This window comes from Alexandromys fortis, unplaced genomic scaffold, assembly GCF_014885135.2.
Source record: "Alexandromys fortis isolate MF-2015 unplaced genomic scaffold, M_Fortis_MF-2015_v1.1 scaffold_130, whole genome shotgun sequence".
In the NCBI taxonomy this organism is placed as follows: Eukaryota; Metazoa; Chordata; class Mammalia; order Rodentia; family Cricetidae; genus Alexandromys; species Alexandromys fortis.
Window position 1 is genome coordinate 4,162,531 of NW_026068016.1, and position 107,487 is coordinate 4,270,017.

The 107,487-nt window shown below is 38.4% G+C and overlaps 2 protein-coding genes across 5 annotated transcripts; one reads left to right on the plus strand and one right to left on the minus strand.

Annotated features, from left to right (window-relative positions):
• Positions 1 to 15,962: 15,962 nt before the first annotated feature.
• On the minus strand, positions 15,963 to 75,123 carry Exoc5 (exocyst complex component 5). 2 transcript variants are annotated; one of them, XM_050162396.1, is made up of 18 exons: positions 74,811 to 75,123; positions 54,057 to 54,151; positions 52,498 to 52,645; positions 49,501 to 49,695; positions 44,277 to 44,341; positions 42,324 to 42,352; positions 40,567 to 40,676; positions 39,757 to 39,801; positions 39,512 to 39,652; positions 38,809 to 38,891; positions 37,517 to 37,726; positions 36,026 to 36,173; positions 24,501 to 24,609; positions 21,793 to 21,913; positions 20,176 to 20,262; positions 18,811 to 18,919; positions 18,451 to 18,666; positions 15,963 to 17,800 (listed from the first exon to the last, which is right to left on the minus strand). In XM_050162396.1, exons 1-18 carry the CDS (start codon positions 74,835 to 74,837, stop codon positions 17,612 to 17,614), a joined length of 2,127 nt encoding a protein of 708 aa, XP_050018353.1. In that variant the 5' UTR covers positions 74,838 to 75,123; the 3' UTR covers positions 15,963 to 17,611. The 2 variants fall into 2 exon arrangements, with proteins under 2 accessions (XP_050018353.1, XP_050018354.1); XM_050162397.1 differs by lacking the exons at positions 52,498 to 52,645; positions 74,811 to 75,123 and having other exon boundaries at positions 54,057 to 54,149.
• Positions 75,124 to 75,254: 131 nt separating this feature from the next.
• Ap5m1 (adaptor related protein complex 5 subunit mu 1) lies at positions 75,255 to 101,413 on the plus strand. Of its 3 annotated transcripts, XR_007595444.1 has the most exons (9): positions 75,255 to 75,512; positions 82,668 to 83,316; positions 88,028 to 88,255; positions 89,551 to 89,690; positions 90,390 to 90,475; positions 90,566 to 90,684; positions 91,130 to 91,397; positions 93,393 to 93,483; positions 96,924 to 101,413. XR_007595444.1 is itself a non-coding variant. In XM_050162405.1 (8 exons), exons 1-8 carry the CDS (start codon positions 75,439 to 75,441, stop codon positions 97,004 to 97,006), a joined length of 1,476 nt encoding a protein of 491 aa, XP_050018362.1. In that variant the 5' UTR covers positions 75,255 to 75,438; the 3' UTR covers positions 97,007 to 101,413. The 3 variants fall into 3 exon arrangements, 2 of the variants coding, with proteins under 2 accessions (XP_050018362.1, XP_050018364.1); XM_050162405.1 differs by lacking the exon at positions 91,130 to 91,397 and having other exon boundaries at positions 93,393 to 93,489; XM_050162407.1 differs by lacking the exon at positions 91,130 to 91,397.
• The last annotated feature ends 6,074 nt before the right edge of the window (positions 101,414 to 107,487 follow it).

Genomic DNA, 107,487 nt, shown 5'->3' on the forward strand with positions numbered 1-107,487 from the left:
TTTTTTTTTTTTTTTTTTTTTTTTTTTTTGGTTTTTCGAGACAGGGTTTCTCTGTCCTGGAACTAGCTCTGTAGACCAGGCTGGTCTTGAACTCACAGAGATCCGCCTGCCTCTGCCTCCTGAGTGCTGGGATTAAAGGCGTGCGCCACCATCACCCGGCTACCTTTGTTTTTTTAAAGTTAGTATATAAAATAATGAACTTCATCATGGCATCTTCATGTATGTACGATTTCATGCCATCTTACTTTGCTGTTCTTGCTTCCATCCAGCTTCTCCCCCTCTGGACATTGGTGTGTTTCACACGTGCTGACTTAACCTATCCTTTGTAGTTTACAGGCAGGCTTATAACCTTGATCTGGCAAGAAATTCATTTCCTCCGGTCTTCACAAGTCAGGAGTGGAGCCCCCATCCCGGCAGCTCCCGTGGCCCTTGTCTGGGCTGTTCTTTGCGTTCATCCCTTACTGGCCATCAGTGTCAAAGGCGTATATGTAGATCTCATTGAAAAGTCCACAAGGTCAGTGACCTCTGAGGTTACCTCTCACTGGTTTTGCTGACACCCATAGTTATGTGACCACTCAGGACAATCTGTTATGACCACTGCTGGCCTTGCCAAGAGCTACTTTTTAATCAGAATCTCACCAAACTTAGCAGACACTCATAGTGTAAATGCTGCCTCGGTCGACCTGTGTGTTCATGTTCTGGCTTTAAAAACCCAAGTTCAAGGGTGAACTTATGGAGAATTGCAAGCTGATATCAGCAGAACACTGGACCGAGGGTAGGCCATTCTGAGAGCTGGTTCAGAGTAGCTGCACAGGTAAAAAGGCTTACCATGCCACGCTGACCTCTGGCTTTTAAACTTCTGCTCTTCCACTCACTCTGCTTTCCCCCTATGCTTTCATCTAGGACCTCTGTATGTCTCTCACCACCTTTGGATGTAATACAGAGTTATCTACTAATTATCTTATTTGACTTTTAGTGGCTGGAATGCAAGTTCAACATGTGACTTCATTGCCTACAATGCCTGGTACTTACTAGGTACTTAGTGTTTTTGATGAATGCGAAGATAAAATCTTCAGTGCTGCTTGGGCCTCTGCTACCTGGGGCTCAAACTCCATGAGGTAGAAATTTGTGGTAGCTCTTCCCTGGAAATATGTTGCCCTGATTCTGAAGAGTGAAACTGGTGTTGGGAAGACTCACCACTCCCAGGTTTGTGTTGTTACCATTTACTGGCTTAGTTAATTGGGCACAACAACCTATAAGTGGGTTCATATTGTCTTTATTACTCATCATTAAACCTGAACCAGGCCTTGAAATGTAGCACGCTATTAACACGAAGCCTACAGCAGGCCCTGGGGCTGGCCCAGCCCAACACTCAGACATTGCCATCAACTAACTCTTGAATTTTAACTATTTGTTCAGAATTATAAAATGGCACACCACCTAAGTTTTACACGTCGGTATAGGTATTTTAGCCTTTGTTCGGGCAGTGAAAGGCCGTATTAGTGATGTGCTTGCTGCACAAGCACGCACGAATGGCGCCACTTACTAGAGATCTATAGATCTGAAGCTATAGAAATAAAAACCTATAGCTGGATTGTGAGCAGGGTTTTGACAGGAAGGGGACTGGGATTTTTCAGTCTTACAAGTTTCTGGTTGTTTGATGCAGTGTTCTGTTTTTTATGGGGGATGCTAGATATTTTGGGTTCCTGATGGTAGACGATTTCATTGTTTTAATGCATCCCCTTAAGGAGAAAATAGCCCTGAAGGAAGCTCTTTTGTATACAAAATGTATCTAAGAGTTCATCTGCTTGTCTTGTGAAGCCGTCCAAAAATACAAGTCCAGATATCATAATCTGAGCGGTTTTTTTTTTAAATTATATATAGTGTTCTGGACACCAGATCTCATTATAGATGGGTCTGAGCCATCATGTGGTTGCTGGGAATTGAACTCAGGACCTGTGGAAAAGCAGTCAGTTCTCTTAACCTCTGAGCCATCTCTCCAGCCCAAGCAGTTGTTTTTTTTTAAAGAAACGTACCATGAGTATAGATGTCATGTTTGATCCTCATCCCACCTTTCCATAGCTGGATGGATTTCCTTGGTTTTCTCCATGCCTTAACTCATGTATAACTCATGTATACATGTATACATCAACAGTGTCTGCTGTAGAGCTTGTGTGCAGGTGAAGGCAGCATGGAAGTGTTCTATGAGTGCAAACTATTATCACTAGCGCTAGGAGTCCTGTAAACATGGGCTTGGCTGTGCTAGCTATTGAAGTACCGACATGTGCTCTCCTATGTGTAGACTGAGATGGGGCCTCAGTGTCCGTGTGAGGTGTTAGTAGGCTAATTTAGGATTAGAACTGTGCATCTCCCTGGGACTGGCCTGGCCCCACTCTCAAACACTTTAAGGGAAAAAAGGTAAATGGGCCTTGGCATCATCAGGAGTGATGATGTGGAGCAGGGATAACTTTCCCAAGTGTTGATCTGGAGGAAGAACATTCTTGGAGAGTTTTGTTGAACAGTGTTAAATTGGCTTCAACATCCGGAGCCTGAAAAAAAAAATAACCTCACAGGATTGTTAATATTGAATTTGGGGTTCGTAAGTGAGAAAACTCACCACCATCAGTATAGTAAATCATTTGCGGGGCTCAAGTACTGAGCATGCAGTAAGGCTTCATTAACTACTATAACCTTAGACTTGGTGTTTGAGTCAAGATATTGTATTGTTTTAATTTGGTGGTGTTTTAGCCCATCCAATATAAGTAATAATAGATGGCAAGATTTTTTTTTATTTTATTTTATTTTATTTTTTTGAGACAGAGGTTCTCTGTGTAGATTTGGAGCCTGTCCTAGAACGGGCTCTGAAGACCAGGCTGGCCTTAAATTCACAGAGATGTGTCTGCCTGCTTCTGCCTCCGGAGTGCTGGGATTAAAGGTGTGTAGCACCACTGCCTAGAACAGCAAAGTATTTCCTTCCTCATCCTACATTGTGTAATTCGGTTCACAGTATGTATAGCATGTTTATGTTATTTCAGAAATAAAAATTCACCACATGTAAATTCACCTATCCAGGAATTATAATTGATCTTAACTTCTCAGGTAAAATGATGTTACTTATTCAAAAAATCCAATAAGCTTACAGTTATATTATATCCAGAATGTTTTAAGAATGGGTTTGTGGCGTCTACAGTATTTTGAGCAAAACTATTGAGTTCTGGATTTTTTTAAAAAAGGAAGGAATTACATTTCACTTATTGTTTTAAGTAACATTTTTTATTAGGATTTAACAAACTCAGAAAAGCACTTATAAAGGTACTCTTAAGTAATCCATTCGTGCCCTGGGAAGTCACACACCTGACTGCAGATCTCTTTCTTGTCTCAGCCTCAGTCTCCCAGCCTCACCCCCAGCCCTGTAGCAGACCACCTGCTGTGGCCTCCCTTAATCTCCCTTCTCTTCCAACCTCCCTCCCCTCTCACCTATTGTCACAATAGATCTTCACTTTCCTGCTCCCCTTTAAATCCAGTCCCTCAGGCTCATCCCGTTTGTAGCTGTGGCTTCTCCTCACTCTTGACCCCCATTTCCCAGGGACTAAGCAGATCCTGGGGAACACCCTGCTTTCCTCTTTTCTGTGGCCATCCAGTATCCCCCTCTTCTATTCCATCCCCATTCCTAAGTGTCAGCTCCCAACACCCAGAAACATATTTTATTGGGACTCCAGTGACCGCAGCGACAGGATCCCAGAATAAGTCCCTAAAGGCAATACAAAACCATCCATAACCTCCTAAGATTCAGAGAGGGCAACAGAAACCAAGGAACAAAACACCCACCCAACAAAGAGAAGAACAGATACCCAGAACTACATTCACCCCAAACTCAGAAGCCTTGATGCCAGTGTGAAAACACAATAAGCACCAGGACAATTCCCCTCTAGAGCCCAGCAACTGCACTGCAATAATAGGCCTTGATAAAGGCTATATAGGTAGCTGAAGCATAAGACATGGACTTAAACAGCCTTTAAGAATATGATAGAGATCCCTAGGATGAAATAAAGAAATCTATGGAAACACAAACAAGCTGTAAGAGGAAGTGAATAAAACTGTTCAGGACGTGAAAGTGGAAAAAAAACCCAAAACAAACCAAAACAAACAAACAAACAAACAAACAAAAAAACAAACCGAGGGAAAGCTGCAAGTGAAAATTTCAGCAACTTGAACAGGAACCATAGAGGCAAGAGAGGGAAGAGAGCATCTTGGGCACCGAAGAAAAGATAACGTTAACCCTAAGAATTGTGAGGAGAAAAGACCAAGCCTACGATTATCCAATTAAAGCAAGCTGTATTTTGGAGTGTACCCAGATCTGACCAGTCAGCTGTCTCACCCTAAGCAGGGATCTGAGAGAGCAGCTCCTACAGCCTCTTGAGGTTCCTTTTCTAGGAGAGAAACTGGATACCAAGGAAACAACCCAGTTAAAAGATGCTGTACAGATCTAAACAGAGAATTCTCAAAAGAGGAAACTCAAATGACTAAGAAACACATAAGAAATGTTCAACGTTCTTAGTCATCAGGAAAATGCAAATCAAAACTACTTAGAGATTTCACCTTATACTTGTCAGACAGCTAAGATCAACAAAACAAGTGACAGCTCATGCTGGCGAGGATGTGGGGTAAGAGAAATATTCATTGATGCTGAGAGTGCAAATTTGTACAATCACTATGAAAAATCAATGTAGTGGTTCCTCAGGAGAATGGGAATTGATTTACCTCAAGATTCAGACAGAGACCCACATTGGAGCACCGGACTGAAAGCTCAAGGTCCAAATGAGGAGCAGATGGAGAGAGCATGAGCAAGGAACTCAGGACCGCGAGGGGTGCACCCACACACTGAGACAATGGGGATGTTCTATCGGGAACTCACCAAGGCCAGCTGGCCTGGGTCTGAAAAAGCCTGGGATAAAACCGGACTCGCTGAACATAGCGGACAATGAGGAGCTACTGAGACCTCAACAACAATGGCAATGGGTTTTTGATCCTACTGCATGTACTAGCTTTGTGGGAGCCTAGGCAGTTTGGATGCATACCTTACTAGACCTGGAAGGAGGTGGGAGGTCCTTAGACTTCCCACAGGGCAGGGAACCCTGATTGCTCTTTGGGCTGACGAGGGAGAGGGACTTGATTAGGGGAGGGGGAGGGAAATAGGAGGCGGTGGCGGGGAAGAGACAGAAATCTTTAATAAATAAATAAATAAATAAATAAATAAATAAATAAAAATAAAAAAATAAAAAAAAAAAAAAAAGATTCAGTTATACCACTCTTGGGCACATACCCAAAGGTGCTTTGCCCTACTACAACTTGCTTAACCAAATTCATTGCTGCTCTACTCATAATAGCTAGAAATCAGTAACAATCTGGACCCCTTCAACAGATGAACGGATAAAGAAAATGTGGGACGTTTACACAATAGAATATTACTCAGCCATTAAAAAAGGAAATCATGGAATTTTTAGGTAAATATAGATGGAACTAGAAAAAAAATATCTTGAGTGTCCCAGAAAGACAAATATGAAATGTTTTCATTTATATGTGATATTAGCCACTAAGTCTTTGATAGCGCAGCTGCAATCTGTGGAACCACAGACGTTCTACTGGGGGTGAAGGGAGATAGCTCTTCCTAGGAAAGGGAAATAGAATAGATAGCTATGGACTGACAGGGTGGGGCTGGAATAGGAGGATCAAGCAAGGACGGAGAGGGAATATGGGGAGAGAGAACTAAAATTAAGGTCCATTTGAGGGTAGTGTGTAAACCTACTACCGCAGAAGTAAAACACATTATATGTAAGGTGATCTAAATGAAGTCACCAAATAAGAGGGGAGACAAAGCCCCAACTGGCCATATCTTGTCACCAATGCAACTTTTAGGACTGGGTTTGGGTTACATCTAATTGAGTTGTTGGCCCGAGAGGTCCCACTGGAATCCTCAAACAACTGAGGCTGTAGCCAAAACTATAGGTTGTCCTCCACAAACTGATGGCAAAGCCCTATTCCTGAAGACAATACCTAGACAACTCACTGAATAGAGGCGTCAAAGCCTTCACCCTCTGGATTAGTGTTCTTGGTACTCAAAGGTACTTTGCACAGTACCAAAGTAGAAATGTAAGTGTCAACCCAGCTACAAACCCTCTGATCCACAGTGGTGTCCTGCCTGCAAGACATGCTAGTGCAATGGTGGCACAAAGCTTGTGGGAGTCACCAGCCAATAACTGACGACCGAAGATCCACTCCACAAGATGGGACCATACCTGCTGCTTTTTTAGGTAACCAAAAACCCAAGACTAGATTGTTCTAGGACCTAGGGTAAAGCCAAAGAATACTGTTCTATTAAAGGAACTAGCAGTAAATAACTCCTAATGACATTCTGCTGCTCATAGACTAGAGCTTGATCAGCCATTATCAGAGAAGCTTCCTCCTGCAGCAAATGGGAGCAAATACAGAGACCCACAGCCACACATTACACAGACATTGAGAGACATTGGACCGCTTGTCCTAAATGAGATGACTCCATCAAATCCCTCCTCCCAGAGCTCAGAGAGCCCTGTGGAAGAGAGGGCAGAGTGTGAGAGCCAGAGGGGACTGATGGAGGACAACAAGAAACAAGGCCTTCTAAACACAACAGGATTGACACACATATGAACTCACAGAGACTGAGGCGGTATGCACAGGACCTGCAGGGTCTACACCAATTAGGGTCCTGGAGCTGAAAGTGGACACAAACCCCCACCCCTAACCCAGAAGCTACCTCCAATGGATAACCACTTGCAAATGAAAATTTAGTTTTTCCAAGGGAGTCTCACTGGGAAAACATTCTCAAGTGTAGGCTGCATGCCCAGCAGTAGATGTACAACAGAAAATGAACTCAACATCTTTGGAGGTCTTTGTTTCACAATATGGTGTCAGGGTCTCTTCTCTTTTTTTAAAAAAAAAATTAGTTTTAAAATTTATTTCTCATTTTTTTTTTTTTACACTCTAGGTCCTTTGCGTATATATTATAGCTTCTAGTATTGTTTTTACGGGGATTCTTGAGTGTGCTAACTAGTGGGTCTCTGAGTTCATATCTGTTTCTTTTGCCCTTTCTTGGACTCTTTCTTCCATGTTTGTTTTGTCCTAGTCCAATGTGCTTTTGTTTTATCTTACTGTATTTTATTATTATCTCTTAGATGTCTGTTTTTGCTTTGTTTTGTTTTCTTTTAGGGAGGGGGGTTATGTAGGTCAGCACATCCAAAGGGTAAGCCTCACCTTGGGAAAATCACCTTTGTGATCATGGCATCTTTCTTGACAGGTAAGTATGCCTGTTTATTTCTAATGAGACAAAAGAACATAGACTGAGATGGGAAGAGAGGTGGGAAGCAGTTGGAAGGAGAAACCATAAACAGAATATATGCTATGAAAAAAAGCCCTGTTTTCAATAAAAGAAAAAATAAATTAAAAAAAAAAGGAAAGAAATGCACTCATTTTAATTATGCTCAGATGCCCCCTCTTTCTTCTTGGTCATTAATTTGCCTGCTTAATGGCAAGAATGGAACTTCCTATATGGATATGAAACTGAAAAAGCAACCCAAATTGTGATCTGTCCATATGTCCACCCCATCAGAAATGTGCGCCTTCCACTTGCTTCACATGGCTGTGACATGGGATGGAGTTGGGTGGCTTTTTTTTTTTTTTTTTTTTGCTTTTCAAGACAGGGTTTCTGTTTAACAGCCCTAGCTTTCCTGGAACTTGCTCTGTAGCCCAGGCTAGCCTTAAGCTCAATGAGATCCTTCCTGCGTGGTAGGATTAAAGGCATGCGTCACCATCACCCAACTTGTCTGGTTTTCTTAATGCTAGCTGTTCTATAAGTTGTAGAATATCATAGAGTATAGGTGTCTGGTGAGCAGCAAGTCTGAGAACTTTTTGTTTCTATCTATTTTCATTTAAATGTCTTCATTTGTAGCTATTTCAAATGTTTTTGCCTCTTTTCCTTTGGTAACATCAACCCACTGGTCCATGATGGTCTTGTTGTCTACCTTTCCTCAATAATATCCTAGGCACAGGTTCTCTCTTTACTCTTAGTTATATAGGTCTTTTGTAACTGGTGTTGCTTAAAACCTTTACCTTCAGATTGCTATTGCTAGTGTAAAGGAAAATTAATTTCTCATATGATTTTGTGCCTGTCAATCTTGCTAGATTCTTACTGACTTCCTGTGCACACAATCACATTTCTGAACAGTACAATTTTATTTGCCTTATCATATTGGCAAGGGTCTCCAATACATTAAACAAATGATATCATATTTTCTTGTCTCATTGTTGATTTCAGAAGGGAAGTTTTCAACCTTTTAACACTATCATAAGTCTTGTTACTTTTTGTAGCTACTGCAAGGAATTTTATTCCATTCCTAATTTGCTTTATAAAATGAACATTGAATTTCATTAATCATTTTTGTTGTGATATTGTCTGTGATGTTCACTTTAGTTCAAGAAACGTGGTAGAGGGGCTGGAGAGATGGCTCAGTGGTTAAAAGCATCGCCTGCTCTTCCAGAGGTCCTGAGTTCAATTCCCAGCAACCACATGGTGGCTCACAACCATCTGTAAAGAGGTCTGGTACCCTCTTCTGGCCTGCAGACATGTACAGAGACAGAATATTGTATACTAAATAAATAAATATTTAAAAAAAAGATCCTCTACATTAAAAAAAAAAGAAACGTGGTAGATTTTAATTTTTAAATAATCTGTTGTTGAAATAAACCTTATGTGAATATAATGCAGTTTTGCTTTTAGCTATCACTAGGGTTAGGTTGCTAGTACTTTGGGATTTTTGCTCTTCATCGTGAGATTCTGTAATTTCCTTTTCTCCTGTTAAACTCTCTGCGTGTAGGTTACACCTGCTGTTAGGTGTTCTACTATTGGTGTGGTTACACCCGCTGTTAGGTGTTCTACTCTTGGTATGGATACACCCGCTGTTAGGTGTTCTACTCTTGGTATGGATACACCTGCTGTTAGGTGTTCTACTCTTGGTATGGATACACCTGCTGTTAGGTGTTCCACTCCTTGGGAAGTCTGCAAAAAAGTGTCACTTCTCCTTTTATTAGTTGTAGGAACTTTTCAAGTATGTCACCACGGTCTAAGTTTCCTGTTGGTCTTTTTTTGTTTAGACAGAGTCTTACACTTTAACACAGGCTGGCTCGTCTTTGCGATGTATAGACTTTAAATCTGGTTAATTTGGGTGTGTGATGTGTCTTATTTGCAAGATTTTTATAATAAAGTTCATTATTTTTTAAAAATTCATTTGTAGGTATACATATGTATATGTATGGGGGTACACACGCCATTGCACACATATGCAGGTCAGAGGACAAGCTGCAGGAGTCAGCTGTCTCTTCATAGCACATGGGATCTGAGAATTGAACTTAGCTTGTATGTCAGGGTGGGAGGCAAGCCTTTTTACCTGCTGAGCCATCCTACCAGCACGTATCCCATTTAGATAATGGTGACCTTTCAGAATACAGGGATACTCCTCCTAAGCTGACCTTTTCTAATATCCGTAAACAAGTCAATAGTTTGGTCCTGTATCACTGCCACGTTCAGGCCTTCAGCACCCAATGCAGGAGCCTGCCTTCTATTCTCTCCTCTCTTTCACTGCAGGTTTATACTGGACTGTTTAAAACAAACTCTATCTTTGATTTGTTGTTTCTATAATAAATCAACTGACCTATGACTGAAGACTTAGTAAGCTAACCCAAACCATTTTAGCCTTGCCTTAAAACACACACTTATTCACACCGAAATCTACTCTCAAAGTCATCTTTCCACTTGGTGAACACAGCAGCATTTCAGATTCTACCCATCCGCACAAGCAGTCACTCTGCTCGACTCCTGCCTGCATTCTTAAGGCCCAGGCGAAACATGACCGTGAACTTTCTATGGGTAACACAAATAAGAACTTAAAACACTGGCCTCGGGGCCAAGGAAAGTCTGAATTTGCTTTACTTTTAGAAATATAACTTGGCTGGCATCTATGCCTCGGTCTGTCATCTCATACGCAGTTGACCTCAGTATGTGGGAGACCCAGCACTGGGAGAGACTCCTGTGTCACAAAAGGTCCATCTGAACATGTATTTTTTAAAAGGCCTACAAAAACAACAATCCTATAATCATTTTCTTTTTAAATTAGCAAAATCATGTTATCTAATGTATAACAGCTAAAATTTCATTCAGTTCCTATGATGCACCCTATCATTAAATAAGCAATTACAGCAGTAAAGAGATAGAGAAAAACATGCCATGCATTTTAAATTTGCTTCCAAAATTTAACTTTTTAGTGTATCACTCAGTGGATCTAGTAAATTCAGCTCTACTATTTCCCTCACTATAGTGTACTCCTATATAGTTGCTTGGGTGATAAAGTTATGAGTAATTTATTGAGAATTTAAAAATCTTTACATGATTTCCTTTTTGTTTTTTCAAGATAGGGTTTTTTTTGTATAGCCCTGGCTATCCTAGAACTCACTTTACAGATCAGACTGGCCTCCAACTCAGAGATCTGTCTGCCTCTGCCTCCTGAGTGCTTGGATTAAAGTTATACACCACCAACATCCGACTTAAATGATTTCTAATATGGATCATTCTTGTTCTTCCAATTTGGTCCTAAAGTCAATACTTCAGTAGCTGAGTAGGATGAGGATGCCCTCCTTCTTTGCATGGGACCAGGAAATCCTGTATGGGGCATTAAACTTCATGAGGGCTGTGTGTGACAAAGGGGGGAGAAGGCACAGGAATATATACATGTGAATAAGTATTTTTAAAATGAGTGTATGTATGTATACTCACGTGAAGCTCCCCAGCACTATGAACGAGAAGCAGCAGCATCTCCATTTTAATGAGTACAACCAGTGCACGAATCTTGGCTTCCAAGTACCAATTTCCACTAAAAAGTAGGATGATTGAGAGCTGCAGCAAATCTAGCCACACCACCCTGAAGGTGCCCAATCTTATTTCATCTTGGAAGTGAGGCACAGTTGGGCCTGGTCAGTGCTTGGATGGGAGAGCTAGGGTAGAAAAGTAAAAAATGAACTTGGAAAATTCTGTTGTATTGAGTCCAAGACAGAGCTTTTTAAAATGTCGGGAATGCCCCCACTGACTAAACAAACTAGAGACAATTCTCACAAAACCCTCAAATAGAAAACTGGTAGTAAAATGAAATTATGATTAGACTATGATGCACATAAGCAACTTCCTGCAACACCATTGTAAAGCAGAAAAAAGCAGCTCTCTTGAGCAGAGAGGCCTGATTCCCTAAATAAATGGTTAAATGAGCACTTCAGAGTGGGAGAGGGAGACGTGAATACCCAAGAGAGCGCAGAACAGCAACTGTGAAGGCTCCGAAGTACGCTGGGATCCAACCATGAGCAAATAGTCCAAACTCAGCAAAGTGTGGACGGTTTGGAAAGTCAGAGGCAATACATGGTCAATCAAATAAATGAACCACAGATAATCTGCGGTACATGATTTTCATCTGGATCTCAGAGTCATTGAGGCAAACCTGTAAGACTGAAGCTGGGTCTGAGGACTAGATGTCAGTTACACGTCAAAGCAGATTTCTGAGTTCGACAGTTGCATTATGGTCATACAGAATTCTGGAAAATGCAAAAGAATTCCAAGATAACATCACAGGAGCAACTTACCCTCAAAGGAAGAAGTTTTTGATTTGTACAGTCCTTAAAATCCTAAAGTCCCTAAAATTCTCCAATTTACTTCAAGTTTCCCCATTAAAAAGTGAATGCAGACAATGAATACTCCCCCCCCTTAAAAAAAAAGCTGGCAAAGAATTCAATGCAACATATAAAACTCTAAAAACAGAATTTTAGTTTTGGTGAATCTGGTTCAAGTCCTCCATCTCTGTGTACAAACATGTTTTGGGTTTTGTGTTCTTAATATTCTTAGACTTTTCCTCATTGATGACTTGCTGAATTACACACACACACACACACACCTGCAGTGTATGACAGTAGTGTTCACAGATGTTGTTCAGTAAAGTTTATGAATTCTATTTTATAAATAAAAATAAGTTATCATTATAAAAATAACATCACCCCCTTGTGGTAAAAACTGAAAAATACAATCTGCTGTAGAATCCTAATAGGCACTTAGGAAGACACTTATAACGTATTTTCACACAATTTCATGTGTGTCCCCTACCGTATTTACAAACAATATATACAGAGGTAGTCCCAGTCTTCTCTAGGTTGGTACTGTGTCTGGATTTCTAACTGGGGACTTCTATAGTAAAAGCCGCACATTTGACAGAAGTGCTACAATAAAAGACCAGAGTTCAAAGAAACCGAGATTACCACAGAACAAAGAAAAGACTGGCAGGCCTGATGGGAGGGCATTTGCCTACTTACAATTACTGGGGCATCAGGGTTACCCACTCTGTCAAATTCAGCCTACAATTTGGAAGTTCTCCTTAGGTCAGTTCTACTGACTCATCTTCGCCTAGCTTACTAGTATAAAGATGTCATGGGAGGGCCTTTTCTTCATTTAAGATTGCCAATAGTGATAAAAGTTATGAGTATAAGTGAACCTTCAGCTTTCTCATTCTACATTCCTACTTCCAATCTCAATCCTCTGTGTTTTCTTCTATTAAGTAGCAGGCATTGATAAATCTGTTTTACTGATCTAAGTTAAGTGCTTTCTAGAATGTAAACATAATTTTGGTCTCAGAGTTTTTAATTAAAAGTGGCTCAGTTGGATACTGCCTCTTAAACACAGTAATATAAATATTAGTATCCTGGCTAAAAGGAATTATTGACAGCTTTAACACATGTTGCATAATACATATTAACAGAAAATACATGTCAGCAAAATAATGTTGACTATATTCTAATCCATTCCATCTGCTCAAATATTAGTGCAAATAATTATACATTTGAAATGCCTCACTGCTGCCCAGCACAAACCTATGCCTTCCTAATAACGCCTCTCTTCTGAGGTTGTTTGTTATTTGGAGTACAATATGATATATTCCTATTTAAATTGGCTTTGCACATTAAGGCAGATGGCAACCTTTTAAATCACTGAGAAAATGAGCAACTGTGTTTAATTGCGTGTCTTTTTTGCTTCGAATGGATATTTAGTCAAAAAAGCAAACATTTATTGATACCTACACCAAGTAATATCAACAAATAGCAGCGATAAAATATGCAGTGCCTAGTTTTAAACTATGTACTTAGTTAAGTCCAGGGTTACCAGCTCCATTCACCAATGAAAATTCTAATAATTACAAATTATTAATAAACTACTCTTTTGTCCAACAATTTCATTCTGGAACTAGCCATTTCAAGACTATTGATGCATTAAACAGCTAACAGAATCAGCAAGCCAGCCATTCAAAATATTCTATTTTTGAATGTAAAAATACTGATTTTTTTGTATCTCCTATTGGGGAGTTATTACTTTTCCCATGCTATAAAAACTATATGAGCAGATGCATGTTGTATATACACATATTCCTAATATGTAATTATAACTTATTCAGTCTATGTAATGGTATTTGTATGTATGTTTTCTGGGCCGACAAAAATTTGAGAGAGCAAGGAGGGGTAAATGGGAAGGTTAGGAGGGAAGAGGGAAATTATGCAATTATAATCTCAAAAAGTAGAAAATTCAAAAACTTTATGAAATACCTAGACTCTAATGTTAAAATTATTAAGCAGAAACAATATGACTGTATAATATTTTCACTAAAGGAAATCTCTGTAGTAGGCAGGTTTCCATTAAATACAAACTTAAAGTTCAATTAAAAATCATGACTACTTACATAACTTTAAACACCAATTGAGAAAGTATGACTACACACTGAACATATTTTTAAAAATTCAACAGTAGCTTGATACAGATACTATATTCCAACTCCATTATCTAATCTTCACAGTGAGAATCAAACACTGGATGAGAAGAAAATTAAGTAAAACTATTGAGGCTATCAAAATAAGGAATATGCATAATGTTACACAAATAAGAAAAAATACAAGATAAATTACAAAAAGACATTATTCATTCTCATTATATGAGATTTAAGTCTGAGCCCATGTCAGCTTATAGACTTTGAAGGTCTCCTTACCTGTTCTGTGCCTTAGGTTTTTCATCTATCATACAGAAATAATAGTACCCAAATGACAGTTACTCTGGAATCAATAATATATGCAAAGGACTTAGCATAGTACATGCGATTTAAGCCCAATAAATGAATATAATTACCTTTACTATGCATTAAGATTTTAAATTGCTATTTTTACTTCATGCAAAATTATTTGGCATAATGATATGTACTAGTCTTCTTTCCCAAAATATGCAGTAAATTGTAGGATAAGCCTTCTCAAGTAGAGTAATAAAGTAACTGAACGTAATTCAGTGAACTGGATAAATCAGAGTGCTTTGTATACTAAAGTCTCTGTTAGTAATCAATAAATGCAGGGGGTGGGGAGGCTTCTGAAAAATATCTCACACCCATGAAAAGTCAGTGGACAGTGTGTGGCAATGACAGGATATTTTTGTAAGAACACCATGTTAATCAGGAGACAGAAGCTTTTCTGGTCACAACAGGCATACATCTGAGTACCTCTTACTCACCCACCAACAATTAAAGCATGTCTTAGCCTTATAAACTTGACCACTCTGAGGTTCAGTGGCATTTCAGGAGTCAATACCCCTTCATCTGGATGTGAACCAACGTAGACAGAAACATCTCAAGGAAGCAGTAAATTCTCTACTTTGAATCAATCTATTGGCTGATAATTATTTCACTGTGTATAAGAAAGGTAGTATTCAGAAAGTGAAATATTTAGAAGTAAAAGAAAAATGAAAAGAACAAAGAAAATATAACACAAATTATCTGCTTTAAGTTTTAATTTAACCCACTTTAACCTATGTTAGCAGCACTTTTTAAAACAAGGAAGACCCTGGGGCTCACAGGAATGGCACGCCTAAATGTCAGTAATTGTCTTGGAATGGCTACATGTTCATATTCTAAAAATCCGTCCACCTAACTATTATCTAATAATTCCTGATCAGAGCTCATCATGTACTCTATCACTTCTAATTAGTTCGGGGGCCATTCTAAACCTAGGCATAAGGACTCGTGTGCTCTCATTTTCAGTAATTCATAGGCTAGTCTTTCTTAGTCTATGCTCTGCATCTCATACAAGACACCCAAGTTCAGACAAACAATTTTCAGCATTTTGGAGCAAACTTCAAACTACATATTTATACCTAAATATTACATGAGTTCACACAGAACTGTGGAAAGATTCTTATTTAAATTTTAGTGAGTTATTAAGCTCCACTATGTCTAACCAAAAATTTCCCAGGTATGTATAGAAGCATTTTATCTATTGACAGTCTCTTCTGATTTATACATTTTGAACTAAATTTTATGATGCCCAAACATGTAAATACTTTAAAAGTGAGATGCAAAAAATGTATACTGGTTTATACAACAACTTTTTATTTCTTTAGAGAAACACCCTATTCTAGCTTGATTACTAAAGCTTGATTATACAGTCATGTTCTTTTCTACTAAAAAAGGGAGATACCTAAGTTATGAAAAATAAGGAATACTGTCAGTAAAAAAATCAAATGTATAATTCATTATAGATGTCCTTAAAATGTAAAAATATGGTAAGATAAAAAAACAACTGCAGGGAATTTGTTTATTGAGCATGAAATTAACACTTTTAAATAAGGTATTCACTTTGAATTTTCTTTGTCCTGTTAGTGGACATAATGGAAAATATTGCACAGAACTCAAGCATGGAAATAATTAACAAAATATCTAAGCAACAAGTAACTGCTTTACATTTTTAAAAATTAATCCAAACAAAATAATTTGAAGTGCTTCTCTGATTTGGAAGTCTTAAAATGTTTTCTCATGTTTTATTTTTTCTTCTTCTTTTTTTTTTTTTTAACAAATTGACACTGTACAAAGAGTTCAAACGGCCAGTAAACTCCTGCCTTAAATTGTTGGCTTTAATAACAGAGGTAAGATCTGAATTCACAGCAGTGTTCTCTAAAGTGGCAACAGTACAAGCACAGCTTTCTAGGATCTAGAACCTGTTCTGGCTTTCCTTTTCTGAGGATCGCTATCTGGAAAACCTCCGAACCTGCCACAATGTCCTATAAAAGTGACAAAAGTTGGCGTGTTCATTGTCCTTGCTTACCTTTGTAACACTGGGCTAAATAGAAAATGAAAATCCAGTCAACAGTAACTTGTACAGTAGCTAGTTCTGGACTAGACAGCTGGAAATGCTGACAACTATTCAGAGTGAGGTTCTCAGTAGAAAGAGACAGCTTCCCCCAATTAGGCCAAACCCTACATTAAGAGAAAACATTGCTATGAATGAACTGAACATTACAGCTTCCCTGGGTCCTAGAGACCATGAAGAATGCACTATGTGTAACTTAGAACATACTCTCACAGAATAAGTTAATAGGGTTTATAGAACAATGGCCTTTTTACATTTTTATATGATGTTTAAATTTTTGTGAGTTATTTGTTAGTTTGTCATATTAACCCAATTCAATTAATAACATCCAAAGTAGGAATAACTTCAGAAATGCCTTGAAAATGGACAATGAAAGAATCTTCAGATCTGAAAGGCCGGCTTTTGCTGTAAGCTTGCCTCCAGACTTGGAATATACACTATTTATTTATTGCCTGAAACTCTCAATAGAAGAGAAGATGACTGCATGTTTAGCTATCCCATCTCATTCAAGGCTGGTCTTAAGGGACTGACGGCACTGTGGCTAAACATGTTGCTATCTCTCAGAAACACGGTTTACACCATAAGTCACTTTTTACTCAGAGTACTAAAATAACAAACATGGTCCTTTAAAGTATTCAACCTTAAGTTAAATATAAAATAAGGTTTCATTAACGTCTTACTAATTAATTGACTTAAAATCTATTTATCAAATAAGAAATAGTAAACTTTAAGTTTTACCCAGAAAGTAGATCTACTCTGATCTGTTCCTAACATCTACTTGAGACAGCTCCGGGCTAGCGTTGCTGTACCTCAGAGAACAGCCCCAACCACCTATAGAAATGACTCTCCACTCTGGTCCTTTTGAGTCGTAACAAGTTCTTCAATCACCAGTGCTAAAAAGTTAACTGAAAAACTAATAAATAAGAAATGTAGTTTACTGCACTTCACCTATTTTAATGCAAACAGGATGCTAAGATTTCCAGATAGAATAAGTTCAAGATCAAGGACCAGCACACTGGTGAAATTTCATTCAGCTTCTGACATCAATGCTTTTCAGGATTATAACAGTCACATACAGGTTTATAGAATTTGAAATTTATAAATTAAAGCATGGAATTCAATGTAATAGGGAAAAGATAAAAAGCAAATATAGCTAGTGGTGTCCAGATTTCAAATAAAATTCCTGGGTAAGTATGGCTGCTGATTTCTTCCAGTCATTTTTTTTTCTGTAAAATATTGGCTGTGTCATAAGGAATCTCCTGTGCTTTCTACCATCCGAGGCCTTCCGAAATAGAACACATTTCCTTTGTAACTTCACTCAGCTGAAGTGTCGAGCTAGGCGGGCAGATCTATAGTCAGCACGAAGTTGTACGAAGGAGTGAAGTATGTTCTTGTCCAGACTGGCAAGCTGTTCTCCTGAGCAGACTTGCTTTAAATTATCTGGAGCAACGACCAGGAGATTGCAAAGTGCATGCAGAGTGTCAAAAAGATGTAATACCATTGGAATCTGAATTGAGAAAGGAAAAGAAAAGCATTGAACCAGAACAACCTAGTTCCTAGTAAGTTCTGCAAATTCTTCTAACATACTGCTAATCAGAACTTGGTAGTATGAAGACATTCCTATGTTAGAATGTTTCAGCTTCAAGCTTCTGAAGAGCTAAACCTTAAAGGTTCTGTAGTTAAAACTTCTAATAATCCTTGAAAAGATTTATATTATTCAATTTTCTCAATAATTTGTAATTTGGCATACTAGAACGATCATTAGTATACCATCTTTAAAAGTAACTTAAACATAAGGGGAAAGAAACTGATTTCACATGAAGAATATTTTCCTAATATGTGACATCAATGGATGTTAAAAGGCACCTGAATGGAATGTGCTGAAATATGACCTCATCTAAAAAAAAAAAAAAAAAAAAAAAAAAAAAAAAAAAAAAAAAAAAAAAAAAAAAAAAAAAAAAAAAAAAAAAACACTCCATAGGGGGAAAATGCTACTACTGAAATATAGCTGGAATAACATGCCTTCAGGTAAGCTATATAGTAGAGCTTTCCTTATGGTGCCAATGAAATCACACTTCTTAACAAGTCGGTATAAGTTTTTAATAGTATGGCCTGTTTTCCTGAACTTATTTGCAAGCTCGATTTGTTTATACGTACCTTGAAGTCTTTGGCACATTTTCTATATTCAGCTACGTCGCAAATTGCTAACATGCCACCCATACAGCTATAGGAATATTGTTGAAGATGCTCATAAATAAGCCGATGGAAACGGACTCCAAGTTCCATCAGAACTGTGTCCACATTCTTCCCATCCATGGAATTTTTAATCTTCTCAACTTGTTTTCTCACATAAACACAGACTTTTACACATGCCTGTAAAAGTTTTTCTACACTTATTATACAGATATGTGTGTCAGCCTAGCAAAGAAAAAACTTAAAGCACAATTAGGCATACTAATGAGGGTTCAAGCATTAACAAAGGAGATAATATATTAGCAAACAGAATAGTCCACTCACGTTAGTATACTGAATCAAAACATTGTTCTCATCTTCTGGCTTAAAATCCGTTTTCTTTTGTTCTGCAGCCAAGATATGCTTCATCTGTCCAATCATACAATTTAATGTCCTAAGGACAGAGGACACAGTATATGTGACCCATTTAACTCACTCAAGTTTACCTTTATTTACACTAAATTAAGTTAAACTATTTAATTTCCAATTATTACAAAACTACTTGGTATTGGCAAACCAAATTTTAGAAACAAAAACAAAAACCATTCTATAACTGCTAACAAAGTCTTTCTCTCTTGAAAAGATCTTAACCTACTACTAGTTACTTACTTCATAACTAAGGATCTTCAAAGACAAAGCCATGCATAGAGAACACTTAGCAAAGTGGACGATAAAAGGCTTAAAAAGAAAGGTTGTAGGCACAGAGTCCCATAGTCAAAGGATTATTAGGAAGATGGACAAGTGCTACTGAATTCCCAGCTGAGATAAAGGCACTGATTAGAAGGTATCAATAATATCTAACTTATGTGATATTCTCCAACAGTAAGGTTATGAAAATGAAAAAGACTACACTAACTCAGAGTTTAGTGGCTGCAAGACAGAGTGGTCAAAAATATAAGTTTTATATCAAATTCAAGGAACAGACCACATAATTAAGTATAACAATAATGAGGTCAAGTTACAAAAGGACAGTAGGCCAAGATAAGATAGTGAGATTAAAGGAGACCAATCATGGTCCTTGTACTGTGCCTGATATATAGCAAATACTTCATACCCGGGAGCTATACTAATTTTCAATCAATATAAGACCACCATCCTCTGAAAACAGACAGCTGGAAAGTAATAGTATTTATAGTCTTCAGTAAAGATTATCAGGTTTTGAAATTCACTCAACAGAATTTACAAGTACAAAACCAGTAAAATTATTAAAATATTTCAGAGATAAGTCAGAATATACTAAATGGAAATACAGTAATAAACATTGCAAACCCTTGTTGTTTTAGCAGTACTAAGGATTAAACCAAGGGTTTCCCACAGGCTAAAATATAAAATACTCTAGCCCTGGACAACCTCTCAGCCCTTGTAGTTTGTACATGTGTGGTACAGAGGAGTAGGGCTTAAAAGGGACTTCTGTTTTGATTTGAAAATATACCTAAACATACTGACTTAAAAAAAAAAACACACCTTGGGGATTAATAAAAATAATATTCTCCTAAAAATAAGAACAATAAGTTAAAGTATCAACTTTACAGTCAGAAAAGTAAAAATAAACACATTTTCTGTTTTAAAAATTATGTTCATGCTACAATGCAAATGCATGTCTACAATTTTTAAATTGCAGGAGAAGAAAGAGAGAAACAGTTAACTTGCCTATCGATGCCAGTATCCAATTTCATCTCCATGTGCTCAATTATCTCTTTTTTCTTCTGAAGGCATTCAGATAACTTGGGAGAAGAGCTATTGTTTATTAAAGAGAAAACAAACTCCCATTAATAGCCTACTTTCTAAGTTTCTAATCTGTGCATCATGAATACACATTTGCAAATACATTTGCTCACATACCCAATAATTACAAAATAAATCATCACATACATTATGTACATTAGTATACCCAATTCATTCACACTAGAAAAAGTAATCCATTAAAAGTAAAGATAGAATTGTTATCCTTATCTCTGAGGAAATAGGACTTAACATGCAGCTTTGAAATTTTGAAACTAGTTTTCTCTCTATTTAAATATCTGGTATAATAGTAAGAAAAGTCATGGATATCACCAAACTCTTAAGAATATAATTAATCCTAATAAAAATGTGGACAGTAGTTAAGTAAATTCAGTCACATTTCACTTTTTAAAGTAAAAGACATGAAACCCATGATCATGGTCGGCTTTTCAATAGTATTAAAATATCAAGGAATAAAGAACACTAAAACCTCTGTGAATTCTCTGCTATGTGACATAAGAACCCTTTACAAAGTAAATCACTAAGAAAACTCCCTAAGCTGGGCTTGGTGGCTCATGCCTGTAATACCGCCTGGGCTACACAGAAAAACAGTAACTTTCCTTAGATGATCTGTGAGCTTGTTTCGGGTCATGACATGTCATAGCACTGCCCATAAAACAACTACCAAACTCTATCATTTATCTGAACATTTCCTGCACAGATAAGTGTTAATGGCACAACTTTATGTATACATATAAAGCTCCATTTAATTTTCAAATGCTTTAGAAATCCATATAAATTGATATGAAGATATGAACCAAATCTTAATGCTTTATCAGAATTTGTTCATTCATGTTTCTTATGTCTTTATAACAAGTGTATCGTGTCTATTGGTGTGTGTGTGTGTGTGTGTTTGTGTGTGTTACTTGGGAGTAAGCCCAGAACTTTGTAGACACCAAAGCAAGCTCTATCACTGAGCTACATCCTTAATTTTTTTTTAAAAGAACTTTCAGAATTTTTGAGATTATAACATAATTCCATAATTTCTCTATCCCCTGAAAGCCCCCTTATATCCATCCTACTCTCAGTTCCTTAAAAAAAGGGGGATAAAAAGAAAGCAATAAAAAACAAACACCTTTTGAGACTGGGTCTTGGTTGTCCAAACTGACTTTGAAGTCATTATGTTGACCAGACTGCCTCAAACTTGAGATCTTCCTGCCTCAACCTCCTGCGTAGATAAGATTACAGCTATGTACCACCATGCCTGGTACCTGTCCTGTCTTCTGAAGAATGTAAACTGGTTGAGCTGCACTAGGCTGGAAGGCCTTTTTCATATTAGATTTCCGATTTTAGTTTATGATAATTAAAACTTTTTAAATATATCAAAAATTAACAGCATAGTGGGAAGAAAAAACAAGAATTCAAGGAAGGAAGAATTTTATTTCAAACCTCCTGTCCTGTTTGATGTTTTCATGAACATGTATTATTTAAAAAATAATAAAATACTCATTAAAATACCAATGAAAATATGACAATGTAACTAACCTTATTAGTGGCATAAGGTGATCATTAAATTGTTTGTCAAAAAGATGAAAAATAGTATTGGCCTGTTGTACAACATCCAAAAAATAGAGATTTGCATTCCTAGAATCTGATGATGGAATTCCTAAAATTGGAAGGCACAGGTGAGTGAGAACCAACCTTGAAAAAAACTGGGCAAAATAAAAAGAATGATTTTATATATACCACATGAATAAAAGTAATTGTCATTTAATAAACCAGAAATGATTCTACAGAAATTTTGATAAACAGCAGTTAATCATCCTCATGGCTTATTTGATAAAATGGAAAGTCAATCAACAAAGCACCTAGGCTCCCTTCCTCTGACAGATGAAATGGTCTTCCTGTTCAGTTTTCACCTCTACGCAGACTCTACGTAAGTAAATTAATTAAAAATAAATAATAAATTTGAATTTAAAATAAATTTTAAATTAAAGATTGAGTAATGAAAATTATTTTAAAATATGTACACATAATATACTCTGACTTGGAATTTTACCTAATGAAAATAATTCAAGTAAAGAGTATACTCTACAATGTTACTCCAGTGTTATTTCTTATCACTTGGCAGAACTGTATGTGATCAGTAAGAACAATGACCGTGAATACTAACTACATGAAGAATAGTCCCAGTCCAAATTAAATTTTCCTCAACATTTCCAAATTCAGAACACTGCTATTAAAATAAATAGGAAGGCTTCCATTCTAGATAAACAATCAATCCTTCACACCAGATTTAAATTCACATTACTTTATCTTTTTTAATGAACAATTTAAGTTTGTTTATGTGTGAGTGTGTGATGTGTATATTAGTTGGTTATCTCCTTCCACCATGGGATCCAGGTACTGAACTTGGGTGGTCAGCCTTGGCAGCAAGCAATGTTACTGCTGAGCCATTTTGCTGGCCCTTATTCATATTCAGTATCTTCTGCAACCATCACATCTTTGAAGATTTAAATTATTCCAATACAAATGACCACACTAAGTCATTTACTGCTGGCATGGGCTAAATACTTGATGTCAATAGTCTGCTACAATTAAGTTAAAATACACTTATAGACATTCTTGCTTATGAAGGAAATAAACTGGAATTAATTATGACTGATTTACGGCTAAATTTGGTTCATCATTAAAGGTTTCTAGGATGGTGTTTTACATAGTCAGAGACCTCCTGAGCACAATGCTGGGGGCAGGGGTATGAAACAGAGTGGGATTCCAACCCTAAGAGCTTACAAGCTGGTGTCTCTTCTACAACAGTTTACTCACCACTTCACTGAGCTCTCTGGCTCGTGTGTCTTCTCAGAGGCTTTCTCTGACTACCCTTTCATAAAACGCTTTTGGGGGGCTGACAAGATGGCTCAGTGGGTGAAGGTGCTTGCTGCCAAGCCCACCATTTGAGTTCGATCCCTGGGACAAATATGGTGGAAAGAGAGAGCCAACTCCTGCAAGTTGTCCTCTGACTTCTATGTGTGTGAACATACATAAAATAAAAAATAAATAATGTAAAAGAAAAATAATTTCTGCCTGTAAATACTTCACTCTACTGCCCCATTAATGTTCTCTACCCCTTACCCACTTTTGATTTTCTTTACTGAACTTCCTAAACTTTTGTCTATCACTTTCACTGGACTACGATCCCCATGACTAGGCATGTAAAAAGTATGTGCTAACTTAATGACTACTGACAGGAGACAGATACTAACCGATGCTATTATAAACGGTGAAATCAACAATGATTAGTGGTACTATGCTGCAGCAGGAGCACTACTTCATCTAAGGTGATCAGCACAGGTGTCTGGAAAGGTGACAGTAGGTGAGGTCAGGTTTTAAAGACACCAAGAGCCAAGGGAAATGCAGCACAGAGAGGAACACGTGGAGGCACACCACAGCTCGTGTTCTTCTGGACACAGGAACCAGTTAGGAGATGACAGTGTTTGAGGTGGGTTGCATCAGTAGATGAAGCAAAGTAGATAAACCAGTTATATTTGGATGTATACTGACAGGGTTTTCTGATAAACTGGCTATCAGCAATGAAAACAGGAAGGTTAAGGTAGTTTCTGAGTTTGATAAATAATGATTTCCTTAAAATCCTGGGAGAACAGCGTTGGAGGAAGACAGCTTCTGTGTTTGTTTTGCTATTTTAGATTATTCAGAAAACATTATATAGTCTAGGCTGGCCTCCAACTCATAGTGACCTCTGACTTGGCATCCTGCATGCTGGGATTGCAGGCGTGAACCACCATGCCTGGCTGAAGAGTTTCATTTTTGAAATGTTAAATCTGAGACACCCACTTCACAGGTCATGGGGTCAGGTTATGAGGATACTAGAGATACAACCGAAAGAATGAGGCCAAAACATTTAATATAAATTTACTCCTTTCCAGATGTATTTTTGAATATTTTTCTCTCTAAATTTCATTACTTATTTCCCAAGCAGAATTATTCTTATCTCTATTTATGCTTCTTGACATTTTATAGTATAGAGCACTGTTATACATCCTGCCAATATATTGTGCTGAATTTTGTAGTGGATGTAAACAATATGAGGGAATTGCCTATGTTTAACTACACAAGCTCAAATACATTGTACTGAGCTATCACACACAAGCTATACATAAGACAGCATTATGAGTATTGGTCAATCAAACAAGACCAAAGGAGTTTAACAGAAAGTGTAATGTAAGTATACTTACCAGCAAGCCCCGTTTCTAAAGCATAATCAATATGCTCAATACATAAAAATTCCACAAGAATGGTAAAAATTCTAAAGGCATTCCTTGGTAAATCAGAAGGATCAGAAAGCTTTAAAAACAAGCAAAAACAGTATTACTCTTCAGGACTACATTTTAAAAAGCCACCTCTTAAAGCAATCTTTTTTGTATAGAACACTACTTCAGGTAACGAAATGTCAGTGCTCTCTTCCCACTGCCTACACAACAATTATAATGCTCGAGATCAGTCTGTAACTCCCCTGACCTAGAGTAGTGCTTTTTAAAATTTAAATTGTAATCTATGATTGAAATCCAATTACACTTTCAAGAAACACACGCACTCACACACTTATACTCTGCTTCCATGTGAGATGCATTTTTAACTAAGGTGATCACAGTCAAAGAAGTTTCAGAGCCACTAACAAAGAGGGCTGTTCTAGTAAAACTCAAAACAAAACAAGACAAACAAAAAGATTCTTATAGAATCAAGATATGAAATCAATTAATATACATAGTAAAATATAACAAGATCAAATTTTAACGCATCGTGTCCTGGTAGAGCAAGTCTTTAGAATATTACTGAGCTTCACTAAGTCTCATTTTTTTTTTCATTTATAAGATGAAATAACACTGACAGTATTTTATTTTAGTGTTTAATTGGAATAAACTAGGGAACTGCAAAGTGGTTACAACACAGAACTTGATTTAAACAAAGCTCACAATTCTCACTTTGATGTTGCTGCTGCTGGATTATTTACTAGTAGTTGAGAAAAATGAATTCTTCTTAAAAGGAAACTATTCTCAATTTCTTTTCAATGTTTTCTGTATTAATTATAAATCACTTTCTGCCTCTGTCAAAGCTACTGATAGAAACCATTCCTATGGCTTTCAGGGTAATACTACAAGTGAGAATTCATTATCAAAAGAGTTAGACTAGAACTGTTAGGGATTTTAGACTTCCTGGATTTTGAAATATTTGCACATATATAATGATATATCTTGAAAGACTCCAGTCTAATCGTAAAATTCATTTATGTTATATAAATACCTTATACAAACAGCCTAAGGACAACTTAATTAAACAGTATTTTTTTTACTAAAACCTAACCTTAATGCCACAAGTAAAACTTTCCAATGTGCCGCCATATTAGTGATCAAGAATTTTTTATTTTGGAGCATGAAAGATTCTGTGTTTTTAAATAAAGTACACTCAACCCTACTGTAATAATATAAACCTGATGTATAATTGAGCTTATGAAAATTTTCATATACTACTTTAAAACCTCAGTGATTATACATCCCTATTTGGTACTAGACTTCTTAACCACTAATTAAGAACCTTTACCTCTTACCAATCTCTCTACTGTTTTTCTTTTGTTTCTGATGCTCAACAGGTGTCCTTACCTTCATCACAAATCATAAAAACCAAGCCTAAGTTCCCACCTTTCTCCTGTTTATATCCTCAAATCAGTGTATGAGGTAAACAGAAAGCTGACAGAAAATATAGAGGACATCAATTAATAGGACCTGACATTTATAGAATACTCAGCCAACAATGTGAAGATACGCATTATCTCACGCATACAGAAAACCACCAATATGGGCTGCACTCTGCATCTCAATAAATTTAAAAAGAACTGACATCATGATGCAAAATTTGCCCACTGACTATAATGGTATAAAACCTAAAATCATTAACAGAAAGGCATCCAATATATCTCCAAATATTTAGCAACCAAATAATACAACTTCTCAGTTATCTAGGGCCAGGGGGGAAAAATCAAAGGGAAATTAAGGAGAATTTCAAAATGTATTAAAACATACTTAAAAAACCTAGTTTCAGCTAACTCAGAACTTGAGAGTAATGTCACTAAATACACACATTAGAAGAGGTCAACAAACTCAGCTTTTACCTAAAAAACAAAGCCAAGGCAAAAACAAACAAACAAACAAACAAAAAAAAACAAATAAAAAACCTAGGAAAGGGGCAAATAATACCTAAGTAAGTTGAAGTAAGCAAACAATAAAAAATAGAAATGAGGATGGTGGTGGAGCACCTATAATCCCAGCACTTGGGAGGCAGAGTTCAGCAGATCTCTTGAGTTTAAGCCTCACCTGGTCTACAAAGAGAATTCTAGGACACCCAGGACTGCATAGAAAGCCTATCTTGAACAAGATAAACAAAACAAAACAAAAAAGAACAAAATCAGAGAAATCTAAGGAAAAAGAAAAATATTAATAAAACCAAGAAGTGGTTCTTGGAAAAAATTAGTAAAAATAATAAGATTGGTTTGTAAAAGAATTTGATTGGTAAACAAATTACTGATGTTGGGAATAAAATGGTAATTATTACAATAGTTTCTACAGTGATGACAATAAGAAAAATGTCATGAATAACTTTATTCCAATAAATACAATTTTGGTGAACTATGAAAGTCTTTAAAAGATACAAATTAGGCCGATGTATTGTGTAACACACCTTTAATCTCAGCAATGGAGGGAGAAGCAGGTGGATGAATTTCTGCGAACTGAAGTTTAGCCTGGTCTGCATAGTGAGACTGTCTCTAAAACAAACAAACAAAACTGCCAAGCTCACTTAAAATTAGATTACCTAAAATTTCTGTATACATTAAGTGGCTGAATTATTAGCTAAAAATCCTTACAAAGAAAACCACAGCCCCCAGTAACTTCCCTTGTGAGTTATGACAAACCTTTTAAGACAGAAAGACCATCATCTACACCCATAAACAATTGAAAGGGAAGACAGAAGTACTTTGCATATCATCCTATGGGCACAGGAGTACCTTCATTATTAAAACAAGGCAAAGACATCAAAGGCCAATATCCTTCATAAACATTGATGCAAAAATTCTTAACAAAATTTAACACACATGGGCCAGCAAGGTGGCTCAGAGAGTAGTTTGCTGCCAAGCCTAAAAATGTGAATTCAATTACTGGGACCTACTTTGTAGACAGAGAGAACTGACTTCCTTAAGTTTTCCTCTAACTCCAAAAGGTGTGCCCTGATACAATAAAGGCAGCTTTTTAAATTTTTTTTTTTTTTTTTTTTTTTTAAATTTAGTAACCTAGCCAACAATGTGTGAACAGGACAATAAGGAAATTACAGGTGATGGCCAGCTAAGGGGTACTAAAGAGATGCAAGGATCACATCTGAAATATCAGTTGCGATGATTCTCCTAAAGAATAAAAAGAAAACATGTAAGAAAATGTAATACCAAATCTTTTATTTTGTTTGTTTATCTGTGTGATACAGTCTCCTCTGGCCAAGACTGGCTTCAATCAAACTCATCATGTGGCCCAGGATGATCCCGAACTCAAGATCTCCCAAGTGCTAGGGTCTAATAATACCCAAGCTTCATACGACACTTTAATAAACTAGCATACATTCCTCACTGGAGAGATGGCTTAGTGCTCTTCCAGAGGACTAGGGTTTAATTCCCAGCACCCAGGTGGCAACTCAGAACTGTCTACCAATCAATGCTCATTAAAAAAAAAAAAAAAAACAGTATTTATAAAAAACAAAACAAAAACCAAACCTACAGTCAACATCACATTTAGTGATCAAAGACTAAATGCTGTACTCCAATGGTCAAGTGTTTGTTCCCTGCATGTCCTTCCATTCCATACTGGAAGTCTAGCCAGAGCAACAAGGCACAAGAACAAAATAAAAGACAGCTATATGGAAAGGAGTCAGTATGGCTGTCTTTAAGGTAAAATAACATGACAGTCTATGTAGAAGGTCTAACAAATTCTATAAAAAATATTGTTTGCATAGTAAACTTAACATGTAAAGATGCAACTACACACTCCTACATATCAAGTTAAACTTGAAATTAAATATAACTTTAAAAATTACTTTTTTGTTGTTTTTGAGACAGGGTCTCACTTTGTAGGCCAAGCTAGCCTAGAACTCACAATGTAGCCTGATTGGTCTTGAGCCCATAGAATGCTTCTGCCTCAGTTTCCCTTGTGCTGGGATTACAGGCATGTTGAACTGAAAATACTTTTATATAACAGTAATAATAATAATAAAAATATCAACTCTTCCCAAATAAAATCATAGACTCATTGTCATTCCAAACAAAACTAGACTTTCCTCTGATAGAAACTGGTAAGCTATTAGACATATGAAATACAAAATGATCCATATGGAAATGTCAGAGGACATACTACCTGACTCAGAGCCTACTGTTACTACAGGCCAACACAGCATGATATTGGCATAAAAGATAAACAGTGCAGAATAGAGATGAGAAACAGACAGTCAACTCATTTTTAACTAAGATTGAAAATAATTTGTTGAAGAAAGAAGTCTCCAATAAAGGATGGCAAAATAAATGGAAACCTAATTGTAAAAAATATAAACTTCAATCCATACATGATCATATTAGATTCCTAACTTAATTCAGAGCTTCGTAAGCAACACTGCTGATTATAAAACTACTAGAAAATTTAAAAGGCAATTCCTGTAACTCTTAGCTCAACAAAGATGTACCTGCAATAAAAAAAAAATGCCATCTATAACAGGTGTTAAATATATTTTATCAAAATTAAGAACTTCTATACTTTGAAAATTAAATGCAAAATCATATATTTGATGAACAAGCTATAGAGAGATTATGAAACTTAAAAGGGTTCAAAGGATAACCTGACTTTAAAAATGCACTAAAGGTCCCGGTGGTGGTGGCGCACGCCTTTAATCCCAGCACTCGGGAGGCAGAGGCAGGCGGATCTCTGTGAGTTCAAGACCAGCCTGGTCTACAGAGCTGGTTCCAGGATGGGCTCCAAAGCCACAGAGAAACCCTGCCTCGAAAAAAACCGAAAAAAAAAAAAAAGCACTAAAGACAGGAAGAAAACACTTCATCAAAGAGAATGTTCAGAAGAGAAACACATGAAAAGATGCCCAGTGTGAAGCCATCAAATCATCAGGAAAGCGAAGGATTGAAAGCAGCATTACACACTCTACTAGCTTAGTTGTTTCTTAAGATGAAACACCCTTATGACTCACATCACAGCCACTATTTCTGAGATTAATTCATGCTGATTCATGTAATTCTAGCTGATTCATTTAAACTGGTATAGTTTTCTAGTGTGTGAACAACGCCATTATTTTTTATTTCTCTTTTTCACTGATAATTTTTTTTAAAGTGACAAATTATTCTTCAAAGTAACTATAGCAAATTTGTCCCCCCCCCCCATTACTGAGCATTGAGCCTAGAGACTCACATGCTAGACAAACACTTCAACGAACTGCAGTCCCAATCCTCACTGTAATAATTTTCAAGGTCATTGGTAGTATATGAAAGTGTCTTTTACCTCACTTTGTTACTAACACATGATAATATCATAGTTCTTAATTTATGCTACCTTAATAAAAATAAAATATTATTCCTATTTTACTTCCCTATTAATAGTTTATATTTTAAGTGACTTGTATATTCTTTGAATATTTCTACTAATTTGTATATTAATTTACTGATATTCAAAATGAATAAATAATATATATGCATATAAATAAAATACTTAGATCTCCTCAGTTCTTAATTCCAGTATTTAGGAGCTACAATTCTCCTGCATAAAAGTGTAAGAATTATCTCACTGGGTCTTTATGTCGATTGAATGAGTTAATATATAACACCTGAAGTATGTAGATTAGTTACCAGAACATGTTATTAATATAGTACCAGGCGAAGCCTCAGCACTACTGCCCCAAGCCGGTGTCTATGGATGGGGCCTCAGGACTAAGCAGGAACTGGCAACAAGACAGACTTGTGCTCAGGCCACTTGTGTCCAGCTACAGCTTGGGCCTTGAATAAACCAGGTCCTTCCTTCAGTCACAAGTCTCAGGCACAGGTCAGCTTAGGATCAGTCATGGAAACCAAGGGACTGTTTTTACCATGCTACTACGGACCTGAGCAACAAAATGTATACAAAGACTTCATCTGGAGGTGGATGGTCCTTGGACTTCCCACAGGGCAGGGAACCCTGATTGCTCTTTGGGCTGACGAGGGAGGGGGACTTAATTGGGGGAGGGAAATGGGAGGTGGTGGCGGGGAAGAGACAGAAATCTTTAATAAATAAATAAATAAAGACTTCATCTGCTAAAGGAAGACAGGAAACTAGGCACACAACTTTTCCTCAGAACTGATAAAAGGTAACTCGTAAAAGTTAACATGAGATGGGATACAACAGACCCTCTCTTGAGCCTAGTGCCCACAGGTGGAACCTTTAAGCCCGTCCTAGCATCGGGTGGGTCAGCCATATACACCTCCAGACCTGCAGAGGTTCCAGGCCACAAACAGAGACAGGACTGGGAAGACCACAACAGTGTGGGCCTTTGTCCTAGCTCTGTGCTGCACTCATTTCGATGGACTGTGAGCTCTGAGTAAGACCAAATATTACTGTATCTGTGACAGCAAAGACAGTAACTTCTTTTAGAAAAAGAAGACAGAGCCGGCTGTAAATTATCACTTCGGAGGTACAGACCAGACATCCAAGAGCAAAGCTGTGGAGTGATGGGCAAGAACCCTGCAGTGCTGAACACAGGACAATAACTATAGAAACAGGTTTTGGGCCTACCCTGGCTCGCAGGAGAAAGATGCATTCATTACCTTTCTATGGAACGCCTAATGTCTAGGTCTTTCTCGCTAACAATCTAATGTCAGCTTTATAGTATGACTGTGGATTTGTGACAGATTCAAGATTGCAGTCCTCTCCAGTGCTGAAATAACAGTACGAGAACTAGAGCTGGCAAAAATCTAGACATAGGGTGCCATCTAGTGTTAAAACAAGGACAGTGACCAACGTGTTGGAGATAATAACAGATTATTGTGTAAGAATGAGTATAAAAATACAAGAGAAAATTACTATGACAGTAATAAACATCTAAATTTCCAATATGCAGACACTACTGTAGGCCAACAAGCATCCAGAGTTTTCAGGGACCCAATCATGAACAAAACAAGGCAAAACAGAGCCAAGCAAAGTGTGTGATCGATCTCTCAAGACAGAAAACACAAAGTAGATGTTTTAAAGAAATTCTAGGAACCTCAAGAAGATGTATGCAAATAATTCTGAAATTTGCCAAAGAAAAATGAAATAATTTATAAAACCAAAACATCCTGGAGCTAAAAGTATGGTAAATAAAAAATGTAATAAAAGCATCATTAGCAGAAACAAGCTGAAGAGTCAGCTACCTCCCAAACCAAATATATATGGAAAAAAAAAAGAATAGGAATATAAAGATTATGGGAACTACAGAAAAGCATTAGTAGAGCAAATATTCAGGCTAATAGGATTCAAGGATGGGAAAGGAAGAAGGATAGTTTATACTTCAAGATTCAAAGGTTATAAACAAGTTTCAAAGGTTTAAGACAAGAAGATTCTTAAAGCAACAAGAAAAAAGGAAACAGATAGCATGTAAAGGGATCAATAGTGCAAATCTGTCTTTAGAGGTGAAATGTGGCTTCTTTTGTTACCTTCCCGTAGTATGTATCTGGGTCTTTTTTTTTTTTTTTTTTAAATTCTACTCAGTCACTCAACTGGAGAAATGCAGAGCTTTAATGGCCAAAAGAGATTAAGATGTTCACATGTTGAAAAAGTAAGAGAGAAGAAAAACAAAGCAAAACAAACAAACAAAAACTAACAACTAAAGCCTGTCAACAGAAATACTATACCCAGCAAAGCTAGACAATAAAAATATTATACCCAGCAAAGCTAGCCTCTAGACACAAAGAGAAGAGACATTTCCAAACAAACACTGAGAATATTTATCACTACCATATTTCTCCTATAAACAAAACAAAACAAAAAAACTCAAGTAAACAAAAACAAACCCCAGAATACAGGTGTTTTCATCTTGTTAACATCTCTTCATTTCAGTTTGAAGAACTCCCTTTAAGCATTTGTTCTGGGGTTTGTTTTTGTTTGAGTTTTTTGTTTCTTAAAAGTTGAATATCTTTCTAAATAAAACAAAAAATTAGTAACAAGAAAAATCTTTGGGAATTATACAAATACATGGAAATTAAATACCTAAACCATCAATGAAGCAATAAAGAAGGAAATTAAAAATGTCTTGCTATACATGATAATGGAAATAAAACAAACCATCTAATGTAGCTATTGCTACTTTTGATTTTTAGATTTCAAGTTTGCTATGAGATTATGTCTCCTAGAAATGTCAGAAGCTACACTCATAAAGTCTCATCCACAAGAAAGCCTACCTATGAGCTGAACAAGGACAACAATAGATATGCTAACATGGGGTAGGGTGGGGTGGGGGAACCAAAGGCTTCAGTCCTACACAAACAAGTGCTGTCAACTAAGGAATGATGAGGGTGGGGGAAACCTCTCCAAGGAAGTGCAAACCAATTTGGTTATTACCAATAGAAATGTCAGCCCTGAAAACATACATACAAGTAACATTATACAGACTGAGGTTGTATTCATATATTTAGGTATATTTATGTATTTACATAAAGGTATATAACAACAATTATGGAAAAGCCATGAATTTAAAAGAGCAAAGAAGGGTGAGAAAAGGGAAGGGGGAATAATGATATAATTATATTATAATCTCAAAAAAATAAAAGAAACAAAACAAACAGACTAACAGCCAGGTGTAGCCATGCATGCTGTTGATTCCAGCACTCAGGAGGCAGAGGGTCTCTGTGAATTCCAGGCCAACCAGGCTACCGAGTGAGGCGATCTCAAAAAAGGAAAAATGAAAATTCTACATAAGTAAATCAGATGTGGAAAAGTATACATTATAATGGATGCCATAAAATACAAAGGATTAAAGATTATTATGAATAAAGATATGCCAAGAAATTTGATAATCTAGAAGAAATGGATAAATTCCTGAACACATTCCTTATCATGAAGAAAGAGAAACCTAAACAGACCAAGAATGAGTAATGAGATGGCCCACCAGTGTTATGATCGTCATGGACGTGACCGATTGGGCTCCACTGGGACTCTGCTGTGGACTATCAGTAAAAATGTGCTACATTTGTTTATGCTGTGGAAAACTTCCTTACTGATGCAAAGATGTGTTGTGCTCTTTTCTGCTGCATTTGTTTAACTCTGCCTGTCTAAAACACCTGATTGGTCTGATAAAAAGCTGAATGACCAATAGCAAGGCAAAAGAAAAGATAGGTGTGGCTGCAGGCAGAATAAGTATGAGGAGAAATCTGGAAAGATTGAGGAACATAAAAAAGAGAGAGAGGAGGACATCAGGGGCCAGCCATCCAGATACACAGCAAGACACGGAAGGAGAAGTAAAGAAAGGTGTACAGAAAGAGAAAGATAAAGCCCAGAGGCAAAAGATGGATGGGATAATTAAAGTTAAGAAAAGTTGGCTAGAAATAAGCAACGTTAAGGTCAAGCATAAGTAAGAATATGCTTCCATGTGTGTATTTATTTGGGAGCTGAGTGGGCTCCCAAAAAAAGCCAAAGAGCAAACACAAAAAGACCAAATAAATACATAAATCAATTAATTAAAAAAAACCCAAAAAACAAAACTACAGGATTTAATGCATGTTCCACAAGAGTGAGTTCATGCCTGGTTCTGTGAAGTGGGTCAAAGAAAGACCCATGGCCTAGAAAACCATGGACCTTAGTGATGAATCTGTTGTTTCTGTCTGGCTAACTGGACATACTATCAAACTACTTCCTAAACAGTTACATTTATTTGCACAGGCTAGTGTTCCCTCAGCATGGACACAGAAGTTTCTTTTTGATCTGACAAAAATCTTAACACAAATTAGAGAAAACAATCTGTTCAGCTGATATGGGACAATATGTAGATACGTACAACTGTCTATCTCTAATAGCAGACACAAGTTCACTCAAAATAAATTAAAGCTTTAGTGGAACCCCTCAAATTATGAAACTACAGGAAAACATAGTGGATATAGGAAAATTCATTTGTACTTTAATAAATAAAGCTTGCCTGAAGATCAGAACACAAAACAGTCACACTAGTCAGTCATACAGGCTAGGCAGTGGAGGCACATACCTCTAATACCAGAAGCCACACTAACAAGCCATAGAGGCCTTTAAACCCAGCACTAGAGACCATTATAAGGCAGGATGAGACAAGGAACTCGCTCTCTTTCAGTCTGAAGATTTCATAGAGGTAAGAGTTCTCTAGTGGTTTGGCTGCTTTGCTTCTCTAATCTTCAGGTTGAACCCCAATATCTGTCTCTGGGTTTTTATTAATTGTGCTAAAAGTGGAAATACTTCAGCAAGCAAAGGAAACAAAAGTGAAAACAAAGTATATTCAACTAAAGTTTCCACCCAGCAAAGGAAACAGCCAAGAATGAAAGAAAACTTACAGAACAAAAAGAAAATATTTGCAATTATACAATCTAGTAATTGTAAATTCATATGGAGAGCATATAAGGAACTCAACACAATAAAAACATGATCACTATCATTAGTCACCAGAGAAATAGCAAAGAAAATTACAGCAAGTTATCATTTTACTTCAGTTACAAAGGCAAAAAGACAAAAAGGAACACAAGCTGGAGAGGATATGGAAAAAGAGAACCCTTTCTACTGTCGGTGGGAATGCGAACAGCCATAATAAAAAATGTTACAGAGATTCAAATGCATTAGACCCAGTAGTCCCCTCCTGGGTACAGAAACAAAGGAAAGGAAATTTGCTTGTTGAAGAGGGATCTGCATTCCAATGTTTTTGAATTGAAATTTATGTCCTGGCAATAATTTTTTGAAGCATTCATGGGCAGCCCGTATATGGCAGTTCTGTTGAACTTGTCCATAGAGTTTCATGGTCTAAATTGATGAGGATGACTAACCAGGTCTCTTCCTCAACGTTTACTAGAACAATATTTGCAACAGCCAAGAAACATAATCAATTTAACTGTCCACTAAATGACAGATAAAAAAAAATTGGTATATATACACACAAAGGGATACTTTTCAGCCATCAAAGCCATGAAATACTGTTGTTTGCAAAATGGAGAAGGAACTGGAAGACATTCTGTTAAGTGAGGTAAGCCAAGCATGGAACAACAAATACTGGACAACTTCACCCATAGGCCAAAACTAAAGGGAATTTCACAGTTGAGTGGAATATGGTCACTTGCAGCCGAGGAAAGTGTGGAAAGAAGTAGAGAGTGATGAAAAAGGCTGGTCAACATTCTACTGCACCAGCAGGATGACAACAGATTAACAATATACTTACTCTACATTTTTAATGTTAGAATAAATTTTGAATTGTTTTTACCACAAAAAAATGATGAATATGAGAATATATATGCTCATTCTGATTTGAATATTACTCAATGCACACTTTTATCAAAACTTCATATGGTATCTATATGGTACATGCAATTTGTATAAACTGTGTCAATTAAAAAACTACTTGGTCCTAATCAAGAAGTACATTTTTATCTTTCTATAAATGAGACAAAACTTGAAATATACAACTATAGCTTAAAAAATTAATTTATTATTCTTACCCTATGACATCTCTCAAAGGCTTGTTTGGTTTCTTGTAAAAGATTAACTACCACTTCTTGAGATAGGAAAGTTTCCCCATGCGTATCAATACTTGGCCCCAGTGGTAAGTTGGTACGTTGTCTAATCCTTTCTTTCAAATCTTGAATACTAGTACATCATAAAGACAAATGAAAAGAGAAGTTTACTATATTTAGATTTTAACTGCAAATATGCTCAACCTTAATGCATATCGGCAAAAAGAAAAAAACAAAACCCCAAATGAGTCAATAACCAAGAGATTAACATTTTAATTATAAAAGTTGGTTTTTAATAACTTTTATTAAGACAGGATAAATCTGAGGTACTGAACATTGGTGTGCATGTTCACAAGTATATCTGGGTGCATGCTCCTGTTTACTCACAAAAAGCCAGATGAGGATGTCAGAAATCCTACCTGAATCATTCTTCACCTTCAAGAAGCTATTCTAAATAACAAACAACTAAAAGTAGTCTTGTATAAAAAGAAAGCTTTAAAATTTTAGTACTTCTTTTAAAAAACAACCATTTAAATATATTGCTCATATCTTCACTATATTAAACTAGACCTATTAAGTGTAACAGCTTTACTTAGTGATTAAGGGTCACCTGTTATTATGTACATATCTCTAAGTTAAATTACTTTTGCTACTAGAACATATAGCTCAAGCTACCGTGAACTTATTTTTTGAAGTCTAATGTTTATTCTTTAGGTTTTTACTTTTTGAAATAAAATGATTTTGATTTAGCATGAAAATAACTCAAGAATATCTTTTTAAAATGTATTAGATTAGATTGTTGGATCTGCTAGATCTCATCTGGGAATGACTGTCATCAACTTTACAGCAAATTCTCTTCTCATATGCAAATTCTCAGACTTTACAGTATAAATCTAATAGTTTTATGTACAAATGACCAAAAAATCAGGGCTGCCTAAAATGTAAATAAAGTATTTGCTCTTTCATTCACAGCTTCAATATTGAATGATGTAATTCATAGTTAATAACCCAAAACAATTAACTCTGGAAAGGAACTTAAACTACAGAATTCTTTATATTATTAATATTATCTTTTATTATTTTGATTGAGAAGTGTTTGATTTACTTTTTGTTTTGCTTTGTTTTTTTTTTTTGTTGTTGTTGTTGTTGTTTTTCGAGACAGAGTTTCTCTGTGTAGCCCTGGCTTTCCTGGAACTAGCTCTTGTAGACCAGGCTGGCCTTGAACTCACAGAGACCCTCCCACCTTGGCCTCCCTAGTGCTGGGATTAAAGGCAAGGGCTGCCACCACCTGGCTTGATTTACATTTTAAGAATGCTATTTAGACCATTTCAGTGTGTAGGATTTGGTCAATAGTACATACAGTATGAAGAGCTGTACACAGAAAATCTTAATAACAGCTAATAGTTACTAACTTTACCCAAACTTAATGTTCTTAACAATTTCAATTTTAACTATATTTAATTTTTAGAAACCTACCCTCCTGTGCCAATGGATCTCTTTTGGTGGTTTTTTGAATCATAATAGCGCTGTAGGATCATAGCACTTCTGCTTTTCAAATATCCAATCTCCACTTCAATATAGTTCTCCAAATAGAAAATGAAAATGGATTTGATAAGCTTAGACAAGAAAGTCTGTTTATCAGTACCTAAGTTAAACTCCATCAATTTGCTGGAGAGACTGGTGGTTCTTTTCATGGAAAAAAAAAAAGAAAAAGATTAATATATCTTTTAGGTACTGTAACAACAATATAGATCCTATATATCATAATGGAACTTTAATGGTTTATGTCAAACGATCATTTCTGAAATATTGGGAGACTACTTAAGATATAGAAAGCAGCTTATAAAGCTATACACGAAACAGAATAGAATATAACAAATAATAATATAGTTTTGAAAACTGATATAAAATGCTGGAGATGACCTAGGGAAAAAGACTGTGAAGCAATGACTAGCATAGAAATGGCAAAAATGGAGAGAAGCTAAGGTATGTTCTAACGCCTTCCACCATAAGTACTCACATGATTTGAAGAATTTACTGTCTGGTCATCATTTCTGTCTTTGTTTATGTGGACTGACCTTTAAGTTTTTATTTCACACCATTAAAGAAAGTGTTGCTACTCTTATTAGGATGAACCTTCTCCCAAAACAAAGGGACTGGGGATGAATGTAACTGTACTAATTCCTTTGTTTGTTTGTTTGTTCCTGTTTTTCAAGACTGGGTTTCTCTGTAGCTTTGGAGCCTGTCCTGGGGACTAGCTCTTGTAGACCAGGCTGGCCTCGAACTCACAGAGATCTGACTGCTTCTGCCTCCCAAATGCTGGGATTAAAAGTGTGCGCCACCACTGCCCGGTAACTGTACTAATTCTTAAAGTAAACCAACAACAAAAATATCACAAAAACTAGCTCATAAATCACAAATGAAATTCTCAAGTCAGTTAAAACAAGGTCTTTTGTTACAACAGTAAGAATTCTGCTCTTGTGTACCTCCAATCTATATAAGCAGGCACTTACTGCAAAAAGGGACAGTGCTATCTGACAAATACCTGAATACTTTCCTATTTTCTATTAAAAGAGAAAGAAAATATAAAATGTATGGCTATTGTTTAATAATTAACAATATACCTCAGCAAGGCATAGTCACACATGTTGTGATAGTCTAGTATTCACAAGGAAGAGGCAGACAGACCTCAGTAAATTTGAGGTCAGCCTGGTCTACACAGGAAGTTCCAGGCTAGCTAGAGATAGTGAGGCTCTGTCTGCACATACCTGGTATACAGATCATAGAGACTTTTGAGATACTGCTCAGCATCCGATTTCCTACATTCATCTAGCTGATCTCTCACAAAACTCTAAAAGGGAAAGTAACATTCTTAAGAATGAGGAAATACTAAATTATATAACTTCTCAAGATCATTATGTTAAATAAACCAAACTTACAAATATCACATTCTTTCTTATCTATGAAGCCTAGATTTAAAATGATATGAGAATGCTGTGGGTAAGTCATAAAATTAGAAAGAGGTAAGCCAGAAGGAAGAGAGCTTAAGGGAGGTGAAAACGTAGAGGGTAAAAGCAGAGGGGTTTCTATGAGAAACAGAGGGACCGCTTGGAGGAGGAGGGCACAGGGCAGGGGAGCAGCACAAGAACAAAGGAGAACACATCAAGTTGCTATAATGAAACCCATTTCTTGATATGCTAACTTAAAAATTGAATTAAAAAAATCTTCTAAAAGCACTGACTTCAATTCACAGCACCCACATCCAATGGCTCACAATCACCTTTAACTCCAGTTCCGGGGGAATCTAACACCTCTGGTTTCTGTGGGTACCTGAACTCATATGCATAAACACACACATTCACACGCATACACATAATTAAAAATAATGAAAATAAATTTTTAAAAATCTTGAAAAAAAAAAACCAACACATTGCCTTAAGAACTATTTAATTTATTACTGTTTAAAGTTACCTGTAGTTTGACTTCAAACACATTCTGAATAAGTTTAGCCAGTACTGCTTCTGGATTACTAAAGATATCTCCAACTTGCTTGTTCACTCTCTGACAGAGTATTGCTGCATCTTCAAATATGTCATTTCTCAAGTAAGCACCCTAAATGACAGAGGTAATTTACATTGTTAATACATTATTTATAAATATAGCTTCAAAATAAAAATTAGCATAAAATAGAATTCAAAAATATACTGTAAAATTACCTCCTGGCACTGCCTTATATAAACATCAATACAATGGGAATAGCCCTATAAAGAGAAACAATGTTATTGTCTGGTTCTAATTATAATAGCAGTCTCAGCAGAAGTGTTATATGTAATAAAACTACATTTTGTACCCCAGTGAATGATCAGCAGTCATCAAATGTAAAATGAAATAATGGTAGTGAACCATCCAGTAATTTAACATGGGTATCTTGTCCTATCTTCTATGATTAAGCTAATAGAATTTTTCAATGAGGATTTTCTCTCCAGCTCAGGCTCCAGGAAGACAGCTCCATAATCCACATGTATGTCTTCAGCACCCAAGATCTTCCAGGTCCCTATTTCTAGTCACAGTGCATCTACTCTTTGGTTCATATCTTCCACTAGATATTTATATTCAGGGTTTTTTTTATTTTTTACTTATTTATAAACATTTTTGATTGAAAATGATATACTTGAAGCACGAAGGCTAATGACATGATTTTCTTTCACCAACTTTTTTTTTTTTGGCTTTTCGAGACAGGGTTTCTCCGTAGCTTTTGGTTCCTGTCCTGGAACTAGCTCTTGTAGTCCAGGCTGGCCTCGAACTCAGAGATCAGCCTGCCTCTGCCTCCCGGGATTAAAGCCAGGCACATTGCTTGATATAGCATTAATATTACCAGAAAATCCTTAAAAAATATTAAGTAACATTTAACAAACATCAAACAAAGTTATTCTGTCATATAGTTACATAATAATTAGGGGAAATCAAGGGATATAAGATCTTCAGGAACTTGGAGACAGATCATGAGTTAAAAATCTCAACATTACCTTGAAATGAAGTAAAACTGCGGCTACTTCCCTCATCCTGGAGATCTCTCCTCTTCTTTGGGCATTAGTAAACTCCTGAATCAGCTGGCATTCCAAATCATGGTATTTACCTAAAGCCAGGAAATCATCCAACTGAATCATGACAATCTAGTATACAACTTACATACAGCCATCTAAGTCTAGAAATATTACAAAATTTATAGTGGTTATGGGTCTGTCTTCTTGGGAGAATTACAAAAACATGAGATTATAAACAGTGAATCTAGTTCATACAACATCCTGATATACAAAAATCTGTATTTCAGGACACAAAAGCTTTACACACTGGTAAAACAGATGAGCTCTTCGAGGTATAACAGCCATTTATAAATATTACTTAAACCAAAAGATGACGAGATATTTACATGAAAAAAAATGAGAAAGAGAAAAAAAACCCTTTCAGATACCAATTTTGATGGGAAAATACAGAAAAAAACCTTATTCTTTAATGTTAGGGAAAATATAAGGACTACAAAGCCTTTACTAATGCTCAGATACTTCTACAGAGAATAATAGTCAAATATCAAATTTTATCCTAAGATAGTATGTGGCCCTTGATTTAATGCCATATTCTTACCTATTATTTGAACCATGAACTAATTTAAAGTGATCAAAAATATTCCTAGGGAATCCAAATATCTATACATGTCCTTATTGTAAGATAAGAAAAAACCAGGTAGTTGGCTTTCTGAGAAATGGCTTACTTAACAGTGAACACCGGTAAAGTGTACTAAAAACACAGGGTTTTTTTAGAAGCATGGGTTTGGCTTAAAAAATAACCCAAAGACTGACTTAAACCAGGTGTAGTGGTACACACCTTTAATCCCACCAGCATTCAGGAGGCAGAGGCAGATCTTTGTGAGTTCAAGGCCAACCTGGTCTATATAGTGAATTCCAGGATAGCCAGGGATATATAATGAAACCCTGTCTCAACAAAACAAAACAAAATACCCCCCACTCAAATAAAACTATAACCATATAAGGAACAAAATAGCTAAACAGAAATTGAAATGTTTATGTCTTCCCAATTCAAAAGAAAAATCCTTACATTAAACAAACACAATCTCTAAAAATTGATGGAGTAAGGTCATTGGTTAAGTAATAAAGAAACTGCTTGGCTGGCCCTCATAGGTTAAAACATAGGTGGGAGAAGTAAACAGAACAGAATGCTGGGAGGAAGAGGAAGTGAGCTCAGAGGCCATGCTCCCTTCTCCCGGGCAGATGCAATGAACTCCGACTCAGGATGGACCTAGGCTAGAATCTTTCCTGGTAAGACTGATGCTACACAGATTATTAGAGATGGGTTGATCTGGATATGAGAATTAGCCTGTAAGGGCTAGAGTTAATGGGCCAAGCAGTGTTGAAAAGAATACAGTTTCCATGTAATTATTTCGGGTAAAGCTAGCTGGTGGTGGGAGCTGGGTAGCGGAATGCAGCCCCGCAGCTCCTTCAACAAAAAATGTATAGTTAGGCTAAATATAGTAAGTCTAAAGTTACATGTTTCCAATTATTTAAAAATATAGAAAGATACATCAATATGCAAACAAGGTACTAGTAGATAGCCCGGAAATTGGTCATTGTTATTCTGAGGGAAGAGGCCTCAAACTCTAGGATCGGATGGATCAATGGTATCATTCCCACTTTCTCACCTGTTGCTTTTTTTTTAATGTGAGTTTTTCCTTTTTTAAGAATGTGCTAAGTAAATAGATTGCACTTACTTGCAATTTTGGATTTTACTTCTGAAAACCTGAGAAACAGAAAGCCAATGATGAGGTTCATGAGCTGTGAGAAATACGGCAATAAAAAACAATACAAAGGGGGAAGTGCTGCAGTTATTTGTGGCACCCTTTGTATTACCTTCCTAACTGTTCTTAAATAGAAAACTACCATAAAAAAAAAAATCACCGTAGAAAAGAAATGAGACAACTCTGTGGAAGAAAATACTGAAAGAAAACAAGCCAGGTGACAATAGCAGAAGCAGGCGGATCTCTGTGAGTTCGAGACCAGCCTGGTCTACAGAGCTAGTTCCAGGACAGGCTCCAAAGCCACAGAGAAACCCAGTCTCGAAAAAACAAACAACAAAAAAAAAAAAACAAACAAACAAAAAAATTGGGTAATTCAAATAAAATTGCTATTCTCATTTAGAAAATTTACATGTAAATAATCAATTCACTTGTTAAAGAAAGAGTTCCACCTGAGGCAATAACAACCCAGCCAATCTCAAAGTCAGGTTACTGTCCTTTCTAGTTCAATGGCCATTGTGAAGAATAATAGCAACATAAAGTTTTAAGTTTTTTTTAATGATCATATAAGATGATATAGCAAAAACAAATGATAAAAACCTCAAATGAATTATTCTAAAACTAGGAAAATGAAAGGGACCATAAAAGAATTCGTAAATGAGTATAGGAGAATAATCAACTTTTACAAAATAAAAATGATAAAATACACCAAGAACTTTTCAAATATTAATCATCAAGGGAAACTGATTTTGAGAGATCCTATACAAATGGTCATTTGAAGAAAAAAGATGCTAAAAGCAGACAAGGAAGGAAACACATTTAAAGGGCTATATAAAAATCTTATAGCAAAGTCGCAGTAAACAACAGAATGGCTATATTGGTCTATGTGAACACACTGGATCTGATTAGGATAAATACTCAACTCCAAGGCTTGGCTTAGAGGCATGTCAAATGTATGAGAACCTGGGTTCACTCCCCAACATTCTGAACCCTCACCTCTGCCCCCATCCCCACCCACAAGGAATAGAAGAGATAACTGTAGGCACAAATGGTAACAGTCTGGTGCAGAAAAACCAAACTGGAAGGTAGGACACAGAAGAGAAGCCAGCGAACATCCACCTAATTGATTTAGACATTTTATCCATCTAAGTAGTGTTCCAACTCTTGGGTGACTAATAAAACAACTACTACTATTCATCCTTTATGATGGTACAGAGTTGAGAGTAAAGTAAATATATGGGGAATGGTTAACAGTATGCTAGGAAAATAATGGTGGAGGCTTTAAGTACAACAAAATAAATATCCACATTCTATCTGTACCTGAAGATCTTCAAGTATCAACAGATGAAAAGCATGCTCTGTATTATACAGAAAGTTGTCACATGAAGGAACTGTTTTTTATGACAGAGCAGAAAGAGCATTTCTTTCTCAGTGGACAGGTTATTTTAGGGAAGAATCTAGTTAGTGATGGTCCAGGACCTTACAATACAAAGGTATTAACTTAAATTCTCTAGGATAGGTTTTATGGGTGGTATAAAATTCCACATAACTATATACAACAATCTGTATACATCTTAATTTTCTGAAGAAACTATGTATCTTTCACTGGTTTTTCAAAGGTAACAGACACCCCCCCCCCCAATTTAACCCTGGTCTAGTAATACAAAAAGAGTTAAATAGCCAAGTTAATTTTGGTTCTCAAATTTCCAAATAAGTAAATTCAAAATCGTACTTTGTCAATTTAAAAGATCTCCATTAATTTTGTTTTTCAAAAAAAAAAAAACGAGTCCCTTCAAGTATATTATTATATTACACAGTATCTTGTACAAATGAGGTGCTCAATAAATTCTTGCTGCCTTAATGAGCAAAAAAATGCAATTTTATTCCATAAGCCATATTGACAAGTAAGCTCTTGGGGTATAAACTTGCCTGTCAAAAGGTAACTCTTGGGCAATCAGATGCAGCTTCTGAATGACGTCTGCTGCTTCCTTTATCTATGAGAAGTAAGTAAAAACAACAATTAAAAGTACTCTTTTAGATTCCAAAAATTAATAGTATAGCTGAAGAGAGCAATGCTGTCTGTCCTATACCCAGCCATAATACCTGCACAAACAATTTTCTTTAAAACCTTATGGGCAACACGATAACAACTCAAAACCCAACCATGTATCTTTCTGGTGCTTAAAATATTGTATTTTTTTTTTTTTTGCTATCACAATTCTTCCCCTCAACAAAACCAGCAATTAAATTTTAATCTCTGAGCAAATTAAAAATCCTTGTTTGTCAAAAGCAAAGTGGAAATTTCTTCTACATTAATGAGGTCAACAGAATAGACAAGGTTTAGAATATACTGCTGCATATATTAAGCTGAATGAATAAAATAACAAAATGTTTATAACTTAACTATATAAATTTATAATGTATACAAAAAATATACAGTTTAATATAGTATCTTGAATGAAATATAGTACAGAAATATGTACATACTGTCAAGTATTCATTTTCAAGTTGAATAAAAAACTTAGGCAAGGTTTCTAAAATTCTTTAATAGAGACATTTATGCTCATCTATGAAACAGTGTAGGAAAGTCATAGAGAGGCCACTTCTTACTTTAAATTCCAATTTAGTACTTTTTTTTTTTCTTGGTTTTTCGAGACAGGGTTTCTCTGTGGCTTTGGAGCCTGTCCTAGAACTAGCTCTGTAGACCAGGCTGGTCTCGAACTCACAGAGATCCGCCTGCCTCTGCCCAATTTAGTACTTTTATTTTGACACAATTTTAATAACTTACTTTGTGATGATTCATACTGTTATACATTAAGAGTCATATAACCATGAAGGAATGACTAAGAACATTAGCATAGATTTTTCTAGGTGCTCCTGTGATCCCTGGCAAGGGATGGTAGCAGGGCTTGTTCTTGTGTACTCATGTGCAGTCAACAGTAGCAGTCCTGTCTGACTCAGCAGGTCACTCATTTTTCAGTCGCCATGTGCTTTCTTCACCCTGATACGTGGAAGTGTACCAGTCACTGCAGCTTCCACTAGCGGCCATGCATTCAGTCTCAGGAGCAAAGCCCATCGTTGTTTATTGATCAATAGCCTCTTCTGAACACAGCTAACATCCAGCCAGCTCTGGATCAGGATTTTGTTCTTACTCTTTTTAGGAAGCATGGTGTTTGTAAACTTTGCTGTTTGTGGTAGAAGTACCACAGTTTTGTTTCTTAAAAGCTGTTTTTACTGACTCCTCAGGGCTAACTGGTAAGAACTGTTTACAATATCACTTAAAATAGGCATCAATAAATACAGAAAGGTACCAAATAACACCTAATAAATTGTTTGCATTTGAACTGTTTAAAACAGTTTTAAACACTCATCAGGTCTTATACAAAAAAAAGCACTAAGCTGCTATTCTAAGAAAAGGGTATGGCTCAGTTTGTAGATCACTTGCCTAGCATACACAAGCCCTGAGTTCCATCCCCAAGCGTCCTATAAAAACCAGTGTGGTGATATATAACTGTACCCAGGAGACCTCTCTCTCTCTCTCTCTCTCTCTCTCTCTCTCTCTCTCTCTCTCTCTCTCTCTCACACACACACACACACACACACACACACGAAAGAGAAAGAAGAAAAAGTACTATGTTTGGCATTTTATCTAATTCCTCCTACAGTCACATCTCCTTAGAGCTCTGTGGGTGATTTTTCCTTTTCATTCCATTTGGAAAGTAAATGGCAAAAATCTAGAAACTGAGATAGCCAGAGGTTTATTGGATAATTGTCAATCTATTGTCACAAATGAATTTTATCTATTATTTATTTAAATCCGTGTGTATGACTTTTGCCTGTATGTATGTGTACCACATGTATGCTTGGTGCCCACAAAGGTCAGAAGAGTGTGTTGGATCCCCTGCAACCAGAAAAGGTTGTCAGTCACCACTGTAGATGCTGGGAACAGAACCTGTGCCTTTTGCAAGAGAAAACAACATGCTCTCAATCACTAAGACAACCCTGAAGTCCCCACACTGGCATTCTTAACATATGGCTGTTATAGGACCAGGTCTTAATTATTACACAGTAACCAAGCGACAAAAACAAAACAAGGCAAGCGGGAAAAGCAGAATAAAGTATACAGAACACAGGAGATAAAAGACAACAGGGATCGAAATGAAATTGAAGCAAAGGAGAGAAAATAACTTAAATACTGTGAGTCTCCAATCACGATGATGTAGTAACCAAGAAAGGTACTAACAATGTAAAGATTATTTCCTTTCAATTAAAACCTAAAGGGATTAAGAGTCAGACATCAAGAACTATGTGATTAGTTAAGGGTAATTTCAAAATTTTAAAGTTTAAAGAGTAAGCATTCAAATAAATATAAATCAAATTTTTTAAATCAATCTAAATATAGATACTTCTTCCAACTTCTTTCCTGAGTTTCAAAAGGAAAGCAGCAAAAAATGACTCCTAACAATATCCTGTTATATCCATAGATCAGTGTCTCACTCAGCCATCATCAGAGATGGCTCCTCCTGCACTGGATGGGAACTAATGGACAGACAGACCCACAACTGGACACTGCAGAGTGAAACCTTGGAACACTCAGTCCTAAATGGGATGTTTCTAGCTTTTCTCTCTCCTCAGGGCTCAGGGAACCCTGCAGAAAAGGTGGAATGATTGTAAGAGTCAGAGAAAAGCCCAAGAAAACAAGACCTTGTAAACACAGCAGTTCTGACAGACACAAGAACTCACAGAAACTACGACAGCAAGCACAGGGCTCACACAGGTCTTGGAGCAGCAAGGGGAAGTAGACACAAGCCTGCATCCTAACCCAGCTCTCTCCATTGATGCTCGCTTACAAATGAAACATTAATTTTCTCTACCTGAGTCTCACTGGGTATACAAACCACTCTTAAGAACAAGTGATGCGGGATGTCCCTCTGTATTCTGTGAATATGTTTTATTACCATTAGTTAATAAAGAAGCTCCTTCAGAATATAACTAGGCAGAAAGTCCAAGCAGACAGACAGGGAAAAAGCAGGCAGAGTTGGAGAGATGCCAGCAGCCCCCGAAGTAAGATGCCCCAGAAATTATGGGTAAGCCATGGGGCACATGGTGATATACAAATTATTAGAAATGCGTTAATTTACTTCTTACTGGCTAACCAGTAAAAAGCCTGAACCACTGACCAAACAATTATAATTAATATTAAGCCTCCAAATGATTATTTCATAAGTGGCTGCCGGGAAGGTGGGCAGGAGAGAAACTGCCCCAGCAGGACGGGACATGACAGAGAAAAGCCTTCAGCCTCAGTCAGGCCCCATGTCCATCAGTAGATGGTTGACACAAAATGAAAACAATGGCAGTTTGGAGGTGCTCTGTTTTATAACACTTTGTAAGGGTTTTTTTTGGGGGGGGTCTTGGTTTTGTTTTTTTTTTTAACCTTGTCTCATTAGGCTTTGTAAAGTTTTTTGTTTTTTTTTTTTTAAATTTATAGGTCCTTTTTATATATATTATGGTTCCCAGTTTTGTGATTTTATGGGAATTCTGTATGTGTGAATATATATATCTGAATCTGTGTGATTCTTGAGATTTTTCTTTGGCTTGTTTTTTTCTAATTATTTTGTCTTATACTAGTTTGCTTTCATTTGATATAATAATAATAAAGTTTTTGATGCTGATAATAATAATTTCTAGACAACTGCATGTTGTCTAGGTATGTTTATCCCTTCCAACTGGTCTCCAAGGTGACACACTTTGGTGGCTATAGAGCTAATGCACTCATCTAGTTATTGGAAATGTTGGAAGGCAACTTAGAAATAGTACACACAGAAAATACAATCAGAGAATTGTTTATTAATAATTATTGCATAATCATAATAATTACTATTTTAGATAATTGCCTGTATCATAATGAGTGAGAAAGAAAGGAAGTAGACTTTGGTAGGTGGATTTGGGAGGAGTTGGGGGAGGAGAAACCATAATCATAATATATTATATTAAAAACAATATATTTTCAAAACAACATAAAATAAAAACAGGCTAATATGTTGGTTAAGACAGTTGTATTTTGCTTAGAGCATACAATCAAAAATAACCCAACGAATCAGTCTTACTATGTCCAACTTATTTTATATAAAACAGAATTTTCATGTTTTAAGTAGGTACTTCCGTACTATATTTATTAATATTTAGAAAAAAAGCTTAAAAATTCTATAACTATCCTGAAATGCAAATTGCTATTCAAGTCTCATATACATTCTTGTATCTAAACCATATAAATATAAAATGAAACTACCAGTATATAACAAATTCTTAATATCACTTTTCTTGTTATTTATCAGGACTATTTAATACTATAATCCTTGAAACTCAGTCTTTAAAAGCTGACTTTTCTTTAGAGGGAGTACCTACAGACATGTAACCATTTTCATATGTAAATATTATAAATCCTTTAGCTTTACACAGTTCTACTAATAAGAATATGTTGCTTAATTCAAAACAAACCTCATTAATATTTAGCTTTTAACATCTTGAAATCTGATGTTCTGCATAGTAAATTTGGAATAAATCAGCAAAACTGTATTCAACATATGAGTGGGTTAACAGTACAGCAAGCCTATGATTCATGAGACTATCTTTTCTTCATTTACATTGTGGTTTTTTTTTCCCTCTATAGGGAGGAAACCAAGCTAGGATGCCTTCTCTCAGAATTGACAACCAATATCACATACCTTTAAATGAATATTAAGTGACTATGTTATGAAAAGAATAACATAACCAACTCAAGCGTTTTCAATGATCATGGTCTAATTTTGCTTTATTTCTTTATAAGGGATCTTGATTCAAGTAAATAAAACTAGGACTTGTGGATTCCTTTACAGAAAGACATTTCAGCTCCTCAACAATTTAGGTTAGATCTACTACCCTATAGTATACAACTATTAAAGACTATGTAAATTTAATTAATATTAAAAGTCAAAGGATAGGGAAATATTTAAAAATAGTTATCTCAGCATCTAAAACGAACTGTAATTTCATAAATAAAAACGTAAGGTGACTGTTTATAGGTGAAGTCCCCACACATGCAAACAAATCTTTTTTAAAATATAAGGCAGAACAATTAAAATTTGATTATTGCTTTTATTTTGGCAATGCTTACCTTTTCAGAATTTGTAAAAACATCAGATTTCAATTCTCCATCTAGAAACTCATTAAAATATTTCATCAATTTCTGAGCCTCCACTGCACGTTGTCTAGGTGTGTTTACCCCTTCCAACTGGTCTCCAAGGTGACACACTTTTGTGGCTACATAGCTAATGTGCTCATCTAATTCTTGAAAATGTTGAAAGGCAACCTGGGAAAAGAGCGCACAGAAAATACAATCAGAGAATTAAGTCTATAAATTAATACCTATCAAAACTAAACTATCAGTTCAGGGTATTAATGGTAGAGCAGCCTACCCTAGGTTTGACCACTAACATAGCACAAAACATATATACATACCGACCTCACTACTACTCTCTAAGAATAACACAGACCTTACATACGAGATCCACAGAATAATTTATACTCATTAGCATGATATGATCTGACAACTCTTAACCAAGTTTCCAACTTTTACACACAGGCAACTAGAAGTCCTAAATGATGACTGTGAAAACAATGAGGTGCCAGAAAGGCTAGACCTGGGGAGGGAGAATACAGCTGTGGGGAGGAAGGAGAATACACCTGATGGGAAGAGGGAGAATACAGCTGTGGGGAGGAGGGAGAATACACCTGATGGGAGGAGGGGGAATACACCTGATGGGAAGGAGGGAGAATACACCTGATGGGAAGGAGGGAGAATACACCTGTGGGGAGGGAGAATACACCTGTTGGGAGGAGGGAGAATACACCTGATGGGAGGAGGGGGAATACACCTGTGGGGAAAAGGGAGAATATACCCGTGGGGAGGAGGGGGAATACACCTGTGGGGAGGGAGAATACACCTGATGGGAGGAGGGAGAATACACCTGTGGGGAGGGAGAATACACCTGTGGAGAGGAGGGAGAATACACCTGATGGGAGGAGGGAGAATACACCTGATGGGAAGGAGGGAGAATACACCTGATGGGAAGGAGGGAGAATACACCTGTGGGGAGGGAGAATACACCTGTGGGGAGGGAGAATACACATGTTGGGAGGAGGGAGAATACACCTGTGGGGAGGAGGGAGAATACACCTGTGGGAAGGGGGAATATACCACTATACCTGTGGGCAGGTACGCTTGCCTATGCATTGCAGTTTAGAGGTCAGAGGGCAACACCAGGTGCCTTTCACCTTACTTCATGAGATACGGTCTCACTGAACTCAGAGCTGCCTCTATTTTTGCTCTCTGCTCCCTATCCCTGTGCTAAGGCTGCAGTGAACGTCACCAGACCCAGCTTTTTAGGGCTCAGGTCCTTGTGCTCACACAGTAAGCCCTTCACCCACATCCACCTCCCCAGCTCTGGGACTGGGTTTCTGAAGAATACTTTTGCTACTAAACTGAAAAAATTAGAAAATGTATTAGAGGTTGAAGGGTACTGACTAAAAAGAAAACATTAACATTAAAAATGCCTAAAAACAATGCTAAGTTGGGTGTGGTGGTAGCCTGTTATTTCAGCACATGAGACAAGGAGATAGGAAGAAATTGCAAGTGAGAGGCCAATCAGCACTATGGATCAAGACTCTGGCTTAATACTTCCACGAAAATGCAAGTGACACTAATATTTATGACAAATTTGTTCTTTTCAAGTTTTGAAAACAGGATGGACTACAGCAATTATCCTGCTAAAGCCAAGTTTCCCGTGTCCTACAATCCATGAAAACTGAATGCAATCAATCCCTTAGATTACCGCTGATAACTCAGTAAGATACTTTTGCTCTAATCTTAGGGGGAAAGCTGAAACATTTGAAGACTTTCCATCAGATACTATTCTAAACATATCACATATTATATATTACTATCAATATGTTTACTTATTTAGTAATTATAACCCATTTTACACATAAAAACATGAAGTTCAGAGATGTTAAATTGCTTGAGATTATACAATTAGCTTAGTGGTCAGGTTACAATTCAAACTCAGGCAGACGGGCTCCAGTTTGTTACATCAACTATTAATATTATTTTTATTAATCACGGAATAATTGTATTAGAAGATTATAGAAACTGTCACCATGACTATTCAAAAACATATTGAAATTATTGACTTTTTAAATCAAATACTTTACCACAGCCATATAGAAATAAGCTTGCTCCCTAGGAGTGAGAAAACTCAACCATGTTCTTCAAACTATACTTAGAAAAGGCAAACTCCAAATTAAACCAAGCCAGGGAATGGGATTCAGACATTCAGACCTAATAGGAGATAAGAAGTCTGGTAAGCTAGCCTGGGGTCAGGCTAGCGGTTTGGTTTCACTGAAAAGTAGACTGAGGAAGAGAGTTCTGTAGCAGTTTTCCCACAGCTACAGTAGAGCTCTCACTGAGCACATCCTAGGGGTTTTTGTGAAACCACTCAAATCAAGTTTCTTTAGGGCAGCAGTTCTCAACCTGTGAGTCATAACCCCTCCCACATCAGATATTTAAATTATGCTTCATAATAGTAGCAAAATTATAGTTATGAAGTAGCAAGATTTTATGGTTGGGGGTTCGCCACAGCATGGGGAACTGTGTCAAAGGATCACAACATTATGAAGTTTGAGAACCACTGAGGTAGGGGATAATTTGATCCAGATCTGGCTTTATTTATGATTAAATAAAATTAAAATGACTTCATAAATATCCATTTTAATTAAAAATTTCTCAAAGAACAGATCTATGGACTAGCCAGTCTTGTGAAAGCTTACTCAATTAGAGGTGAAGCAAGAGTCACAATCAGGCATCTACCACCCTAACCTGTAAAGGGGAATCCTGTGATTTCAAACCCACCCAAGCAGCACACCAATACCAATAGTAGGAAATAACAATACATTATCTTATTCCACAGGACCAGAGAGTTACAAGTCACTACAATTTGACTTGACTCTTCAAATGCCTAAAGCTGAAAAGGAATAGAGATATAACCAAAAAACAAAAAGAAAGAAAATACATTATAATCTATATAAACCATTCATTTCTTAGCTAAATGTATACCTGATTGCTTTTCTGGAGCTCTTGTACCTTCTTAGCAAATTCCTTAGCTTCCTTCTGACACTGCTGTTCTAACTTCTCCACCTTCCTTTGAATTCTTTCATCCATTATCTGAAGTTCTTGAATATGATTCACAAATTCTTCTAACAACCTAACAGAGGAAAGTAATAGTACAACCAATTTGCCTGGTATTAATCAAAAGGAACTCACCAGAGTGCTTTAGGAAGGTCTCAACAGGGTTTGCTGAGATAGGGATAAGCATGTTCATTTTCTTTACAGTACCTTCTAATTTCTTCAATGGGGAAAAAACTTTTGGCGTGGTTTTAAAATTACATAGCATTTGAAAATATAGCCAGTTGTTATTGACTTTGCAATGGATTATCTCTAAAGTAAAGGAAAACCTCAAAGAATCCCCATTCAATATCCAAGCAAGCTTTAGAATTTAAAAATCAGGAAGATAAATGTAGAATAAAAAATGCACCACAGACTTCAGTGACTTTGTTTCCCTGATTTACAGCTATTAAATTTAAAAGAACATAGCCAAATTTTCATTATTATTTATTTGCCTGTTCAGAGTTGTGAGTTTTGCTATGTATTCTAACCTCCAACTCACAGCTCTGTATTCTAGACTAACCTCTAACTCACAGCTCTGCCTTAGCCCCTGAGTGCTGAGATTACAGGTGTGCACTACCACACACAACCGAGTTTTAATTTCAGAAGCCTAACCAGACCTTTCTAATTTAATGTTAAGTGGAGAAATTAAACTCTTAATGTCAATAAAATCCTCATCCAATCAGCTCAAGTGCTTAAGGAAAAATACAATTTCAGACTTCTAATGGTGTAAGAAACTTTTTGACATCTGGTGATGGATGGAGATAGAGACAGGGACCCACACTGGAACACTGGACTGAGCTCCCAAGGTCCCAATGAGGAGCAGATGGAGGGAGAACACGAGCAAGGATGTCAGGACCACGGGGGGTGCACCCACCCACTGAGACAGTGGGGGCTGATCTATTGGGAGCTCACCAAGGCCACCTGGACTGTGACTGAAAAAGCATGGGATAAAACCGGACTCTCTGATCATGGCGAACAATGAGGACTGATGAGAAGCCAAGGTCAATGGCAAGGGGTTCTGATGCTACTTCATGTTCCGGCTTGGTGGGAGCCTAGCCAGCTTGGATGTTCACTTTCCTAGACATGGACGGAGAGGGGAGGACCTTGGACTTTCCACAGGGCAGGAAACCATGACTGTGCTTTGGATTAGAGAGGGAGGAGGAGAGGAGTGGGGGGAGGAGTAGAAGAGTAGGGGGAGGAGGAGAAGAGTGGGGGGAGGGGGAGGGAAATGGGAGGCTGGGAGGAGGCGGAAACTTTTTTTTTCTTATTCTTAATAAAAAAAAATAAATAAAAAAATTTAAAAAAAGAAACTTTTTGAGATAGGGACAAACTGTTAATTAAAATTGTTTTATATGAACCCTGAAAGAAACCCCAATACAGTTGTCTCTAATCGAAACAGAATTTGTAGTACTACATTGGGACTATCAAAATTTTGTTTTTTAGTTTACCTTTTGGGATCAAAAGCTTCAGATCCACCTCTAGAACCACCTCCTGGGGTTCTCCACACCAGACGCTCGATGTATTCATCAGCCACAAAAGGCTCCTGGTTTACAGAATAAACATGTTTTAACAAGACTTTACAGAACAAGTTACAGTCTAAAACAGGCTTTACTACTTGAGATCTTGAAAACTGATGTCTATTTTATTATTAAAAAGGTTTTTGTTGTTTAAAATTCTTTAATAAATAAGGCTAATTAATTAATTAAAGAAAAGTAGTATACTAAAATATTAGAACAGCATTACTGACCAGTTGGAGCAACCAAATAGAAAATGAGCAAAGGGTATAAGGAGGCAATTTATTCAAACAAACAAAAAAACTTAAACCCAAAACAAAACAAAAGGTATAGCTTTACTAGCAATCAAACAACTTAAGTAATCTTTGGGGGGGGGGGGCATGAGGGAAAAATAGGGTCTCTCTATGTAGCTCTGGCTTGTCTGAAACTTGCTATGAAGACCAGGTTTGGTGTGGGACAATTCTGTATTCTGTCAATTATGTTTTAAAGAAACACTGATTGGCCAGTAGCCAGGCAGGAAGTATAGGCAGGACAACCAGATGGAAGATGAGGCGGGGTAATAAGAACAGGAGAATTCTGGGACGGAGGAAGCCCATTCCTCTGCAGTCCTGTCCAGACACCGAAGAAGCAGGATGTGACCTGCCCCACTGAAAAAGGCACTGAGCCATGTGGCTAACATAGGTAAGAATAATGGGTTAATATACATTACAAGAGTAAATAAGAAGCCTGAGCTAATGGGCTAACCAGTTTATAATTAATATAGACCTCTGTGTAATTTCTTTGGGGCTAAATGGCTGTGGGACCTGGTGGGAGGACAGAAACCAGGCAGGACAGAAACCTCAGACAACACAGGTTGGCCTTAAACTCAGAGATCTTCCTGTCTAGGCCTTGCCAGTGCTGCTGGGAACCCTAACCCTAACCAAAGCATGAGCCACATGACATCCATTAAGTTATTATTTTTTTAACCCCAGAAGCAGAGAACTGTATTTTAATTATAGAGTGCAGTGTGGTAAGAGGACAGGATGCTGACAGTTGCATGGCACAGCTGCCAACCAGGCAGAGCCTTTTAGGAAGACAGCTGGCAACCTCCTAGCAACATCAGCAGTGTTACCAATGCTCAGCTCCAACCCCGTCATTTTATTTTCCCAACGGCTTGGAGAATGAGGCAAGATCATAATAAATTCTTGGTTGCAAAGCAAGTCCCTGTCTCAAAAACAGAGATTAAAAATAAAATTATAAGGAAATGCATATATGAACAATAAATTCTGGAGTAACTGTACATTGTGTATAATGCTATAAACTACATACATATTCAATAAAACTTCACTTAAAAGTGGGTAAACTTGGGCTGGAGAGGTAGCTCAGAGGTTAAGAGCACTGACTGCTCTTCCAGAGGTCCTAAATTCAATTCCCAGCAACCACATGGTGGCTCACAACCATCTATAATGAGATCTGGTGCCCTCTACTGGCCTACAGGATATATGTAGGCAGAATACTATATACATAATAAATAAATAAATCTTTTTTTCAAAAAAAAAGTGGGTAAACTTATATGCAAAGCTATATACTATTAAAATCACATAAAACATTCAATGAAATGAGTTAACATGTATACACTATGTGAAAACAAGCACATTAAATTTTCTCAGATACAGCATTATTAGATTACTATTATTTAAGTTATTAAAGTATAAAGTCCAATCAAAAATAGTAAATATGCATGTTGGGCAAAATGATGCAGGTTTGCAATCTTTGCACTTTAAAACTTTTGAAGAGCAAAGACTTGTAAAAGCAACATGAACACCTAAGATTTCTAGCAGGGTTTGTTTTTACACTGGAGGTAAGTTCAAAGTGTTAAACAAAAATCTGTTAAGAAATCCTATACCCAGCAATACCAGCATTCAAAAGCAAGGGAGAAACTGAGATATTCTGAAATAAATAAGGAAATAACAACTGAAAGTCTGTTACTTGCCTAAGATATGAGGTAAAATAAATGACCACTATACAATAACCTAAAAACATATAAAATAAAAATCCTAATAGATTGCTGGAAGGCCTTGCTGGCTGGCCAACAGCTTTTCCCAAAATTTCAGAGACATGAAGACTCTTCCTTCCCAGCAAAATTTCCTGCTCTCTACCTGCCCTTAGCTGGAGAATGTCCCTTGAACCAGAGGACTGACCTTATCTGAAGGCTGTGTCTAAGCCAGATGCCTGATTTCGCTTTAGCCTGACCCTTGGCACAGATTCCTGCTAGAAGATTTGTGCTAGGAGCTCTGCTATAGGACTCTACTGCCACATACGGAGCCTAATGCTAGGAGCGCGCCACTGAATACAAACTAGGGTTTGTCCCAGGCTCCCCAATCCTAAACATTCCTTATATTCTGGAATAAAGCTGAGAATGATTCACTAAAGTCTGTCTCCTGGCTGCTATCTAAGTCATACCCACAGCTGTCAGAACCTTGTTCCCAGCTTCTGCTCCCTCCACCCTTGTGGACCAATGCAGATAAGCAGCCGCAAAAGATAAGTAAACAGAAAGGTAGTTAAATCTTAAATAATAAAACCAGCTACAACTTGATATCTTGTTTCATATGTAATTTAAGAAATTAATATACTTTACAAGTTATAAGCTTATGTTTGAGGCATATAATATATAAAGGTAATTTTGTGATTCAGCAATAAATGAGACTTTGGGTAACTGCCCAAATAGCCAGTTGTCTCTGTCATTTCTTGCACCTTTTGAAAGTTGCTCAATTGCACTTTCTGTTTTCTCAAGTAATATTATTTCCCTTCTCAGGTCTTTAATGGGGCTAAAGACTAGATAGTCATAGTTACTTCCCTCTCATGACTTAGCTAAGCCATTTTTAATATAAGACTCAGACTATTAAAACATTTAACATGTTTCTTGTTTAATGCTGGCTGTAATTCTAATTTTTATGTACGTTTTTGCCTCCTCTTTTCCCTGGACAGTATATATTTGTTCTTATTGTATATAGTTTGTATTAGGCCTAAAACTCTTATTAGACAAAAGGGAAAGCTGTTGCGGGAACTCCTTCAGCCAAAGCCATTTATTTGGTCTCATAAGTGCAGATGAAAAGCGTGCAGGGTCCTTCTTTCTGCCGGATTCAGTTCCAGTTCCCAGTGCATGCAGAGAACTGCAAATGGCTAGCCTTACTGTGAGTTTATCCCCAAATAAATAAACCTTTGCTACTACTACAAGAATTAGGAACAAGAAATAAAGTACAAATGCCCTGCCTACCCTATCTCCTAGTCTGTTCATGTCTCATGTCTGCAGTGAAAGAGATCTTGATATTGAAGGGGGAATGCTTTTGTCTAAGCACAAGGGAAGTAAGAAGTGCACTAAAGAGGTTGGGAGATGACTCACACTTAAGAGGACCTGAGTTCAATTTCCAGCTGTGTTAGGGATCTCACAACTGCCTGTAACCCCAGTCCCAAGGAATCTGATGAAATCTTCTGGCCTCCACAGACACATGCACACATGAAACATATACCTTCACAGACACATATACTTCAAACAAAAAATTCCAAAAGAAAAAATAGAGCTGCATTAAACTCTGGCTTTCAGTGCTGCTTGATAACACTGGCTGCTTGTATTCAGAGAATAAAGGGGAATAAAAGTATTCACCTTTGGCGGGGGCAATCAACTTTGATCTTCAAGGAGGGAGAGGCGCTGTTCTATACCAAAGCAGAGACTAGTATCTTCTGTATCACAAAAATAATTCTCTTGGGAAGATCAATCCCCTCAGTTTTGAAAGAACACAGATAAGTGTCACAACAACAGCCTAAGAAGACTATGTCAACCAGTTTAGATAGTAAGAATAACAAAAGCACTAACTATAAGTAAGATGGAATTAGCATGATCACAAAGGAGATAAAGGGTCAGCTGCAACTTGAACCATCTAGCTACCAGACCAGAGATTTACTCTACTTTTAATGATCTTTAATTTCCTCCATGAGACTGAACTGGAATCCTGGAGGATCTGCTATCAAATGAATATGGTGTAGACGCTAGTGACACAGGGTGGCCTATTGTGGACAGTGATGTACCTCCAACTCTCCCTGCAAAAAAAGACTTGCTTGATGCTTTTACCTGGTGATCCCCCAGCTACTGAGTGTCATATTTCATTGATCATACCTTTCTCAGTGTAACACAGCTTCAGTGATGAGACAGGAGCATGAAGGCCTGATGTGTATGGTCAAAACCAGACAAAGTGACAAGTTTCATAACTCCCACACAGATACCACCAACACAGCACACCGCCATATATGTTCTGCTTCTCATACGCCCTCTCTTACTTCCTCACCTACCTCTCTACCCCAGGGGCACCTTCTAATAAATATGATACATAATAAACTCTCTCAGTATCTGCTTCTAAGAGGACCCAAGCAACAACACTGTCAAGACAACAGTGGTAGAGATGAAAGTGGCAGAGGTCAGAGCATTGGGAAATAAATATGTTCATATAATTTTAAGGGATGTATTTAAATACTGCTGAAGAGTTGGAAGTGAAGAGAAAGGAAAGTTAGCGGGTAATTTTTTAATTAATTAATTATTATTTTTTATACATTACATCCTGATTGCAGTTTCCCCTCTTCCTCTCTTCCCAGTCCCATCCTCTCCACCTCTGCTCTTCCCCAAATCCACTCCTCCATTTCCCCCACAGAAAAGAGCAGGCCTCCCAGGGATATCAACCAAACACTGGTATAACAAGTCACAATAAGACCAGGCACATAGCCTCATACCAAGGCTGGACGAGGCAACCCAGTAGGATGAAAAGGGTCCCAAGAGAAGGCAACAGACTGAGAGACAGCCCCACTTCCACTATTAGTAGTCCCACAAGAACACCAAGCCACACATCATAATGTTTATGTAGAGGATCTAGGTTAGATGTTGTGACATTTCATTTGTATTTTAATAAATAAAGTTTGCCTGAAAACTAGAGAGTAAAATAGCCGCAATGGTCAGCCTTATAGACCAGGCAGTAGTAACACCTTTAATCCCAGTAGCCACACTGGTCTGCCACAGAAACCGGGCAGCGCAAGTCTTTAATCCCAGCCCTAGAGAGAAATATAGGATGGGAGGAGACAGCTCACAGACTCAGCTTCATTCTGAGATCCCTGGAGGCAAAAGTGCCATTTTTGGACTGAAGTAGATGTAAGAGCCAGTGGCATACTGTTCTGCTTTTCTGACCTTTAGGTTGAACCCCAATTTCTATCTCTGAGTCTTTATTAGTTGTGCTTTGGTCAGACACATACAACTCCCTATTGTCCATTACATATATGTAGAGGACCTCGGTCAGGCCCATAAAAACTCCCTGATTAATTCTGTGGGCCATCCTATAGTGTCCGTGACCCCTCTGACTCCTACAATCCTTCCTCTCCCTTTTCCACAAGATTCCCAGTGGGTCTCTGTACGTGCCCTATCAGTTGCTGAATGAAACTGCTCTGATGACAGTTATGCTAGGCTCTGATCTACAAGTATAGCAGAACATCATTCGGAATAGTTTCATTGACTTTGTTTATTTATAATGCCAGTCAGAAACAGGAATTTCTTAAAGAGGTTTATGATCTGAACAACTATGTTGGTAATTTTTAGTGATGGATGCCAGGAAAGGGAATGGAAAGGGAATAAGGAAATGAGAGTATATATCATACTATAAACTAGCTGTCAAAGTGAAAATATAAAGCATGTAGTTAAAAAACAAAGTTGGCATTATAGGGACAACAGAATATATAATTTTGAAGTAAACAAATATTTAAAACCTCAGTAATGCATGAGATCATTAGGAAGGAGGAAGGCATGACAATTTTGGGGGAAAAGAGCAGGAAAAAGATTCTATAGAATAGACAAAATGAGACACCAATGAAGGAGAAAAATTGAGAAAACAATCAATATTGTAAAAACAAAACAAGTTTTATCTTGTGAAACAAATTATTGCTAATATTTTTTTTAAAAAAAAGCATTTATTAATAACTATGGGTACAAGTTTTTGGTTTTTTTTTTAAATAAAAATTTCTATTTATAAACCAAACAAACCTCAATCCCATTTTCTAATAGATAACCTTCCTGTAATGGCATTTACCTTAAGAAAAAAATAAATTAACCAGTGCCCTGGCTTTTAAGTAGCTATGTCCTCTCAAAAGGCTTCTCACTTAAAAAAAAAATGTCAAAGAAACAAACTTTTAGTAATTTTATAAGTGTAGCACGAATGATAAAAACTCAGAGGCAAATATTGGGGTTCAACCTGAAGATCAGAGAAGCAAAGCAGCCAAACCACTAGAGAGCCCTTACCTCTTTGAAATCTTCAGACTAAAAGAGAGTGAGTTCCTGTCTCATCCCACTTTATAGTTCTCTTTAGTGCTGTCGTGCACCACCTCAGCCTGGCTCTATGGCTAACTAGTGCTGCTTCTGGGATGAAAGGTATGTGCCACCACTGCCTGACCTGTACGGCTAATTAATGTGTCTGTTTGGCATTCTGATTTCTGATATGTAGGCAAGCTTTATTTATTAAAATACAAATGATATATCACTGCACTTCACCCTTTTGGTCTCAAATTTAAAAAGGCTATAATTAATATAAGAAAAACTTCATACAATGAGTATAATAACTATATATAATATATACAAGCAATAAGTATATCAACAATGTCAATTTGCATTTGACAAATTCAGAGAAAATGCTCCATATCTATCCTATCTTGGTGAGTCCAAAGCCTTTTACCTACTTTACTTTCTATCATAACTTGCTTTCTGCATCTGGTAAACTATAACTATCTAGTCTTCAACTCCCTCAGAGACCCAAAACTGAAATAATATTGAGTAAGCAGGAAGTGTAAGCAAATGACTTCCAAAAAATGTTGAGAAATGACAGAAACAGCTGGCTGCTTGAACAGTCATTCCTCTGCAATTGGGGCATCAACCTTTGGCCTACAGGCTTAGCACATTTGGCAGACTTTTCTGTGAAGGATATCCTGAAGAACTGTCCTACCTTGTCTTGACAATGTTTGGCAGACATTCTCTTTTGTGTCCTGCTTATACAATTAGGACAGCATATGTCAGTAATCGAGGCAAGGACATTTTCTTGCCCCATGGCTTATTTTTGACACAAAGAAAGTAAACTCAATGTGGAGTTTCTTCAATGCTTATTTTCTTCTCTGAAGTAGATTGGTGCTGCCAGGAGCAGACATGTCTCATTGTCATACAAATGAGCTTATGTTATTAAAACATCTTAAATGCCATATTCTCTAAATCTCTGAATTGTCTGAAGATGACTTATCTAAAATAAATCCTCGTTTGACCTTGAAAACATACCTAATATGACAAGTTCGATTATAATAGGTGATTAATTACTAACCTACATTTCCTTATTACCCTAAACAGTTGGCAATACTAATTTTCAAGCACTAGAAACTTGCATTTCATTGTTAAATGAGATTAGAGTACCATACCTTGAACAACAATAGAAATTTTGTCTTAACAAAATTCATCTTAAATTTGTATCAATATACAAAACTTGTATACAATATACAAAAATCCAATCCAATGTAAAACATTTAAAACTAGTAGTTGCTTTTTTAAAACTAGATTCAGTAATCTACCTTTTTATCATATCTATAGCTTCTCTTTTTTCTTTTCAAAGCAGAGTCAATAATCTAACCTTTTATCATATATCTGTATTCCCCTTTTTTCTTTTCAAAACAAGAACTCTAATCTCCTTTGTTCAACATTCCTCCTGGCTGTAATCCATAACAACTGGTAACCAAGTCCCCTCAACCATGACAAATAGTCATAACCCACTGAACAATCAAAAACCACCCACCCAAACTCTTGGGAATGTGGATGTTGTGTTCTTAAATTAGCTTTCTTCAGTCTGGGGGAGGGGCGACTATATCTTTAGGGGATCCTGAAAAGAAAAAATTGGGTTGTCAAGTCCTGGGAGAGGAAGTTGTATCATTTGTTGTCCAATTTCTGTGCAATACAAAAGTGCAGGGCTTGTCTCAAGTCCTGGCTAGAGTAGTCTGTTAGTATGGATCATCTCAGCTCGCCACCTCAAAATTGTTTTGAGCAGTGTGTAGTTCAAAGCTGATCTTTAGGTGGTATTCTTCAGCTCAGTGGTGTTACAATAGTCCTGGAGGAATCCCTGCTGTGGGGCCCCATCTTCCTTTTGGAGACAGCAAAGGTTGCTGATAGGCATGCTCATGGTTCACTGCAGAAAACTGATAGAGACTCAAACCCGAAATCAAGTATAGGAAGGTAGATGAAACTTTTTATCTAGAATTAGTTAGTACTCTATGACCATTAATATCATGGCAAAAAGATATATATATATATATAATTTATATATTATAAATTTTATACCTTAAGAAAAGCTGTTTAAGAGTCAATATAAAACCAATGGATTACAAGATTAGTAGCAATAAAACAGTCCTTAAATATTTGGTTTTCTTCTGTCCTGTAGCAGGTGTCTCTTCTGACATGAGAGAGATTTTGCATACTTTAACAAACATGCTTGGGTTTAGAGAAGGAGAGAGCCACACTCTACTCCAAAGTCAGCTCTGATTTTTAATTACACTGGGACTACAAAAAGACTGCATTATATGTCCGTAGAAAACAGCAGAACCAAACATTTGGGAAGATTTATGAAACTTTACCCTGTTGGAAATGTTTAACAACAGGACAATTTAGTCTTTTTCTTGAGACATTTTTGTGCGGGACAATTCTATAGTCTGTCAATTATATTTTAAATAAACGCTGAGGGCTGGAGAGATGGCTCAGAGGTTAAGAGCATTGCCTGCTCTTCCAAAGGTTCTGAGTTCAATTCCCAGCAACCACATTGTGGCTCACAACCATCTGTAATGAGGTCTGGTGCCCTCTTCCGGCCAGCAGGCATACACGCAGAAAGAATATTGTATACATAATAAATAAATATAAATAAACGCTGATTGGCCAGTAGCCAAGCAGGAAGTATAGGCAGGACAACCAGAAAGTTAGTAGAGGTGGGGCAATGAGAACAGGAGTTCTGGGAAGAAGCTCTTTCTGCAGTCCTGCCCAGACCATGAAAGAAGCAAGATGTGACCTACCCCACCAAAAAAGGTACCGAGCCATGTGGCTAACATAGATAAGAATAATGGGTTAATATAAGTTAAATGAGCTAATAAGAAGCCTGAGCTAATGGGCCAATCATTTTATAACTTATGGGGACCTGTGTGATTTTCTTTGGGACCTAGCGACTGTGGGAACTGGGCAGGACAGAAACCCCAACAAGCTTTGGAGCCTGTCCTAGAACTCGTTCTTGTAGACCAGGTTGGCCTCGAACTCACAGAGATCCACCTGCCTCCGCTTTCCAAGTGCTGGGATTAAAGGCATGCACTACCACTGCCAGGCAAATTAACCCATTTCTATTCATCTATGTATCGCCACGAGGTTGTGCTTACCAGGAAAGGCTCTGGGCATTTGTCTCCCTGACTCTGCCTACTCTCTCTATCTCTGTTCAGATTTCTTGCCTGGCTTTACTCTGCTAAGTCGTTCACCAAAATTGCTTTATTCACCAACCAATAAAGCAACACATACACAGAAGAACACCCCTCATCATGTTATGTATATAGGATGATTCCTATTCCTGACTGTATCTTGTAAATGAATAAATAATAAAATCAATTTTGTATCATTGGGCATAAATTCAATGGTTTCAATATGCAAAATATCTCTTTCTGTAAATTGTGAATTGGCAACTATCTTGAGAAGTTCTTTAAGATACCTTAGCACCTAAGAATAACAGGCAATTCTGATTTTTGAGCAGAATCATAAGGGCTTTGATCTATGTTTAGTTTTCTAATTTGTAACCTGCCTTTCCTGATTTATTTGCATCAGTATAGACTATAGGGACTCCAATTATTGGTGTATCCTGTACAATGTGAGGAAGGATCCAGTTAGTTCTCTTTATAAGATGAATACTCTTACTTTTGGGATAATTGGTATTAATCTCTCCCAAAAACCTAATACATGCTCTTTGTCAGGGTTCACTTTCTTTTCATAATTTGTCAATGTCATCATTATTAAAAGGTACTATAATTTTTTCTGGGTCTATTCCTGTAAAGAGTCCATTGGCTGAATCACCTTATTAACAGCACTTAGATCTATCACCATTCTCCATTTTTCAGATTTCTTTTTAAAAAACAAATACAGGAGAATTCCAAGGGCTGACTGATTCTTCAATATGCTGAACATCTAGTTGCTCCTGTACCAGCTGTTTTAAAGCCAGCAATTTCTGTTGTTAAAGACCATTGCTTAATCATACAGGTTTGTCTGTCAATCATTTTAAAGGCAGGGCTCTTGTTGCCTTTGAAATATCAGCAGTTGTTGTGCCCTGTTCTTGTACAACCTGAGTGGTAGCTGTCTGTTCTTTATAAAACCTTCTACTATTTTTCCCAGAAACATGCATTAATTTATGGTTTATTTTTAAGACTGGAAGAATGTTAATCTGAGTATGCCATTGATTTAACAAATGACATCCCCACAAATTCATTGTTATGTTAGCTACATATGGTTTTAATATTCATCTCTGTCCTTCTGGCTCATTTGACCCATTTCTTGCTCTGTTCATCTGAGATAAAGTTCTTATTCCTGAAAACTGAACATTTGCATCCTGAAGAGGCCAATTTGGATACCAAGATTCTGATGAATTATTGCACCAAACCTTCAATGATGTCATTCATTCATATTTTTAATTTTGATCTTTGTTCATTTACAGACGTTTGCCAAAATATTCACTTTATGAGTTCTCTTGAAACTTTTGTTCTCTCTTCTATAATTGTTCTAATATCCAGAGCAGGATGATTTCTTACACTAGGTATTAGGTTCTTTAATTGCTCTGGGGAGGAATTTCCTCTACAATGACAGGAAACAATGGAACCATATTTGGCATATGAGGCCCCTCACAGAGTTTCCTGATGGCAAACGATTTCCTTGAATATTTCTTATTGACCTACATTCATTAGTCCAAAACCTACCTTTGCCACACCTTACACATAATCCAGAAGGGAGAGGCATTCTGAATGGATTATTCTAAAAAAAAAAAAAAAAAAAACCACACACACACACATTGTTTCTAGGAACATCCTATCTACAGTCCCTTTTAAGGTGACCTTGTTTGCCATAATTATAACAACTGACATTTCAATTTTTACTCAAGCCTCTGGAAATCACCTCTCCTATCCATACATCATCATGTTCATGAAATTCAGTATTCATTGTATCTTGAATCCACTCTCCAAAGGTGCTACCTTCCTTTTAATGGCCTAATGATCCTTCTGCATAGAAAACTGGCATTTTCAAAAGCCGGAGATTCAATTGCTTCTGATATACTATCCTGTTTACTGCTGAAGTGAATCTTTATAAGAAATCCATGAAGTTTTCTTTTGAGCCCTTTATGACTTTAGAAAATTATTCAATCTTCTTTCCTGGTATAGGAGGTTCTTCTGTATTTGTGTTGCTTTCATTGGTTATTAAAGAAACTGCCTTGGCCTAATTGGTAGGGCGGAACTCCGGTAGACAGGGAAGACAGAACAGAATTCTGGGAGGAAGAAAGCAGAGACAGGTAGACGCCATGAATCTCCGGCCTGAGACGTTCATAGGTTAGAATCTTGCTGGTAAGCCACAGTCACATGGTGATACACAGATTTAATAGAAATGGGTTAATCAAGATGTGAGAGTTAGCCAATAAGAGGCTAGAGCTAATGGGCCAGGCAGTAATTTAATTAATACAATTTCTGTGTGATTATTTCGGGTATAAGTTAGTCAGGCAGGATGGAACAAGGGGCTCCACTCCCCACACTACACTTTCCTACTTCTTCAATTCTGTTCCAAGCATTCAAAACTGCGGTACAGCAAAAAGCTAGGATGTGACCACCATACAGAGATTGCCTTTCTACAGTAGCATAATTTCCTTCTCCAAGAATTTGATCTTGGGAGATTTCCATACCTCTAGTTTTACTGCATTGCTCAACAGTCTTAGCCTCTTCTCTGAACCAGGTACTCCACTGTCATTGTGAACCAGGCTCTAAAACAGCTTTAACCAACTCTATATAGTCTTTAGGAATAATTCTAATATAAACTGACCACAAATTTAACATTTGTTTCACAAAAGTGAATGCATGCCATACGAGACTATTGTTTCCTTGAATCTCCTTAAATCTAACATTGGCACAGGCCATTCATCTCTTCTTACTCTATCATTTGGCAATTCCTATAAGTTTACTGGATATATTTAAGGCTAGTTGTTTGAAAACCTAAATTGTTCCTCTCTATTCTTATAATGCAGAACTGAAATTCTCTATTAAATTCCTGTCTGGATTTGAATATCTCTGTGATCTGTTTTATTAAGTTTTTCTAAGGCCTTTATCTCAGCACTCAGATTAACCAATTTTTTTAGTGATACAGCAAAAACGATAATGTTGAAAATGATTACAATTGACAATACATAAATCTCATCTAAATTAATTATCCTCTCATTTAATAATTCCATTTTCGTTTTCCTTTTTTTTTTTTCTTTTTTTGGTTTTACAAGACAGAGTTTCTCTGTACCTTTGGAGCCTGTCTTGGAACTAGCTCCTGTAGACCAGGCTGGCCTCAAACTCACAGAGATCTACCTGCCTCTGCCTCCCAAGCTTTGGGATTAAAGGCATGCGCCACCACCGCCTGGCTCTAATCATTCTATTTTCTTTCTTTCTTTTTTTAAAGATTTATTTATTTACTTTTTATGTATACAGTGCTCTGTCTGTATGTATATTTGCAGGCCAGAAGAGGGCACCAGTTCTCATTACAGATGGCTGTGAGCCACCATGTGGTTGCAGGGAATTGAACTCAGGACCTCTGGAAGAGCAGTCAGTGCCCTTAACCTCTGAGCCATTTCTCCAGCCCCCCTTTTTTTAATTAATTATTATTTTATTTTTTTAATCATTCTATTTTCAAACTGTCCAGTGTTTCCAAATTTTTAATGTGAGAAAAACTCTCTCTTTTAACTAATTCCTCCCCTTAAGAATTCCAAATTGTCTTACCAAATCTGTAGATGATGTTGATGAAGATGTGAGGCTTATTGCTGCTAACTAGAACAGTGAAAGCCTGACTGGATTTCAAGGTAACTACCTAGTTTGGCCTGAGAAGGGAAGGGAGTTCAGGGAGCCCACCAAGAGAGAAAAAAAAAATCTAGCCAGAAGTGCAGTGACCCCAGTTGTGTCTAGCTCCAGCCTAAGCTGGTGGTTGTAAAGCCACAGGCAAATGATTTTTTCATGATTTCGTATCCCAAACATTGGGCACCAAAAGCAGCATGAATAATAAAAACTCAGAGATGGATATTGGGGTTCAATCTGAGGATCAGAAAAGCAAAGCAGAGTCACTGGAGAGCTCTTACCACTATGAAACCTTCAGCCTGAAAGAGCATGAGTTCCTGTCTTATCCCTATTCCTCTCTAGTGTTGGGATTAAAGACTGCACCACCACAGCACTACCACAGCCCAGCCTCTACGGCTAACTAGTGTGACTTCTGGGATTAGAGGTGTGTGCCATCACTGCCTGGCTGGCTAGTGTGGCTGTTTTGCATTCTGATCTTCAGGCAAACTTTATTTATGAAAATACAAATAAAATATCACTACACATAAACCTAGTAACAACTTCTCAGTCCATCTTTTGCTTTGCTAGAGTATTTATTTATTTATTTTTCTGGGGGTTTTTTTGCCCCCCCTCCCCCCAGGAAGGATGTCACTGTGTAGCCCTGACTGTCACGGAACTCATTTCAAGGACCAGGCTGACCTTGAACTCACAGAGACCCACCTGCCTCTGCCTCCTCAGTGCTGTGATCAAAGGTGTGAGCCATCACACCCATCTTAGAGCAATTTTTTCAATCCTCAAATCTGCACAAAAGTCAAAGAACTATTACTAAAATGCTATCACATCATATTTAACTCTACATCATAGGCCACTGTATAAATTGGTTTCACATTTTCTAAACACTAGCAATTAAAGACAAAACATGGAGAAATCACTTGGAAACTAGTCCTTTTAATCAAGAATAAAAATCTCCACTGAAACAAAACCAATCAACTTTAATTTTCCACTACCAATACACTACTACACTCAAAACAGATCAACATAATGTGTCAGAACTACCCACAAACTCAAAGAAACTAGAGTAATTCCCCCACAAGCTAAGTTAAAGAACAGGATTTCAGAGTCAAGTACTTCTGTATTGCCTTAGGCCAACAAAACCACAAGTTCAACTGTTGCCTACAGTGTATTTTTCTATTTATGATGTTTATACCTGTTGCAGAAACCTTTTATTCAGAACTTCCATAAGCAATCTCAATTGAGGTCACATTCATGTGTCTGTTTTAAAGCTCACCTTGAGCCACCTTATCCCGATTTCTGTTTCCCAAAACAAACAGCAACACTCCCATTGGCCCGTCAGCCTACTCCACACTCAAGCTACTCCAGCTATCTAATCTGGAGTTATGTAATTTATTCTACAGAATGCCTTCCCCCCCCCCCCCCATTAACACAACTTCCTATGGCTTGGATATGCTTCCCAAAACTTAATCCCTGATGAAGCAGTGTTGTGGGACAGGATACAACAGAAAGTGTTTAGATAATGAAGACTCTACCTTCATCAACAGACTCATTCCAGTTATAAAGAAGCTTGAGAATATAAGTTCATTAACCAAACATTATGTGCTTACTCCAGTCTCTCTCCTGACTCCTGCCCTTACCAAATGCCAACACCTTGATATTTCAATTCCAAGCACTGAGAAAAGTGAATTTCTTTTCAAAATTACTCAGTTTGCTAAAGCAGTAGCAACAACAATGAACCAAAAAAACAAACAAACAAAACCAAGCAAACAAAAAGGAGCAAGACACTAAAGCCTAGCTCAAATCTCTGAAGGTTTCCATTTCTTCCCCACATGAGCACCTCCACTTTTCTGTCTTAAACCCCTACAAACCATAAAAGTTCAAATGTCAATGCAAAGCTATTTGTTGCCATTTGTTCCTTTTCAGCTTTTGTTCATTTACAAACATTAATGCAGGGACCAAACATGATAGATAAGCGCTCTCCACAGAGCATACTATCAGTCCTCCAGTAACACCTTATTACATTGTCCAGGCTAGCCCTGGACTCACTATTGTCCAGCCAGACACTGAATTCTGAATCTTCCTGCCTCAGACTCAAGTAGCTGGATCATAGTCTTATGACACCAGCACAGTCTTACTTACTGTTTCATAACAATTTTTTCTAATTTACTCTCTTCTCCTTATTTTAACTGAGAGCAAAGGCAAGCTCTGTCACATGCCGGTTTTCCTGTCCATCTGTGGTCAATGGAACAATGCTGAACAAGCCAAAATGCTGGCTAGCTAGGGATATGTGCAAACCCTCTTTAAAGGCTCTTGAAACTCACACCTCACACATGCAAACCCAAACTATTAGTTCATGAACCAGAAGAAACTGGCATTACATGGTGCTACTAATAAAAGATATATTAAAAATATGAGCCTAATACAATAACACTGAAAGAAAATGATTTTGCCCTCCTTTTTGATCCATTGGATTTGTTAATGATATCTTATATATTTACTATAAATTAATAAACTCTATTTATTGATTATTGGTTATCTGAAAAGCACTATAAAATTCTTCTTCCAGGGGGCTGGAGAGATGGCTCAGAGGTTAAGAGCACTGACTGCTCTTCCAGAGGTCCTGAGTTCAATTCCCAGCAACCACATGGTGGCTCACAACCATCTGTAATGAGACCTGGCGCCCCCCCTTCTGGCATGCGGGCACACATGGAAGGAATGCTGTACACATAATAAATAAATAAATCTTTAAAAAAAAAAAAATTCTTCTTCCAAGGCTATCATGATAGATCTCCAATTAATCTGGAAAGGTAGAAAAATAAAGCACATTAAGATACTAAATCAAGACAAACTTTAAAAGTTTTCTAGAAACTACCAATACAATCTTGAAGGAGGTACCACTGCTTAAAATAACTCAAACAATGGTAGTTAGAACTGTATCATTTTTTAGGTTATATTAAGTAAAATCTCTCTTCTATTAAAGAATATGCTTTATTTCTGAAAAATAGCTCATGTTTTAGGTTCCAAAGGAAAAGTAACAGAATTTAATGGTATCTTTTACATGACTTAACAGAATCACAAAATTAGATTTAAAATTTTTTAAATAGGAATGGTCTTTAAATATCACCCTCTCAACTCTTTCATCTCATCTCATTTACTTATTTTATTTCAGTTCCAAGAATGAGGATAACAAAGAAGAAAGCTCAAAGGTTTGTTTTAATTTTTCAGTTGGATCAAGCTGAAATTACTGAGTTTAAAACATTTTAATCTTGAGGAAATCTTTGGCTTTCTGAGTCCCTTAGTCTGGGTATCTGTTGCCATGTGTGTGTTTCCTCACCCCTGGTAAATCCCTTTCTTCAAAATTCCAGATGCATGACAAAGCACAGACCCCAAAGGATGAGCATGAGTCACACTTTAGGGTGACAGACCTTGGTACAGACACCATGGGTAACACAACTTTCCAGTCACTTTTGTACTCTCTCCCTGTAGTCGGCTATGACTCTCTCTAGTGTGACTATCTGAAAGGCTTTTCTCCCTGATGGAGGCTCAATCTTGTTTTTTTTTTCAGGGGGAGGGGGCAACTTGCCATATAGCCCAAGCTGACTTCAAACTCAACATTCTGCCTGCTCTGCAAACCAACACCATAATCACAAGTATATACACTACCATGCCAGGTCCCTCCTGCCTCACTAATCTACTTAAATTCAAGGAGGCTGTCATTCTCTAAGAAGTTTATCAAATTTAAGGTAATTTCCAAAATAAGCTTCAACAATGAGAAAACTGCAGTACAGAGAACATAGGTAACCTGTTCAAATCCTCCAACTAATGAGATGTACAGTTGATAGATGTCATCCATCCAAGTCCAAGTTATTATTCATATAATCATTTCTAAAGTGCTAAAACTTCTTGTGACTTCCTTCTAAGTTACTTACTCATATATATTTACAGTTAATAGTGATTGCCTTCTGATATCTTCATAGGATACTTTGAAAAAGCCCTTTTTGTTGTTTTGGTTTTATTTCTGGCTTTTTGAAACAGGGTCTCACTCTGTAGCCAAGTTACTTGAACTGATTCTCCTGCCCACCTCCTGACTGTTGGGATTACAGGTATGGACTACAAAATCCTGCTTTAATCTATACTTTTTTTCCCTTTTTGCAACGATGGAGGTTGAAAACAACACACAGTACTGTCTGCTAGTCAGGCATTCAGCATGTCCTTAGCCGTCTTTCGACTTATTTTGAGATAAGAATCTAAGTTGCCCCAAGCTCATCTTGAACTAGCAATCCTCTTGCAGTGGTCTAAAGTAGCTGGAGTTATAGACCAGTACTACTAGATCCAGCCTAACATACTTAAAAATGCATTTTTCTCTCCTTAATATATACTTAAAGTTAATATATCTTTTTCTCCCTGAAAGGGTCTACCAGTTTTCTTTGCAGAGGTTAACATATTTAATCACCTACCTTCACAACTTCACACAACATGAATTAACTTCTTAGTAACCAAATTCTTTTTGTTGTTTTTCAAAATGTCTCCCCAAATTCTCTGATTTTTCTGTTCCCATTAAACTAGTTTAAGATTTTTACATCTAGGCTAATGAATCAGCAACAGACAATTCTGGAAGAATTAACAAATGACAGGAAGAGATGTCGATGACAACGACAGTCTGTAATCCCCACTGAAAACCAGTCTTCACACTAACTGTAGTCTTATGACTCACTTAAACCTACTAGGGAAAAGTCCTCAGGTACTTCAAGCAAGATCTACAAAAGCTGTCTCAAAACTTCCGCAAACTCCTATCATCCAAGACTTGCCATAAGCCACCACTCCCTACACACACACAAAAGCATGCACACGTGTCTCCCTTTTATTGAGTTACCTTCTGTCACTGCCTTAGAATTACTTCCTCCTGCTTGAAGTTTCTACTCTTCTATCAATACCTAACTTGCGATATTACATGAAACCTTTTTTAATTATCCAGGAAAGAGGCGTCTGCCCTTACTCAGCACCGGGTTTATCAGTTATCCCATCTATAATTTTACTTTGTGATCTTTTAAACCCAATGTCTGGAATGTCAGCTGCATCAATGCACGAATGCATTTTCTGTGGCATGTCTGAGGACATGCAGTGTTCTTAAGTTTAGCACTTTATCTTGAAGTTGATGGGTACTCAAAAATATTTCCTGAATGAATAACTGACTCTAGTTTTTAATAATGAACTCTCCTATAAAATGTAAGCTGCCCAGAGAAATGGGAAGAATATGTTAGAACGACAGGGGAGACGTTCACCAAAGGAATAAGAAAGTATTTTCAGTAGAAGTATAAGAGCAATGTCTGAAGCAACAGAAAAGGAATTTACCATTCAAGCTATTTTTTGATATGCTGAATATATCATTAACCCACAGCACTGAGGAATCCCAGTTCAGATAGGCCATCCTGAGTTTATTATTCAGAAACACCACATTTGGATTCTTTCAGAAAGACCTCTCAACAAGAAATCAAACTAACAGGGTATTCTGGGAAACTTCCAGCACATTATTGCAACCACTGAGTCATCTATTAATAAATCATTCTGTCAACTGAGGAAAGATCCTACAGTTTGATTTTATTGTCAGAAGTTGTCTGTTAAAAAAGATGAGTCACCAAACCAATAATAAGATTTTACAAGAAGCCGAGTTAACAATGAAATTTCATGGGTTCAAAGCTCTACTTTGTTTCCATTAAATTTTTCTAATGTGGAAAATGAAAGTACAATTTTATTTAGTAGTACATGAAAACCAGGATGCATAAAAACAAAATATCCTTGACTACATCCTGCCTTGTTTCCCCCAGTTCTCCAGCTGTGGCTTAGACTAGGAGATCTGCAACCTATAGTGACGGCAGTAGCTGCAGAAATGGCAGCAAAGACAGGGGGCCATTTTCTTTCTCCCCTTTCTAAGCAAAGAAGTCAACTTTTCACTTGGGGAATAAAGACTTACTCATGAGCAGAGTCCTTACAGGGTTAGACTCACAGCAATTCAGGAAAAGACAAATAGACTTCTTAATTATACATAACTGATAATATTTAATTGTAGCTATTACTATGGTTTTAATTTTGATGAAATAAGATACATATGATGGGGGGGTCACTTCAGTTATAAGACCTATCGATATGCTTAAGTCTGTCCTAAGAACCTTCTGGTGACTACCTAATCAACTACTACAGAACTGGTCTCTAAGTTAAACAACTTTAACAACTCTCCACTAAATGGCAAGACCTAGAGAACAAACACACATTTCTTCACCCCCTTTTCTACATCCCTGGGAAAGAGAACACTTTTTCAAGTAAGTTACTGGACTCATCTGATCACACATTTAAAGGAAATAGAGCATGATCCAAGACAAAACTGTTAGCATCAAAGAGAACTCACTGTAGCAGTAGGGTAATGGGATGGTTTTCTGTTAATTAGTGACTAGTGAAACCCATTATTTAAATATCTCAAAGCCTGTACAGATGTAAAAATTGAAACAAGGAACTACAGAATTACCTAGTATTTTGATCAAGGATACACAGTAAAAGTTCAGAGGACTAAGACGGTTTCCTTGGCCCAGTGTAAATAAACAGATGGCAGAATTTTATGATTAGAGACGCTAATATTGTGCATCTCCAGATACTACACCTAAGAAAATGCAATAATTCTTCTTAAGTTTAATTATAACCCTCCACTCAAATCACTTTCGTTATAACTTACAATTTAAGCATGCTATTTCAGTGAACAAATGCGATGTCTGTGCTAGGCAAAACTGCAAGCCAAGGTGCGGTAACAAAAAAGTAACAGTGAAAAAAGTTGAGTTTGTTATGGAAACCACGGCATTTAAACTTCAAGCCACAATCCACGCTGACGCTCAAACCGAGAGGACCCGATTTTCACCCGTGGTGATATTCTTACTGGAACCGCAGTGTGCTTTACAACTACACTTCTGTTGATAGGAAGGAAGCCCGGCAGAGCCTTCATTTTTCCTCTTATCTCTACTTCTTTTTTTTTTACATAAGGAAACATTGTTGCATTGTTTTGTCACCCATTCCATTATCTCAAACACCACAGCTTCTTAACGACGAACACCACCAAATCCAAATTTCAAGTTGAAGTATCCAGACACTAAAGAAATACATCTGACCGCCCACAGCACCTCGCACCTTAAGGATTCTCTAAGTAGAGCGGGGTGGTTCCACGGCTATTAAACGCCATGAGCTGTGTCGCTGCCCTAAGCCCACCGCTGAGGCTAATCAGGCCTTTATTGTCCTAAAACATCCTCCAGGCTTTCAGCCTGTACGGTAAGCCGGCAGGCTCCCGGTGCCACTTCCAGCCTGCCGGGCCGTCCACGGGGACAGGTCTCCGAGAGCCCCGGCTGCGGTGGCCCCCGGTGCCCCGCTCGGCGCGAGGATCCGCGCGGAGGACCCGGCTCGCCCAGCCTGGGCTCCCGCCGCCAGCACCTCGGCCCCGGCGACCCGAGCGAGGCCCGGCGTCCGTCCCCGCCCCTCCCCCGCCGCCGCCCGCCGAGCCCCGGGACCCACCTCGAAGAGCTCGGCCGTCGTGGCCATGCCGGCCGGCTGAGAGGCTCGCCCCGCGCTCGAGGCCGTCTCCGCTTCACATGCTACGCCTCAGCGGCGCGGCTCGCACGTCCCAGCTCGGCCTCCCGCCTCCGGCCCCGGCTGCGGACGGCCGCGGGCCGCCCGGGTCCTCACACAGCGCAGGCTGCGCGGGAGAGCGGCCATGAAGCGAAGCCGCAGACGCCTGTCAGCTGCCTCCCGGCGCCGCCCGCGCCGCTCCCATTGTCACCGCCTCGCACGCCGGAAGTGGCGCTGCGCGCGCCCGACCGACTTGGCGGGGAGGGGGGGGGGCGCCGAGGCGCTGGTCTGCGAGCGGGCGACGCGCCTTGAGCCTCGCGGGCCGCCGTCCCGGAAGTGGGAAGTCCGTCGAGATTCCGGTGCGGGTTCCTGGACTTTCCGAGGTGTGTGTTGACTTCCTGGAGGGACGGGCGGGCTTGAGTCACCGCACTGGAAAGAGCGAGCGTCTCACGTGAACGCTTGCGGCGCGCGGGGAACGCCGACGTTCCCCAGCGGAGTCCATCCCAAGGCCGGTCTGCTCTGGCAGGATGGCGGCTTTAGTTTCTGTGACGGTCTGATACTGCGGCGGCTCACCATGGCCCTGCGGGCAGTGTGGCTCGTCCGTCACGAGCCGGGAACTCCACTCGGTGGCACCGTCAGGTTCTCCAGGTAATTGCGAGTCTGCATCGTCAGACGTGATGGGGCCCAGAACGGATCGTGTAGCAGCAGTTTTCTTGTGTGCACTGAATTCCAGATCTGCCCGGAACAGCTCGCTGAGCGCCGCTGGACGGGTGAACTTTTGTATCCTGTACCTTCTGTCATTGTGAAAAATGAGTTGCTTGACACGTTGCTATCTTTGTTGTTGTTGTGAAGTAAAAATACCCCAGCTATCCTGGAACTCGCCATGTAGACCAGACTGACTTCGACAGACATCTGTCTGTCTCTGCCTCTGGGGTGCTGGGATTAAAGGTGTGGACCACCATACCCGGCTGTATTATTGTATCTTAAAATGAATTCCATCTGTTTAAGATTGGTACAGATATAATGAAAGAAAAAAACTTACTGAGCACTAAACCTGCTTTAGGTTTTCAACTTTCAGTGGCAAAATTTATTTTAGAGTGTTTTAATGCATTCTTCCAAAAACCCCTTGTGGAGCAACAGACTGTCGTTTTCATCTTATCAGTGTACGTGATTGCTAGAAGTCATTATTGTTTGCAGTTTTTAGTGGCTGAACAACATAGAAGGAACAATGAAAACCTAAATTACCATCATTTTTCCCTAGGTGACATAAATGACCTGATCCCATTTTAAGATTTTGCCATTTCTTACCAAAATAATTCTACGGAGAGGACTATACAGTAGCTTAAAATACAGAAGGTGGACATGTACTCTTCTAAAAATATTTTTTTAGTTATTTTTGTTTCTTTTCAGAATTTATTATTGAGTTCATGTCTCCATTTATTGATTGGAAATTTGGGGCAGTGTGTGTGTGTGTGTGTGGTTTCTGCAGTTCTTTATACAATATATTAACTGCTTTATAAAGTATAGCTGGCCAAGTTTTTTTTTCCCAATCTGTAGGCTGTCTGTCTCTCCACTTTGCTTGTAGTTTTATTTGTTTTGCAGAGACATTTTAATTTCATGTCACTCTTGAGGTTCTTTCCTGTTCTTGGCAGTATGTCTGAGAAGCCTCTGACTATTGAGTAGCTTTGCGTTCTTGGAAAGAAGCACCTACACTTGAACTTCCTGCATGACAGAAAGGGAATGGGTTCTAAGTCTATGCTAATGTTACAAACCAGTAACAGTAAGCACTTGTAGGTGCTGTGACTGAGGAACTCATTATTAGGTCTTTGTTGTTTTGAGACCGGCACTGCGTAGCACTGGCTGACCTAAAACTCACTATGTAGACCAGACTAGCCACAAACTCATAGATATCCTCCTGCCTCTGCTTCCTGGGTGCTGAGATTAAATTCATGCAACCACCATGCCCCACCTCAGCTGTTACTTTTGCTTAAGTTTAAGTAGCACATGTACCTAGTTTAAATAGCACATGTACCTAGCGCCTACCATATTGGACACGGCAGCTCTGGTTACTTGATCTGTAGGAAGTTATCATTTCCTTCATTCAGATTCCTTAGTGACAGATTCAAGTTGCCTCTCTCATTCAGAATGGAGCTACATTTGAGGAGACATCTTCAAATGGCTTTACAACATGTTTATAATGATTTTGACAAAATACTGACAAGCAGCTTCCCAAATGCTAACACGATCATTAGAAATTAGTGGATTTCTGTACTTTTATGACTCTTCCTCTAACTTTTACCAACAAAGGTAATCTAATTTCTATTTGTATATCTTTCTCTAACAATATTTGCTCATCTCTTGGGTTTCCTTTTCTGTGAATTACCTTTACTTTCCAAAGATACCAATTTATCCATTCTGTATAATTTTGTCTGTTACATTTAAGCCTTTAGTCTATTTGAAGCTCAGCTTTGCATATGGTGGTAAATGGGAAATTCACCTTTTCTTTATGCTATTTGACAGTTTTCCTGACATTGTCATGTAAGCCTATATACCTTGGCTCACTATTGATGTTTGCTATATACCTTTATATAAACACTGATCTATCTCTGTTCTATTACTTTGTCTTTTTGTGCCAATGTTCTGATTTTATGCATTGTAATTGAAGTGAGACCTTAGTTAATTGAAAAAGTAAGCCCATTTGAAGAATTCATGCAGAGCTGAAGAGATGCTTGATAATTAAGAACATTTACTTGCTCTTTCAGAGGACCAGAGTTTATTTCCCAGAACCCACCTGGGGCAGCTCACCAGTCACCACTAACTCTAGCCCCAAATGGATCCAGCATCTTCTGGACGCCAAAGCCATCTGCATTCAAATGCACATACCCACTCCCACCACTCCACATATGTAACATAAGGGCCAGGCTTGTTGGTTGGGGTTTCTGTCCTGCCCAGTTTCCACAGCCGGTAAGCCCCCAAAGAAAATCACACAGAGTCTGCATTAATTATAAATGATTGACACATTAGCTCAGGCTTCTTATTAACTCTTGTAGCTTATATTAACTCATTATTCTTATCTGTGTTGGCCACATGGCTCAGTATCTTTTTCAGCGGGGCAGGTCACATCCTGCTTCTTCAGTTGTCTGGGCAGGAATGGGGGAAGAGCTTCCTTCTTCCCAGAATACTCCTGTTCTCATGGCCCTGCCTCTACTTCCTCTCTGGTTGACCCGCCTATACTTCCTGCCTGGCTAATCAGCATTTATTTAAAACATGATTGACAGAATACAAACAATTCTCCCGTACCACATATATATACACAGAATTGGGAAATGAAAGTCAAGTTAGTTTTGGGAATGCTTTCCCAGTTGTGCATATTAACGTACTTTAGACGATACATTCAGACACATTTAGGTGAGTTTCACTACATCTCTGTGGAGTTAGCAAGTGAGGGGGGGGTGTCACATGATTGATTCATCTATGTGTTGCTTTAATTCTGTATTGAATAAATTGCTAGTTTTATAAAGTTCTGCATTTTCAGATTTCTGACCATTTGAAGCTGGTCTTAAGGCCAATAGATATGAATTAACATATGTTCCTTAGCCTGTCTTGGGAAGATATAAAGAAATGTATGTAGTAATATTTTATAATCTACCACATAAAGCTTGCCTGAAGATCGCAGTACAGAGCAAGCCACTAGTAGAGGCCAGGCAGTGGTGGCACACACCTTTAATCCCAGCACTCGGGAGACAGAGGCCGACAGAACTCTGTGAGTTCAAGGCCACCCTGGGTTATATGAAATTGATCCAGTTTAAAAGAGAAGCAGAGCCAGCTGGTGGCAGTTCACATCTTTAATCCCAGCACTAGGGAGGTGGAGGCAGGATGTAAGGTGGAAGGAGACAAGAGCTTAGATGCAGTCTAAGGGTTCAGTCTGAGCATGCAGTCTGAGGATCATAGAGATGGATGCAGTCTGAGGTTTTGTAGAGACAGCAGCAGTCTTAGGATTCTTATAGACTGGATCACCCCTTTGGTCCAAACATTGGTAGAAGAATTCTCTAGTGTTGACGGCTTTGCTTCTCTGATCCTTTGGTTTTTACCCTGATAGCTGACTCGACCAATTAGAATTCTTGTTATAAATGTTATATAACATTTATATAATAACCCTAGATTTAAAAGACAGTAACAGACCAAAGGAATCTATTCAAGTTGAGCTTGACAAACCAGTGTGTTTGTTGGGGTTACTTAAGGGAGCACGGGTGACTCACCAGAAGACACACCAGCCACAGTCCCCCAAGTCAGTTGTTTACCTGTTGTGTGGTAGGATTGGTGTCTTGGAAAGAGGAGGCCTTGAGATGTTCCTGTCGGTCCTGACTGTGTCATCATAGATACTCTGCCTCCGCCCAGAGGAAATAGTCACAGCACTGCATATTCTCCACATACACACCAAAGAGTAGTGGCTATCACTTATGATGCAAGAGGGCGAACGATCTTATATAACAGTCTGGATGCACCTCAGATTGATATTACACCCATAGTAATAGGAACACTTTTTTTTTTTAAAGATTTATTTATTATATACACAGTGCTCAGCCTCCATGTATGCCTGCAGGCCAGAAGAGGGCACCAGACCTCATTACAGATGGTTGTGAGCCACTATGTGGTTGCTGGAATTTGAACTCAGGACCTCTGGAAGAGCAGTCAGTGCTCTTAACCTCTGAGCCATCTCTCCAGCCCTCTATAGGGACACTTAATCCTGTCTTGAAACTGATGTTCTTCTGTCGGCTCAGTGGCTGCACATGAATCTACTGATATTTCAGTTATCATCTGCTATCCCACAGCCCCTCAGTCAATGCCCTGCCAGCCACTCTGGCCATGGCCTGGCCAGGATTCTGGTCCTTTGGCCCCGGCTCTGCCATGGCTGCAATATATAGGTTTAAATTAAGTCTCTATTGTTCTATTTACCAGTAAGACTCAGGAGTCAAAGGCTGGGATGAAAACCCGCTAGCCCAGAGAGGCTAAGTGGCAATTAGCTCACCTTGATTTTTGACTAAACACACTGCAAGAGTCTCTTCCCTGGTCCCAGAACCGAGAAAGCTCCAACTCTAGTTCCCGCCCTTTCCTTCCTGTATGCCTTCTCTGTTGAAATTGCTGGCTTCTCTATGACCAGTTCTGGTCAACTAGTCACTGGATCCACCCCTGATTCAAGGTAGAACTTTATTGGGCACTCTTGGGAGTGTTAAGAGTATGAACAAAAGATCCCACAACATGAAGCAAAACCTCGATTAGTTTGAAATAATAGATTAAATCAGCTAACAAAATATTAAACACATATTAAGACATTGTATAAGGTCCCAGATTAGTTTATTTTATTGTGGGAGTAAGACAAGTCACTAATGGTATACTAGCTAATTTTTCCCCTTTTCAATCAGAAAAATACCTAAGAATCTAAGTGAAGGTCCACTAATTAATAGATTATTTCAATGCATTATTTTATTTATTATCAAACATTAGTATCTTATTAAAGAAAAATATTGTTATGAAAATTACAAAAGGAAATCTTGGTAGTTGCTATCCATTTGCTTGGTTTTAGTTTGTTTTTGGTGCTGGAGATTGAACCTAGTGTTCCATGCTTGCTAAATACATTCTCTTTTATTTTATAAATAAGAAAATGGCCTTAGGAGAGTATATTAGTCAAGGTTCTCTAGAGGAACAGAATAGATAGAATGAACATTTTGTGTGTGTGTGTGTGTGTGTGTGTGTGTGTGTGTGTGTGTGTGTTTACCGAAGTGGGTGACAGCCTTTGGTCCAGCTAGTCCAACAATGGCTGTCTACCAATGCAAAGTCAAAAAGTCCAGTGGTTGTTCAGTCTGTGAAGCTGGATGTCTCAGCTGGCCTCCTGTGTACACTGGAGTCCCCAGTGCAGAGAAAGAATTGACTTGCCAGCAAGATTGAAGGGAAGCAGGCAAAGCAAGTAAGCTCCCTTCTTCCATGACCTTTATGAAGGCTGCCAGCCGAAGGTGTGGCCCAGATTAGAGGTGGAGCTTCCCACTTTAAAAGATTTAATTTAGAAAAAAATCCCTCAGAAGTGTGCCCAGCCACGTGGGTTTTAGTTACTTCCGGATATAGTCAACTTGACAACCAGAAAGCGCATCACCGAGGGCTTGCTTATTTACTCAGAAAATGAGGAGTTGTAGACAACTTTATTCTGGACCTTAAAGTGGAAGGAAAAGGAATAAAGAAAAGTATATGTTTTGAAAGTGAAAACCAGTGTTTAGGACCTAGTGACTCAGTCCTTAGCCCTGGAGAGAGGTGTGGCCGTGATTAGTGGAGTCTCACAGAAGACTGAAGGGGCCTGCACATCTTCTGGTTTGTGATGGGGCAGAGAGGTTAGAAGTTTACAGTCTACCCAGAGCGCATAGACTGTAAAGGATTAATTTGATTTCTCTCTTTTTATTATCTCTAAATATCTTCCAGTACTATAGAGATAAGCCAGTATTACAAAATGATCTCCCCTATTTAACAAGGGTTGTTATGAACATTCACGGCATCTGTTATTTATTATGTAAATTAGTATCATCTCAATAAATGAATCTAAAAGTTTAGAGGCATAAATATAATCACTTCTTTGTGAGTAATCTAAAGTAGAATTAAAAAACAAAACCCCTTATAGATACTTGAGAGAAAATAATTTATTTTGATTCAAAGTTTAAGGGTACAGTCCATCAGGTTGGAGACATCGTGGTCCAGGAGCAGGAGACAGCTGGTCACACTGCATGCACATCAGGATCAGAGAGCGGCTCATACTGCCCCACTCCTTCTCCATCTCATTCAGCTCAGGACCCAGCCCATGGAGTGAGGTCACCCGTGTTCAGGGTGGGACTTCCAACCCCAGCCTAATCTAGAACATTGTCCCACAGACAAACCCAAAGATCTGTTTCCATATGGGAAATTGTTTTTCTCTTGGCTTAGCAGCTACACCTGAATCTTCTGATATTTTAACTACTGCTGCACCCACCACTCCGCAGAACATCCTTCCCCTCGGACTGCGGCCTGGCAAGGTTTCCAGTCCTGTGGTCACCATCTCGGCCGCAGAGGGCAAATGTAGGTTTTGACTAAGTCTTTATTATTCTGTACACCAGTAAAACCTTGGGAATCAGATGTTGGTGTGAAAACTTGCTAGATCAGAGAAGCCAAAAAACAACCAGCTGAGCTTCCCTTTCAGCTGGAGACCCAACAAGAGAAGCATCTTTCCGTTCATCTTAAGCCAAAGATCAAAACTCTCTAAATCCCTACCTACTCCTTCCTGTGCATCTCTCTATCCATATTCCTGGGTCCTCTGTGCTCTCTATAGCTAATTCTTGTCAACTAGTCGCTGCCTTCACCCCTGATGCAAAGTTGATTTTATTAACAGTGTCGGAGTTTCACAGTGTGATCAAATATTCCGCAACACTAAATCCCATCAAGTTGACATCTACCAAGAGGGAATCTGAGTGGTTTTAAAACAAAGGTTTTGAATTAGAAACGTGTACTCTACCTGTTTAAAAAAGTAATTAAATTGAGTCAGTCACTTTCCACAGTAAATGGTATATTTTGTCACTTGAGATAACATCCTAAATAGGAAACATTTGTTCCAGTCAGACATTAGCAGGTTCAATGGCTTAGGGTTTTTTCCTTCGGTAGTGCATGTTATGTATTCATTGGTTTATGTTTTATAGCTGTGACTATTTGCCTTCTGTCTTAAAGCCTTTTAATTCTCCCATTGGTGTACATGGAAGAATCATTTGTAATGTTTCTGTTTCCTTGATGCAGACGATACCCTACTGTTGAAAAGCGAGCCAAAATCTTCAATGGAGTGAGTTATGTTCCTGTACCCGAAGATGGTCCCTTCCTGAAGGCATTACTCTTCCAACTGAGATTATCGGGTGATGATAAAGACTTTGTGGAGAGGCGTGATAGCTGCTCACACACCAACAAATCACCCGTCTATGGACTTTCAGTAGGCGGTGAAGAACTCTGGCCAGTCATTGCTTTTCTGAGGAACGATATGATTTATGCAAGTGTTCCACTGGTTGAACAAGCCCTATCCCCCCGCCCATCTGTAGTTAGTGTTAGTGGAGTCTCACAAGGCTTGGAACTGCTTTTCGGGATACAGGATTTTCTTTACTCCTCAAGTCAGAAAAGTGACACAGACCTAAACACAAAGTTGAGTCAGTTGCCTGACCTGCTTCTGCAGGCTTGTCCTTTGGGTACTCTGTTGGACACTAACTTGCAGAATTTACTGAATAGTGCTAATTTCTCATCTGTGACTCAGCCGCACAAACAGCCAGCATGGAAAGTTGGAACATACAAAGGAAAGCCTCAGATTTCTATTTCTATCACTGAAAAAGTGAAGTGCATGCAGTATGGTAAACAGGATGCAGCAGACACGTGGCAAGTTGTTGGGACAGTCACTTGCAAGGTGAGCTTTTCTCCAGGATTTGCTTTGTCACATCATTTAACACTGAAGAACAGGAAATTTTGCAGCTTTTCTTGTACAGTTTTAAAAGTTGTGATTGTTATCCTTAGCAGCAGCCATGAAATTTTGTCTTTCTGTATTTTTTACAAATTGTTCACTTAATGACTATTATGTAATGAATTATCTCTTTGCTCTAAAATAGACATTATCTTAATAGTTTCCGTGGGTCACAACTTTAGGAGCAGCTTTGCTGGAAATCTTCAGTAGAGAAGGCCCTGTCCCCACTTTCACATGTCTCCACTGGCTGCTTGAGTAGATCAGATAGTGTGTGCTTGTGTGTGTGTGAAAGAGGAGAATTCGAGCTATGGTTCTCACGTCGCACTCTGAAAAGCCACAGCATCATTTCTACTACGTCCTGTTTGTTAGACGCAAAGCCGATCACTAAGTCTGGTTACACAGAATCAAATCCACCTCAGGAAAAGAGGTGTTTGGGACACCTTGTGAATATCCTTTAGCACCATCTCACTTTACATCAAATAACAAGAGGGTGCTTATTTTATTAAAATAGCTCAATGATCGAGTTATCTGTCTTAAAGTTAGAAAATGGGGACCGTGGAAACAGATAGCAATGATTAACATCAGGTTGAATAATAATCAATAAACTCCTCCAATTAAACACTACATTTATGTATTAATAGTATGTTCAAATATCTTTTTTGGTCCTTTATTTTATATATTTTGTCAATTTAACATTTAGTTACTATATATAAATCCTATGAATAAAGTATATTTTAAGAACAGAATTAGATAGGGAAATTGACTCTTTTTTCTAATTAAAGTAACCTAAAAGTTTTGTCTATGCTAAAAGTTTCTGTTCTGTTCAAAATTGCATTTAAATTGTTCATCCTATTAGGAAGAGAAGCTTGAAAAATCATGGGCTGTGTCATTCATCACTCGTAAGGTGCTGAGTCTTTTCCTCGTGAGTTCAGTGCAATAAAAATTAGAAAAGGCTGCTGTTCTTCCTCCTGGATGTTACACATATTGTGATTAACATGATGTGTACATTTCTCTGCTCATTGTTAAGCTGACCCTAGTTTCTTGTTTGCGTGAAATATGAGTTATTGCCTTCGCCCTGGTTCAAATGACTATAATGAAAATGTTTTTTAAATAAAGGAGGGGCTGGTGAGATGGCTCAGCCGGTAAAGGTACTTTTCTCCAAGCCTAACAATCTGAGTTCCATTGCCAACTCTCATGTGGTGAGAGAACCGACTCTCACAAGTTGTCCCCTGACCTCCACACATGTGCTGTAGCATACATGCTTATACACATATGTATACACACATACATGCTCATATACACTAAAATAAATCAATGCAATTTTCTAGAAAGTGCTTTAAAGTGGAGAGGGATAATGGCGTATACCTCAACCTAATGGTAAATGTTTGTCTGAGGCTGTCCATTACCTCTAAATGACCTGTGTCATTACAAAGTCACCTAGCTTTGTAAATCTCTTATCATTTTAAAATAAGATAGCCTTCTATGTGTCTTCTTCTCAGGTCCAGATTTGTATATGCCAAAGGATTTTTAAAAAGCATATACAGATTTCTTCTAGAATGGTGGTCCTCATCCTGTACTTATGGTATTTTAAGTGACTGGACAGCAGGAGTTGTGACGGTTTCCGTAATGGTGCAGTTTCTTCAATCTCATTGCGAATGATACACTGCTAGGAAAAAAATTAATGAACGTAAAATGATGCTTTAGGTCTTAATACTATTTACTCTTAAATATCTGGGTGTTTATTTTCTCAATAAATAACAAAATCAAGACTTTTATTCTTGCTAATTTACAAATATAATATAACACCTATTTTTAAATTCAAATTTGAAATTTGATATTCTTGTAATTATCACAAAGTAGGGAAAAAAAAAGACCTTTCTAAGCTACTAATTGTGCCCCAGCACAGTTCAGAATGCCTGCCTACTGTTGAAGCAGATACACTATGAATTCCTATGTGTTAAATGGTAGATCAGATATTACACGGTGAGATGGCTCAGTGGTCAAGAGCAGGTACTGCTCCTGCAGAGGATCTGAGTTTGGTTCCTAACACCCACATGGTGGCTCACAACTGTCTAATTGCCATTCCTGAGCATCTGACACCTCCTCTGTCCTCTGTGGGCTGCTGCTTACATGTGATGCACATGCATGTGCCCTGGCGAATACACATAGCATAAAATTAAACAGGTATTTGAAACATTTCAAAGTGAAAGATTTTATATTAACATTGGGGAAGAAATAAGGTTGAAGATTAGAAAAGGGTATGAAATAGAAACAGTTAAAACTGTTCCATTTCAGAGTTAAAACTGCTCTCCTGTGAATAGCAATGGATGTGTGTGTGAGGAAGCACTGTGCAGCTCTTGCTGAGAAAGCGCGCGAAGCTGCAAGAGGGGAACAAATAGGAGCACAGGTCACATGGTGACTAGCAGTGACTGTGTGAGCAGACTGTAGCATCTAGAAGCACAGATCACATGGTGACAAGCGGTGACTGCGTGTGCAGACTGCAGGTAGCATCTAGAAGCACAGATCACATGGTGACTAGCAGTGACTGCGTGTGCAGACTGTGTGTAGCATCTAGAAGCACAGATCACATGGTGATTGCGTGTGCAGACTGTGTAGCATCTGACCTGAGCACTCTGCCTGCCGAGTCCTTCTGCTAAACGCCTTGTGTGTCTAATCAAACATGTTTCATTTGGCTAACTGGATCCAGCACTTTACAAACTGAATAAGGGCTGGAGGGATGGCTCAGCAAATAGGAGTACTTACTGCTCTTGCAGAGAACCCAGGTCTGGTTCTCAGTGCCCACACCAGGCAGTTAAACAGCTAACTGCTTGTAACTCCAGCTCCAATGGGTCCATTGTCTTCTGATTCTGGCTTCCACAGACACAGTACTCATTGTACATATCCACACATAGACATAATTTAAACTAAAATAAGAAGTAAATGTCAAGTTAGAATTAAGGTTCAAGGAAGGCCCCTAGTACACCCTCTCCCCACACCCACATTTATACACACAAAAGTAAGGTGTGTTGGTGTAGGCTTATGAAGTAAAGACATTGAGACTCAAGTACCAGAGGAGCTAGGGAATAAATCTTTTCTTTTGATTATAGAAACAAGTCAGTCAAGACTTCATTCTGGAGACTGGACTCGGTAGAGGAGTTCACAGAGAACTGCGTGTCAGTTTGTTGAACCTCAAAGCTGGGATTTAAGGAGAGGGCTGGGGGAGTGCTCTATCATCTGGGATTTAAGGAGAGGGCTGGGGGAGTGCTCTACCATCTGGGATTTAAGGAGAGGGCTGGGAAAGTGCTCTATCATCTGGGATTTAAGGAGAGGGCTGGGGGAGTGCTCTATCATCTGGGATTTAAGGAGAGGGCTGGGAGAGTGCTCTGTCATCTGGGATTTAAGGAGGGCTGGGAGAGTGCTCTATCATCTGGGATTTAAGGAGAGGGCTGGGAAAGTGCTCTATCATTTGGGATTTAAGGAGAGGGCTATAAAACTACTCTATCATCTGGCCCTGGTAGTCATAACATAGAAGCTCATGAAAAGACCTATGGAGCCGGCTTCCCTGCCTTCCCTGACCTCCCAAGGATAATGAAATCTTTCATGGTTACCCTACCATGGGCAAGCCAACTCAGTCACATAGGAAGAAGACCCAGTGTCTCCATGCTGAAGCAGACTGTTAGGTGGTGCAGTGCAAGGCTTACACAATCAAAATGAGCTAGGCACAAAGAAAGCAAGGCTTTCTTTTAAACCTTTAATTGTGTGTGGGTACACATGTCTCGGCATGCATGTAGAGGTCAGAGGACAATTTGGGGGAGTTGGTCCTCTCCTTCTACCATGTGGGTCCTGGGGATCAAACTCAGACTGTCAAGCTTGCCTGAAAGTGCCTTTCCCCTGAAAGTGATGGCTCCTGACTATATCGGGAGAAAGCACGCTGGCAAGGACCAGCGGGTGTAGGTGCACATGGAAGGACAAGATGGTATGGTTTATTCAGAAAGAATGCCGAATTTCTATATGTTTGCAATGTAATTAAGGGATAGAACACTAGAGTTAGATGGGAACCAAATGATGGGAGGCATAAAAGTGAAAGAGGAGCCATTGAAATGTCTGAGTCTGGAGTCAGTGTGGCTGGAGGGCTCGAGCAGTGCTTCTCAAACTTCCTAATGCTGTGTGCCACCCTTTCATACAGTTCCTGTGGTGCCCCGTCTCCTGCAACCATAGTTCCCATTGCTACTTCACTAATTTTGCTACTATTATGAATTGTATTCATTGGATCTGATATGTACGACCCCTGTAAAACGGTTGTTCAGCCCCCAAGGGTGTCATGTCCCACAGTTTGAGAACCACTGGACTAGAGGAAAACAAGTCAGATTGAGCTAGTAAACAGTAACATTGTAAGGGCCTGGTTGCCAGGGTCCTGAGAGAAACCAGTAGATTTGAACTAGCTGTTAATAGGGGCTTAAAGGAGAGCCAAGGGGTCAGTGAAGACTCTCTGACGACTGGCTTGGCTAACTATCAAATTGCTAATCAGAAAACAGAGCAAAGAGAATAATGCATAGGGAAAAGATACATTGGGAGAAGTGACTTGAATTCAGAAAAGCCTCAGGTAAGCTGCACTGCTGAAAGACCTTGGTCATTCTTGTTTCTGCTTGCATTCCAGTGTGACTTGGAAGGAATCATGCCAAATGTTACCATCAGCTTGAATCTCCCCACCAATGGATCTCCACTTCAAGATATTATCGTTCATCCTTGCGTGACTTCTCTTGATTCAGCCATTCTGACCGCTAGTAGCATTGATACAATGGACGATTCTGCGTTTAGTGGGCCTTATAAGTTCCCGTTCTCTCCGCCTTTGGAGTCATTCAGCTTATGCCACTACACTTCTCTGGTAAATCACCTTGGCACAGTTGAGACTCTGCTGACACACTGGTGAATGCTCCTGGATGGAAACTTTTCATGAGTTATTTACAGGACAGGGAGGGGTGGATAAGATAAAAGTTCACGTCTTTGAATAGGCTACCTCTTATCTCTAATGTCTATAACAGCATTAACTTTCACAGTCAGTGAAGTTTTTTTTTTTTCATCTTTAACTAAGAATCCCAGATCACAGGATGGACCCTGATGTGATTTAGTCATGGTTTTAAATGCAAACACGAAATAACAGGCAGGCAGTCTTAGCTAAGCAAACATGGGGTATTTGTAGCTGTTTGTGCTCACTGTGTGCGCTGTGTGTCACTGTCCTAGGCACTTGCGTCTTTTTCTCTAGTGATTCCAACAAACCTTAAAGTAGATGGTATTGTGTCCGTTTTATAGATTGTGAGAGTCTTAGAGAATTTAAATGGCTGATAAGTGGCAGAGCCTGGGTTTGAACCCAGGTCTTCCAAATTCCCAAAGCCTGACATGTTTTTACTATGTTGTGTCAATTGTCTCTATTTCCAATTATCAGCCAGTTAGATTCGAAAACCCTGCTCCAGACAGATTGACTAGAAGAAATTTATCTTGAGGGATTCTCATTATCATTCAAGAAATAGATGTGGGCTACCTGAGACTTATAAGCAAAGCTACGACAGTCTCCCTTGTCTCGCCTCTCCTTCCCAGTGTTCCCTGTCTTTTGGGTCTGCTCGCACATGCTCTACCTACATAAAAGAGAGACTTCCCTGTGTCTTGTATAAATGTACCAATAAGATGTCTCGCTCACAGCGGCATACAGGCAGTTTCCTCTTCAGTCAGTCATTAATGCCCAGCTAAGCTATTGCTGAGCTGGGGGCTGGAGAGGAGAAACAGTCACAGGACAGGAAGGGAGCGTTTGAACTGTGGGCAGAGCCGTGTGTGTAGAGACGACCTGTGCTGAGGTCTGAGAACACGGAAGAGCAAGAGTAGGAGCAAGTGTGTTCTGTAAGGTGCCTTTCTGGTCTCTGTTCAGAGAGGAAGGGAATCTGCTCTCAGGACAGATGGAGACCAACAAGGCTGTTGTGGAAGCAATGTAGAACAGCCCTCTAGCATTAAAGCCATGCCTACATGATAAATATATACAGATTTATAAAGTTTTATAAAACTTTATGTATTTATAATATGTATGTATAGCTAATAAATATATTACTACAGGGCTTTTTTTTCCTGTCACCATTTGTATCTTAGACTCATTAGCATGAGAATTATACTAAGAGTTGTGTCTGTTTTCAGGTCCCTGTCCCACCAATATTGGGTTCTTATCACATGAAAGAAGAAGAAGTACAACTGAAAATAACAGTTAATTTAAAACTTCATGAAAGTGTAAAAAATAATTTTGAAATCTGTGAGGCTCATATACCTTTTTACAACAGGTAGGGACAAGTAATATGGCGCCATGATTGCTGTCCTCTGATGTATTTCTGTCCCACAATAAAGTGTCTTCTTCATTTACCATATTTTTAAAAGCTAAGTAATTTTGTTACTCAAATGAGTACTGATTCTGAACTAAAATGTAATCATGAAAAGAGTCTATTTACCTTTAGATGATGCCTCAATTTTTTCCATTTAAACTTGCAAATAAATTCCAAACTTAAGTCAGTGTAACTTCCTCAAGGACCACTGTGCCACTGACTTGACTTCTATCAGTGTCTCTGGTCTATGGAAATCAGTCTTAACCATCAACAGCCTGGTGACTTAGCCAGTTAGAGCAGAGGTCAGTTCTGCTTTAAAATGTGTTCAGCAGTGTAGCTCTTTACAAAGTGTACTTAATTAGTAAAATCATAATTTTAATCTACCAATGCATGTGATATGAATATAAGCTATATGATTTTATAATTGTCTCTAAGGAATACTAATGTGATATATAGTTACTGTAAATGTTTATGTGATTTCTGCTGTTCTCTAAGATCTGTATTCATTTTTTGTTCTGCAGTTGGAGTATAGATCTGCTTTTATAATGTAAATAACAGTAGCAAGATTTGAATCATCAACTTTAAAACTTATATCTAAGGGTTTTTTTTTCTATGTTCTCTCTCTCTCTCTCTCTTTCTCCTTCTCTCTTTTTCTTAAAGAGGTCCGATTACCCATTTGGAATACAAAGTTAGTTTCGGTCAACTTGAAGTATATCGAGAAAAAAGTTTATTGGTCTGGATTATTGGTGAGCAAGGTTTTGTCTATTGATTTTTTTTTCTCATTTGCTGTAGAATTTTCTGTTTTAGAATAATTGATTGATACATTTGTGTTTTAGGCCAGAAGTTCCCCAAATCAATGGAAATTAGTCTTTCTGGAACTCTAACGTTTGGCGCCAAGGGCCATAACAAGCAGCCATTTGATCACATTTGCATTGGAAATACAGCATATGTAAAGGTAAGCACATGGAACACTGCATCAGAAACCCTCATTTAGTTCTAAGCTGCACATGTATTTGAGCCTTAGTGTTTCCTAGCACTTTTTGTGTAGCTAAGTTCCTTCTTAGAAACATTTGTTGGGGGGAACAGGATATCTGCCTTAGGCCAAACTGCTCTCCAAATCCCTGTGTAAGACTAGTTGGCTTTAAGCTTATGAGCCTCCTGCCTCAACCTCTCCTAAATGCTCGGACAAACATGAGTCACCATGGCCAGTAGTAGTTTTCCTGTTTCACCAAATGCCCAAATTTTAAGGAAAGTAGTTAAGAATAGCCTAAACACTCTAATTTAAGCTACCTAACTCTTAGTGATCAAATTAGATTTATGTTCAAAACTAAGATGCAGCCCTTGATTTCAATAGTTTTCAATAGTACAGATTAGTGACTGATCAGTACTAACTGCTTTAGGTGTCTTGGAGCAAGCGTGAGTCCTTCTGGCCAAAGCAAACTCTGAGGACGATGTGAGCATGAAGGCTGACTAATATCTTCATCTGAACAATGGGTTAGGGCCAACATGGCCCAGTGGGTCAAAGCTCTACCTAAGTTCAGTCCCTGGAATTGAGAGTGGAAAGAGCCAGCTCTCAAACATTGTCCTCGGCCATCTCCATCCACACATGGCATGTAAGTGCCTGTGCTTACACACAACAGCACATAGTGCGCATGCCGCATAAACATAGTAAGTATTTTTTAAAATGACTTAGAGAGTGAAAGGAGGTGAACACGGTTTCAGAAGCCAGTGCTAGGAATGTGAGTTCTCCATAGGAAGGGCAGGTGATAGGAAGATCAGGTTGGAATAGAGAGAGCCTGGATAGCCTCAACCTTTGCTAGATGTTTCAGTTTCTGAGAAAGATTCGTTTATGGGTGTTAATCTGCAATGGATTCAAGCAAAGTGCATGATGACAAAGACTGTATAACTCTTACTCATTCTCTGTTTGATCCTCAACATCTAGTCCAGGGCCTAGCACATAGGTATTTGTTGAATATGCATGTATGTACGTACGTACATATGTATGTATACCTGGTGATAGCAACATACCTTAATGTAAATGTGCAACAGATAGCTAAAACCCTAAAATTTGATTCACATGAAGATCCACCGTATAATAAGGATTTAGGAGTACCCATTGAAAAGAGAAAGTTGATACAAGAAAATGAATAGGATCATATAAATAAAAGAAAATAAGGAAAGATTCAGAAGAATCAGTAAGGAAAATTGAAGGAATAACCAGAAAGTTTATGGGGAAGGAGAATGCCATCAGAGAAATCAAAGATGAAAGATAAATAACTATCTATAAAATCAGCAGTAGTGAGGGTGAGAATACACTGCTAAGAATTTATATTTTTCTGTGTGGGCTTTGACTTCGCCTACTATCCTGTTTTAAGGCTTATTATTTAAATTTTTGATTTTTTTTTTTCAGAAAAAAAAATACAGAATGTTACTACATTGTGTATGGCAAGGGCTGTTTTTTAGAATTTTCTTGCTCATTTCTTTCATTTAACCAGTTCCAGTCTGATGAAAAGCATATAACAAATGCATATAATCAATATGGAATGGACCTCGTCTGCATAGCTTCTAACACCGAGAGTAAAACACTAATGCAGCACAAGCTCTTTGCTTTCCTATTATGTGAATTGCTGTAAGAAAGAGATTTTTAAAATCTGAAAAATATTATACACACATGCACACATATAAAATTGGAGAAATTTGCAGAGAAAAGAGGAGAAAAAAAAGTATATGGCTTGGTATGTAACGCAGAGATGGAGGGCTTGCCGGAAACGTACAAGGCCCCTGATTTAGTGTAGGGGGTGGTGTTGAAAAGATAGCAGGATCTTGGCAAATGAGGTGTTTACCAACACAAATGAGAACCACAGCCCAAGGAGCCTAGAAAGGCGTTAACTCCTCATCTTTACAGCCCAGTGTGGTGCTAGCATTCACAGTGATAACCGTACATCACCGATGGGATCCAAGAGCTGTGGCTTACATTTTAGAAAGTTTTCTAGATGAGGAAAGGAATAACTTGATAACAGTTCTGTAAGAGATTTTGGTTATCAGAAAAATGAGGCAGAGCATGCCATTTCCCCAAGCATGAGATAAGCTGGTATCTCTTCTTGTCATGATTGCATTTGTGTGCTTAATTAAAAAGCATACACATCTTACATATACTGTAAATGTGGTTGGGGCTGGAGAGATGGCTCAGTGATTAAGAGCACTGGCTGCTGCTGCTCTCCCAGAGGACTCAGATTCAATTCCCAGAACCCACATTGTCCCTGCCCTCTTCTGGCCTCTGAGGGCATCATACACAGATGTGCATGCTGGCAAAACATCTATACACGTAAAATTAATTAACTGAACAAAGAATGTGATCTGAATTGATCACAGATAGCCTGCTAGGGAGAAAAGACTATATATAGCTCTATCAGAAGTACAGCAGGAGCAGGAGCAGTTCTGAGTTCTGATACACGGTCTGCTGCACATACTGAGTACTAACTACTTCCCTGTGTGCACCAGGGTTCACGTTAATGGAGCACTGGATGAGTTAAGCACTTACAAAGAAATGGAACTAGTACAAAGCAGTATGCACACATTTATTATGTGTTTTCACAACTGTACTTTAGTATTTGGGTCTTAGCAAATAATCGCCTCAACTGACTCTCTCTCTCATTTCCCTAGCTTCATTTTAGGATCTCAGATTATACACTCACTGGATGTTATGCCGATCAGCATTCAGTTCAAGTTTTTGCATCAGGAAAACCAAAAATAAGTGCGTGTAAGTTGTACAGGTTCAAACTAAGCAGGATTAAAATGGTACTGTGTTGTCACTACTTACAGCAAAATTAAAATGCAATGAGACTTGGAGATTGGGATTTTATAAATATTTCTTTGGCTTGATTCCTTCCCACATAACTTTTGGTGAACTTTATGTTGTCTTCTGACTTGTGTTTAAAAACAGTCTGGGCTCTTTGGACTGGAGATGGAAGGGGAGAGGAGTGGGGGGCAGGGGAGAAGGGTGGGAGGAGGGGGAGGGAAATGGGAGGCTGGGAGGAGGCGGAAACTTTTTTTTTCCTTTTCTCAATTAAAAAAAAACTCAACATACTGTACCTCAGAATGTGCATTCAGAGAAAGGACTATTAAAGAAGTATTTAAATTATAATAAAAATATCGTAGCAAGAAAAAAAACAATAAAAACAGTCTGGATGAGCAGGCCCCGTTGGTGTGGCTTTAGTATATAGCATATATGTGGATTTGCTCTGGTTATATTAAACTCCCATCTGACTCCAATGTATGTAACTTTGGAAAAGCTGCTGAACGTCTTAAGTTTTAGTGTCCCCATTTCTAAAGGAGAAGTTAGAGGGAACTGTTTAGTGCTCTGAAGGCAGTGGGCCTGGATAGGAGCCTAAAAACAAGGGGCCCACTCTATTCAGAGCGTCAGACAGTATACACTCTGAGGGCTAGGAGGAGTCACCTGAGCATAGTGTCCAGTCTCAAGGGCAAGCCACATAGTAGTATATAAACTGTAGCAATAACCAGTAATAAAGACTCAGAGTTAAACCCACTCCTATCTGCTTCCCCTGGGAGTGACAGGAAAGCACAAGCCAAGAACAATTCCATCTCTCTGAAGAAACTGAGGTCACAAGACTTTTATTCTGTTTTCTTGGAGTTTTCCTCACAAGCACTCAGAATCCCCATCACAGAACTCCATGCTTGGACTGCGCTCCACAGTAGTGGCCAGATGGATAAAGACACTGTTGTCAGGCCTGATGGCCTGAGTTCTAGCCGTGGGACCCCAGTGGAAGAGAACTGACTCTGAAAGTTGTCCTGGGCACGCGTGCACACACACCACATGCTGTCCTGGGCACGCATGCACACACACCACATGCTGTCCTGGGCACGCGTGCACACACACCACATGCTGTCCTGGGCACGCGTGCACACACACCACATGCTGTCCTGGGCACGCGTGCACACAACACCACATTGCTAGGTTTCTTTGAATGTAATAAAAAAGTTAATGAAGTAAAAATGACAGTATTATATACCTTATAATTTTTGCGAATAGATTATATTTTAAAATTTAATTATTCTTAATAAATGCCATAGCCACTAAACATCATTTAGCACCTTCTCCAACATACCAAAGGACAAGCAATAGAAAGATGATTTCCTGCCTTCGTTGATTGTATTGGTTGTAAGATGCATATACATTTACATATATATGCTGTATGTGAAAATATGTATATATTTTTTTAGAGGAATATATCAGGAGGTAAAAAGCAAAACTTAAAATTATTCAATTTAGCTTAAGTACATACAGGTGGCATATAAAAGTAAGTAGACTGAAGTAACTCGGTAAAGGTAGGGGTAAGAATGTCAGGTTATATATCTAGCTAGGAATAATCCAATTTATAAAAGTTCCTATATTTAGGGACATTTGTTTAGTTTGTTTGGGCAGTACTTGGGATACAACTCAAGGCCTCGAGCTTGTCTAGCCTCAGACTTAGGTTCCTAAACATTGGAAGACTTTGTGCCTGAATGCTTTAGAAGAACTAGAAAACTGTATTACAGAACCTAGACAATTTCTATAAACGGCAGTAACTCTGTGTAGTGGAGTCAGATGGGCCAGTATTCCTACCTCCGTGTTGTCGCTGTGTTTTCTCCTCTAGCAGTCTTTGCTGCTTTTAGGTGAACTGATGAAGGCATGTCTATAGTGTATATGCTCTTTTATGAAAGTATAATATTAAACAGTCATCATTGTGTCTAAAGAGAGATGCATATTTTTCATCTTCTATGAAAAATGTTATCTCTTTAGATAATAACTAAAATATGTTTAATATTAACTAAACACAATTTTCAGAAACCATAATAAAGAATAGGTTTCTATAATATACGTGTTCTTTAATACATCAGTAATATATCTATTTTTATTTCTTTATTGAGATAAGGTCTCAACTCTATAGCCCAGTATGGCCTCCCGCTCACCATCTTCTTGCCTCAGATTCCCAAGTCCTAGGATTATAGATGCATGCCACCAATGCACAGCTTTTATTTGCCCTTTCTATAAAGAATATTGAATGTGAGAATTCATTTCAAATGAGTCACCGTACCTAGCCCTTTATTCCTTCACACTTTCATTTTGCCTTGTACTGAGTATACAGTGTGGCTCTGCAAATAGTTTAGTAAAAATGTTTATTTTTTTTTTTTTTTTTTTTTTTTTTTGGTTTTTCGAGACAGGGTTTCTCTGTGCCTTTGGAGCCTGTCCTGGAACTAGCTCTGTAGACCATGCTGGTCTCGAACTCACAGAGATCCTCCTACCTCATAGTAGCGTTTTTCACCAGCTATGTTCCAGATATAATTTCTATGTGTTTTATGGACGTTAACTCATTAAGCCTCACAGCACTTTATGTGCTGGTATCCCTGTGTTATGGCTGGGGACACTGGTGGAACAGAGGCCATGTGAAGTAAAGGACATGGCTGAGATTCAGACACGGGCAGTTGGCCACTGGAGCCTGTCCTCTGAACAGTGTGCTGTGCCGCCTCCCAGTATTGCTGAAGCGGGAACAGGAAAGGTGGCGTGACTCTATGGAGTTCGTGCTGAAGGGCATGAAGCAAGGCAGAAAAGGCTGGGTTATAGTCAGTGATGCAAATAGTAAGAATGTGTGTATTCCAAGTGGCATAACTTCATCAGTTTTATTACTTAGAAAACTTTGGTGCAAGGAGGTTACCATTTGTCCAGAGTGCAAAACTGTGACCGCACAATGCTTAGATTGGAGCCAAACCAGAAGAAACAGGAAAGCAGCCTCCTGAAAGTGCTGTGGGGAAGTGGTGATGATTTGTGTCTCCAGCTCTTTGATTGCAGTAATGAATGCCTTGACTAGAATTCGGAACCTGGTAGAGGTCATAGAAGGAAAACCAAGAAAAGCAGTGGTTCATTAGAAAATCAACTAGCAATGTAGGGAAAATAAACATTTGGTATAAATAAGAGATTTCATATAATGTGGTCTGCCCAAATATTTATGAGTTCATTTTAATGGGGTCTAAGTTGTAATAAATCCTCAATAGGGTAAAATAAATAGAATACTTCAAAGTTATTATCATGACATGGCTATACTCCACAAGCTATCAAAAACTGATAGCTTCATTCTCTTGCCGGGTTTTTGCTAAGATTAAACATTTTTATCATTTCCTTTATTTTTCCTTTTGTAGATCGGAAACTAATTTCTTCTGACTATTACATCTGGAATTCTGAAGCTCCTGCTCCAGTAACATATGCGTCGTTGTTGCCATGATTTTCTCATGGGATTTATTTATTTCTTCAAATGGGATTTATGTGATGTAACATTCTGTAGTAGAATCATATTATTTTTATTTCTTACATGTATTCATATAACCTGTGACTGAAAAATCACTGAATGATTTCTTTATCCAAACATTTATATCTGATGTCTTTAGTCTGATACAGTGTGAAAAAATTTATTCAAGGCTAATGTCTTCCTTTCTTTGTTGCCCTCTGATTTCATGCCAGTGTGACTCAGGACATATGAAAGTAGTGATTCATTTTGACTCAAGACCAGTCTTGGTGTCCATGCCATATGTTCCTTCCTAGAACTGTGGCAGGCCTCCAGGCGCAGGCCCAGCCAGGACAGGCCCAGCCGTGGCCTCCTGTGGGACAGGCTGTGCTAATCAGTCAGAGTCCTTTCCTTAAGTAAGAGCTCAGCCTTCCCCAGCACAGTCTCAGGCAGCTGTCCTGTGGGTTGTAGGGACCTACAAGGAAACCGTGCTTATCCAAACCTCAGCAAGCAGCATGCTATTTCAGAATGGCCACGATCTGGTTAAATAATCACGAAACACGGAGATACTGCTCAAATAATAAGCTGCTCTTCACATCCCTCCTCCTGGCCAATAAAGAACCTGCATAACTGTTCAGTGTTCTTGAGCTACTCTTCTGGGCAGGGTCACTGTGCAGCTGAGGATGACCCTGAATCCCTCTCGAGTGCTGGGATTTCAGTGGTGTATCACCATGTCCGGTTTGTTCTCCGCTTCTAGGGAGCAAATTCAGCTTCATGCATGCCAGGCAAGCCCCCTCCCAGCTGAACTATGATGGTAACCCAATAATAACCCCTCTCAGGCTCCTTTAACTAACTTAGTAATCTGCCTGAATGACGTGTTTAGGGTACCAGGCAACCAGGCTGCAGTACTTCAGAAGAAGAGCACAGAGGCCTGTGATTATTCAGTGTCCTTGGACAAGGTTTTAAAAATAATTCTAGCTATTATACTCTTTTTTTTTTTTTAAATTAAAGTCTGTTAACAAATGAACTCAGGTAAACTCAAAAGCCCTTTCATGGGTAAAAAATCATTTACACTAATGTAATGTAGCATATTTTTCTTAAGTCTGTCCCTGTCATTTTCTCTACCATTTTCTTGATTCCTTCGAAACCACCTACCGTGTTCTTTACCCTCTACCCATTTCCACCATCTCGCTTCATGTTCTGCTTCAGAGCCATGTACTGTCTGTCGCCAAGCTGAATATTAAGTGGCAAAAAAAAAAATTAAAGATCATGAAAACTTAACTGATGTCAACTGAAGCCTGACCTCCCCCTCAAAGAAATTAGTGACATACTAATATTTAATTGGATTTATCCTGAGTTCTATTTCTTTGTTGTCTTTTTTAAAAATGAGTCTTCTAAAAAGGGCTTAGAGAAAGCTGCTGATTGTTCAGAGAAGAGTTAAAACCATTAAGGAGGAAGTGTGTATAAACTAGGACTTGAAATACATTTTCAATTAGGGTCATTCCTACTCATTATAAACCCTCTTTGCCTGCAGAGCTTCTCACAGCCTCAAGGTCTGTTTTCACAGTCATCCTAAGTAAGAAGAGGGTAATTGCCAGACCAGGACGGTAACTTGCTGTCCCGGCTCACCCAAAGGAAGTCAGCAGTGAAAGAAAACAGTTCTGTGGTTTCTATCACTCCTCAACTCAAAGTGTAACATGGTACTTTAAGTTATTAGGGTAGCCCTTTGGAAATTGTAACTGTACAAATGCTTAGCAAATTGTTCTAAGGTAGACAGGACACATTCATCTGGAAAAATTCAATATATAATCCCTGAGGCAAACTCTCTTCATAAACAAATTAGATAAACCAGTGACCTCTAATTTGACATTTCTAGAAACCTAGGGAAAATCTAGGGGTTCCTAGAAAAGCATGGGGGTGACAGGGAAGCAATGCCATCTGTTGCGGTTCCGTTCTGACAACACTAGGGAGCTAAAAGCCAGCCCACATTTCATCCCATTGAGATCAGCTGGGCACACTGATGCTTTTGATTTTGTCTAGAAACCTGTCACTTCAGGATAATTTCTGAAGACAAAGCTTGTTCCCGGTTTGGTAGGTGACCTGTTTAATGTTTTCCCTGTGTCTGGGAGCTCCTTAGTGTAATTAGCGACCTTTGAACTCCACAGCTAATCCTGAGCTATTTTGTATTCCTTACTCATCTTTAAGGCTGGACCTTTCTTTTCTTCAGAGTCCACTGCCACAATTAAAGAAGAAACAGCTGCATTTCAAAGGGATTCCGATTCCAGAAGCTTAACTGTGATTGACATGTTCTTATTCTAAGCTATAAGACACTCTCAGAGTCCTTTCTTTGGTTAGAACTTCAATCATTTTCTAAAAAATTATCTCACTATGGATTTTATTCATTTTCTTTGATAGCTATTCTTTGCAATTTTTTTTTAACTTGAAAGGTGCTTTGCATTTGCAGTGAATATGAGCATCGACTTCCAGTGACAGATTTGGACGGGGTTAGACCTGCTCTAGATACCATGTTGCTAAATTCCCTTTTAGTGTCAAAATATGATTATGAAATCTGATATCTATGCTGTAGTTACTCTTACTCAACCCAAAGGGTTAAAGAAAGTTTTAAATATCTGCGAATGAACTCTAGAAAAGATGGGTCCTGATTTGGGTAAAACCTGTTCTCCATTTATGTACTAAGCAACATTGTAAGGCTCAGGATGTAGTACTCGACAGTGGGAATGTCTTACACTGTTAAACAATTGACCCTGCTAACTGGGAATGTACCATTAGCCCATCTCAAAGTCTTTTTTTTTCTTGCCATCTCAGTATTTCTACTGTTGCAATATTGTGGTCTTAGATTTCATGTGCTGTGTTTAACAAAGACATTTTGCACATAGTAACCATTGCTGGTTTTTTTTTTTTTTTTCCTGTTTCTTGTTACAATATTTAAAAAAAAGAAGAAGAAGAAAAACAAAAAACCTTAAGAGGCCCACATAGATTCCTCCAGTGCCAGTGGGAGGTTGTAGGTGGAGTTCCTCCCCAGGGCTTGCTGCCCTAGCAGAGGACTTGTTGCGGAGACAAAGGTCAAAAAAGGGATGTTAATAAACAGTCCTCAGGTTTAAGGGACTTTTTAGGATTACATCTTAAATTCCAACAAATCAGATTTAGGAGTTGCTGAAAGTGAAATTGATCCATCCCTCATGCAAACTTGGCAATACTTTCCTGTCCCGTTTGCTGGATAGTCAGCTGTATGATCAGATTAGAAGCCATTGTACCCCGCTGCTGAAAGGAAAGAGAGGCAAAAAGCTAAACACGGGATGAATTCTGAACCTTTTAACCTGGCTGGAGTATGTTGGTTGCTGTTATGCAAATACCTCCAATCCTCTGCTAAGTTCTGTGGAAATAATTTTCTTGAATGACAGGTTGATTCAGCAAGGATTCAGTCGCTGATTAATCCCCCTTTGATCTAGGGTATTTCACTTAACTACCAGTTACCTCTTTCTGACAAAGTGCAGCCGAGATTAGGGAGATCACTAGAACACGACCAGCCCATGCGTTTATTCTCCATAACCTTTCAAAGCAAGGGCCAAGAATGCAATTTATTCCCAGTTTTTGAAGATGCAAAGTCCTGTCTGCTAAGTTACAAAGTCAATTGAATACCAAATGAAGTTTATTTCTTATGTAAGAGAACAAACTTTTTTTTTTTTTGCTCTGCGGAACAATGATATTAGGAATCACAGGCTTTGAAGAGAGTAAAAACAAAGACTACATTCCAAGTACAACTTTTTTGTCTCATGTGCAAGAGTGCATTCTCACTGCCCCTAGATAAGCCAAGAATCAAAGGTGTGGCTGCAGTTATGCTGAGAAAACTCTTGTGTTTCATGGGATCGCCCCAGCCATCCCCGGCACTACTGAAATATGCACTGCTCCCTACAGCAAGGGAGACAAGCGGCACGCAATCTTGTTAGCTTTTCTCTTCTTGAGGAGGTGGAGCCTTATGTTCTCATTAAAATAACTGCATTCATTTTCCCTAAGTGGTATCATTGCCAAAGTAAGTCATTCTCTTAAGTGTCTTCTGCCTTTTGCTTTATCTTTTCCCCCATATACTTAAACTTTGAAATAGTCTGTGCAGTAATTCAGATGTGTTTCATGCTATTTTCACAGAATTCACTTTTTTAAAACGATTATCAGTATTAGTATTTTTCTAGATGTCAAATTATTCCTTAAATATCCTTCAAAACCTATAAAATATAGATACATAATATTACACAATAATTTGTAACAAATTTTGTTTTTAATTATTGTTGTTATTAATGACTAACTTTATAAATAAGACAAAACCTTTAAATGTTATATAGTTGCTCATTATCCTGTAGTAATCTACAATAAAAGCTACTGTTTAAATCATTTTGTATGGTTTTTTTTATTCAAACCTTTGTACTTAATTTATAAATCAAAACAACTCAAATGCATACGTAAATTTGTGACACACTGGCCTCCTGTAATTCTAAATTTTATCATCAATTTTCAACTGCTTTGGGAGATGAGAATAACAATGTAAAGCTGGTGTTAAAGGGTGAGTTTCCACGGTTACGTCGCTAAGAAACTCGTGTGCTCAGTAGTTAATAGCTCCATGTAGTAAATAGGGAGTTATCAAGGTATTCACTGTCGTGTAAAATAAGCCACAAGGAATATACGCATACACAACATAGGCATTGGCTGCTTCAGTGGGTTCCATGTCCGCGTAGACAAGTCCGCATGGTTTCCGGAAGAATATTGTGGCGTCGTCTATTCAGATAGCTACAGACAACATTAGTTCTCGATATTGGAGAGATTTGTTAAAATGTACATTATGAAGGGTCCCATGAGATTTGTCTTCGAAAGCGGTTAAGAACCTTAAAGAACTTCTGGCTTTCGTTTTTCTTCACCGCCTGTTTTACACATGTAACACACGGCCTAACAAAGGTAGCTTGGACCAGCCGCCCTGTAAGCATGATACTGAGGTCTAGGTTTTTCCTAAGTCCTGCCTGGATACTTTGTGTGACTGGCATCCGTGTGTGTTAGTGTTTGATGATCTAGCCCCAACAGAGGACGGCCAAATGCCCAAGAATGGAAAGATGGGTTTCCTATGGGAGCTAAAAATCTGCTAACTGTGTGTTCTCTTTAAATGCCCTTTTTAGATGGTTTCCGTTTTTTAAAAAAATTATTTTTGATAAATACTAGTAATGATAATTTTAAAAATTAAAAATTGTCTATCCACCTTAAATTTTTTTACCTTTTCTTCAAGGGACTTGAGCGCCCTCTGCAGGTTATTAGGAGATATTATAAGACTATAACGTAAAACTGGTTTTTCCCTGTTCAAAAAGTAACAACTGCTTACTTCAAATCTCCAAAAAAAAAAAAAGCAATCCCATTTGTTTCGTTAAGAGTTTATTGTCAGTGACAAAATTGGGGATTTCCTTCTCTGCTAGTTTTAATCTTGAGTTTAGTACAGGGAATGTCATATCAGTGGAATTTCCAGAATCTTATCCAAGGCTCTTCAGTTGTTGGACCTACAGTAGCACACATTTCCTCACTGAAAGAAAATATGAAGAGTATTTAAATATATTTAAACTTATTCAAAATTTTGAGAGTAGCTTCATTTTCCCATTGATCTTTTTTAAAACCTATACATTTGAAATAGCAAGCCCTGCTTTTTCAGTTTGTGTCAAGCAAAATTACATGAATTCTAAAATTTACAACTTTTAAATAATAAATAATTACATGAGTGAAAAGATTAAAATTCCACAAGTAATCTGGTGATGTTGTGTTAAGGGTCAAGCGTTTAAAAGGCTCTAGTAGACCTTGCTTTGGTATTGTTATTCTATAGGTTTCCAAATAAGAGTATTTTCAGGCGAAGGCAACATCTTCCCCTCTGAGGAGTAGAATATATGAACCCCATGCGGAATAGATACGTCCCTCGCTTTAGTGTACTTTCTTTTGGGCATAGCAGATTCGTCTCTGAGACATCGTTCATCTGTGCCCCTTTAGAGCTGCGTGCCACTGGCGGCGGCGGGTTCAGCTAACTTAGCGAGGCTGCTGAGGGAGCTAAATACGAGAACAAGAGAAGTGATTTGATCAGCTTCATAGAAACAGACTTCTTTTTGCAAGCAGTGAAATGATTCTGATCGTCAACCTTGAAAAGCAAATTAGAACAGGCAGATGGCTATTGGAAATTCTTCCAGTGCTCTGCCGGCCCTGGCTCAGCCAGAGGCCAGGGGAGCACACACTGGTGGGGCTTGACAAAGGAAACATCATTAAAGTGAATGTTTACATTGTGTTTATTGAAGTGTTCAAAGTGTCTGTGTTGCCTCTTGAAGCAGCCTGCTGCTCTTCAGAGGATTAAAACTGCGGAACTGATAGCCAGAAGCAGTCGCTCAGACATTTTACAGACAGATGGCTTTTAAACAGACCTGTGCTTCGGATCGTATTCCTTTCCCATTCAAGGAGAGGGACCCTCATTTACTCATACGAATTCTTATTTCCAAGTCCACTATATGGCTTTCCTATCAGAAACTATTATGATTAGGTAATAATTTTGCTTCTTAATACACCAAAAATAACATGAAAGCAATTATGAAATTACTGGCATGGCTGTCCAATTGAGTGTTAGTATTGGCCAGCTACTTCCAGATTAGAGTGGGGACTTCAGGGAACTGCAGTTCTCTTGAGCTCCCTCCTACAAATTAAATTGAAAATGGAAGAGAGTCACTGTATAGCAAACATGCCAACCTGACATTTGAAAGTTTAATAAATAGAACTCCCAGAACAATAGTATTTGTACCAGTAAAATGAGAAAGTTGACAAAAATATAGAAAGTTCAGATTTAATCTTTGTTTGTTTGTTTGTTTTGAGACAAAGTGTTTCTGTCTCAGCCAGCTCTGGAACTCTCTGTAGACCAGCCTGCCTCAGACTCAGAGACCCACTTGCCTCTGCCTCCCCTAAGGCTGGGATTAAAAGTGAGTGCCACCACCACCCACCACTACTCTTCTTTCTAATATGAGCAATATTAATCCCTTTCTCTATTGTAAAAATAGTACAGTGTTTAATAGAGACTGAAGGGGCTGGGGTCTGAGGTGGCGCAGTAAGCAGTCCATGCTGCACAGGCTTGAGGACCAGAGTCAGATCTCCAGGACCCACCTGTCAGTCAAGGTGTGATGGCTTGAGCTTGTAATGCCAGCTCTGGAGAGGCAGAGGCAGGCAGATCCCTGGGGCACCTTAGCCAGAGCAGCAAGTCTGACTCCCAGTGCAAGGCCGGGCTCAGAAAACAAGGCAGACTGCTTCTGAGGAGCAACACCCAAAGCTGACCTCCGGCCTCCACGTGCGTGGCCACAGCCACTTGTACACATGAATATGCTGCACGTGTGTGTGCATGCACACACACACACACACACATTAAAGTACTATAATCTGCATCCCTTGGGTGGTATAGATTGAAGGTTCATTATATAATCCCTTGTAAATTGACAAAATTATGAAGGGCTTTTTTCTTAGATTCACTATCAAGACAAATTATTAATCTCTTATTTCATTCACTATTTCTGTAACACATAAAGCATCCTGCATTTATTATTTCATAGTTCAGAATCAGTAAAAATCCTTTTTCTGTAATGAGAAAATTTTTATGAATCTAAAATCAAGCAGGTTCCAGACCTCTGATGTGGCTTTTGCAAACCAGTAACCAGAGGAGGGTAGTGGCATTTGTAGCCTTTCAAACCAGTGTACGACAAAAGGGCTGCCTGTCCGTGTGTGTTGTGTCCTGAGAACTGAACCCCAGGGCTAAGCATGCGCTCCACCACTAAGCTATATTCTCAGCTCCAAGGAATTCAACTAATGTGACCGTCCTAGCCCCAAATGTATCTTCCCTTACACACACTAAAATAGCACACACTATTCATTGTATTTAACATTGAGACCTAAACATGAGCTAGATGCATCAGAACGAAAAGTTGCTGAGCAATCAGAATCCAAACTGGAGTCCTTCGTGTTAATTCCGAATTTTAAAGCTTCAATGTGGTTTTTCCAGTACATGGCACCCCAGAACTAGCAGACAGGATAAAGAAGTACGGAACAAGCACTGAAACTTCTACAACGTATTGACATTTTAACATGGGAAAGTACTTTCCACCCTTGTTCATACAGAAACTGTCCTTAGGATGGTCCCTGAATCACCAGGTAGAAGAGAGGAGCATCCCAAGGGTAACACTCTCTGTAGGTCTGTCTGATAAGCCTGGAAACCATGACAGAAAGACAAAAAAGAAAATTATAAAGAACCCATTTATGCAAGAAAATGTCTTTTGCCTCCAAAAGTTTCAGTTTGGATGTGTAGAATAAAGCAATTATATTTAATTCAGTGTGTTTAGTATGCCAGGTTAAACACAGATAGAAACACGCCTTCATACTAAGTATGTTTTTACACTGTTCAATTTTATTGCTGCATCATCAATGAAGAAAATATAATGAATAGATAGTATTAAAGGGAAGCCATACACAAGGAAACTCTATGTAATCTTTTCAGTACTGTAATACACATAACTTACAGTCACTGGTTCACAGTTAGTAAAATTTCTAGCCCTGCCCATAACCACCTATGGTGGTATCTGATACCCTCTTCTGGAATAAAGGTGTACATACAGACAAAGTAGTCACATGCATAAAATAAAATCTTTTTAAAAAAGAAAGTGGAAAAAGTTTTCTAGCCCTGTATTCATTGGAGGAGTGTGTGTGTGTGTGTGTGTGTGTGTCCTCAAATCAATTTATTTTACTATGTAAATCCTTTCCCTATCTCCTGCCTAACTTTTGGCAGTTACATCTATTGTCACATCTTTTTATTACCAAAGCCACTAGGAACAAATACGCTTAGGAATGGTGTGATAAGTAGCAGAATCTTAATTATATGATAAAGACAGTTGTCTTCCCATTTGGAGACAACTGTCATTGGATGAGGAGTGTTTCCGTGTAAGCTGTCTTTTGATGGCATTCTGCACAGGTAAGTGGCGCTCTGGCTACTGTTGCTAGCTCTCGGAGAAGCGAGTGACTTTTATGACACCGCTCACTGCAGAGTGGAGCGTTCAGTCTGGAAGACCTTACGTTAGCAGTTGCACTCCTGGGAGACTCCTGGCTTTGCTTCGCTAAACCTCAGAAATTCCCTTCTGGAACTTACTCTACAACAAACAGCTTTGAAGGCTCCCCACTTTCCCAGAGGCAAACCTGATTTGATTGGATACTATATGCTCAGGGAGGCACCCCCCCCCCCATAAAGCCACAGCCTTCATTCATTCCTGCATAGTGATGAAATTGACCTGCTGGCATCTAAAAAATGTATGTGATTATTCTCTCTGTGTGTGTGTGTTTTCTTTCTTCCTCCCTCCCTCCCTCCCTCACTCCCTCCCTCCCTCCCTCCCTCCCTCCCACCCACCCTCTCGCGTGTGATGGAAGGAACACAGAGCCTTGTGCCCTTGCTGAGCCAGTGTTCTGCCATTATTCCCAGCCCGCAGTGATATTTTAGACATTTCTTTTAACCATACATCCAGAGAATAGTCCCTGAAGTCACAAAGGCCTGATTTTGAATCCTAATGCGCTGTTTACAAGCTGGGTGGTCCTGGAGAGGTTATTTAACCTTTGTGGTCTTTGGTTTCTTGTTTCTTAGGGTCACTGTGCACACTGAATGATACCAAGTTCGAGGTTCCTAAGTATTAAATGCCCATTCCTTTCTATATGAAAGATTTGTGGCCATGTTTCCATGGACCTGTCTCTGTTCTTAAATGCCTGCAGCTTTGAATGTGCGGCTGTAGGTCATGCCGCAGGAACACCTAGCTTGTTGCTTCAGTGGGGTCTTAGAGGCAATAGAAGAGCTGTAAAATGGTGGGTGTTGTGTAAAGTTCCATCACGAAGCCACAAAACAACATTTGCTCAAAATTTACATATAAGGAAATAGTCATATTCTATTAAAAGCAAGGTTGAGTGAAAGTAAAATTTGTCCTCAGAAACAGTGACCAAACTCAGTGGTAAGCCCCAAACTGTTGAGGGGGCTCAGCTGGTTCCTGAGTTTAGGACTAGCCTGGGCTATATAACAGGCTCAAAGGTAGCAGTCTGAACGACACAGCAATATCCTACTTCACAAAAAGAAGGGGGGGGTAGAGGGAAGGAGAGACGGACAGACAGACAGACAGACAGAGGACACAAGTGAACACACACATGTATCCTTACAAGTGCTGGGTAGCTCTGTGTTGTTAACTAGGAAGCTGACAACTAAAATTCTTGCCTTTATTGCGGGAGTGAAGTCTTTTCTCCACATTAGCAGCTTTTTTTTTTCATAGTTTTTTTTTATTTTATTGAGAATAAGAAAAAAAAGTTTCCGCCTCCTCCCAGCCTCCCATTTCCCTCCCCCTCCCCCACTCTTCTCCCCCTCCCCCCTCTCTTCTCCCCCTCCCCCCTCTCTT

What these genes read in the sequence shown, in the direction of transcription:
- Exoc5 (XM_050162396.1), bottom strand. Translation starts at nt 74,837, where the DNA reads ATGGCCACGACGGCCGAGCTCTTCGAG. An exon ending in CGACGGCCGAGCTCTTCGAG is followed by an intron (nt 54,152 to 74,810) that starts GTGGGTCCCGGG and finishes TCTGTAAACCAG; the next exon opens with GAGCCTTTTGTGGCTGATGA. An exon ending in TTTTGATTCAGTATACTAAC is followed by an intron (nt 18,667 to 18,810) that starts GTGAGTGGACTA and finishes AAACTTTTACAG; the next exon opens with GCATGTGTAAAAGTCTGTGT.
- Ap5m1 (XM_050162405.1), top strand. Translation starts at nt 75,439, where the DNA reads ATGGCCCTGCGGGCAGTGTGGCTCGTCCGTCACGAGCCGGGAACTCCA. An exon ending in GGCACCGTCAGGTTCTCCAG is followed by an intron (nt 75,513 to 82,667) that starts GTAATTGCGAGT and finishes TCCTTGATGCAG; the next exon opens with ACGATACCCTACTGTTGAAA. An exon ending in TTGGGACAGTCACTTGCAAG is followed by an intron (nt 83,317 to 88,027) that starts GTGAGCTTTTCT and finishes CTTGCATTCCAG; the next exon opens with TGTGACTTGGAAGGAATCAT.